We start from the raw sequence: 106,131 nt of genomic DNA on the forward strand, positions 1-106,131 counted from the left end.
GATTAAGTGTTAAACACACACTGTACATTGTATTGGAAGAATTACTGTTAATGTTGGACAAGGAAGGGTAATATTCAAACTGAAGCCAACAGGCCAAATCCAGCCTATGAGTAAAATTTAAGAGCCAGTTATGTAACATCCTATCATTTTAATTAAAAATATAAATCAATTTTATTTCAGCTCTGTCAGGAGTCTTAATAGCCACTGTGGGGAGTAAAGGCCAAAGTTGGCTAAGCGGCAAATTTTCTAAAAGAAATAAGTAGTGTTTTTTTTTAATGCAATAGTTGTTAAATATCATATAGTTTATATAGAAATGATATATCCAGTTAAAATTAGGTACAAAAATAGTTGAAAATAGATTGAGTTATGCCAATGAACCAAGGAGCTCATCGAATTGTTGTTGTTGTTGTTGTTGTTGTTGTTTTAGGGTAGTGATTTAGAGCAGGGGTTCTCAAGCTTTACAGTCAGGGACCTCTGTAACTGTGAAATAACTTCCATGCACCTCTTCAGAACAGATTCAAGAACATTATGTAAAGGTATACAAAAATATTTTGTCTATTTATTGGAGCAATAGAGCTTTTTATTCCTGATCTTTCCTCTGACGGAAGTTGACATTATTTATAGGCTACTTGTTTTTGAGGATTGGATTACACATATCCAATTCTAGGGACTAAACTGGCAAATAACTATACGTACTCAGTGATAAAAATAATAGCTTTGGTAGTGGTAGGTTGTGATTTCCAACACTGTGACCCTATTAAAAAAAAATCACAGATGGAGATGCAAGCATGAATTTACTCTTGCTACACTACTGTTACTACTCTGACTGAAAACATTCAACATCCTTCCTCATTAACTGCCATTTTCCTCAGCGTGAAGTGCTCATTTTTGGAAAATGTACCTCTTGTCTATCTTGGATTAAATTTCCAATATTTCTAGTTCTGTGGTTACTCTTCACCCCTTAACTGTGGATGAGTCCAGTTTTACTCACAAGGTGGTGCTGTTGGTCAAGAGTTTGACAGATCTTCTCTACAAGGTTTTCTGCCTTATTTTCAAATGGATCCTCTATTAAAATTTAAATTATTGAGTATGAAATCTTAGGTCTTAGGCAATATGGATTAAATGGTCAAACAGCATTGTAAAATCGTTTTGCAAGGTCTGGGATGTGCCATTGAGGACCTTGTACTGCTGCTGAATCAGAGATTTCTTTGGGAGAGACTTTGTAAGACAGTTAAAGACCTGAGGGGTATAAATGAGAGATGTGGAATGAGTATAAGAACTAATAAATAATGCATGTGTTACTGAAACATGGCCTTTCCTCTTCTCGGGGATGTAATTGGTCGCCTGAGGCTTCGGAGTCCAGTGTCAGCCCGAAACTCATCTCATCTCACATGCACAAGCCTCTCTCGCTGTACACATCTCAGCACTCCACTCCTATTCAATTCTCTCTGTTTGCACTCTTCGCTCTCTCGAATCTATTCTCTATCCTGCATGCACCCCGCTGTAATTGAGTTCTCTTTGTTTCCCCTTCCTCAGTTCAGTTTTGTGTCATCTCTTTTCTGACACTTGATGAAGACAAAGAGAAGGTGAGTGAGAGATCAGGTAAGAGGCAAGGCCTGAGTACTCATGAGGGCACGGTGAGTGCCACTTGGCCTTTAAACAACAGATGGATGTGCACAGTGTGTTTATTACACATCTCCACGAACAGCCGTCAAGTGTAGACTCAAGGCTTTGTTTCTCATTCTCATGGATATTAATGAGATTGAGAGGAGTGAGATGGAAAAATCAGAGAGAGAATAAGAATGAGAAAGGGAAAAGGATAAACAGATGAAATGTATTGCATATGATACTTTTCATTACATACAGTATCTGTTCAGTGTGTATTGTGCCAGTGTTCTCAGATGTGTATGATCAAGGACATGGCAGTAATATGGCAACTGAGAGGGAGAGGGAGGATGAGGGCAACATGAGTGGAGCACATTAATGCTACAGGTGAAAAACAGCATTTACATGCTAATTTCTGATGACTTTTTTAATCTGTTGGTCACAAATACAAACACAGCACAATAAGTTGTTAAACACTAGAATATCCAGCTGCTATTAGCATGATGAGGACCTCAGTATGTATTTTTGCACTTTTTACCAACATGGAAACATACTGTCTATTTTACCAACAGCAGAGCAACAGCAAGTCATTTAATTCAAATTGTCAAACGGCACCATGGGCTAAGCAATGGTTTCCTACCCATGTCCAGCATTGTTGTTGTTTTGTTGTAACCCCATCTCTAAATGTCAGTTTCAGTTTGGACTGAATATTTTTACAGACTGTACCTTTTATAGGTTCCTATAAAATGACCCATATAAAAAAGCCAAAAAAGCCCAGGTAAAAATATACACTGATCAGCCATAACATGACCACTGACAGGTGAAGTGAATAACATTGATTATCTCGTTACAGTAGCACCTGTCAAGGGTTGAGATATATTAAGCAGCAAATGACCAGTCGGTTCTCGAAGTTGATGTGTTGGAAACAGGAAAAATGGGCAAGCATAAGGATTAGAGAGACTTTGACAACGGCCAAATTGTGATGGCTGGATGACTGGATCAGAGCATCTTTAAAACGGCAGGCCTTATAGGGTGTTATGGGTATGCAGTGGTTAGTACCTACCAACAGTGGTCCAAGGAAGGACAACCGGTGAACTAGCGACAGGGTCATGGGCGCCCAAGGCTCACTGATGCGCTTGGGGAGTGAAGGCTAATCCGTCTGGTCTGATCCCACAGAAGAGCTATTGTAGCACAAATTGCTGAAAAGTTAAAGCTGGCTATGATAGAAAGGTGTCAGAACACACAGTGCATCGCAGCTTGCTGTGTAGCCACAGGCCTGTCAGAGTACCCATACTGACCTCTGTCCACTGCCAAAAGTGCCTACAATGGGCATGTGAGCATCAGAACTGGACCATGGAGCAATGGAAGAAGGTGGCCTGGTCCGATAAATCACACTTTCTTTTACATCACGTGGAAGGCCGGGTGCTTGTGCGTCGTTTACCTGGGGAAGAGATGGTACCAGCATGCACTATGGGAAGAAAGCAAGCTGGCGGAGGCACTGTGATGCTCTGGGCAATGTTCTGCTGGGAAACTTTGGGTCCTGGCATTCATGTGGATGTTATTAGACACGTACCACCTACCTAAACATTGTTGCAGACCAGGTACACCCCTTCATGGCAACGGTATTCCCTAATGGAAGTGACCTCTTTTGGCAGGATAAAGCACCCTGCCGCACTGTAAAAATTGTTCAGGAATGGTTCGAGGAACAAGACAGAGAGTTCAAGGTGTTGACTTGGCCTCCAAATTCCCCAGATCTCAATCCAATCGAACATCTGTAGGATGTGCTGGCCATCAAGTCTGATCCATGAAGGCCCCACCTCGCAACTTACAGGACTTAAAGGATCTGCTGTTAACGTCTTTGTGCCAGACACCACAGCACACCTTCAGGGATCTAGTGGAGTCCATGCCTCAATGGGTCAGGGCTGTTTTGGCAGCAAAAGGGGGACCAACACAATATTAGGCAGGTGGTCATAATGTTATGGCTGATCGGTGTGAGTATGTATATATATATATATATATATATATATATATATATATATATATATATATATATATATTTTAACCTGGGCTTTTTTATATGGGTCATACATGGGAGCCTATAAAAGGTACAGTCTGTAAAAATACTCATTTAGATAGGACAAAGAAATTACACTACCCCAACTCTCCTTGTAAAATCGGAGAATAGGGTTTAACACTCCTGATCCAATTAAATTACCTTCCTGAGTTTACATGGGCTTCTCAGAGCAAGAAAAACACTAAAATATGCAGGACGAGGGTTATAACTACTGGGTTAAATAACTTGATCATGGCACTGGAATTCCTTTCAGTTCCTGAAATACATGTTTCCTTTGATTACCTGATGAGAGTAACTGCTTCCACAGAGAGTGTGTTTAAATCAGTGTTTCCCATACCAGACACCAGACAGACTCCATTTTCGCTCTTGCTCAGCTTTTTCTATCATGGGTCTATTCTCTGGTTGGCAAGCCATGCTTCTGGCTGTTAGTGTACTATCTGCTTAAACTTGTTTACTTTGGTATTGTTGACTTTAGTATTGTTTTATTGTGTCTGCTGGTAAATTGCTTATTAGTTGCTTGTTAGTATGGCAATGGTGGCTCGGTATTTAGGGCTCTGGACTTCTGATCAGAAGGCTGTGAGCTCGAATCCAGGTACTGTCCCTGTTGGCCCTTGAGCAAGGCGCTTAACTCTCATCTGCTTAGCTCAGTTGTAAGTTGCTTTGGATAAAAGCATCTGTGGATTGTGAACAGGGCTTTCTCTGATTGTGGGTGAGGGTGTATCCACTATAGACACGTTATGTCCCTTCTGCCTGACTCAGAATCATCACAACTCTCCTTCTTTTAGCTAAGTATTACACTTCCTCTTTTAACTTCAGTTATTGTTGTTCTTCCTCTAACATGTGCCTTATTTCAATCTCTGTCCTCACATGTCACAGACCACAAATTCATTCTCCACAATGCAGCGGTTGTACTACCAGCATCCTCATCTACCCACCACTGTTGTCTCAGTCCCAAACAGTGGTGGTAGGTGAACTCTGAACTGCATCAGCTTGCCTTCACTCTCTCCACTTCCAGGCACTGACTGAGCCCAGGATCAATCCAGATAATTCAGCGACCCTGTCTTCTCTGTCCTCTGCCTGTGCTTTCTCTCAGAGAGAAAGTGGCACATCACAACCCTCCTCCTCCTCATTCACTCTCCTCCCTGATGACTTTGCCACCTTCTTTGATGAGAAGATTACCAAAATCTGTCAATCTTTCCCTCCTATGCCTATTCCTACACTGCAAACTTTACCTTTCCCTAGCTCCTTAGCTCGTTTTTCTCCTCTATTTACAGTAGAAATCCTGCAGCTTCTCTTGTCCAGATATCTTACCATCAGTGTGTAGGATCCATTTGCACAGTGCTCCAATGATCAGCAACTACCAACATGTATCATTCTTCTGATTCCTCTTCTGAAAAAAGAGGTTTTGCCCCAGCAAATGCACCCTTTTACCCCATACAATATTTATAGCAATAAGACATTTAGTGTGTTAGGTTTCAGACATTCCTTCATTATCACAAATAACAAAAGTGGTCAGATAGTGTATGTTAAGAAATTATTGAAAGAATCAGTTTAAAAGTTTGCATCTCCCCTGATGAGAGACATCAGCCTACATGTCTCCCAAAGTATCAAATACCTATCTGTCGGGCAGTGTCACAGTTAACGTTTATTATAAATTTATGTCATTTTAGACTTCAGTAGACAGATGAAGTAAAATGTAATATGGATATTTAATTGGGGAAACATATACCTTGTTTAAATATATATAAATAGAGGGTAGGGGTTCATAGACATACACAATTACTACACATAGATTTGATGACATCATTCTACAGATCTACTGACACCTACTACAGATCTAATGACAATCGATACACAGCATACATATTCCCAGAAAATGCAAGGCTGTGTCACAAGACATTATATATGTGTAAAAGTTCTTTGTCAGTGCCTTAAAAGTTACAAGAAGAACTGACATTAGGCTGTGCATGCACCAGACAATTGTCTCTGCATTTATTAGCGAGCTGTGTTAGTCTGCTAGTTTAAAGAATTGATTTAAAGTTCATTTAAGCAAGCAAGGTGGCTCGGTTGTATTGCGGAAAACTTTGCTGAAGCCCCACTGGATTTAATAGAGGTGACAGTATATTTTGGGCTCAGACTTTAGAGGTTTTATTTAAGTTCTCAGATGATATTATGATAAAGGACAATGGTCTTTGCAAAAAAAAAAAAACTACACAATTTAAAGAAAAATACAGATGAGGGTCTGTGGAAGTCTACTTGGGAGTAACACCATGTAACACCTTCATTGACATGGTTGACATGGTTTTGAGTGAACTATATGTATATCTACAACTGATTCCACAGTCCATGAGGGCTGTCCTGTAATATCAGGTCTTACGAGTCTAAATGTACTGTAAATGAAAGACATGCAACAAATGCAGCAATGGTCAGACTTAAAATGACTGTAGTATACAATATGAATGAAAGACTAAATTAAATTAAACACAGCCATATTAATCTATTTGACAGTGATGTTCCACATCCACTATATAACAAATCTATAAACACTTTAGTTGAGTGGGTTGGACAACAGTAACACAACTGACTTAATACAGTAACACAACTGACTTAATACAGTAATACAACTGTTATTTTGGGGAGATTTTAGCATTCAGATTTATGCATATTTAATGTATGAATGTAACAACCACATTAACACATTTGGGAACTACATAACCACAAGTTATGATGCAAATATCAGTTTGTTGTTCTGATTTTTGTTGGTTAAATACATTTATTATGACTTTGTATCTGGGCACTGAATATTGAGGGTGGTTGCAGGGTAAAAGCTTGTACAGTATTGTGTCATTTTAGCCATTATGTTTTCCAGAAGAAAAAGACTGCTGTAATGAACTTAGGTATGACCGCATTTATACATCATCATGTAACATCATGAGAAGCGATGTCAGAAAGTTCCATCATGAAGCCGTCCCCACTAAGGAAACAAAAGGCCATTTTAATATTAGAGCTGCACCCAGCACCACACTCTGTAGGCGTTATGAGGGAAGGACCATGAATTTTTTATCTCAGCGTGAAATATGGAGTCATGTTTTATTGAGAGCTTTAAGTTTAGCCCCAGACCATTGTTCACACCCACAGACGAGAGGAGAGCCTACATCTGCTCATCATGCATGGAGCACTGGGTGAGCGTGGCCCAGACACACCAAAATGTCAAAGAAATGTCTGAAAAATAATAGAAAATAAGGTAAACATTTGTCTTTTTTTCCCCCTTTAAACCTCATCAGATGTCATAAATATTTGAAATACATTTTCTTTGGGATATCATCAATGTCAATGGCGGTGGTGTGCTGAGAATGGTCCATCACCAACGGATCAGCGTTAATAGTGGTCCCGGTTTAGTGATAGGCAAACTGTATAGAACAACAGATATGTAATTATATTTAGTATATTTAGTAATTATGTATCTACAGTGTGACCTGCCATGACAAAATGGCCAATAAATGTAGGCATAAGACAAGTGTACCTAATAAATTGTTTGCTGTAGGTTTTTATGCTGTGACAAATGTTGTACTTTATTGTTTAATGTTAGGAGTGTTTTTAAACAATATCAGTTTTTTTTGTGTTCTGCACTGTTGTGTTGTTTCTGTACAAACAGCATCATAAACCTCATATTCTCATATGCAATACAGTGCCAAAAACAACTCTGTTCAGCGCTGCCATATGCCTAATCGCCAGCCTTTCTGGGCATTAAACGGTGTGTATTTGATTGGGGAATTGGCCAGATCTGCAGGCTCAAGGGCCATTATGGAGCTGCTCACTGTCCAAAGAAAAGCTGCATGGCTATACGTCTATTATACGCCCATCATCAACATCCGCAGGTTCTATTACAAGCGGGAGGAAATAGCTCTTGTTCTGCATCATAATTATGTAAAAGCTCCTTCCATTTGGCTGCGTATGAGGAAATCCAACACATTGATTTGTGGGTGTAATGTTAGGATTAGAATGTATAATGGGATTCTGTAGGGTGAGGCTAAAAAGCGACCCTGCACTACTATGTTCCAGATGATAAGCAGCTGCTAGATGGTGCTTTATCATACATTGCGCACTTTTGTGCCACTCTGCATCAAAGGATTGATCACTAATGTCTGGCACAGCCTTCCAGCTTTCTTTACACTTCAGGACCTTGTCGTGATTTATAGGTTGCACCCGTTCCCCCACACCCATTTTTGTATAATGTATCTCACATTCTTATTCCATTCTCACTCTCTTTCTCTTTCTCTCTCTTTCTCTCCTTCTCTCTCTTGTCAAAAAGACCCATTGGTGAAGTACAGGGTGATTGGTGATTGCTTTAGAAGTACAACTCTGACAGGCATACTTATTAGGCCAGTGGTCTTGGGGCTGAACAACAGAATCTCTCCAGACCCAACTAAAGTGCAGATCAAATAGATTGAACATAATGGACAATGTTGCTCTCTTTTTTACTGCAGTAATTCAAAATGGCAGATTGGTGTGTGGTGTGCAAATAATTTCTAAATGCTATGAATTACCTTCATTATATACACATGTGAATTATATAGTCAGACACAGAATTTGTTAATTATATGTACAGAACAAGACGACACAAGTGGTTGTCACTTTTTTTCACAGGGTTCATTTCACAGACAAATATTACAATAAGTCTAATCTTATTTTATTCCCAAATGATGAGCCGATGCTTACGGAAAATTTAAATGAGAACACAATTACACCAGCAGTTAATATATTTGTTGATACCACAGCCCTGTCAAATTCTCTATTTTCAATTCTCTGATTGGTTGAAAGGTGTTGATTAATTCTCTATAACAGCAGCTCTGACAATTACACTTACTTGTCAGTTACTGTGCTTGTTACAGTATCTTTTCTATAGTAACAGCTTATGAAGGACATTTTATGAAGGACATTCTGCATAATCATAGTACAATAATTAACAAATTTTTGATAATGTATTTCTTTTTTTAATAAAGAAAAACCTATAATAGTAATCTGGTGAAGCTTTTTTTAAAGAGATGTTTATTTAACATTTATGGATAGAGTCTCCAGTATCAGTCAGTAAGTTTTCTGCAATGAGAAACTCTTCAGGACAGAGGACATGCAGTTTTTCATTCCAGTTTTTCAGTAACATGACAAGCTGCATTGAGAGAAAAAAAGAGAGGCTGGTGATGGAACGAATGTTTATAACTTTTATAAAAGTGAAAACAGAAACTAATTTGTTTTGCAGACATCCAAAAAAAAAACCACTAGTAAAGTGTATATCGTATTAGTACAATATGATATTCAATAACTAATTTCACACCACCCTGTAATCAATCATTTTCCGACAAAAACATGCCCCATTGCATTGTATGCCTTATATATAGGCCAAGAGTTATTAATATATGGTGTACAAAAAGCCATTGGAAAATCATAGAATGTGCTAGAACATTGTCTCATCTCATGACACTAGATAAAAGTCATTACAAAACAGGATTGTAATTATCATTTGGTCTTTACTGATTGGAATTTTTGATACTGAGGACATATTTATGCTTTTGAAAGTCTCATGGCTCATTTTCCCTGGCCATTTATTTTGAGATAAGTTATTTTCTGAGAAGGTACTCCTGTTGTTATATTAAACTACACTATAAGGCCAAAAGTTTATAGACACCTGACCATCACACCCGTATGTGCTTGTTAAAAATCCCATTCCAGATTTAGTCCCCCTTTGCTTTTATAATAACCTCCACTCTTCTAGGAAGGCATTACACTAGATTTTGGAGCGTGGCTGTGGGGATTTGCCCATTCAGCCACAAGAGCATTAGTTGGTTCAGGCACTGATATCTGTTGAGGAGGCTTGGGGTGCAGACAGCATTCCAATTCATCCCAAAGATGTTCAGTGGGATTGAGGTCAGGGCTCTATCAGGCCACTCAACTTCTTCAACTCCAACCTTGGCAAACCATGTCTTCATGGACATTTTGTGCACAGGGGCATTGTCATCCTGGAACAGGTCTGGTCCCCTTAGTTCTAGTGAAGGGAAATTGTAATGCTACAGCATACAAACACATTCTATACAGTTGTATGCTAACAAGTTTGTGGTAACACTTTGGGGAAGAACCATATAGAGCTCTGAAGGTCAGGTATCTACAAACCTTTGGCCATATACTGTACTTCTAATGTGAAAAAGTCTGATTCTGAAAGCACCCAAAAGGGTCACATGCCATCAATAATATGTTTCTCTTTATGGACTTTTTTTTTTTTTACACACAGACATCCATGTAGAAGAGCATAATTCTGGATTAGGATTCCCACTTTGAACACAGAGTGTGATTGAGCACTGTTGGGGTCTTTGCAAAAACTTCTTGTGGTGCGCATAATACTGGTTGGGTTCTCAGTCACACACAGGTCACACAGGAAACATAAGTAGGGGAGCTAATCAGCGCTGCAATCACACTTCTGTCTGCTCTCCCCAGGGTTTTGGCAGTGTAATAGCTTATTCTAATGACCACCCTCACTTCCTTTGCACAGCTCACCCTCAGAGACAGTGCATAATGTTATTAAAGTTCACAATCAATTTTGAAAGAAGAAAGTTATGGTTGTTGTTAAATCTTTGAGAAATTAGTTGGGCATACATTATCAAAAAGTTTCAAAGGTATGTAAAAATATAGAGAAAAAGAATGTGATCTCATTGACCTCACTTTATGAAAGAAAATACAAGAGCTTGAGGATACTCTCATCTGGTGAAGGATGAAGGGGTGCAGCATGAACACAAATACTCTAAAAAGGGAAATGAGTTAAGCCCTGGAGGGTTTCCTTATTTACATGCTGGCAGGAGAAAGGGAGAATGTGAGGGTGGTGGATGCAGCAGCTGGAGTGCAAGGGAGATGAGATGTATTGAAGGGGCTCGGGCGCATATGCTGATGTACATTGGTGGCTGGAAGATTGGCACCAAGCTGAAGGTGATTTTGCTGATAGGAAATAAAGAGAGCAGTGTTAATATTTGGTAAGAAGGTAATACAACACATCTGACCCATACAACACTTACAACACACACACACACACACACATATATATATATATATATATATATATATATATATATATGTATATACCCTTGTAAGCTTCAAGGCAATTATTATTGCCCTCTATTATTGCGATTGAATCCAACCAATACCCTCGACCGCAACAACGTTGCTTGCTATTAAAGCTCCCGTCTAAAGTACTAATGGAGCCATGTTGGCCATGCCCCTGCAGCATCAGTGCTCCCTGATTTACTAAAGGTGTGTGTGAGTAAAAGCACGTACAATCTTAATAAAACCTGCAAACAGGGTCTACAGAGGACAAATATCACACCTGGTCCATTTAAGTCATGCTGTTCAGGGATTTTCTACCAAAAGGTATGAAAAAAGTGGTGTTAATGCAAATAGTTTAATTGAGCACATGCTGTGTGATTTTTGAAGTCTGAAACTTACTTTGGGAGCACTGAATTTAATACAAGGCAAGTATTAAACTTGTGGAAGAAGTTTAAGACAAAATAAAACTATTTATCTTAATTAACATTTCTTGAAATTGTTTCTTAATGTTACCACAGTAAATCTGGTTTCATTGTAGATACTCATCACACATTTGCACCTTCAGTGCTTCCAACATTTAATGACATCCTCTGATAAGTTTATTTTAGCATACACCTTATGAACAGAACATACATTTCTCATTTCTACAGTTCTACCTTTTTCTGTTCATATCAAATTTCTATAGGCATCTTACTGCCTTTAATTTGCTAATTAATTCACATGCAATAATGCATACATTTAGTAAGTTTTGGTTAACTCTTCTAGGAGGTTTTTTTGAGTTCTCAACAGGGTTGTTGATCATAATCATAATGCAAAAACCCCCCACTCATTTAAATATTGCTCCTTCCACTACTTTGCATGTGATGTTATTTATACAGGTGCTCCTTGAAACATGCTGAACACTCAGTGTAAATTTTTTATACAGGTTGTAAGTAAATCAGGGCTTGGGTGTGGTGTTGTCCATACAAGAGGCCCATGCCATACCGGAGGCATCACGATACACACTATTCACAAAGAATACACAGTCTGAAACAAGTTATTGTTCATTATGTCTCAGCTCTTGTTCTAAAGCAGGACAAGTCTGACTGCACCATTTCAAAACAAAGTCCGGACAGAGTATTTCAAGGCGTGGGAAGAATCATAATGAAAACAGAATGAATGTATTGCTGATTCATTTCGATCACTTTCCAGCCCACTCACTGTCATTTCATTCTACAGTTTTGGAGCCAATATTGATTATGTCGACTCAGAGCAAAATGAATTCTGTCTAGGAAACTCCAGTGAGCTGAGCTATACATATCAGGCACCTTAGGGAAATGTGAGTAATGACCTCTCCTTGCAGTTGTGTTGATTAACCATAGACTTTCCACCCATGATGTAATGACTTTTTCCATCCTAGTATGCTACTAAAAGCAATAAGAAAGACTCACTTGGTGTCCAGACAGCCCATAAAGTCTATGGGCTGAGGTATAATCTTACTGAGTAGTGTTATTTTCAACTAGAGCATTTAGAGAAGTACTATAGCATCATTCTGTTTCACAGAAAAAAAACATGAAAGTGTGGGAGACCAGAGTAGAGGGATATTAGGATCAGAGAAAGTAATGATTGATACATCAAGATTGATCAAGATGAGCTGAAACAGCCTTCAAGGTGAGAGTAGTTTATAAAACATGGAGCTCAAAAATGCTCCCATCTGAGCTTTCATCATCTGTGTGCTGAATCAAAATCCTTGAAATCACACCTTTGGAAAATCCCATCTGTACTGTGCGAGTTATTGAACAGGCATATGGACGGTGCTGTATTGCCGTCATCAGAGCACCTACACCTCTGAGTGAGTTATATGAAATAATGAAAGTCTAGTGAGGAGTGAGCACCTTGATGTAATTCAAGAGTTGATGTCCTATGAAATATTAAGTTAAAAAAGCCTGCAAAGTCTCTCATGTGTTCACTATGTGCAAGCAGAAGTGCTCTTCTAAGTGTTTAGAAAAAAAACACACACACAGAATGGGGATAGATGCAGCACAAAACAATCAATAACACTCTGGAGAGATAGGATTCTCCTTTCTTTAGTTAAAGACAAATGCATAGTCATTAGCCAGTATAGCACTTTAATTGCAGTGAGTCACCTGCATGTAAATGGCTCAGTTATTTGATTGCAGTGTTGTTTCTGCTTTATAAACACATACGATGAATGAAGGGGAAGTAAATGTTGACAATGCTTCTCTGGCATGGAATGATGGTGTATCCGTTTCAATTCCATATGATTTGATGGAATAGTAAATTTGTTTATATATCATTAAGAGACACTTGCTTTCATTCTGTCTCTGGCCCAGACATCTACTGGAAATATAAAAAAAAGAAACAACAACAACTTCAAGGCCGCTCCTCTGTGTGGTCATTAAAAAAAAAAAAAAAAAAAAAAGGCCATGCACTCTGGCTCTCCTCCTCTGTGGCAACAACCTGGCAATTTCCTGGAACTAAATTCCCATGAGTCTGCTGGACATGAACACATCACCCACTTACTGACCCTTATTAAATAATATCCTGCTGGGGCAAAGGCAGGCCTCAAGGCTTTTTTGTGGACCATGCAGGGCAACTTGACATCTTGAAAATAGCATGGTTTGAAATGACACACGCACATAGAACCTCACCCTTTTTCAACACAATGACAAGAATGCCTGATGTAATACTTAGTTTAATCCCTGGTTGTATAATCCCTTACTGCCTGAAATCTGCTACATGTCAACCACACTACATGTTTGTTAGTTTCTGCTTAGACATGTAGTGTTCAGTCTCATCAAGTACCATTACATGCACCCTTTTTATCATGACCTTCTTTTCTGTGCATACTATTTGAGTAGTTCTTATTTTAGAGCTGCCATAGCTGTGCCAGAGCTGTGGTACAGGCATAAAAATAGTGACCCTCCCAAATGCATTCAGTGTAAATTGGTCTTTGTCACCTTTCTGTGGTAATATCTGATCCTTCACTGCTGGAGTGCTGCATGTGGCTTTTACGTCACAGTAGCTATGTTGACATGCATCCTAATTATCCAGTAATAATCTCACTGCTAGCTCTATCAGGATAAAAGAACTGTTTATGTATACACCCCAGTTGGAACAGAGTAAACCAACTGAGGCTTTGAATCCAAATGAAATTTTTATCCAAGCAAACTAGCTGGATAATTTTTTTTAAATAGACAGTTAAATATAGGAATAATAGCCATGCAAACCATTGTATCTAATTAAATTCAGTATCATCTCTTTGTATGTTTTGCACATGTGTGTTGAAGTCATAGAGCATCTGGGTGCAAATAAAATGGTTCTGGGAAGATATACAGATCAGAATATATATAGTGTGCATATATATGGGGATAGTCTGCAGACTATCCAATTTAGGATAAACAGTGAAATGAATTCAAGTGTAGAAAAAAAAATGTTTTTTTATGTATGAAAAAAATATTGCCATAAATACAGGGTCAACATTTGTAAAGCTGAAAATGTCACTAACTGCATATGTTTTTTTTATTTATTAATGTTTGCTGATTTTTATGAAAGGTTGACTATAATATCAGTCTCCACTGAAACTACAAACTACACTTCCCAGGATCCTCAGCTAGCAAACTACAAACCATATTACATTATCAAGCTGCACGTCTGTTCACAATCACACACACATGCACACACACACACACACACACACACACACACTTGTCTTGCACCTGCATTCTGGAGCTGAGGTTAATAAACCATATTGTTCTGTGTCTAGACATTTCGAATATCAAACTTTCGAAAGTTTGACTTTAGATTTGCTTTTGTTCGCTTGATTATAACTACCTTGCCCTTTCGGTTTGTTTGCCTTGCCCATGCTCAAAAAACTCACCTCTGCGTTGATATTCCAAGCTTCCTTTCTAACATGGAATATAATTCCTGACATGTTAGGAAATAGAAATATTCACAGTAAAAAACAAAATATGAATTTGAAAATGTTAGTACAATGTAGTGATAAGCACAGACCAAACTTTCAGCACCTTATTTACAAACATTCAGAGGAGGCTTTAATAATGGCCCAGCTACTGTATGTTCATGACCAGTGCAGACATTTGCACTCCAATCAAGAATCAAAGGCTGTACCTAAAATGTCTTTTGCATTAAAAAAAAAGTCCTAAGTCTATATAAAATGTGCTATAATTTCATCTTACATGTGAGAACATCATTTCATCTCCAGAGTGCACCAGCCTAAAGCCAAAACCCTCACTTTCCCAAGACGCTTTGAAGTAAAACTTCAGTGGATGCAGTGGATGTCTCTGAAATGTAAGGTAGGAAAAGGGCAATCCTGACATTGTGAATTTGCCTGCAGTACACGCTCTGATCTGGCGCTGTTCTTGCAGAGGCAGATGGTTCCCCCCTCACTCATGTCAGTTTCACAGAGCCGTGTCAATCCTGAGAGGCTGTCGACATGAACCAACTCAACAGCTCTCTGGCAGCCTCACTGGTCCTGGAGCAGTGATTTTATCCCCAGTTACACTCTACAGGTTACAATCTGGCATAGAGTGTCCCATGGTGACTGTTTGGAGAACAGACTTGGCTTGCTGTGTCTGTAGTGGTGGGTGTCTGTCTGTGGAACGGTTGGTGTGGCTTTAAGCCAGTACAAATGCTGTGCCGCTCCCTCCTGCTACCCCACTGTGCAGTGACGAGCTAATGAAGGCTATTCCTGAAAGCCATTCAGTGTTAATGCTGTGCTACTATTTCTGCTAAAGAGTGAATTAAGGAATTAAGGATGGGTTCTTTACACTCAACTATTAACCAACCATTACATTGTAATTTAGGGCTTTTTGGAGTTTCACATTCACTTCTTATTAATGTGACCTTGAATAATTTGAATAAACTTTCAAAAATTTCATTTTATAGCAGCATATCTGTAAAGTCAATGCAAAGTATTCGTTATGGGTGAGAAAAGGTGTGAATTTTTGATTGAGGCTCTGACAAAAGGCATGTCACTAGAAAAATTTCAGACCTTTAATCTCTTCCAAAAATATGCATAGTACTTAGAATATAAATTGGCTTACCACAGTGTTGCTGACTTCTCAAATTTGATTTGAAAGGTGTTGATTAATTACTCTCAGCTCTGACAGTACTTCCAGCTCCAAGGCAAATCATTTATATAAATTTATATTAATGCACTCGGTCAAATATGTTAATGCTCTATACAGTATGTTCTATACTAAAAACATACATAAGGACTTGTATGGCAGAGGCTGTACATAAACACATACTTTATGTTGTCAGGAAAGTCATCAGGAAAGAGGGTGTTAAGCTTCATTTTTTGTCTTATTAACTCATTAACTCGAGAAGCTGGTGAGGGAATGACTATATGTAGATACTATAACCTAAGCAATGACAGCAGCTAACTTGTTTCAGGGATGTTCCACAGCATTAAACGTAACTATAAATGGATAAAATGCACAACATATCATTCTTTAATAAACTAAAATTGTTAGCGCTAACAAATCGCTACGGTATACAAGGAATTAACCACTTTGGGACATGCCGCTATCGGAAAGTAATCACACTTTGGCGTGTTAACAAATAATCAACACCCTGTTGTTGATTATTTTCCTGTAACAGCATTTGCCCTCGTGTTTTATTCCTTACACAGAACACTATGTATTCTCTCTATATGAATATGTGGATCCTTGTAAGTTACAAATACCTAAAGGAGAAAAAGGAACAGTTTGTGATTATTAAAGTATTATCTCAGTGGGGATTCTGCATGGTCTCTGGTGATTTTTTCAGCAGTGGGAGGCAGCTAGTGAGAGAAAATGAACGCAGAGCCTCAAACCTGTCATTTAGATTGTATAACTGTAGATGACAAGAAGTTGCTATTGATGAATGAGTGCTCAAAGTCCTTTCAGCATAGAAAGAATCTTTGGATAATTTCTGCTAAATACTGTTTTCAGAATGATTGTCGACCTTATAAACAGTATTTCATGAAGTCTTTGTGGAGAGAACCACAGCACTGAGTCTCTTCCTACAATGTCTTACAAGGATGAAGACATCTTGGCCATTCCTCCATGCACAACATTTCAAAATGATCAAATTACTTGATATTCTTAGGTTTGTGTATGTGGACCTCTCTTCATTTTAGACCAAGCTGTTCCCATCATTCAAATCCAGATATTGACATGGCCATTTATTTTGTGTCCTGCAGTCATATTGATTTGGATGTTTAATTTGGTTGATTCATATTCTACAGTGGGTTTGGGTGCTTCTCCTTGGTGTTTCTCCTCCTTCTCTGCCAAATCCACTTTTTTCCAAACATTTTCCAATCTGACTGCTGAAGCCATGGTCCACAAAGAGCTTACAAAGCCTGTATGGTACCTTATATTTCAGAAAATATAAGAAGAGGGGCATAAAAGAATTTCAAAAACATTAGATGTATCACGGAACACTGTAAAGGCCATCAACAGCAAGAGGAGAAAATGGAGCACCATAGTGACCTCACCAAGAACAGGATTTCCCTCCAAAATTTACAAAAGGACAAGACAAAAACTTACCAGGGAGGCTGCCAAAAGACCTACAGCAACATTAAAGGAGCTGCAGGAATATCTGACAATTACTGATTACTCTCTGTATGTGACATATGTATTCTTCATATGTCTGGGCTGTGGGGTAGGGTGGCTTGACAGAATCCATTTCTCACAAAAAAACATCCAAGCTCAACTAAATCACCCCAAAACATGTCTGATGAAAACAAATCCAAAGGGTATAATAACTCCTAAAGATATATTTGGAGAAAAAAAAAGAAAAGAAAAGAAAAACAAACATTGCTTTTTGGCTGCTTTTCTTCAGCCACAACTGGGGCTTTTATCAAGGTGGAGGGAATCATGAATAGCTACAAATACCAGTCGATTTTAGTGCAAAACCTTCAGGTGTCTGCTAGTAAGCCGAAGATGAAAAGGAATTTCACCTTTCAGCATGACAATGACCCAAACATACATCCAATTCAACAACGGAATAGCTTAACCACAAGAAGATCAATGTTTTTGAATAGCCTAACCAGAGCCCAGACCTGAATCCAACTATAAACCTGTGGGGTGACCTGAAGCGGGCTGTGCACAGGAGATGCACTTACAATTTGACGGCTCTAGATTGTTTTTGGATGAAAGAGTGGGAAAATATTGCCAAGTCAAGATGTGCCACTCTTTGACTTATCCAAAAAGACTGAGTGGTGTAATAAAATCAAAAGGTGCTTCAACAAAGTATTAGTTTAGGGATGTGCAAACGTATGTACCTAGGTTATTGTAAGTTTTTTAGTTTTCTTTTTTTTTTTCTAAAAAAGATTCTGATCGTTTTAAACTCTTTTGGTATACTTTGCAATTTCACATTAAAGGTGGGGAAAGATCTGACATAATTTATCTTAGTTTTGTTTTTTCACTTCACAAAAACCTGCCATTTTAACAGGGGTGTGTAGATTTTTTATATCCATTGTATAGTTAGAATGATGACTGATAAAGTTCAGAAGCTTCATTTTGTGAGTTGCTCACAGGACAAGCTTCTTTCATGCAACTTTGTGTTCTTCTGTGCCTCCCTCACTATTACTATGTGCATGTGCCCTCTTTCTGGCAAAAGTATGACCATTTGAACCTATTATACATATTATGCTCCTGATTGCGCTTTGTTAAACTGCTTATGCACTGTAGAAAATGACATCTTAGCAAGTGAAAAAAATCTTGAATATAGTAAAATTTATCTAGCATTTCCTATTATAAGATTGCCACAAACATAAAAATATATTGCCATAAACATATAAAAATAAGATTATTGATTTAAAAAAAAATAGCCCACAAGAAAGACAGTACATCATGTTGAAGGCAGCATGTACACAAACAGATACAGATAAATGAGGTACATTGTTATGAAGCGAGCATGGAAAGGAGCCTGATAGATGAAACGTTAAACAATCACAATCAAAACTCATTGTGTGTGATTGTACACTGGATCGGGTACTTCATTACATGAAGTGATGCTATTTATTAGTTGATTATTTTGCGGTGATAATGATTAATTTATTTCATTGCATAACAAAGCCACTGAATGTTTTTTTTAAGCCAAAACAGTAACACATTAATACAAAGTCTTTAGGAAAACAAAACTCCCCAAGCCTTACCATTCACATTGAGAGTGCATCCCCTAAAAAAAACTCCTGATTCAGTAACCATGCTCTGGAAGTGTTCCCTACTACATTTGGAAAGGTCCAGGAATAACGTGTGAGAGAATGGGGGAAAGTAAATGACAAATTGTTCTGGAAAACACACGCAAGCACATATTCCCCACAGCAGTGTGAGAACAAGCTTGTCCGAGCCAAGAGAGCAGCAGGGCTGCAGATGGAGAAGAGCAATGGCTCTCCTTCAACCAGTCAGATCCACAGGCTGGGGGGTCTCACACCAATCCGACTCCCAGCTCCCTGCACCCCCGCAATGTCTGCTCTTTCCCTGCTCTTTCCTTATCCGCTGGATCACTCTAGTTTTTTGGGTTTTTCTGATGAGGAATCACAGGTCAGTGAGGTGTGCAAACTATAAATTGGGTGAGAGAAGGTGAGAGAACATATTTTTTTATCCACAATAGATAGATACAACAGATAATAATCCACAGTAAATGGGTGGAAGAGAAAGAGACAAACAGGGATAGAGTGAGGTGTCTAAGTTTCCTGTGCAAACCAAACCAATTACCTTCTCACACCTAACCTCTTACACTCGTTACCAGTCGCACCTGCTGGCAAATTGACTTAGATGTAAAATCAATATCATTGGCAAAGTCATTTGTTGGATTAAAATTAATACATTTCTGGGAAATCAGGACACACCTGGAAAGCGTCCTTATGTTTCCATAGTTACAAGATTTCTCTTACATCTCAGACTCAAACTGAGGAAGATTACCATTGATTGGCAAGGAATGAAAAGTCTTCGTCTCCAGACCATTACTGAAACCTCCAAAGTGTTTATTGATTCACATTTAACCATCCATGTGCCTATTCTGGATGCAGTCCAATTAAATCACTACACCAGTTCAGTCTTTGTCATGCTTTCTTTGTCTGTATCTGCGCACAATTTGTGGTTTGGAGTGGAGCTTTTAAGCCTAGTGTGATGGATCATTTTAGCTGCTGATGACTCTGTCTAGAGCTGGGAATAAATTGTCTTTCATTACCACAGACGTCAACCCATAGCAAATGAATTATCGTGTCTCATTGTCATAGACTGCTTTGCACCGCTTTGTATTGTGACAGCCTATCAAACTTCAGCCAACAGTCACGCAAGCTGTCAGCTTCATCATGTATTATTACCACTGACTGCAAAGAAATTTATGAAAATAAGATCCAGAGGAACAATGCACCCCTGCTGTCATCAGTAGTATATACAAAGTTCCTGATCATTTTGGCTGAAAAAAGAGAGACACATTTAAAAGTCTTTTGTTTGTCACTGAATCCTTTTACAACTGTGTTTCAAACTCTTGTTGCCATGTGAACGAGTGGAGTGACACATTCAGAGGCTCAGAAATAAAACAGAATAGATCATTTTCTGTGACCAAAATAAAGTTTATCTGAATAAGGAAGGAAATGCACAAATATTCATCCACCTGTATTATCCATTATTTAAAATAATAATAACATTTTCAATAAACAAGGACATTCATATTGCTCCCAACATGAACGTTATTTCTGTTCACTAGAAAGTGCTCTGCTATACCCGACTCACCTCTCATGCACTCGCTGCACTAACATACCGTCATATTTATATTGAATTGATTCACAGAGGTGAGACTGGTTGCATTAAAATGCAGCAGCAATCTACAAAGCTGCGAGATACAGGTTCCTCCCTTGTTTTTTTTTTTTTCACCCGTCAGATGTTTCTGCAATCTCATTCTCAAAACACTCCATCACTGACACCTCCACGTAACCCTAGCTTAAATTTAGTCTGGGCTCTGCATGACCACTGTGTGTGAATGGAATTTAAATACAGAGAAACCTTTACATCCTCCACTATAGGAAGTGCTTTCACTCTCAAATATTTGTAAATGAATAATAAATATTTCCCATTATTTTGAAGATACACTTATTGCTGCTAGAGAAGCTAACCCTTTGTACCAACTGGAGCTTTGATCAGTACAGCAGGACTGTTCACTGTAAATGAGGTCAGAAGAAGTTCAGAGTTCTCCCCATAATCTTCACACATAACTGCCATATGTTACATGATGATAAATATATCCAGGAACATATTACAGTTCATGAATACCAATGTGAGGACGTGCAAACACGCTGGGAGGCCTTTACTTATTCTTAGGCTGTGCAGCTATGTAAAGAGCCACCAAACAGTACAGAGCACCTCCGACGGTCAAAGCCATGGTGGTCCTGTACAGGAGTCGGTCAGGAACACCGCGCTTAAGGTGCACCGGGATCCCATCTGAAGACTGAAAGACGGAGATTAACCCCATTATTAACAGAACATACATCACTCCAGTAATATTTGAATATTTTCTTAATGTGCATACCTGAAATATCCTCTGGAGGTCTGGAACCCTGTTGGCACCCATGTACTCTAGAGAAGCCCCAGACTCAGAAATCACTTTGGTTGGAGTAGCAAAGATCAATGTAGAGGCTTCAGAGGGTATACTTGACCTTAAACCCTGGAATCACAGGGTTACATTCATACAACTGAATTACATTCAGTTCAGATCAGTTAAAACAGTTGTGTTATTGTTGTCCAAACCACTCAACTAAACACTGTTTATAGATCTGGGTGGGGATGTGAAATGTCTCTGGAAAATAGATCAATATGTCTGAGTTTAATTTAATTCAGTCTTTTGGGGTAATTTCATGTCTGATCATCAGTGCATTGCATCATTCCTTTACAATAAGTCTAGACTCTTGAAACCTGATATTAGAGGCCAGCCTCCAAAGACTGTGGGATCAGTTGCAGACAAATACACTAAACATAGCCCTAGGACAACTGAATGATGTGGATACAATGATAAAGCTGGAAATATCACTAGTCTACCATTAGTCTAATACATGCCTAGGCCTTTAATTACATTTATCGTATGATTTTTTTTTTTTAAATCCCCTGTTCATTCTGATATCTAATTCATAACAAAAACCCAAACATCATTAAAGCAAAGAATAATTCAGACTAATGTATAGATAGAGTTGTTTAAAACTATCCAGTGACAGGTGGCTGGACCAATGCTTAGCCAAACAAGTAAGTTGCATTTGAGATACTGCGGCACATAATATAATTAATATTTTGCTATTAAATGGAAAAATCTGGTTTCTGCTGAAACTTTTCAGTTCTATCCACTAGGAATGGACCAATCCCATGGAGAGTGTCAGTATTAGGATCAATACTGGCCTAATTGCATCAAATTGGCACATTTGTGGTGTGACTGACACAACACAGATCTTCCTTGAGAAGACAGGACACAATCTGTGTTGTGTCCCTCTGCATTGCATAACTTGATGCAAAACAGAAGTTTGCAAAAAAAAAAAAAAAAAAAAGTCAGCTCGGTTACTGTGAGGATGTCAGTAGCACGTAAGGGACGATACTGAGAGCTCTGATATCAGTATTGTATCACAAATGTAAAAAGTCAGATCAGTACATCCCTACACTCTTAAAATAAATAAATAAATAAAAAAATATTCCACTACTTGTCACTGAGGTGGTACCCTTAAGCATATACTTTCTGTACCTTTATTATTCATCTTCTACCTGGAAAAGTGCATAGTGTATTTTAAAGCTTCCAGGTGAAAGATCACTGCAATTATACAGAGAGATTATAGATAATTATAGAGAGACAGTATAAGGGTACCACCCCAACAACAAGGAAAGGGACAGTTTAGTAGCTTTTGATTCTGATTGTACTCTCCACCCTCCATTTTCCTGCCAAAGCCGCAAATCAGGTACTGTACTAAGTCACGACAGATTCATTGCAAAACTGCATTGACTGAATTCAAAAATCACAACAAAAAATCACAACCAAACATGACAGATTCAATGACAGATCCCAGGTCACGACACTGTTAGCTTTCCCAGCTAGCTCGCGCTGCTCCAGTTAGCCAAAGCAACGATTATTTTAGTCCAGTAAAATCTTTGATGAAGATAAATGTTTGTGTAAATTACCTGAGGACTGTACGCCGTAGATGACACAGACCCCGTCAGCCTCTGAGTGAAACCGCTGAATTTGTAATACATTTTACCGGCTGGGTGAAAGCGACCTCAGCACAGTATGTCGCACGCGACCGACCGGCTTTTTCGTCCTTCCGCTTCCCAGAGTCTGTCCAACAAATATGACGTCACACACACGCACATATGGGTTGAATCTCTGAACGCTTCTATTTTGCGTTCTTTTCTAAATTAATACTACAGTTTTTATTACAAATTTTATTCTTGACAACAACCTGAGTGAAAAGTAGAGTCTTTGAAATATTTACATGAATTTCAGAGTTTCTTACCATTTCAGTGCTTCTGTTTTTACTTTAACGACCGTGTGCACTTGAGCTGACATAGACTCCACAAGTCATATGATCCATTTTAGATCAAATCCATCTGAGTGTCTTCTGAACACAGGCTTCCACAGAACAGATTAGGCATGAGGAGAGTAGTTCAAAATTCCAAAACCTTCAGTTTATTTCCAAATTTAAATTAAAAAAAAAAATAAATCCCAGATTTTCTACAGACTATAAGCTACAGCCTCAGAAGCACTTTGCTGATGAGGAACTTTTGTCTGAAAAGTTCTGTTTCACTGGAAACTCAATGTTTATCTCGTTACAATGACACCTGTCAACAGGTGGGATATATTAAGCAGCAAGTGAACAGTTAGTTCTCAAAGTTGATGTGTTGGAAGCAGGAAAAATGGGTAAGTGTAAGGATCTGAGCAACTTTAACAAAGGCCAAATTGTGATGGCTTGACAACTGGCTCAGAGCATCTCCAAAACGGCGGGTCTTGTGGGGTGTAATGGGTATGCAGTGGTTAGTACCTAACAAAATTGGTCCAAAGAAGGACAACCGGTGAACCAACAACAGGCTCATGGGCACCCAAGGCTCACTGATGCCATAAAACTCTCTCTCACACACACACACACACACACACTACAGAGAGATAGAGAGTATGTTATACAATTCAATGAAATGCACACAGTGTCCAAGGTCGAAGTGGAACGTAGAAAGTAGAAGAACTGACATATATCCAGCCAATATGCAAATGCATCACTTTATTTTCTAAATGTCCAAATATTTCTGCAATAAAGCCTGCCAAAATGTATACTAAATATAAAACATATGTACAAATGTTTCTTTAGTAGAGGGCAAGTACATTATTCACACAACAAACATATGATTTCAGGTTTATCTTTTTCAGAATCTACAACAAATAACTGCATAAAGTATTTTATGACACTTCTGCAATATTTATAGCTTCACAGTTACAAAGCAAATGTTTCAAAAGGTGGAATTTGGTGAGAGTAATTACCCAATGAGCACAAAGATGTTTAAAAAGACATGAAAAAGCAATCTTTGCCAGAGTAAAAGTTTGTATATCATTGATTGCAAAAGTTTGTATTCCCAATGGTTTCCCAAGGAAAGTCTGCCAACATCACTAACAAGAAGATCCTAGAAGGCAGAGAGATAAAAACAGAATATAACCACAAAACCCTAGAGTATTATGGATTATCTCTAGAGTATTAAACTGATATTTAACTGTGATCTGCTGAAATGTTTGGATAAGTAAGCATGATAACGTTATACTGCACATAATAATAAACTATCTAAAACTGTACTTAAAGATATTTACTGTTAATCAACTGACATATTTGTAGATCTGATCATCAGTAGCATATAAAAATAGGTCTTTACACTTTTTTGCTGACATGAAAGGAAAATAACTTGTCTGCTCATATATATATACAATATTCTCTATATATATTCATACTTTACAAATTAGTTGTTGGTGACTGGGGAAACACAGCACATCCTACCCTGCATTTTTATTATTGAATAACCTGTCTGTTGATATTGATAGCAAATGCTCTATTTTAAAAAAAGCATATTCCAGCATTTTGCATTTCAATTTCCACAGAGACTTTAAAAAAAACAAAAAAACAAAGAATATAAAAGAGGTTAGAGACAGCAAAAGAGGTAAAGGGTGGGCTTACAAGGGTGACACTTTTGAACTGATCGAACATCTTTATTTCTTCACTATCGTAACATTTGCCATTTTTGTGTTAATTTTTCGTTAAACTTCTGTGAAAATTCACACACAAAATATCTTATGCTATAATTTAATTGTCCTCTTGTCCATTTTGTCAGAAGGAATGCAAACTTTTGCACTCAACTGTAAAAGACATAAATCTTTAATATAGATTAACACAAAAGGACCAACGTAAACTTAACTTATAACAGTGTCTTCTTATGGCCAGGACGGTCCAGTGTCCAAGAATGTATCTGATCAGATAGTGCTCACTGGGTAATATTAACTACATCATACCTGTGCAGGACCAGCTTTCTTTCCTTTCTTTCTGTTTCAGATTCATAACAGTTTCATAACATCTGTCTCAGATGCAGACATTCATAAGGGTTTCCTGCGTAGGTATGAGCATTAGTGTTGGACAAACCACTGCATGCGTCATTAATTAAGTGGCATTCCTTCTTAGATTTTCCTCCAACATAACATTTGATACTATCAAGTAAACAAATCTACAGGTGAATGAACTGCTTAATTGCTTTCAGTATATCCCTAACCACAGAATAGACAGGAGCCAGTGATAGAGAGAGGCTAGCTTTTGTGCTTGCTATGTGTACGGTGAAGGAGGAGGAGAGTGACAGCTCTCCGACTGCTGAGTGTGTGGGTGAGGTGTTTGCTAATCAATTTGGTTAACACCTCTCGGTCCGCACAGTCATCTTCTTCGATTGAGATATGGGCAGGTGGTGGCTTTATCCTTGTGTAGCTCAACATCTGATGTTTGTTTCTTGAAGTTAAGGATCTGATCTTCATAATGGGGCTGCAACGCTGACTGGAATTTCGTTTCAATTATAACATTATCCACTAGGACTACACCTTGCTGCATGTTTTTTCTCATATTTCCACAACATCCCGTCAGTCGCTATAAATATTTGTTTTCCTTTATGGACTCTCTCTGTTCTTCCTTTCTTCATATCTCAAGTGCTTTCAAATCCAAACTGATCTGACTTGATCTAACGGGCTGGAGAAACTTCTCCATGGGAACAAAGTGTTTCTGTTTGTAAAGCCAGACCAGGGCTTTTGAGGAAAAGCCGACAAAGGTCTGGAGAAGTGTCAAGACCCGAAAAGGCTTGCCAGATGCCCCTCATAGGCGGCCATGCCATCTGGTGCCGGCTGTTCCCACAGTTGTCCTTTTTAAATATCACCAAACACAAGACATTCTGTCTCTTTGGGTCAGTTTCATTAGTTTTCACAGAGATGGGGTTATAATGCAAACACTGGCTTATGTAGCTCCTTTGGGTTGTTATGATTACAGTGTGCTATCCAGATTGGGGCTCTTTGTATTTTTCTCCTGTCACTTACATAAATATGAATCACAGTTGTCTGAGGTACCTGTTATCATTGAAACTTATCAAAAATGTAGAGATGCTGCATTTTAGTAGTCATTTTCTCTGTAGACATGATCATATTTCTATAGTTTAGCTTACAATTCATGAGGCTTTTAAAGGTTTTAAAACAAAGGCACAGAAAGATCAGATGAGGGGTAACAGAGCTGGGCTGTGGACCAGTATGTCCCAGAGAAACCAATGTCAGTTGAGAAACTCAGCAGAGAGACTTCGCACGCAGCGTGCTGAGCGGAATTTGAGCTCGTGGTAGCACTGCACAAAGCTGTGGTAGATAAAGGTAATTGGGAGAGCCAGGAGCACAATGCCACTCACGACACACACACCACCCAGCACGCGGCCCGGCATTGTGATGGGATACATGTCTCCATAGCCTACGGTGGTCATGGAGATAATAACCCACCAGCAGGCTGCCGGGATGCTGGCGTAGTCCTCATTGCTGCTTTCCAGGTCCAGCCCGTGCTCCAGAAGCTGAGCCAGAGCGCTGAAGATGGCCATGGCAACACACACGAACACCAGCAGCATGACCATCTCGCGGTAGCAGCGGCGCAGTGTCAGCCCCAGCGTCTGCAGACCAAGGAAGTGGCGTGCCAGCTTAATTAGCCAGAAGATGCGCATCATCCTCAGCACACGCAGTGTGACACCTGCTCTTTGAAGCTGCGGGTTTTCCCCAGTCAGGGCTGTCATGGCCACTGATACATAGTAAGGTGTTATAGCCAGGAGGTCGATGATGTTCAGAGGCCGCCGTACAAACTCACATTTGTCCCGTGAGACAATGAAACGCACTATGCACTCGGCAGTGAACCAGCCAATGCAAACCGCTTCAATGATCCTGGCAGAGAGAGAGGACAGAGAGAAAGTGAACAGACAGCAGCGGTTGCAATTCATGCTAATAACACTACTGTCTGCTCCTTGACAGGTGATTTAAGCTCATGTCTAATTTACAGCATTTAAAAGGCAAACATGCACTCTGAGGAAGTTTAAATGTCATCATGCAGATAATGAGTGTCTTTTAGACTTAAACAGCTACACAGATGGAAAGCTTGATGCCGCTCCATGATTGTATTACAGTCTTTGAAGCTACAGTCATACGTTCACATATCTGCTGAATAATTATGTCATATTGAAGTATATTTTATTGTTGCTATGAATCACAGAGTTTCAGATTGAATGATTTTACTGGTCCATTGGACTGACATACACATAAAAAAATATAATGTCTATATTAAATTATAATGTCTTATAATTTAATGTTTCTGTTATTTGCCATGCCCCAGCGATGCCACATGTCTACAAAAAAAAAAAAAAAAAAAAAAAAAAAAAAAAAACAGACACTGGCAGCACAGTGGCATTCTGTAGTAAAGAAACATCAGCATCAAGCTTCAGTGTGAAAAAGGGAGAGTGTAGTAATGATGCATTTACCTAAAACATTTTTCTTTCTGCTCACAAATGCCAGAGTATCAAAGAACCATAAACAGTTTTGACAGTTTTGAGTAAACACAGGACATAGTAAAATCTTTCTCTAAATATACGTAAAACTAAGAGATACAGTGATCCCAGAAAAAAGCCTTGTCACTGGGGGGTATCCTTAAAGGTAGTTATTTTACCTCAGAAGATAAAAGTACTGTACCTTTAAAACCTAGGTCATATTTTAAATGATTTTAAAAGTACACTACATTTAATTTGTCAGATTTGTAAAGACACATCCATCCCACCACAGTGACTAGCAATGGTACATTTTAGTATTAATAATAAGAATAATAACATGTTTTATTTATATAGTGCCTTTCCACAGCTCAAGGACAGAAATATATTGAATATATTAGGATCAGCATGATTGCTGTTCATACTGTCTGGAAAACATGATGGCCACCATTCATCACACCATCTCTGGCATTTTTGGCAACATTAATATTCACATGCATTACAAACCTCAACACTTTTAAATGTATCCCCTGTAAGTGCCTCATAAACATACAGTGACACATATCTGACCTCGTGATACTGAAGGACATGGAATCAAGAATACACAGGATATAAGCATGAGGACACACAAATTGTCCAAACACATCGGTAGAAAAGAGACAAATGCCAGTGAACATACAGGCTGGAAACAATGGGGAGAAACATTAGTCAGTGAAAGACAGTAACATGGCTTGTTTCCTTCTTGGACAAATCTGTCAACTCAGTTGATATAAGGACGTTTTTACACTGCTCATTATGCTTGGAGCCATAAGTACAAATACATAAAATGCACCATTTGAGCATTTCATTTTCTTACACTTTTTATTGGATGCAAAGAAAAATAAACCAGCTGAAGTCAGCTACTGTGCATTGGGAGAGAGAGAGCATGTCTAATTATGTATAATTTAAAAGCGGGGAATTGGATTTGGACCAAACTTGCAGTGCAGTGCAGGATGATCAATAAAATACAAAAAATAAATAAATAAAATACAAATCAAACTCTCAAAGTAAACACATTCTAGCCTGGTGCAAACAAAAATGATGAAGAATCTTGTGTACACAAGGATTTATGTTGGATTCAGTCTTTCATTAATCATCCTGTCAGCTTGTTCTTTTCCCAGATCAATTAGTGATATAGAGAGAGATCTGTTGATAATCATGCTGAAATAAGGAAGATATAGAATGGAACCACAACAATGGGAAAAGCTAGGGTTACTGGGAGACTGGCACTGAATATATTTTATTATGAATTATTGGCAAATGGAAGGCATAAACAAATAAAAATCTGCATTTGCTTTTACATTTGAAGAAGAAGTGGGTTTGGTCTTTTTTGGTGATGTGGAAATGCTCAACTGAATCCAAGAAATTAAACAAAGAATGGTTTTATATATATATATATATATATATATATATATATATATATATATATATATATATATATATATATGTATATATATATATATATGTATATATATATATATATGTATATATATATATATTTTTTTTTTTTTTTTTTTTTGCATCCAATGCATATATCATTTATATCACTGTGTTATAATTTAATAATATTAACCATGCCCCACTGATGCCACATGTCTATCAACATTCATCTTTTTTTAACAGTAGATCACTACTCCCTTTATAGTACACTATATTTTGTTTTCTCACCCTTTGTAGTGCACTGTATATGTATATTTAGGGAGCCGTTTCGCCTTAACCACCTGTCTGATTTTGATCCATTATAATCACAGTTCCAGACGTAGGATTTTTAGCGCCGCCTATTGGACAATCAGGACACCTCTCCTCCTTAAGACCCGTCTCAGCCTATTTTGCAGTCTACAGTCTTGAAACTGATGTAAATTGTATGTCTGTGCAACTTTTTATTCTGTGCAAAAGTGCACATTAACCACGCTTTCAAACAACTTATATATATACTAATTAAAAATAATTTATCTTTTATTATATATATATATATATATATATATATATATATATATATATATATATATATATATATAAAAGATAAATTATTTTTAATTAGTTTACCTTAGGATTATTGAGCCAGGATTATACGCAAGGAATATATTTAAGGATTACTGTAATATGCCATAGTCTATGATCGAGCACTATGCAGTAAAGTCATATTGTAGCCTATCCAGAATATAATTTAAAGGTACCATATGTTCAAGTGTTTTTATACTGCTTAAGAAAGACAAACGAAATGAAAATGTGACTGTACAGTAAAACAGAAAATGTCACAATCTGGGCACAAACATGGACACAGAGACAAGACATTAGAAAATATCTCACAAGACCAGAACGTGTGTGTGTAAGGAAGAGAAAGAGCTTTCCTTCAGCATTGCTCTTGTTAAGGATTTGGACTTTTACCACTACTGACGCTTGAATTACTACATGAAGCACACTTCACTTCACTTTCGCTCCGAGTCGGCGCCCTTTGTTTTACCTGTGCTCCTCCACTGTGTTGTTCTTGGCTGTGTCCCAGTCAGGCAGGGTGCTGGCGCACAGGATGACCATGGAAATGATGACAAAAATCACGGAGACCGAGGCGAGGATCTGCGCGGCCACGGAGGACGCGGGCTCCTCGAAGGTCCTCCGCATGCGCTCGAGCCAGCCCGGGTTTGCGCGCTCCGTGCACGATCCCCTCACATCGCTCTCTTCATCGCCCGCTCGCGACTCCTCCTCGGCTCTCCCGTCCTCCTCCGAGAAGTACGTGTACGTGTCGGACATGCGGTCGTCCAGGCGCCGCTGGCAGCAGAACTCCAGGTGCGAGCTCTCCAGCCCCCAGTAGATCATCTCGTTGTAGAAGGAGAGCTCGCACATCCGCGGCACGAAGCGCAGCTTACCCGAGCGCACGTACAGCATGATGAACACGAACGCCTCGGAGTGGCGGTCAAAGAAGAACTCGTTCCGCTCGCGGTCGTAGTCATCGCACACCTCCAGCACCTCCTTCTCCGACGAGCAGCTGTGCAACCGGCTTACTCTCCGGAGTGGGAAATCCTTAATCACCTCTCGGGTGAACGCGTATTTGGTGCCGCCGACGTTTAAGATGCATATATTCTTGCCGAACTTCATCTCGGCGGATCTCACCTTTCTCATTCAGGTAAAAAGCAGCAGCCGCGTAAAAACGGGATCTGTTGCATGATCATTGCACTGCTGCGTGCACTTTTTGCAGGATTGTTGCAGGAAAAAACAGAGTTGCACAGCTTTTGCGTGGAGTGTCCGTTCGTGTGCTTCGCGTTGTCTTTCCCATCCCAACTCCAGTGTTCTCTCTCTCTCTCTCTCTCTCTCTCCCTCTCTCTCTTTCTCTCTCTCACTCGTCACTCCTCCGGCGGCGGCTCTCGGTTCCCGTTACGCATATTTTACGCACCAGGGGGAAGGGACCTTTCCAGCAGTTCAGGCGCAGCAAATTCATCAGGTGCTTTTCTAATAATGGCAGGCAGTGAAGTATTTAATCCCCCAGAACATATTTGGTTTTGTTTGTCGTTTTCTACCAAAAGTTTATACTGTAGTTTATTATTAGAGCGGCAAAAAGCCCAGGGTTGAATTAACATACACTGTGTTTATATAAATCCAGCTGGAAATTAATGAACAGAAGATTTCATTCAGCACTGTGTGCCTTTTGTGCGCCACAAACTAGTAAAATTACTTCCTCACTGAGCTGATACTTGTTGGAAATATACATAATATACATAAAATACATATTATACACAAAATATAAAATATATAACTCTTAAGGGGAAACCTCTTATAGGTTTTGTATCTAGAATCCTTCTAAAGAAGATATGTTGTGAAGCCAAGAACCCTTAACTATTCAAAGAACCCTTGAAGAACTTTTCCCCATGAATATAAGTACACTTCTATTCATTCAAAAGCAAAAAGTAAAAGAGATGGAAATAAACCTTATCCCTATTTCAGTCAAAATCTACAGATATATATACACTTATTAGCCAGTTAATTAGGAACATCTACTAATCTGTGGATGGCTTGTCAGCTCCCCTCTACCTTGCTGCTCAGTGAAAAAGTGCAGTGGTGACTCAGTAGTTGAGGTATTGGTACTATTGATAGGAAGGCTGTGAGTTCAAATCCCAGCATTGTCAAGCTGCCATGGTTGGGCCCTTGAGCAAGACCCTTAAACCCTCAACTGTTCAGTTGTCTCAAGGTTCAGTTGTCTCAAGGAAGTTGCCTTGGATTTAAAAAAATAAATAAATAAACAGCGTTCACCAAATGAGTAAAATGAAAATATAAAAAGCTCCACCACAGGACTAACACTGACCAGAGCTGTAGTTCCAATCACACAAGTATGCAAATGTTTGTTGGAACTATGGTTTTGGGAAACACCAAATCGTTGAACTATGTTGATAACGAGAGAATTTGTGACCATAGTTGTCTAACGATGCTTTTTGGAAACGCACCCCTGATATTATTTGGGTGGTGGATAATTCTCGGCATAGCAGTGAGTCTGACTGTTGAGTGCCTGGCGCTGATATGAATGTACCATGCTCCATATCATAATCATAGGACCCTATCTGCAAGCTAGCCCTTAATTTTCCACCTTAAATAACCCCTGAAGAACTTATTTTTTGCTCCAAACTGTGACATTTTCTGCTGGATGGAGAAACAATCCAAACAGAAATATCCAGGCAGAAGCAGTGCTGTGGTCAGAACCACACTGACAAAGTGACAGATGATGAAGACAAATTGTGCATGTAAAGTCTTACAGAGCATCCGGGCTAAGTGTACACCTACAGAGTTCACCTTTATGGTAGGCTTACCTGAGAAATGTATAGGATTATACAGAAAAATACACACACACACACACATATCAACAAAGTGGAAAGAAACTGGTTCACCTGTATCTCTAGTATTCAGTGTAAAGTTTTGTGCTCTCCTTTTGTTCACTTCCCCTGTACACTTCTTCCTTTCGCCCTTAACTAACTGTAGTGTGTGTGTGTGTGTGTTTCGGTGAGAGAGAGAGAGTGTGTGTTTCGGTGAGAGAGTGTGTGTGTGTGCCGAGAGAGGGGCTCTCCACTAACAAAAAAGAAACCCAAACCAGGGAGAGAAATTTCAAGCTCATTTCGCTGTTTATCCCCTTTCTACAACAGTCTGCAACGTTTTAATAACTTATAATTATTACATATTTTTATTTACTTATTTATTATCTTTTTTAGTTTATGGTTTGTTTTTTTACCACTCCGGGAGGGCAGAAATGGCGGCCAACATGTACCGGGTCGGAGGTAGGCTAGTACAATCCGTATTTCTGATTTCATGATAGCTGAAAGACTTTTGAGTTGTATTTCTAACTTTAACAGGTATGCGAAAAACTTTTCAAAGCACTGGGTGTGCAAACGAAGTCCTTAAAATCGACCAGGGATTGAATTTATTGCAAATTATTTGGGATGCCTGTGAGGCCTTTTAGCCGCACTAGCAAAAGAATGCTAGTTTTAGTCGTGGCTAGCTATCATAAACACATCATCAGCTAATCTAGCTAGCTAACGCTGTTAAAGATGCAGAAATGGGCCAAGTTAAATGCGTTTGTCATAAATTCACTCTTCAGTATGTAGGGGTTTTCTCTGAGGGATGGCCAGTGTGGGTTTTTATGCAGATATATTTCTTCGTAACGTTCACCATTTTGTACATTTTCATTAGTTATGAGTCCTCACGGCGTGCTAGCTAACTAGCATTATACAGCTCAGTTTATCGCTAACATTAACCACCGAATAACCACGTCGGTTTTATTCACTGAGAGCAAAATTCACCTAAACAGCCTCGAGACTAACGTTAATAACTTTGCATTTCTCCAACACAAACTCATTTATCGACTTAAACCTCGTTTTACTGTTTCTCCCCTATTGTTTAATACAATTATCCAGGCACAGTAATGATTAGCTGTGGCGTGCCGGTGAATCCGACATTGTTTCATGGCGGCGTTAAATCGTGGCAAAGATTTAACGCCCAAAGACAATCGTCATATTTGTGGAATACAAATAGCTGAACTTGGACTGTATTCATGTATGCAATATCTTTTTGAATCTGTTTTAAGAAGCACATCAGAAATTCACGCCGTAAAGTAGAAACAATTAGACAAATGCAGTGCTTTCGGTTTGTCCCAGTGTATAGGAATGAGAGAGGCATGTCTGGGCTTTTTAACACCAGGGCCCTTACAGTCCTGCATATAACACCACTCAGCAAACCTCCTTGCAAAAGTACAGTAATGCATTTATTAACAGGATTTTATTCACACGTTGACCTTGTAGTCCTGTATGCAACCGTGTCAAGTGATGCAGGAATCACCTTTCAGTTATGGCTTAACATCTACAGAAGCAACCTGTGCTTTAGAGATGTGGAGGTGTACTGAGCATCATCAGTACATGTTCTGCTCCAATCCAGGCATGTTATGATGAGAATGCATGTGGTGATGTGTGGCACAACATACATGTGAACACAAGACACAACTTATCTTAAAGGCCACCACCATCAGGACTCTGGTGTTTTGCATAACTGCACAATAGAAGATTGCAGATTGGAGGAAATGTGATTGTTAAATTCCTTGTCACAAGAAGCTTTAGGCATCCACACTACTGTTTATAGATAGCCAAAAGTTTGTGGACACCTGCCCATCACACCCATATGAGGTTCTTCCCCAAACTGTTGCCACAAAGTTGGAATCACACAATTGTACAGAATGTCTTTGTATGCTGTAAGATTACAGTTTCCCTTCACTGGAGCTAAAGAGTCCAAAAACCTGTTCCAGCATGACAATGCTCCTGTGCACAAAGCAGAGGTTCATGAAGACATGGTTTGACAAGGTTGATGTGGAAGAACTCGAGCAGCCCTCAACCTCAACCTCACTGAACATCTTTGGGATGAAGTGAAATGCAGACTGCATCCCAGACCTCCTCACCCGACATCAGTGCCCGACTTCACTAATGCTGTAGTGGCCGATTGAGCAACAAATCCCCACGGCCACACTCCAAAATCTAGTGGAAAACCTTCCCAGAAGAGTGGAGGTTATTATAACAGCAAAGAGGGGACTAATTCATGATTTTCAACGAGCATATATGGGTGTGATTGGTCAGGTGTCCACATACTTTTGGCAATATAACATAAAAACTTAATAAACTGTATGTATATATATATGTATATATATGTATATGTTGTGTAAAGTTATTATTTAGATGGTAACATAGTTAACATATAATTAAAATATTAAAATATTTTCAAGTTTGTCTTTTGTGCAACCATTCCAAATGATAAACAAAATAGGGCTTAAAAGTTTAGAAGTAGGCCTACAATTTGAACACATCAGATAAAATCATTCTGATCCTAATGTGCTGTCGTGAGCCCTGGGGCTTCTAGCATTCAGTAATGATTAAAAAAAAAATTGGACTTTTCGATTTATGTTATTATGGATAAACACACCACCTGAGTTTGTGTAATTCAGTGACAGGAAATGTGTTATAGTCTGCATAACAACATTTTCTTGCAGCCTTTGTCCTCTAAGTACTAGCTAATTTGATCATTCTTTGTTTTGAATTAATAAGCAAACCATGCAAGAATGAAATGCCATGTTTCTTGTTGCAGATTATGTCTTTTTTGAGAATTCTTCAAGCAACCCTTATCTGATCCGGAGAATAGAGGAGCTGAACAAGGTACAGTTCTGAGGTGTGAGGGTGCACTGTGGGTTGTTTGTGGGAGAGTACTGGAAATTACAGGGGAAGACTGAAATCTTTACAGTGGTAGTCACGTGTAGAAATGCACACATATTTCACTTATAGACAATATTGAACAGCGTGATGTATTTAAATAGTCTCCAGTAATGATTCAGGTGATTGAGTGATGGAGTCGCACTGGGATCCTGCAGTGACGCTCACAACAGTTTCAGTCCCCTTTGCTAATAGGCACTGTGAACATACCTGCTTTTAGCTATGGGTGTGTTAGAAAAAAACATGCAGAATAGGTTAGAGCAGGCTTATAAAAGAAGCAAATAAAAGTCCATTTTCTTTTCCCTTGCTAAACAGCAAAAATCAAATAGCCTCCATGACTCATATATTCCTACCCTTTATTCTTTTCTGATCCACAATAGTCCTGCCATGTTTAAAAAGGGAATCAAAGACAGGCTGATCCAATTCTGAGTCCCTCAAAAGTATCTCAACAGATTTGTTTGCTGTGGTGAGTTTAAGCGTTTAGGTGCGTGCAAGGACGCAATTTAAAATGGTTTGATTCAAACTGATTGTGTTGGCCAGGTTTCATATTAGAGCCTGATAAGAAATATATATTTCTTCCAATCTCTGTTCATGTTTGTTTCTGATGCGGGCGTAATATAATATTTGGTGACAGGTGTTAAACGTGTTGTTCCCGAGGCAACGAAAAAGGTTAAAGCGCTGCGCACCTGTGCCATCTGTAGCTGGTTTTCTGCAATATAATTATTCTTTTCAAATTGATTTTTTTCTCAGTATATCTCAATAAATCGCACTGCAGCTATAAAAGAGTAGAACAGCAATGCCCAGTTCACATGACATGGAAAAAAAAATATATAGAGCTCTCTTTAACCCTGCTGTTATTTATTATAATTTTAAGAGACGTCTATCAATGCAGTGTGAATTAAAAATACCATATTGAGGATAAATTAATTTGTTTTTTCAGTAGGAAATGTAAAGAATGGGAGCATCTGGCTCAAAATGCCAACTGGATGCGTATGCTGATAAAATATGTTTACATTACTGCCACAGATATTTATAAATGGTTATATCTTAATAAGGATCTATGGTGACTCCAGTCAGTCCACTACATTTTCATGGGACTTTTATCTTTTCAGAAACTAAAATTCGCTTGATCAGCAGATTTAGATGGATGACCATACATGCTGCTATTTTGCTTGACCAATCCTGCATGAATTTAAATATCATCATCCATCTTTTTTTGGTAGATAAGACTGATTATCCAGTGGATAGAAGAGGGTGCCAGGAGGGTCTTTCTCAGAAGTGAACCAGTGCAATGACAAAACAGAACAAGACTTGACTGTTCTTTTTGATCTCCCTGACTGTTGTCTCATGGGAAATCAAAAGTGTGAAGAACCAGATATACACAACACCAGTCTTTTTGTAATGACCTGATTTTCTGCAAACTGCTCAGACTGCAAAAAAGACCAGACGTGCTTTGGTTTAAAAATAGTGTTATCCTAATCAGGAAAAGTGCATCAGTTTTGCTGTGCTTATGTTGATTGTAGAGGGTACCCCAATGGTTTTTTCAGTGAAACTTGCTGAATAAGCTGACAACATGGCTTATTAGCCGACTTTATTAACAAATAGTGACCCAGAGTCTGTCTTGGTAACTTGGGCCATCATCAGCCCTGTACTGTTCAGTTTTATAAGCTTTTTTTTTTTTTTTTCCCGTTTTCAATAAGTAGGTGTTAGGGACGGGAAAGTGTGGTTCAAGTGTGAAACCGTAAGCCGCCATTGATCATGCCTGTCACTGCTTTCAGACGGCGAGCGGCAATGTGGAGGCAAAGGTGGTGTGTTTCTACAGGAGAAGGGACATCTCACAGAGCCTCATCCAGCTGGCAGACAAGCATGCGAGTGAGTGAGGTTGTGTAAGACTGAGTGGTGTTTTGTGTTGGTGGTTGAAAATGTGTTTTAATGAGGCCATGTTTTACTAAAAAAATAATAAAATAAAATAAAAAAAGCCATCCATGCACATCCTGTGTGTGTGTGTGTGTGAGAGAGAGAGTGTGTGTGTATCCCTCTTCATGACAAGCCAGGATGTGTGTCATATCACTGTGTGTCAGCAGGGGTCTTGTGATCTTTACAGAATTGCTAATTCCACACAGCCATAATTGTATGGTGGGCTTTCCTAATCCAGTGTCACTTAGGGATGCTTAACTAATTGATATTGACAAGCCAGTGTGAGGGTTTGCCATCTTCAAGAATGCTAAATTAAGGTGTTTTGTTGGAGAATAGGGCTGCATGACATATCATTTTTTAATCATTAAGGGCTTTGCAATACTACTATTGAAGAATCTTTCCATATGGACATAAGCATTTTAACAAACATTTTATTAATGTTCCATGAGCACTTTGTCTGATCTCTGAGGATCCTGATACAGCTTCTATGGGTGCTATGAAACATCATGGACTTGGTGTGATATAACATGGTCCAAATTACACCACCACATCATAGATTGCCTGGTGTAGTAGAATAATTGCAGTATGTTACCTTCGTCCATGTTTTGCAGCCCTGTTGGAGAAGGTTAACTGGGCTAGGTTTGTCCATCCTGGAAGACCTCACTTCCAGCATTGATAAATAGTGCTGGCAGTGATGCATCTGAAACAACAGTGAAATCATCCAAGGCTGAAATGCTTGTGCTGATACCTTTTGTGGTGCTTTTTCTGCCAGTCAGCTTGATTCATGTCCTAATGCGGTGCTATCATCACTAGTGTCTTGTCTTCCATTTCACCATCCGATGGTTTGTATAATAACAGTAATGAACAATCGTTTGGAACAATTTCTTAGTACTCTAAATAATTTTTCAGATCATTTCACTTCCCAAATAGATAGCTTGAACTGATGAATGAGCGTCTGTTTGACTTTTCTATTAATGTGATAGAAACTTTTAGAAACTTTTGGCCTTCATACCTCATACCTCACTGTCTTAAATGTTCATTTTGCATGTTGGTTATTCAGGCTTTTGTTTTAAATTAAACTTTGGCTGGACTTATGCAGTATCCAGTGCAGTAATTGAGATTGTGTTTTATATGCGTGTGAATGTGTGTGTGTGTGCGCTGCATTTTTGGTCATTTTTTGTGAATGCCTCTTTTTGTAACAGCAGCACTTGGCTTGTTCTAATGCCCTGTGTGTATGCATGCTTGTGTGTGTGTGTGTGTGTGTGTGAGCAGAAGACTTGGAGGAAGAGAAGGAGACGCCTACAGAGCCAGAGCTTAGTGAGAAGCAGAAACACCAGCTCCGACACAGAGAGCTTTTTCTGTCTCGCCAGTATGAATCGCTCCCTGCCACACACATCAGGTAAACACATGCATAGTCAGCATAGAGCATGCATAGAGGGGTTACTGCGACACAGGCCAGGTTTATACAACGTCAAGGCGTTGTGTGTGGATGCTCACATAGATGTCTGCTTTTACATTAGGGGGCAGTGTCACATGAACTAAACCAGAGTTTACAAGGGATGAAAGTGTAGAAGACGGCACGGGCATAACCTTGTTTTGTGCCGTGGTTAAGAATGATGATGGTGTGAAAATCTAAACCTTGTGCGATCAATTACAAACCAAGTTAATTTGCTCTTAAAACATTTCTGAAGCATTTTTATTTATATCTGTATCAAGCTGTATCAAGTGATTCATGTATTGAAACACTTCAGTTTAACTAGTGTTTTAATCCATATTTCTAGCAATCACAGAACGATGGATGTTTTCAGATTCTTTTAGAATCGAGTTGCTGTAGTTTACATCACATACACTGTGTCTTCACTGGAAGGTCAGGAGGTTAGAAGATCACAGTCCTAGAGGAACCATTAAACTGGCCATTACAATGAGAGCTACAACCAGTATGAAACCTCACACTTTGTATTTCCTTATACTACAATATTATGATTGTAGTTATCTGTAATAAAATTAATCCATTAAACAATAATGTGATCATATCACTGTGTGTAGTGCAAACACGCAATCCTGGAAAAGGAGCCTGATAGAAACTGTTAATTTACAACTCTCCATGAGAGTTTTATCATATTAGTCCACCCTTAGAAACTAATAGCATGAATAGGCTATTAGTTAAACTGTTACAAATTTGGAAAATCAGTTCCTGTCATCAGCGATTATGTCAGAGATTTTTTAATGGGCTACGCTTTCAAAAAGGGGTGAGGACACGGCCCCAGCTTCTCCAGCCTGTGGAAAGTGGAAAACGGAAAGTACTGTATGCGATTTTATTGTTCACATGGCACTTGAGATATATTTGTGGCAATGTTATTATAAATACCCCTGATAAAATCTGTAAAAGAAGGGTCACAATGTCTAGCACACATCAGCACTTGATCCTTCTGAGACTCTTGTGGTAAATTCATTAGCAGCATGAAGCTGCGCCTACATTTTAATTAAGCGTGAGCTGTGTAGGGTTAGCCAGCACCTGCTGTGTGCACTAAGCTTGCTATTTATCAAAAAAGAAAATGAAATGTCCCTTTATTCTGGGCTCCATTGATTTATTTAACTGTATTGTTTGGAAAATCAAGGTACCATGGTTCACCAATAGTTGTTAAAACAAAGATGCTGTGCATATATGGCTATACATGCTCAGTCTCACATTCACACAGGAAGTACTCTTGGATTCTAGGGATTTTTATTAGGACTTTACTGATACTACTGCTGTTATTGATATTGTTATCACGTCAGTATGGTGTCAGCTTAATATTAGGAAAATTAATCAATGGTGGAATCAATGTAGTTTTATTATGCCAAGATAATTAATTATTCAGCAGCAATAAAATGTAACTATTGTCGGCTATATATTTCACTGACAGTTTAAAATAAGTTAAATTGACAATACTAACCCCAACCTGACAATCTATACGAAATTTCCAGATCTTTCAGATATAATTAAAAAAACTATTTAAATATATAAAATATAATTAAAAACTACTAAGCTCTTGCCTTTCACATATTAGCCTGTTTGTAATAACTTGAGTAGTTTAGTGGACTAATTCTCAGACAGAGTAAATCAGGCTATGAGAGAAGGTGGATTGAAAGAATAGCATTCAAGTCTGACAACCAAAGGTCTCGTCACCCACTAATGACTAATGTACAACCGCACCCATAATTTCTTTTGTTCTCTTCACCGTGTGTATAAGTGAATGACCTGAGAAATACTGAGAATTCAGTATTAACTCTCATGGCACTTCCAAGTCTAAGCACAGATTGCATAATGTCTGCTGTTACCTGTACTCCTGGTTTTACTTACGGGTTCCTACTTGGAACCGGTTGTTATTTCCTTATTCACCCAGTTTAAGGAGAAGAATGAAAGCCTATGTAATTGCTCCTGTGCTATTTGACAAAGCGTGCTTCTTTTCAACCTCCGTCCTCCTACCAGAGCTAATTTTTCCCCCATGTCACCTTTTCCCACCTCACCTCACATTCCTCCTCTTTTCTCACTTTCTTTTCATTCACACTTTTTTCTGTAATCTTGCACCTCATGTCACTTCCTCCTCCCAACGTGTGTCAGGGTCTGTGTGCAGGGCTTGACGTGCACGTGTGTGTGTGTGTGTGTGCGTGCGTGCGCGCATGTTGGTGCGCGTGTGTGTCTGATTCTGAAAGCTGCTTTGTGTCTGCTTGTTTTTCCAGGGGGAAGTGCAGTGTGGCCCTCCTGAATGAGACTGAATCAGTACTTTCCTATCTGGACAAAGAGGTACCAAAGTGGTGGCTTTCACAAGTGCATTTTTTATGATCTTTTTTTTTTTTTTTAGCACTTCGCCCAAATCATAAACAAATAATCCTGCATTTTTTCAAGCTAGCCTCTGTCTGCAGTTTATATATTATATGTGTGAGTACCACAAATAAGAATTTCAACACAGGATTTATGCATGATTAGAGGTATTCTAAGAGTTTTTATTTTTATTTATTTATTTATTTATTTTTTTTTTTTTTATAAATGAGACAGGTATGACAGAAAGTATTCCCAACCTGATCTTTGTAGTTTTATTAAACTTTTCAACTGAAGCAGCACTGTTAAAAACTGCTCAAATTGCTTACACTTTTTCAAGGATTTTGTGGTATTTATGCATGATCAGAGTTACAAAGGTTAGTCACGAACAAACCATACATTTTTCCATCTTGAAAAGTTGTCCTATCCCTGAAAGGATTAATTTTACAGACTTGATTTATGAATACATTTTTAAAGAAGAATGTGTTAAAACATTCTGCAAAAATATGTTTCACATAAACAACTGCTCTTAAGATTTTACTTTACGTCAGTTTAGAGTAACTGGCATGGCTTGTTCTTTTCTCAGTACAGGGAAACAAGAAAAAAATGTTCTTTGGTAATCACCCATACTCCACATTGGGTAGATGGAGAATGTTGAAGTGTTCCTTCAAATTTAACTGTGGTTTAACAACTTCCTTATGTCGTCTCAAGGAGTTTTTCCTTGCCTCTGTTGCCTCTGGCTTGCTCATTAGGAATCTAAATCTACATCCAGAGTTCTGTCAAGCTGCTTTGTGACAATGTCTGTTGTAAAAAAAAAAAGTGCTATAGAAATAAAACTGAATTGAATTCAGAGATGTCATATTTTACATGAAACTTCCGAGTGTGTGGTCTGTTCCTCATTTCTCACGACTGTCTCTTTCTCTCTTTTTTTAAAGGATGCATTTTTTTACTCCCTGGTGTATGACCCAACACAGAAGACCCTGCTGGCAGACAAAGGGGAGATCCGTGTGGGCCCCCGCTTTCAAGCTGACGTCCCTGATATGCTCCAGGAAGGTGATCAGAACACACTTTAACACAATATGACAAATCCATTTTGTGATTTTATTATCGTATAGTTTTTGCTTGTATTTGAAGAAGAAAGCTTTAGTCATACATATGGTACAGTACAATGAAATTCTTTTCTTCTCATATCCCAACTCGTTATGACATTGAGGTCAGATCACAGGGTCAGCCATGATACAGCACCCCTGGAGCAGAGAGGGTTCAGGGCTTTGCTCAAGGGCCCAACCGTGGCAGCTTGGTGGTGCTGGGCCTTGAACTCCTGAACTTCTGATCAGTAGTCCAGACCACTGAGACACCACTTTGTTCAATACCTGTGCCGCTATCTTTTATTTAATTTCATTTTGAACGAAAACTCTTCTGTCTGGTTTCAAGCCGAGTTATAACCTTCAGCCTCTGTTTGTAAGATTGAGTGAGGTTGTGTAGTAGAACTTTCTCTTGACACTGACTGGAGAGGTTGAGCATGGCGCTTAGTATTTGCAGGGTATCAGGATAAGTTTGATTAGTGACTGCTGGTGCATCACAAAAGGGACAGGATAGATTACGATATCAGCAGTTCCAATCAGTCATGTGTGAAATTGCTCTTCTATCAGTCTCTTCACTTCACTTCACCACTTGTACTGTTTCCCCGGTTATATCCCCAGTTGCAAAGATCTTAACGCTTCTAATCCTGTTCTTTTGGTACATTTGCATACAAGTGTACATTGTCTTGGATGTCTATGTGGAAAACAAAACTTTTGAAGGCCAAATGTGTTATACACATCATCCCTGCTGAGAGAAACCAGAACTGCATAGCAAACATTTATTAAAATATAATTTTTACATTAATTTGTTTTATAGTACTCTTGGGCTATAGTTGTGCATAATAGATTGTGGCAGTGAGAGTGATGGACCCATTTATTTGCTGGTCAGTTTGGGCATTGCTTGTGGATTGCAGAGCTCTAGTGGTGCTCAGTGGCCATTTGTCTCTTGAGGGTGACTGAGTTTGTATACTGTAATGAAAAGTGGCAAAAAGGCTGGTGAGCAAGAGTACCTGAACAAAAACATAAACTTTAAATAGGACCAAGAATCAAAATTTTATTTGTTAAATTTGCAGTGGTGCTGTTTCAGATAATTTAAAATGCCACTGATTCTGTTAATCAGGTTTATTGGACCCAGCTATCTGCTTGAGGTGTCATGTATCCACTGATCTATAGAGAATAGAAAATAATCATGATTCAGGACGAGTCACGATACAGGATGAGTATTGTGACACTGAGATTCATAAAGCACGCTATTATTATATATTTTAAAAAATATAAAAAAGTTAGGAAAAAACAATTAAAAAAAAAAGACATGAAATAAGAAGGGAAATGTTATTCTCTTATAAGTAATTAGTGCAGTTAGGTAATATTGTCGGAGTAGTGACAATACCAAAGATGCTAACAAAAAATACTTGTGGCATAATTATTGCAGCAACAATACTATATTGTCATTTCATCCATTTCTACTCAGCTTCTCCTTAGAGATCTTTAGAGGATCAATTCCCCATTTTTATCAACTTTAATGCCTTTGTTTACTAAGTCTCTTGAGTTAAGCTAAGGCTGATATTCTATCAACCCTCTGAATGTGGGAAGTTTGGTTAATAAATCACTTGAAACAAATGAAACATTTCACTATACTGAATTTATCTGGAAGTGTTTGGAATGAAAATGAGTAAATATTTGGTCATTGAAAGCTATTACCATGCTCTTTTGGGATATTTTACAGAAGTGCAAACCTTCATAACAAATAATATGTGGAATTACTTAAATGAAACTGTCCTCTTTCAACCAGGGGAAGCAGATGACAGGGACCAGTCCAAGCTGGAGGTGAAAATGTGGGACCCAGAATGTCCACTGACCAATAAGCAGATAGACCAGTTCCTAGTGGTGGCTCGGTATGCGTTCTGGCTCAATATGAAAATGAATCCTTTTGCTTAAAGAATTAACACTAACAAAAGCTGGTTGTATTGTATGCCAAACAACTATAGTTAAAATGTGTCAGTTTAAAATAATTGCACCATACAATCATAGTAAATATGTCCATGTCATTATTCTGCCTCTCTTCAAAAAAAGTTTTAAGGTTAATTATACAGCTCTGTGCCCTGAAGTAGAATGGTATGTTTATAAACTGAGATACTACTGATTATAATAATGACTGTAATTATATTGTCTCTGATTGGTGTAATCTTTGGTGGTCCCACACATGATAGTAGTGTATTATTGTTTGCACAGGGCGGTGGGTACCTTTGCTCGAGCTCTGGACTGCAGCAGCTCCGTCAGGCAGCCCAGTTTACACATGAGTGCTGCAGCGGCATCGCGAGACATAACGCTGGTACCGTCCTCAGCAGCATTTAGTTTTACAGCTCTCCTTCTCTCTTTTTTGCCTCATTAATTTTATTTTTGTGTGTGGCTCTTTTTCTTTTCTCCCTGTCCTGACTGTGTGCAGTTCCATGCCATGGACACTCTGCACAGACATGGCTATGACCTTTCAAGTGCACTGAGTGTTCTGGTGCCACAGGGAGGCCCTGTGCTCTGCAGGGACGAGATGGAGGAGTGGAGCTCTTCAGAGGCCAACCTGTTTGAGGAAGCATTGGAGAAATACGGCAAGGATTTCAACGACATCCGGCAAGACTTTGTGAGTCAAAATCCTAAAGATCATAGACAGTCATACAGAGATGTATAGGAAAGCAATACAACTCCGTAAAGAGAAAGCAAAAGCTGTGTGTCAAGGTTTTCGTAGCCAGGGACCCCTTTAACTGTAAAATAAATACTGATGAACCCCGTTATTGTGGATTTATTTCATGAACATTATTTAGATTGCACAAATATAGAGCCACTGAGCTTTCTCTTCCTGAATTTTCTACTGATAATACTCAGGTCTAAGTTGACTGGTGCTTGGACCCATGAATATAACAACTTGGTTCTTGATTTCCACGACTGTAATGAAATCTAAAGACTCATTTTGAGAACCTCTGTGTTAGAGAGTAGGGTAGTGAAGTGGAGAAGAAGTGTGTAACGGAATGATGGTTAACTTTGTCTCTCTGTAGAGTTTGAGTCTCAGTGAAACATGCCTAAACTTTTAGAATCAGGTTAATCCAGATAGAAAATCTGGAGTGTGCTCTCATGTCTGTGCCCAAGTCTCAGGGTCTGGGGTGAGTGGCTTTGTCAGGCCAAGATCAGGATGGACAGTAGTGTTTTAGCTCTCTAGGAAATTACTTTCTTTCCACTAGAGACTTAGCATCTAAAGGGAGAGCTGCCCTTGGCTTGACCTGCACTTGGAGAAGCAAGGCACCAGATGATGACTCAAGTGTAAATGGTTATTCAGACACTCATGGTTCAATAGCTGAAATAGAATCCTGAGCACAGTTCACAAGAATAATCCCACTGAGATGCTATTGTCACAAATCTCTGTTGGCTTTTGGTGGGATATGCACAAGATGTCCTTTGGACACTCAAGGCTTGGCCTCTATCCTGTTGTTTCTTTTTTTTTTCTTGGACATCCCTGGATAAAGATCAGTCGAGAGTGCTATAAGTGAGCATGTGCCAATAATCAGGCATGCAATGTACTGTGATACTCAAGATGCATGGTATTATTTTTGGCATATTTGGAAGCAGCATTACTTATCTTTCTCTATGAGGGAAATTCTGTACAGAAAATGAGAATTGAACAAAATGGCAAGCAAATGGCATTCTGCTCCAATCGAGGAACGACTATCTTTAAAAATGACACCTTATTAAATATGATGAACTGTATACCATATTTTTAAGGTATGAAAATGTAATGTCTGGATGTGCCTAGCCACACTAAGCCTGTGTTCATGGGTACACAGCAGGGTTGTTATTTTGAAACTGTAGGGGTTTTGTTCCTAATCAAGCCTGCGGGTTGATGAGGGCTTTCCTCTCAACATGCACTCTGCCATATCAGGCACTCTCCATCTAGAGTTGGAGAGACAGTCCACAAGATGACTGATGTAAGGGTAGAATTTTCCAGGCTTTCACACTGTTAAAGATACTGCATTAAAGTCCAGCATGCGAGAGGGCAGGTGACACTTTGTCTTGTTGGCTCTGACAAATCTGATCAGTAAAGGCAGGTGCCATTTCCCCCGGAAAAACAGAAGTGGAAAAAAGAACAGAAAAGCCACATGCACGCTTCAGCATCCTGTGTGCAGTCGTACCAACGGACCTCAAAAGAAACTTCTGTGTTGTCATCCTCTTATTGCCTTTTTACTTAAGTGCCATTGGTAAGGATGTACGTTAGGATATATTGAAATGTTTTTAGCATTCATCCTCCAGGCATCTGCCAAAGGCAGGTGCTCATGAATAAATATGTGCATCTGCATGCAAAGCCAGACATTGATGTCTCAGAATAAGCATAGAAATATAAAGGTATTTTGAGGTCGTTCCCGTCTGTCGATTTGCGTTGCTAAAGTGAGAGCGGGCATACAGTTCACCAGGGGTAGACAAAGACTCCAGTGGTGTGTGTGCATCACTACCATGGTAGTTCTCATGTCATTTCTTACTCTTTGCTTTGTACCTTCTTCCTGCTTTGTTTCAGCTCCCATGGAAGTCCCTGACAAGCATTATTGAGTATTACTACATGTGGAAAACTACAGACAGATATGTGCAGCAGGTAAACAAAGCACTGAAAGCGTATGATGTTACTTTTGTTGACAGTATACATTAAACACAGTATGCATTATATACCATACACATGGTGCTTATTTGTCGATTCAGAAGCGACTGAAGGCAGCTGAAGCAGAGAGCAAATTAAAGCAAGTCTACATCCCCACGTAGTGAGTTGAACATCCTCCTTGCCTTCCGATTCCTCTTGCTTTATTCTCCTGAACCAGCCAACATTTATTCACTCATTATAATGTGAATTTTGTGTATTTTTTTTATACTGCAGTAATAAACCAAATCCTAATCAGATCTCTGTCAGCAATGGCAAGATGACCACCATGAATGGCGCAGCAGGGCCGGGCGGGTACCATGCAGCCAGCGGGGGTCGTGCATGTGAAAGCTGTTTTGGTGAATATCTTATGACTTTCTTTCTTCAGTTACAATCAACAGAGTCCTCACAGTTCACTTGAAACATGCCATGCACTCTAAAACTGAAAACTTACCTCCTTAAAATCACAAATCTTGCCAGGTATTGTCAGTGTGAGACTGTGGTGACTGTCTCTTTTGCCTCCCTAGCCATGCAGTCCCCTCAGTGGTACTCGTGGGGTCCTCCGAACATGCAGTGTCGCCTCTGTGTCTCCTGCTGGATGTACTGGAAAAAGTATGGTGGCCTGAAGATGCCAAGCCGAGCTGAGGGAACAGAGGAGAAAACGCCTCCAAGCCCTGCTTCAAATGTAAGAACTTGCTATAGTCAGGGATTAGGGTGTGCAGGTATTAGAAGTCAGTAATAGATGATAGAGGTGGCCTGATAATCTCTCAGAAGACAGATAGAGATGGGGTATTTCGACTACTCACAGGATTTAAAAAGCCTTGGTGCAGTTGGCATCAGGTTTGGAAAACTTGGTTCTCCATCCGAATTAAAAAAAAAACTTGAATAGAAAAGCCATTCGAAAAACAGCTGTGTGCTTTGGGTATTATAGTATTTTCCCCCTAATTGCTTTTTACGTCATCTTCAGGATTTCTGCATGACCGTAGTTGATGGAAATGTAAATGTGCATTTTCTTGTGCCTACTTTTTGGAAATTTGTTTTGTAATTGAAAGATTTTTGAATTAAAACACAGCTAGCATGGCATAGAGTGAAAACGTGGTTCTTCGTAAGTCGTAGTGCAAGACAAATAAAATATGAACTGAAAATATATATAATATGACTGAAAATAGCGTAATTAGCAGGTTGAAGCTTAATCATTCCTCTATGACTAGCATTATTGACATAAGGCATATAAAAAGATCATTTAGATGATGGTGCAAAATGATCACGTCCTGTAATTGTAATAAGTCCTGCTCGTTCCATCTTTCCATCTTTCTCAATCTGTTTCTTTCTCCCTCTCCCCCTTATCTGTCTGCATCTATTTTCCTATTGTTCTCTTTCCTTCATGTTTCTGTCCTGATTACCTTTCCCTTCATTGTCTCTGTCTTTCTCTTGTCTGTCTGTAGGAGATGCGTTCACGTGGCCACAGCCTGCGTCAGACCTCCCACATGGTTCCCATGAGGAACAGCGGAAGTCCCAAATCCTCCATGAAGACTAAGCAGGCCTTTCTGCTACAGGCCACGCGCCTCACCAAGCTGGCGCGTCACATGTGCCGTGACCTCATCAGGCTGCGCCGGGCTGCGCGCCGCCCCTTTGTGCCCATTAACTGTGGCGCCATAAAGGCGGAGTGTAAGAGCTCTTTAAATTCCTAACTTCAATCTTTCTCTATCTCGCCCCTTTACACACACACAACACACACAAACACACACACACTCATCACTGCACCCTTTTTGCCCTCCTCCCCACACCCACCTCTCAACATCTCGCAGTCATTCCTCCCCTTCATTTCTGTCTTTTACTGTTTTTGTTGTTATTATATTATTATATTATTTTGTTTTTTGTATTCCCCCCACCTCGTTTCCAATAAAGAAAGCCTGTCCTCCATCATTTTGGGTTGCAATCATCTTTTCATTTGTTACATTTTTTTATTTAGTTTTTGGTTTGCTGTTGTCATTTCTTAAAATAGAGTAAAAATATATTTGGAATGTCTGTGAAAAAGGGTTTGATCACATGAGAAAATCAAGTAGATCCCATTTATTATTGCCTTTATTCTAGCTTGTAGTTGTATTTGCAAGTGCATATAATGTGAGACTTGTATTTATTAATGTTGCATTTACAGATAGTCCTTTAAGTCTATTTTGCCTACAAGAAACTGTATTTTGCACACCCCTAATGATGTTTACTACTTAATGCTCACTGTGAACCTGTCCTCCCCTGCCACAGTTCATTTTACTGTTGCTTGCTCCATTTCATTCTTAAGGTCATGTGCAGCACTTGTTTTTGTTGGTCATGTTTCTGCATGATATCTGTGCTGTACCTCAAGATGTTCGTAAGGCAGAAGAAAATTTAAATGCCTATATAAAATAGTGCTGAATGTAGTGCCTGTGCCTTGTCCTGCATCTGTAACAGATTCAGGCTGTCACTGGAGGTTTGTAATTAATATCCGTCCAGAAGTGAACTTGTGAATGTATAATCTCTGTGGTCTATTGAACTGAGTTTTATGAAACAGTGAATGGATAGTTAGAGTAATATGCCCTTGTATCCTTTTTACAGGTTAGGGGGCTTAAGCACCTTAAGGAATGCAGTGTAGGAGAAACACCTTGGACAGTTCAGGAAAGAGATAGCTCAGGCAGGATTTTCTTTTTTTTTTTTTTAAAGTCTGTGTGCATGCACTAGACAAAACATCATTTAATGCATTGACTATCAAACTGAGTAATCGTTTGGATTACTTGATAAATTTGAAACTTCCGAAGATAAATTATAAGAAGTCTATTGTTGCAATGTGACAGTTGGCAAGTTACTTTAAAAAGCATTTCTGCAACCAACCAGCAATGTTTTTTTTTTTTTTTTTTTTTTTTTTTTTAATTCAATACTTACGACAAGAAAGATATGAAAGTATATGAAAACTGCATTCTTGGTCATGAAATCTTAACATTATAGGACTATAAAAATCACCTAATTCCAGGAGGAAATTATCTAATGTAGTTAAATGATGGTCAGGGAACAAGAAAATCATTTTCTTCAGGAGCCATTTAATCTAAAGAATAAATTGTTCACTAGAACAACATCTCATTTGTATGGCTGTTCTTTGCCTCGTCTGTGGATGATGGGACAGCTCAAGTGATGGCCCCAAGAAATGAGTTCATAGTGGTAGGGGAACAGAAGATGATACAGACTAAAATCATTTATCCTCGAGAAACCATAGAAAAGCTGGGCTGCTCAAATTGCTTTTATGTAGCAAACGATGTACGTAAAGAAGCCATTGACAGGCTGTTGAGGCCTTATGTGCCTTTGTAATGGGATCATAAAACATGTCATGACTTCAGTGGCTTGGCTGAAAAGTGAAAATTGTGTCACTACAACTCTGTGGTTAGTAAATGAAGTAATCTGAGAAAGCTAAAATGCAAAAATATCTTCAAGATCAAAACCTGTGATTAAATGGAGTCTTTTTCGCGAAGCTAGCTTCAGTATGTGGAAATGGTTTGGAACATCTTGCTATGCCTTAAGAGCATTTGTAGACTTCTGCTGCTTTATTTATAGTTCGTTAGATGAGCAAATAAAGTCAAGGAGCAGGTTTTGGACATTGAAGCTTCCGGCAGTGACTTGTCAGTGTATTTCATTAGATTACAGACAAGAGTAAATGGGCATTTGGGCCTCTGAAGTTTCTCTGAAATTTCTGAAGCCTGAAATAATTCTTTTTTTCCTGTGCTGATGTTGAAAAGAACATCGAGGAGCAATTATTAATAGCAATTTTATAATGCGCTTCCACCAGGGGACTGTCAAATAGTCATGGAAGCAAATTTTCACTGCTATGTAAATGTTGGCCTTTAACTAAATAAACATTTATTTGGTGTATTGGATTGTGCATAGTACAGAGGGGTTTATCTGTTAATTTCATATGCACAATCAGTTGTTGATATTACTGATATCCATCATTTCATATACCCAGCTTTTGAAAATATGTTCCAAGTTAGAAGGATGATGTGCAGACATCCATTTTTTTTTTGTTTCTGTGGGAATACAACTCCTGATAGCCACTTTGTATCCATTCAGTTTTGACAGTGTGTAAATCCTATCATTTAAATCCACAATCCCTCGTCTCTCCTCTGCATCGTGCCTCAGCTTAAGTTGCTCTTCCAAGTTTTGTGTTGCTCCTGCCACATCTTTCATTCTGTGCTTTCATTCCACTCCTTTCTCCACCCGCCCTAGAAGCGTGTTTGTGTCGCACCCATAAGAAGATCCTGTGGCATCTCTGTGCTATAAAGCATGGTGACCCTCGGGGCATGCTCTTTGATTTGTTTCCTTTTCTATCATATCTTTGTTTTCCTGGTGTAAATGTCCTGTGGGCAATCAAAAAAAACAAAAAAAACAAAAATAAAACCATGGCTGAAACCATTCTTTCTGAGTCCTTGTAGTTTCATGTGTCTTGTGTAACTGTCCATCACTGTGCCACACTCACACTTGATATTCTGAGTGGAGCGGCAGTCGTATGAAGTTCACCTCCACTGACAGCATGAGCTCTGATCCATTAGCTCCTGTCATTCTGCTCTGTCCATGCCCTCATCAAGCGTGTTTTGTGTTTCTTTTTATGGCGTGTGAATGCGAATGTACACACACCCATTTTCCTTCACATTTGATTTCCTCTAGCCAAGCACATATGTTGGCTATTTGGATTCTTTTGCATACCAATCAGCATGCTGCCTGTGAAAATACAACAGTCCTGCTAAGATATCAGTTTTTCCAGGGTTCTTTTTGTTTAAGGGTTAAGTGGTGCTTTAGCTCTAAAGTGAATGCATGTAAGCTTTTAACATCAATACCCACTTGAGTATCACATAATATCCACTAAATGTAGCATACAAGAATCACTTAAATCTAAAAGGACAGAAGAACCACAGACAGTTTGGCTATTGAGAAATAAAGCTTTTAAAGCCTGATGAGAAATGACCAGCTTCAAAGATAATGCAGCATTATTCAGTTGGTTAGTGAGCACATCAGCATGTACCTTACAAGCTGTAATACAGGTTCTCTGCAATACTAAAAGATCTCTGATGAGATTGCATTTTCTTTGCTCAGTGCAGTTCTTTACTGCTGCAGTCAGCTCAGTGATGTGTGATCCAATTAGATGCATTGTTAGAGAGGGAATGGTTTGAAAACATTTCAGAGCATCTTAAAGACAGGCCTTTGTTTGCCAAGGCAACAGAATGGCTTGTCTCAGAAAATCTTGCACCAGTATTCCTGAAGGTTTTAATGAATTTTATAATGAGCTGAAGTTGGTTGGACAGGGATTTTAATGAGAGCATTATGGTCAGATCGATGTGCTAGAGTCCAGGGAGAACAAAAATACGGCTTTTGCCTGAAGAAACGACTGCAGCACAACTGATTTGCCTTTGAATTTCCCTTTGCCTGGTTCTTCGTGCAAAGTATCTAGCAAAGAGGGTGGTGATTCACAGCGACATGACGAGTCTCTCTCTTGCTTGCTGCGACATATTGACTTCGCCCTGTTCTCTGTGTGTCCAATGCTGCCGGTTGATGTGTAGACATGATTCGAGTGGCAGAAGGCATGACAGGGCGATCCACCAAGCCCAAACCTTCCCAGAGGAGCACGCTAACCAGCGTCCTGCAGTATCTCGGTGAGTCACACCTGGGCTCCATTGCTGCTGGCCTGATTTTCTTGCAGGGAAGATGGGAACACCAGTGACCAGGTTTGTGCTGTGTTGTTTCAGAGTCACGTCCAGCGCCCCATGTCCAGCGCTCTCATCGTACACCTGGCCTGCAGGTCCAACCACCACGCCGGCTTCTTTCCTCCCTGCCAAGCCATGGTCCACTCGGCATGCTGGGAAAACGCTCTTACCACCATAGCAGCAGGATGGACTCTGAGAGAAGAGCAAACGCACCAGGACAAGGTGCTGATATGAAACACATATGCACAAACATTTCAGTACTGTTTGATATAACGATGTATATTTAATTTAAACACACACATTTATGTTTGCTTTTATTACAGAAAATCAGGGTCACATTGTGGGTCCCATTCTGGTAAGTAAACCTTACTGCACTATTCTCACTAAGCGTTGGTGGATAGCAAAGACAAGAAAGACAGGATAATGTGTAGTTTAAACAAGGAACCATGAAAGTGGAAGGTCTTTACCTCACCATACAAATATATCATTTGTAAAGCCAGTGACCACATCTTTCTCCAGCATTACAGTTTAATAGACTCGATTGATCATTACTGCAGGTTGGCATGTCAGCACATTTTACCAGTCGTTACTTCCTGGTTTACATTCTCAAATGGTTTAACTTCATATGCTTGTTATATTTCTGTCTTCTGTGTTTGTTCCTAATCCTGCAGCTGTAGACACTACTTCTTCATAGCTCAGCCACACCTTGAAATTGGAGATTTACGCTCTCAGTTTACTGGTTACTGCATTGCCATTATAAAAATTTTAGAATTTTGTTTAAATAATTCAAACTACTTTTTAGCACTATAAAATGAGATAATATAAATCATGAACAGATATGAATAAATGTAAATCAGCACCATTAGATTTCATTTTTATTGGCTTACTCTTCAAGTGCACCTAACTTGAATAAAGCAATTTAAGAATGGAGAGCTTGAAAAGACTTTTCTGGGATACCTGTTTGATATTTATCCTTATTTGAACATTTGTACCCTTTTGCCTTGTCTGTGGCACCAATTGTGGTTAAACAGTAATAAAACAAAAGCAGATCCATGTTTTGACTGGCAGTGCAGATTGGTACACAGTGTGTATACAGTTAATTGGGTATATGGACATAGCTGCTGCCTTGAGTCCAACATGGCTGCTACTTCATATTTTGTCATTACTTTCATGTTTGTATACCATCATGCTCACCTTTCACCATTAACACTTCCCTTTATCTCAGCAGCACAATGGACGGAGCAGTGGCAGCCCCAGCTTACGAGCCAGCAACATGATAATGCGCAAGAGACGGCCCAACTGGATCGATGCACCAGATGACAGCTTTTTCCTTGTTTCCCGAGAAACCAGGTATGTCTAACAAATGTGAAGCATGTCTTCTCTTTGTGTGCCTTTTGATGTGGATCCTGAGCTATAAGCTACAGGGCTACATATTAGTTTTTGTTCTAAATAATAAACCACTGTTACCCACTAGTATATTTGAGAGGCTTACCTCAGAACATGACACCCCTTTAGAAAAAAAACTGTAACACACATCCTGTCAAAAAGGGGCAGAATACTCAGTTTGCTCTTTGATTAGCACCTTTGGGGATTACTGATTGACTCGGCATGAAATCTCTCATTTATTTTCCCACATAGTGATGCAGCCATCAGTTAACAGCCAGTGACAAATCCAAATGGCAGGAGCTGCACATGTGTAATTACAGGATTGGTCACACTCAGTACCAAGAAAGGACCAAGAAGTTTTAACTTGAAGTTGATCAAACTGGAAATCAATAACAGTGCAAATATGGTTGTTGTCTTTAGTTAATTAGTGGGATTGTGGTGGTAACTTGAGATGAATAGAATGCTCATTTGTCTCAATGTAATGTCTCAACAGGAAGTGGCAGGACTCCACAGGTAACCTGCAAGTGAGCATAAATTCATACCAAGAAAAATACCCACTCCCCCCAAAAAACATTATACACAAAAGTCTTAAGAGAAAAATGCAGTTATTAACTGTAAGCAGAAAAATTTGCTTTGGTGTCAAATCTATAACATGTACTGTAGATCAGTTTTACTTGTTATTCACTCATTAATTCTTAGTCAGCAGACACCGAGGTATGAATGTCTCTAGAATTAAGTAGCTCATTTCATACCAGATATGTTCTGCAGCAACAAATGTCTCATCTGAATCCTAATAATCATTTCTCAGTGTGCAATAATTTGATCTAGAGTACTCTATCTGCCTAGATGTGTGCTCAGCTTCTGGGTGATTATTAATAAGGTCTGAGATGATACTTTTTATTTGGGAACAAACTTAGAAATGACTAAGGCAGCAAAATTTATCCTGAGATGGAAAGTCTGTTTTGGGGGGAGGGGGTGCACTAGAGGAGCAGGAAGACTATTTTATGCCCAAATACATCGTGGGTCACAGTGTGTTTGTGACTTCCTATGATTGACTGGAGGCTTGTCTCATTTCAGTGCTGTAGCTGTTAGACATCTGCTCATGGTAAGACCTTGGCCCATTACTGCATACACACCAACACATGCACAAACACACACACACACACACAGACTGGGGCTGCATTAGATTATGTGTATGTGCAATACAAACAATTATACTAGACATTTTAAGATGATTATGCTTTGAATGGACTCAACATAGGCAAGACGGAATGGTTACCTTTCCCCCATAGCATCTGCTGTTGATGTGTTTAACTTTGCATTGAGTTGCCTGTTTATTAGTTACTTTGAGCAGCTTGGCTAAAAAGGTTGTGTCATCCTAACGTACTGATAGTTCTGATGTGGTCCCAAGTGCAGTTTATGTCTACTAGGAGTTGGAATAGGGAGGAAGCTGGAGGAAAATGCTTCTCCATTAGGGCCCTGTCTCGATGAGCCATGACCGGCGCGTCTGTGCTCGCCGGAGCGGATGCCAGGCTAAATTTAGAGCCCTTGCTCTGAAAGATTAGCCTGTAACTGGCTTCAGAGAGGCTGAGACAAATGAGGGTCGCTCTGAGGCTGGGCCTGGCACTCATGTTTTACATCATCATACAGTGATCAGCAACTGAAGGTTGTGATATCACTCTTGCATTGTTTCTTTCCTGTAGAACTTGTTCAAAGGAAAGCAAAGTGAAGAAACTGTGTGTAGCCGTGATAGACAGGCGGTATAAATGGGTCAGCGATGTAGGTGTGTATTACTGAAGATGTTTGGGTCTTGTGTTTTTGTGAGTAGGTATTACTCCTGATATTTCCACATGTAGCCACTCCATGGTTGAAGTCAACTGTCTTTAGAAGACAGTAGTGACCATTACATCTAGATTTTTTTTTGTTTCATAGGTTGGCTGTTTAAATTTGCAATACATGTGCAATAATTCAAGTGCTCACTAACCCACTTAGCTATCTTGTGTTTTTCACATAGATTTGATGTTAGGAGTCCAGATCATGATTTCTTCATTAGACATAATCAGAGGCAAAAGTTCCTTTAAGCCTCATAAATTGTGCATGAACACGGGACCTGGGGGTTCGTCCATTAGCCTGATTTTTGCAATTATACTCTCAATGTTATATCAAATTATTTTATATAATCAGTCCTCAGTGACTCATATTCCAAAGCTTAATGCTCGTAATCACGTAGGAAGGCAGTGCATTCAGAGCAGCATTACTCTCACAAATTAACTGGTACACAGTCTTCTGTTTACCTGAGGGGGAAATTCATACTAATCCCAATACTGAACCATGACAATGTCAGAGTATATAATATAACCTGTTTCACAATGATTTAAAAAAAAAAATCAGTGTTTTTGTGTTCAGTCCATGTTTTACTGTATTATTATCCTTCTATTATCATGTTCCTGGAACTGCAGGATAGTGTATATGTGTGAAGTGTGTGCATGTGCATATGTTTCAGTCCCTGTTTGCTCTGGAACAGAGTGGTCTTTCTCTCAAGGGAGAGAATTAGCATCCAGTTGGTAATGATGTTTTCTGTGGTTTAGACAAACACAAATGCCCCACGTCATGATAACACAGTGGCAACATTAGCCTGCAGTAATACAATAACAGCATGCCAGTTCCACTAAGAAAGATTTATGTGTTTTTCTACTGAGCCGCCACTAGTGTTCAGGAATATTTAGTTACTCCATTAGTCAGCAACAAATCATATGTTTTCCTCAAAAAGCAAAACAATAGATTAGCCTTCAAATGCTGCTATACAAACTATTCTTTGCGATTGGAAAATGGAACTATGATAATAATGATTGCGAATTGTTGATCTGTTATGTAACCAGATCCTTCCTGCATGTCTTCTAGGTTCCTATATGAAAGAGGAAATGTTGTGTAATAATGTTTTCTCTATGGAGACGCTGAGGTGACATGGTGGTTATTTTTTATTAAGATGTGGATACGAATTACAATCACAAAGAGATCTATTTCATGGCCACGACTTAATTTGTGGTGACTACTGTATCTTAAAATGAATGAGGCAGGAAAATCAATTGAATTAGACCATTGTGACCACAGGTGCCTAATCATAGAGATGATTGATGATATTACACTTTATGTCAATCTTGGAATGATGTATTGGAGTTATATCGGGGTTTTTTGGAGTTACTGGTCACTTGTGACCCGGATATAGTATTAGCCCATGTCACGTTAAACGAATTCTCAAAGTGGGAAGATTTCTTTTTGCACATTCCCTCCAAATAATTAACTGGAGGACACATATTAAATATGACGTTTTCACAACCGATTAAGTCGTGGGCTCAAGTTACACAATTTGTGGGCACAATTTATTATGTTATGATACTTCAGACTATTAACTTGTGGCTGCAATATATTAATTTGTGGTCACGCCCTATAAAAAAAAAACCAAAAAAAAAAACCACCATGTCACCTCAGAGGCTCCATATTTCTCTGTATTCTCTGAAATACTATTGCTTTTGTTGTAGCATCATTTTGTATACCTCAGTCTTCAACTACAGCCTTGGACACAGTAATGTTGCAGGAGTGAACAGTCATCATGTTCTCTTGTGTTGTGGTCACAGGAAAGCCCGGAGGCTGCTCACTCGTTCCCAGTTAAGAAGAGCCTGTAGGCAGCCATGTGAGCAGATTAATTTGCGCAGGGTCCCCCAGGGGCCAGTGCAGGGACCCATCCTCGCACCCCCTCACCCTAGTCTACGGATGCGAGGTCCCATTGTGATCCACGACTGACCCTCGCCTGTGCCGTTTCACCTTCCCGCCTCTTCTCTTTGATTCTTGCCCCTAATCATACAACACAGTGGCCACACCACATCTCCGTTCTCTCTGGAAATACAGAAACAGTGCATTCATTGAAGCATAGTTAACTAACACCATGTACTATGCCATATAAACAAGCACTTAAAGTAACTCTAGGGCTCCATAAGTCTCAGTTAAGCTTCTCTAAACTCTGAACTGATCGTATTTGTTAATCTAATACTTTGTGGATGTAAGGATTGAGTCATCATGGTCCTATAAGTCAGTGGTCAGATGAAACGACATTATAATGTACAAAGCCTTTCTTTCTCATGCTGAAGACTCTTGACAGACCCTTCTGTAAAGTTTTTGTGTGCTATTTTGTTTGTAATTTTATTTAGCACTGCATTGCAGTCCTTTGATTCTCTTACCTTCTGTGAGTATTATGACTACAGGTTCGTGAGCTGTTTTAAACTATGTTTGAACAGAAGCGAAGGTTTGACGTGTTGGACATTACTGGAAGGCAGAATTTTGTAAATAGCATGGGACCTCTGGATACAAGGTGTAGCTTTTTCCTCCAGTCTTATCCGTTGGGGAAGCCACCAGTTTGATGATCTTGTTTTCTATTTCAGACAGTGTAATGTGTTTCTGATTGCACTTATCAGTGGAGGTTCATGTTACTCTTGATGACTACTATACAGATTCAGGGGCACTGATTGGCAAGGATGATCTGACGTTCTACTAAAATTATGAGGCACACTGAGTATATGACATTATCCACATGCCAGAAAAATGATGGTTCTTTTGATCTAAGTACATAAGATGTTGAGTGCCCTTTCAGAACTAATAAAAGAAACAAGGTGTTGAGAACTTTAAAAACGAACTTGAATTTAGCAGTTTGTCCACAGATGGTTATTTGGTTATTTTTCCTCCATATGTCCATACAAAGTTTCATATGTGACAAAAATAAACTAAATAATGCAGAATGGGAGATACCATGATACAGATTCAGGCTGTTTATACTGCATGTGACAGTCATAATGATGAGCAACTTCCTTTTTTTTAATGCTTCATATATTGTGTTGTGTTTACTTGTATGTCATGTGTTAAGTGAAACATGCAGAATAAAAAAAAGATTGTATATAATTGCATTAATTATTCTTGGTAATGGAGACTGCAAAAGTATTTTGTAACAGTGAAATAAAATGCACACATACATATATATATATATATATATATATATTACACACACACACACTGGCAAACTGAAAGCATCAAGTCCATTATTTGTTTAAGCTTGGAAGCAGTACAAATATGAGAATGTGAATCCTTAACATTTAGAGTACAAATATATGTTACTGTTAACAATACAGGCATCCAGTTGTGGTAATAAATTTATAGATAGAAACTACTGATCATGAGGGAAATTACAGTGTTACAGAAGCAAAAGCAGAAAACAGTGCTCACACAAAACATAAATTCAGCTTATATTCAATTTATAAGACCAAATTTAAAAAAAAATACAAAAGGAGAAAGGCACATGAATAATTTCAGGTGAGCGTCTTGTTAGTGTGTTTACCAAATAATAGCAAAATAAATAAATAAAGAATAAAATAAAACAACAGTAAATTAGACAGTAAAGCATATGTTACACCAGATGTGGTAACTGTGCACCTTTCATGCGCTGGTGACACCAGCTGTAATTTAACCAACATGCAAAGTGAATCACTTCTTGCCCTGAAATATGCAAAGGTGTATCTCACTGGTTGCACTAAAAGGTCAGTGGCAAAAAGCTTAAAAGTAAAATTTGATTGAACCTGGAGTGCAGGGGAGTGTTAAATCCAAGCAGTGCGTAGTGCCCAAGGTAGTGCTGTGTCTTGGTTTTGCTCTCTGCAAAAGATAACAAATGCTATGCCAGAACAGTGATTTTGCCACTAACTGTCTGTAGGTAGTACCCTTTTACAAATACAGCTTTCATGCTGTATCTTGTAGTCTAGCTTTTGTCTATGACACAGATTTTATAACAACTTCTCCAGCAGCCTTTGCTGTATGTTATGGTCATAACTTTGTGAAAGCGCTACTTTACTGGGCTAACAAACTATATTCATACAGAGTGGAAAAGCATGACTTGGGTCAGTCATACCCGATGTAAACTGGAAAACACTGTGGAGCATTTGCAGCTTGCTGCATGTGTCACCTTGGTTACCAGTGTAAGAGACTGGTACTATCCTGTTGGTAAAGTGCTATAAAATCTTATGGCTGTGGGTAGGAATGTTCCGTGTTATCAGTCTATTTCTCAAAATCGTCGAGGAGATCTGGTTTCTTTAACACTTAGTCGAAACTTGGTGAGCCCTGTAGAGTTACATGTTTCTTTAAGAGTGTCTCGGTAGTGCGCGCATGATAAAGTGTACAGAATTGGGTCCAGAGCACTGTTTAAAAACACAAGGCATAAAGAAACGCTAAACACCTGACCCACAACTATATAGGAGGAGCATGAGGAGACATCTCCGAGGAAGAAAGCCACAAAGCCTATGATGTAACTGGGCAGGAAGCAAAAGGTGAACATGATCACAACAGTCAGAAGGAAGCAGATGGTCCGTTTGACTCTTCGATGCTCTCTGAGCTTCTTGTTACCATGTATGTGGTAACAGATGCGCACAAAAGAAATGACTACTATCAGGAAAGCTACAGCAAACTCTATCATATGAAGTGAATTATGAACCCTCATGCCTACTCCAGTGTCTGTCCATATGTCAATATTTTGGCAAAGTAACGCAGATGAGTTTCCAGATGATCTCAGTAGTCGAGTCACGAGCAGAGGAAGGCGAAGGGTCACCACAACTACCCAGACTCCGCAGACCACCATAACTGTGCTCTGAACGCTCAGGTAACAAACAGGATGGTGTGGGTGAACTATCCTGTAGAAGCGATCCACTACCAAAACAGTCATGAAAGCAATGCTTGCTGACTGGTTGACTGACAGCATGAAGAAGTTGATGCGGCAAAAGGGATCCCCAAAAATCCAGCCCCCACGGAGCACGCTGTGAATGTGAAAGGGAAGTGCAATGAGCAGCAGGACATCAGCCAGTGCCAGGTTGAGGAGGTAAATATTGCCTGGCTTCCAGGTAGCCTTAAAGCCAAGGAGCCATAATGCTAGGATGCTTCCTGGCAAGCCCAAAATGAAGTCCAAGATCAACATGGGGGTTAACGCAGAAGCAACAAGGCTCTGAGCTTCCACGCAAGTGCTGTTGTTGGTCATGTTGTACAGCATTCAGACTCGTCACCACCCACGAAGCAACAAAGCTGGGTCTGGTTCCTGACCTGTTTTGTAATTTTAGGAAATATTAACAGATTAGCAATAATATTTGTACTGAATTGGAATCTTGCATTTACAAAAGATATAATAACTAGGGAAAAAAGTTTATATATATTTTTTGTTGACATTATGCACACTCAAAATTTATCCAGTGTAAAAATCCTAGTCTGCTGTGGGAAGTAACCAAACCAATATGGTATAGCTGGATGATCTCCACTAAGTGCAGAAGTGAAAACCTTGCGATATTAATAATTATTTTGATCATATACAGTGGCAACACGTTCATAATAATCAGTGTGAACTGAAAAGCTGCATGGGACTGTTGCAGCTTGAGTGGTACTAACGCAATTGTTTCATTTTCCCTCCTTTTCCCTGATGCCAGACCAGCTGTCTGCGCTTTATTAAATTTAATGGGCTACTTGCACAGTTCAATTCAATTCACTTTTATTTGTATAGTGCTTTTAACAATGGACCTTGTCACAAAGCAGCTTTACAGAAGTATATAAATTCCGGATATATACAGTTCCGTATTATAACCATGACGGTTCCTCTACTTCTGATTCATCCACTATAATGGCAATATGCTAATTTACACCCGGTGTCTGCAGAAGCTCCTGAAAATGAATGTCAACGATGTTAATCATATATGTAAGAACACTACAAAGCTCCTTTTAGTAATCTGGAGAAAGGCTTCAGACTGTACGATTCGTCATACATACATTCAACTATGAAGGTAAGAAAATACCCATTAACAGAAACAAACACCCAAGCTAACTTAGCCCACACAGTTCACTGCATAGAAGATCGGTTGAGTTACGAAGGGTGCATTGCTGTCTCTCTGTACTGCTGAATGTAAACAATGCTACTGGAGACATGAGAACTGTGCTATTTCAAAACAGAAACATGTCATAGCCCTGTGTGCAAGTAGCCCATTCCAATTATTTACTATAAAATGATCTTGGTGGCCATAGACTATTTTTAAACTAGCCCAATCTGGCAACCCCATTAACTGTGTGTCCGCTGCTCCTCCTCCGAGCATGGGGCAGAGCGATTGCTGCCCCAGTGGGCCTCTACTAGCACTTGCTGCAGTTCCCATTTTTGACCACTAGGTGCAATAATAACTTTAATAAAACTTTAATAACTTTATGGAAGCTAAATGGGGCAGTGAGGAAAGGAGAGCAAATCTACGGAACATTGGCTTATGTCTGCCAAGTAGCTTTTTTAATCGTTGGTCACTCAAAAGAGTTAATTAGTATTTCAACAGAATTTATAATGTATGGTTGTGAAGGACAACTTTATGAAGATTAAGATTAGTTGATTGGCTGATATAAATGGTGGGGCACTGCGCCTCTTGCCCCTAAGGGTGAACTGCCACTAGTTTTAGTGTTGATATGAAATTATGTATTAATTAAAAAAAAAAAAAAAGAAATTGATGAGTAGTGTGCAAATATGATGAATAAGGGTCATTCATGTATCGTGATATGATATTTTTGTAATCGTTCAATATTTCAGGTGTTACAACTGAGCCTTTAGCCTACACAGATTTGAACATTACTATAAATCAATAAAGCATTCAGACAATGCTGATCTGTTCTTGACTAAATGTCATCACTGTAGTTCATAAGTTTGTCTTCAAATACAGAAAATACAGTGAGACTCACCGACAGGGAGTTCAGCAGTAGGATAACTGATCTCTTGTAGGAATCCAGACTTCACCAGATCTCTTGTAGGAATCCAGACTTCACCAGATCTCTTGTAGGAATCCAGACTTCACCAGATCTCTTGTAGGAATCCAGACTTCACCAGATCTCTTGTAGGAATCCAGACTTCACCAGATCTCTTGTACGAATCCAGACTTCACAGGATCTCTTGTAGGAATTCAAACTTCACCAGATCTAACTGAGAGGAACATTTCCTCTTCATGACGCCTGCTTTCGAAAGTGTGGGAAAAACACCAAATTGTGTAATCAGCTGTGCGGCAATATGGTAATCTCCATATAAGGAGTTTATTTACAGAGTGAACACTAATCCGTGTTGTAAAATATACGATTTAGATAGGACTTAACGTGTTAAGTTTCAAAAGGGTTTGCTGCTTTTATCTCATGAATACTTTTCAGAAAAAAGGGACACGTATCGACACTGTCACCCAGTACACAACAACCCGAACAAAATACATAACGCTGTGGGGAAAAATCTAAGTAGGCGTATCCAGCTAGCGGACTGACATGTTCAAACTGGAGACAGTTTCTAAATGACCGCTACTAACAAAACAGAAGGTAACACCACAACCGTAAAACAATAAAACTCTCAAACCTGTATTCATCTGTTGAGACAAGTACTAAGGAGGCTGGAAAATAATTTGCCAGTCTGTGTGTTTGGCAGCTGGATTTTTTTTAGCAGGGATATTTTCTGTTTAATTTGTTCTACTAGTTCAAATCTGCCTGCAAGTAAACCTCTTCTTAAAACCACGGTTAATCTAGCGGCAAGTAAAAATCACGGGCGCAGCTTTTAGACACTTAGCGGTAATCGTGTTGAAAGCGGAAAGAGCCCGTCCGCGAGCTTCTAAACAACCAAAGCAACTTAACTTTCCACAAAATGGAGTATTTAAATGAATAAGCAACAAAACGAACACACAACAATTCACAGTATTGATGAGTATACAGACTAGACGTTTTTATAATCTTTGACTGATTAATCAAGCTGGAGTAAAATGGCCAGTTCAAACTGGTAGACGCGTTGGTGAAACCCACTTATAGACCCACAGTGTTATTTCTTCTCAGATATTAGCATATCATTTCACACACACACACACACACACACACACGTACCCTGAAACACAGCTGGACTCCTAGGCTTCAGGTAAACAGTGTGTAAACAGCAGCGAGCAGGGAGAACATGCTGGTCAGTTATTTTACGTTTGCTAGCAGATGACACTAGCAGGCTAACAGCAACCATCATACTCGGGTTTTTTTTATTTAACCCCAAAACTCTGAATCAGTTAATGAAGCCTTATATACTGTACATCGCACTGTAAGTATCGCGCATACGCGGTGTTTCTACGTTTGTAAGCTGTGTTCCTGAGCAGCTGTATCCGAGCTCCAGTGGCGCAATCGGTTAGCGCGCGGTACTTATAAGACAGTACGAAGCAGAGCAATGCCGAGGTTGTGAGTTCGAGCCTCACCTGGAGCAGTGTTTTGCACGTAGTTTATCCGAAACGGAAACCGGCGTTAATGATCTTCATGACATCCTGAGAGGAGAACAGCACTCCCTAAGCCTTCTGTAGTCTCAGCGTGTTAATTCTGTGTTAAATACATTTATTTATTCATTCATGAGTCTGCTTGTACGTATTAAATAATTATCAGGCTGAAATACATGCATCATTAGGTTCTTTTTTTTCTTTTTCTTTTTTCCAGACTGAGGCCCGTAACAGAAACTATAACACGCCCGGTTAAGTGAATGCTGCGTTTTTAAAACGATGCTCTCGAGTTCACATTGGTGTTATGCAGCATGTAGCCGCTTGGGGGCAGCATTGCCTTTACATTCCAACCAGTCTGAGGCAAAGCGGGAAGAGTTTACGTGTGAGTCAGTTGTAAATAATAAATCCAACCAGCACGTTTTCGTTTACACTGCAGTTTATTTCACATGTGTGAAATAATTATTCATAAGCAAGTTATGCCAGATGTGGACTTTGTTTATTTACAAGAATGGCTTTTCCAAAGTTAAGATTTTTCTGTTTTCTATGCAGCCTGCAAGACCAGAAAGTACTTTGGAAAAGAAGTCACTAGAAACACACCCAGTGTCTTTATAAAATGCATATAGCTTTTACCTACACACACTGGCCATTTTATCAGGCACTGACAATACAGTTCACTTTGGTATACAGTTACAGTGGAGTGTAGGCCATCTGCTCTTCTGTACAATCTCTCTGCACCATTAGACCACTGCTGATCAGATACTGCTTGGGTACTGAATCATTCTTATCAGAGGAAAGGCTGTCAATGTATAGCTACTTTAGGGGAAATTTCACATTTATCACCTTAAATAGTTCTTTCATTTGTCCGTCTTCCTTTCAGAGAAAGTAAAACCTAGAAAAAGAAGTAAAGCGGTTAAACAATTAATGATCCAGTGAATGCTTTTTTAAAATTTATTCGTTTATTTATTTATTTTACCAGATGACACTGCAAATAAAAGTAGATACCAGGTACTTATACAGTGGTACCCAGGGCTGTCTGTGGAATGAAGCACAAAAGCACCACCACTGGTCACAGGAAAAATCACAGTATGTATGAAGTGGAGGCGGGGGCTGATTTCTTTCAAGCCCAGACTGTAGATTTGTGCAGCCTATCAGTGACAGTCATATCAGGTGATTACACAGAGTGAGATGCGCCCTAGGTTTAATCACCATTTCGGCTGATATTTTTCATCCCATGTCACTGATGCATCAGTAACACGTCATCAGCAGTGATTTGAGAAGACATGTGAAATACAGTTGTGGATGTAATGAATGCAAACAAGGGGATTATTTCCTCTATCATGCTTTTCTCCCCAAAGAACAAATGATGTAAAAGAGGACAGAACTGTAATTTTAGTGCTTTTTAGTTCAAACAAAAAGGTTACAGCTTTTCTGTTTACACTATTTGGTATTTGGAGTAAACACGGCATGAACCAATAGAGCATTACAGAATCTAAACAAACAAACAAAAAAAATTTGAAATCACAAATGCAGCTGCCTTTTTTTTTATGTGTGTGTGTGTGTGTGTGTGCCTTCTTATTATGCCATCCATGTAACTTAGCTCTCCCATTTAATATCACAGCCGTTACTGGCAGCTCAGTGGATATCAAAATAGTCATTTAGCCTAGAACCCACATAACTTATTTAGATATTTTGACTTAGCCTAAGTTAACGTCATTACCCTAACATCAAGGACATGTGGCACCTATGTCCTTAAAGTTATAATTCTTACACTTGTAAAATTTGGACAGTAAATTCCTCAGCCTTCAATTAATTTGATTTACTGACAGTAATTTGGACTTTAACATGCTGTGATTTCAGTAGCACTTCCGTATCTCACTGTGATTAGGCCTATTAAAATATAATAGATGGTTTTGATGATCAGACCTACTTGGAGGGAATCCAGACACATTCAGGGAACCATATATATACATGTATTGCTTTCTGGAGGGACTCAGAAATCAGTGTGTTTTTGTGAGTCAGAAATCTCCATTTCGTTTCTCAGAGTTACAGCATTTGTGTATAAAAATGATGGCACACTCTGCTAAAACTGTACTAATAAAATTGAAGTCTTCTTTACCAAATTTGAAAGTGATATTTACTAAAATGAAAGAAAATGTGTATAATTTTTATTTTATTTATTTATTTATTTTACATACATCACAGCAGTTGCATTAGTGTAAAACCTGCAAAACCAGAGGTAGCCAAATAAGGTACAGATCCTCTGGAAAAGTAGTTTTCCTCTGCTTTCCTTTAAATTCACCCACACTCCATGATGAGCTCCAGAGTCTCTGGCTTTACTGATAGGGCACAGGTTAATAACTGTTTTAACATTGCAAGCCACTGCAAGTACAAGAGAAATAATCAAGAGCAAGTCTTCTGTTGAAGATCATTGTAGTTCACCCTCAGGGCCTGTAATATAATCCTATTTAGCTGCTTTTCTCTAACCTTGTTTAGCTGCAGCCTGAGACCAAACGTTAAAGGTTTCACCTAAAATGACGTTCAGTTACAGAGACAGAATTAAGACTGAGTCAGTATGCACTGATTTATCTTTATAAACAACAGATTGGAGATGTTGGACTTAAATGTTGCAATAAAAATAACTACTCAAGCGTCTTTATTCCACCACAGCATAGTGTATAAGTAATTAAGGAAACTTTAACAAAGTTTAAACTTGATTCTTGGGACTTTATTTCACAATTATTTAGACCCACTTTGTAGGAAAGCACATGCATACAACTATTAATGTCTTTCCAACCTGCTTCTGCTGTTCTCTTTTGATTTTCCCACTGATAATGTATTAGTCAGAGTGTAACATATTTTCTTCCATGACTTGTCCTGTTTGAATGCTGTTGCCCACATGCTCTGCTCAGTTATAAGCACGCTCATGAGTGGTGAATGTTGGTTTCTCAGTTTGTGAACATTATCTTACATTTATGGTTGTTTTTGTTCCTTTGCTAACATTCCTGAGCTGTTTTGATTCCTAACAGCCTAATAAAACTGCGGCATCAGTCAGCACATAATGCAGGTGAGAAGAGCCAAGAGACGTGAGGCTGGAATAGTTGGATGGGTGACAGTTCTTCTTGGATGGACTTTAAAGAGCTTTCAGACAGATAACGGAGAGATCAACTGAAATGTTAGAACTGAGGTAAAAGCCATGGTGCTTTCTGTTCTACAAATAAAGAACAACAGACTTACTTTGCATCTAATTCAATGGTCTGTGGAATAAGATGAATTCCTTATGTGCAGGTACACTCCATGTACTTTGTGAATTATAAAGGGAAAAAAAGTATTGAGAAATGTAAAAAAGTATGAAAAAAAATTCAGGAGGTTTCCTCTTTAAGGACAGGAAACACATTGCTGAAACTGCTCGTTTCAGCTTATAATTATCATAAGAATCTTTTGCTCATAAACAGTTTTGTTATCGGAGTCTGGGGATCCTCAGGAGTTCATGAAGCATAGCCAGGGAGATCCATGATTTTTTTAAGTTAGAAAAAACACAACTCTCAATTATCAAACTTATTATATTTATTAGTAAATTCTTATAGTTCTTATATTAAGCTGTTTGACTGGTCACTTGAATTCAATGGGCTTAATCCATACCTCATTAACTCAAAAACAAGTAGTCCTGTAATTAATCCTAACTTATATCTAACGACAAGTTTAATAGAAATGTTTTCTGTTCATCAATAAAAAGCCAATAAATAGCCAAAATATTATTGTACACTTTTAAATAATGAGACTAATACTTGAATAGTTGGATTATTTTCATAACATAAATCTATACTTTGGGGGTCCATGGAATTTCTTTATAGTTAAAGGGGTCCCTGCCTGCTCAACTTGCATGAAAAGCAATTTTACCTTTTCTTACAACTCTATATGTATTTATATGAAATCAAATGTAATGCAACCACATCACCTTCCCTCACTAATTTTTTTTAAAATTTGCTTTGGCAACTGATCAGAATATAAACTATAAATAGTCTATCATGGGAGACAGGTAGTGTATTCATTTGGACAGGTTTTCAAACAGAATTCAACTTCTACAAGTTTTCATACTGAGAAAACTAGCAGACTGACATATTTAGGATCACAAGATTCATACCAGAAACAGCAGGAAGACAAAATTAGTTTATATTAAAATATAGCCAGTGTGTTTGAGGTCAAGTAACATTTTTGAGAGATGTTCAGGACAAAATCAAAATGAGAGAAGTTAGGAAAGGGAAGAAAAAGGAGAAATAAGGAGGAAGAGGAAGCAAAATGAGTAAGCAAGGCACACACACACACACACACACACACACACAAACGTAGAGACAAACACATTGAGGAGGAGGTGGAGTGAATTGACAGGATCAGATTTCTGTGGTAATGGTTGGGCGGGTCGGTGGTTAAACTGCTCTCACAAACACATTCCAGAGCTGAGGCACAGCGCATCTGGTGTGCAAGTGCAGACAGGAGCAGAGCCAACCGTTTCCTCTGAGCATCTCTCTTGCTCTCTGTTTAACAGCATGCTGGGACCTGGAGGCTTGCTGTAGGGCTTTGAGGTAGCATCTGTGCTCTGTAGAGACTTGATTGTATTAAATCTTTGCCTGGGATCTGAGGCCATTGGTTTTGCTTTGGTGGTTTACAAATGAATTTCTTGCCCTTGTCTCCTAAACAGTTCGCCAGTGATTTGATTCTGCCTTTCCTCTGTCTGCTTTACTTTACTGACATCATGGTGACTTCTTGTCAGGGTCACTTGTGCTCTTTTGCACCTTTTTCATGCTAAGATTTTATAGGTACTATTGCTGCGTCACAGTTACATGTGCAGAAAGGTCTAGTCATCACCAGCTTCATTCTGTCTTAAAGCAGCCGTCATCACCAGCTCAGATACACAGGCACCCAGCTGTCATCAGTTACTCAGGCACTAATCTCGTTCTTTTAGTGACAGACAAAAGAAACAAAAGAACCTGTTATTTTATTGTCTTAAGCATATCGCTTTAGGTTTAGCATGGTTGAGTTGTTCTTCCAGAGTCACCTTTTATTAAAGAGTATTAAACTGCATTCATTCAATCTGAATACAGTTGTGCGCTTTCTAACTCATAGCAGAACTGTTGGAGCTGCACCACAATCTTTTCCTTTCTTTGTTTCTTTGGCTAAATCTCTTACAGCTGCTGAGCCGATTGGTGCCTGAGACATTCTGTTCCCCCTCTTTCCCATTGATTCCTCATTCAGTACAAGTCCATCTACTCTTCATCATGACCTGAGTGCTCATTGATTTTTTAGTGTGTGTGTTTGTGTATCTGTGATAAAGTGAATTTGTTACTTCCTTACACTTTAATGATCACTTTTTTAAGGCCTGTCCTAGTTGTTGATGTGCCTATTAGGGTATCTACTGCTATACCCAAAGGGGGCATCTGGATTTAGTTTGTGGAATGAGTCATGAATAAATTGGACGATAAACCCTATGGAATGTGTGATTAAAACATTGCACTGTTCTTAATTAACCTAACCTCAGAAGTCTGCAAGGATTTTTTTTTTTGTCCTATAGGTTTTAATCAGTAGAGCATGAGCTTCTACAACATGTGAATTCTTACTGAAACAACACTGAATTGAGTATTAAATTATGTATATTTCCAATGGGCTTAACATTCTAACCCCTAATTCTATCTTATTCTTCAGTTACTCATTTTAAAGCATCCTAATTCCAATGAAATATTCAGTAACTACAGCAAAACTAATAGTAAAGGTTTGTAGTTTCAAGAGATTCGTGTGAGTTTTTTTCCCCCAGGATATAGTCACTTTCAGCCCTTCAGAGAGAGGTAAATTTCTCAAAACAGCCCTGACCTAAATCTGCCTCAGGCAAATGACAAGATGACGTACATAAAGATTTAATTTAGAAGCACTAAATTCATCGTTCACAGCACCATATAAAGAGGAATATCAGTAATCTAATAGTCCACAGAGCAGCAAAGTGAAATGTGAAGCTGAGTGGATTAAACAGCTGTACATTTGACTTCTTCTGTGTGACAGGCCTGACATGGTATTATAATCATTGTAATTGTAATCACTACTCCACCACTCATCTTTTTCCCTCTCTTTCTTTCTCCCTCTCTCTCTCTCCCTCTCTCTCTCTCTCTCTCTCTCCAAATGAAACTGCATAACCCCCAGACTATCCCTAAGGAATGTTTCAGCCTTTCAAAATGGGAAAAAAGGGACATACAGCCTTTTAATCAAAACTGCATATTTTCCTGGAAATGTGCAGTCTTTGCTGATTGGATGCACATGGATTCAAATAGAATTAGTTTATAGGCCAGGCTCTGGAAATGACCTCAAACTGTAGAGAGGATGATAAAATCATATGAGCTCCAAAATGTCAGGAGGGAGTGTAATTGTGTGTACATGACTGGAGACTCTAGGGATCCGCGTCACGCACACAGTCGGAGAGTAGCGTCATCCCTGCTCTGTGCTTCTCTCCCAGTGGGGTAGCAAGGAGAGCCTTCTCACATGCAGTTTTGTGGTGCTTAATGCTGGGTTTAACATTTCACAGTGATTCAGTCCAGCTGACTGTCATCTTTGCAGGCCCTCATCTCAATCAGCTTTGCTATCTCCTGTGACACAGCCTGTTTCGTGCTTATTAAAGTGTAATCACAGACCTGTATTTCCACTCAGGAACCTGTCTGCACACTCATTCAGCTCAGATTTTTTCCTTCCATTAAATGCAGACTGAGATGAGATGAACATTTTTAAGTAACTGAAAGTAAAGGTCCTTGCACATCTCATTTTACCTTTTTTTCAAGGTTCAGGAAGAGAAAACCTACAGGGATTATATTGCAGAGGCCTGAGGATAATATACTGCTGTTGTGTTCCGTGTCAGATGATGGACGAACCTTGCGGCTCTCTGGCTCAAACTGGTTAGGGCCAGACAGGGAGCGTGTGAACGGGGTGATGATTCTAAAGACTGTGGTATCTGTGGTCACAGAGAGTGGATTCACAGTGGCCCTCCCAGAGCCATGGGCCCCGTAACTCCAGCGGAGGACATGCCGTTCTTGGCCCTCCAAATGCTGGGAGGATGAGTAGCTGCGAGGCTGTGGCCATGACTGGATGTCATTTCTGTTTTTTCTCCCTTTTCAGGCTGCAATTAGGGCTAATTTTAGAGGCTCTGAGTAACAGGCAGAAGGGTGAAATGTCCAGAGTGCACATTTTAAGCTCTGACTAAATGTTGGTCATATACGCAACCACAAATTTACAGATCACTTACTTTTTTTTTTTTCAGTGTCTTATTTTTTCCATAATAGATGAGACATAATTCTTTCATAAGCTACACATAAGGTTTGAAATGAGGAAGGAGTGAGGTTCCGCTGTTAATGGCCATGTGCAATTTATAAATACTGAGCTTTATATGGCTCAGCCAGTTTCCCTTTTTAAAGCTGAAAATGTGTACAGTGATGCAATGATATTAGGTTGCATGCTCCAAAAGCAAGAGTGATGCTGCTTCAGTGAAGATAGCTTGGATGAACAGTTCAAGATTCCCATGGTTGTGGTTTATTTTTATAGGGAAGTACAGACAAAGTAGTACTTGGAAATCGAAGTGGAAAGGGGGAGGAGGAAAAATAAATGCTAGAAGCAGACCACTTGGATAGCGTTGTCACTGCATGTTCTAATCCTTTCCTTTGTCACTTCCCTTCACTTAGCTGTTTTTCATTTGAAGGCATTCATTGTGTAAGTTTGACAGAGACAAATCATGCTACGTGCTTGGTCTTGGCCTAAAGGCATGGCTGATAGGTGATTTTGCTTTTTGATTACCTTGCCTCATGCACTCTCTTAATATATGAGGACTATCTGAAAAAGGGTCAGGAGCCATCCAGTTGACCCCACCCCCTACATCTTCTTTTCATCAACCGAGCTCCATAAATATTGTCTTTGGCATGACCTGGGATAATCTTGGCTTAGAATAGGCAGGAAAAGTTTTGCCCTCCTTTTTCTCTCTCTTCTAAACTCCAGGAGAAGATTAAACAAGCATCTCGTATTTGCCTCCTTTTCTGTGACGACAAAGGCCAGAGATTGTAAGAGAAACAGCGGCGAGACGGCGCACAGATGTGTAAACACAGGGCTCATGAGAATGGGTGTGTCGGCGTGTGCCGATATTCCCCCTAAGGAGACTTCCCTCCCTCTGCGCTCTGATCATGTTCAGGTGTGCGCAGGCCTCTGGCTACCTATTAACTTCTCTACAAGAGGACAAGGCACTATATTTTAGCTAAAGCTTCCAATACCAAGGCCCTCAAAAACTGCTCTATGTTAAAATTTAACTCTTAAAGCTTAAAGCACTCTTGATATATATAAAATACATATTTGATGAAGATCAAACAACTGTGTTCAATGTCAGCCTTAAAACATAAAGAAAATATTGTTAGGATTTTGGCTAGATATTGTTATGAAGTTGTAATGTCACATAAGTAGTTAATCCACAGAATCACACCCAAGTTTTAAAATTAACACCTTTTTAAAACAGGACCTTGAGGTGTCAAACATGTTCTGAAGTGTTTATGTCCAGCTGGAGGTTTATACTTTTCCCTGCTCAGCCCTTTTCAGTTTCACCCTCACTTTTACGTCTACTAATTACATCGCAAGACTCATTGTGATAGATGTTAAACATTTTCATCACAACCAGGTGGAAAGCAGTTGCTGGAATGACCTCCATCCCCTGAATGTATCAGGAAGACTGCAGTGAGAAAAAGGGGTTCTGTTGAGCTGAACCAAACTTTAACCAAATGCTTATCTAAATAATTACGTTACTCACAGCATGAGATTTGTATGACACTTTGTGTACTATTGTTCATCCTACATGGTCTCACACTTGCCAATTTGTAACATTTCTCAAGACTCAAGACTCAGCCTGCATGAAACAATATGAAATTTGTGGTAGGAATAAGGATTAGAGTAGGCTTACATTTAGGGTTATGGCAAAGTAAATCAATGGAAGACACCTTTCAGGGAAATTTGCCAAAACTGGCTCTAAAAAACAGCATAAAAATATTTTTCACATCTAACACTTTTTCTGATCTATTTCTCTCCTACAGTAAAGAGCAAGACTTTCATTTTCTTTTTCTGTTCATTCTTGTTTGGGACATGCTGTAACCTAGTGCATGAGTGCTCACATTTTTTGCAGCCAAGGTCCCCTTTATCTGTAAAATAAATTCCACAAACCCCTCGCTATAGATTTATTTTATGAACATCATCTTTTTTAAAACTATTTAAATATTAGGCCTATTTAAATGTGTACAATACTATTTTGTCTTTATTGGGGCCATAGAGCTTTTTAATTCCTGAATTTTCTACTGACAGAACACATTATGTCCATTATCTATAGGCTACATGGTTTTGAATTATATTTTGAGGTATAGATGTAAACCCGCTCAATTCAAGTGACCAATCAAACCAGGTAATAACTTTAAGAACTCAATATAATAACTTTGATAAAGATGGTGATTTCCATGATTATAACAAAATAAAAAAAAATCATGGACCCCTCCGGGGGGGCTGGCTCATACTCTTTAGGTATATGCAAATATGTTAGCACAGATCCACCGATCAAGAAATGCAGAAGTATAAATTAATACTATAGATCTAGGATTAGAATTCTGCCAGGGTTTAGATTTATCTTTAGTTATGGTTGGGCTAGGGTGAGGATTTTATCTACATTTAGGGATGGGTTAGGAGTAGGGTTAGCATTAGTACATAATGGCTTATAATATAATACACACTATATGGCCAAAAGTTTGTGGACACCTGAACATCACACCCATATGTGGTTCTTCCCCAGACTGTTGCCACAAAGTTGGAAGCACACAATTTTGTATGTTTTTGTATGTTGTAGCTTTAGGATTTCCCTTCACTGGAACTAAGAGGTGCAAACCTGTTCCAGCATGACAATGCTCCTGTGCACAAAGCGAGGTCCATAACAACTCGGTTTGCAAAGGTTGGAATGAAAGAACTTGAGTGTCCTGCACAGAGCCCTGACCTCAACCCCACTGAACACCTTTGGGATGAACTGGGACACTGACTTCATACCAGGCCTATACTCCTGACATCAGTACCTGGCTTTACAAATGCTCTTGTGGTGTAAAGCCTTCCCAGAAGAGTGGAGATTATTATAACAGAAGTGGGGGGAATAAATTTGGAATGGCATGTTCAACAAGCACACATGATTGTGATGGTCAGGTGTCCACATACTTTTGGCCATATAGTGTCTATGTAATCATCAAAAATAGAACAAAATCCAACCTAACCCCCCCCCTCCCTCATTTAAAATTTGTATAAATATCTCATGAGCTCAAGTTGCATTCATATTTTTTTTTGTAACCATCGCACATAAGTTTACACATATGCTGCCTAAACCGTGGCATGCCATTCATTACAAACCAAGTCCATGAAGTGTAGTTACACTCTGAGGAAGTAAATGGACCAACTCCTGTACCGGTTTCATGAGCACCATATGTCCATACCCATATTTTAACAACCCTGAGTTTCCACTGTGAAACAGCTATAGGCTTATTTGTTTGGCTGGCAGAAACCTAAAAGAACATGCAGATGAATGTGGAACTGTGTGTTTTACAACTGCCTTAATGACATTTCCAGACAGAAAAGAAAACAACATAATGTCTGTTCTCTGCATCACATTCAGTTGAGATTAATTATTCTCAGTGAAGAGAAAAATCACAGGAAGGCTGCTGGGATGCATGTAACTCAAGCAGAAAAAAATGCCACTATGTTATTTAACACTACAATCAGGAATTGTTGAAATGGGGCCATGTTGTAAATATCTTACTGGGTGTGGCAGTGCTACTTTTTTTGTATGTTTAAATTCCTTGCTACTTAAAGTTAGTGTGGTACCAAAGGCAGAGCTGTCATTTGCAGTGATTTCTGACTGTTCTTTCTAACTGCTGCTTCATCACTACTCAGAAAGTCATTATAAATATGAGGATGGTAAACTCTTGTCTTTTTGACTTTCCATACTACATAAAATGATGAGCCATTGGAAATTCCACGGCTCTTTTGGCCACAAATTACATAGTGTTGTTTATATAGCATCTCCTTAGACACAATGTTTTAACAAACAAATGACGTTCCTCATATGCAATAACAGGAAATAATAGATAATGATCCAGAGCTCTGTCCTGGAGCATGTGATGAAAACTGCTTTTGTCTTTCTCTTCTGGTATGTATCATTGCTCTCATTTCTTGCTCTGAGAGCTCTTCCTGCCCCGTCCTGCCTTTTCCACTTTCAGATGAGCTATAAGAGCCCATATCAGCCTGAGGCTATGGAGCTCATACATGCTCACACACGTAATTTATATCTCCACTTGGATAAATAAAGTGTAAACTTCCCTCGTCCCTCTCAAAGAACCAATCAGCTCCTTCTCAGGGGACACAAGCAGTTCTGGTTTGTGTGAAGGAAAAAGTTTTAATCGTGGCTGGATGATTGGAAGTCACATGGACTGTTGTCGCCAGTTCAGGAAGCGGACTGAATCCTGAGTGAGCACATTTTGTTCCTTTTATGGCACTGAGAACGTTTCACATTGTGCAACTTTTGAAGGTATTCCTGAGTGTGTAACTACAGAACCACGCCCTGAAATGCATATTTGCACATTTACTTTTGACTAATCATGTGTCAGCTCACTATAGAAAATGCTTTACATGAACAGGTCATGGGCTACCACTGTTATTAAGCATAACTGACCAAAATACTGACATTCTCACCACTTAAGTTAAAATCTCTCTTGTTAAGTAAGAGACAAGGAGGTTGAATAGGGCTGTCAGTCAACTCATCTCTTAACAATGACAAGCTGTAGGCTTATATCCTGTAGGCTAATTTGTGTGTGGGCATTTATTTTTATGTGCCATGTCATTTTTCTGTCATGCTTAGAGCTTGGGGGCTGAAATGACATTTGTTTCATTCATCACCATTTACATTCATCAAATCTGGGATGACAGGTGCCAAAGATGAAGATCAATAAAAAAATGTTTAGAATATTTTTCTCATGTTCCGCTTCAGTGAACTCATAATCAGTTGTGCCACAAACCTACAGAAGAAGTAACAACTTCCTCTAACTGTCGAGATGTTGGCAATATGTGATCCCTCAGTTAAAGTTGTGAGTATTCTTAATATCTATTCTCCAAACAAATTGCATCTCCATTTTCAAACAATCCAAAGAATAACCTCTGTTGTATAAACTGTTTGTCTCTGTGGCTCCATTTATGTTTTTCCATTACAGTGTTTTTTTTTGTGCATTGGAATACATTAGAGGACCTTTGAAGATATAAACTAATTGAGTGGCTGTAATTATAAAGCTTGTGTCCCATCATGGTTTGGCAGTCTTCAGTTCTGTAGTTCTGTAGATAGAATTTCAAATCGAGAAAATTGTTAGGCATGTATTGTGAATTATTTACATTTTCCAATCACATGATATAAAACACATTGGGCTCTCATTGATGCATGAGTATTTATTATGCTGGAATCTGAACAAGGAAATTGGAAAATATAGTAATGATGTGTCTTTGATTTAGCTGCTGTTTTTTTTTTAATTTAAAGCAGAAAAAAAGAAAAGAAAAAGCTTTTTGTCCCCAGCTCATAGACATGGTTTAGGCTACAAACAGTAACACACAAAGGAATATCACGGGGTGACTGTCTCCTCTTCTGACTAACATTAGCAGCCTGTTATTTCTCAAGGATATTTTGGTTCAAAGGCATATGGGCACCAAAATGTTGCTGATCAAAAACACAAGGAGCATTTCAGGGGAGAAATAGAAGAGAAAAACAGAAAGGGGTCCAAGAAGAGTGCAGTAATGGGGGACTGGAGTGATGTAATACGGATGTGTGGAGAATGCAGCTGGAGAACATGGGGAGTAACAGGAGCTCAGTGTGTTTACCGCAAACTGCATTTCTGTACGGATGCACATAACAACACAAATTACTGTCTGAAATTAGACACAGATCTATAAACAATATCATATTCAACTATTCAGCTTCACTCACGCAATGCAGCTGTAAAACCGGGGTCCATTTTGAGGTTGCTAGCAGTTTAAGAATTCTCACTGTTATTTTATTGCTATTCTTAAACCTATGTGATGATTCTGAATGCATAGTTACAAATACGTAAAAACAAATTTCATGTACCATTAAAGACTCATCAAATAATCTATTTGTGAAAGATGTTTTATACCATAATGCTGGTGAATGCTGATTGGTCAGAAGATTAATTTTCTAGAACAGCTCCGCTCTGGCAGTAGTATTCTGTGAGGAGATGCCTATTTAGCATTTTTATACGGAGTCTCCAGTGCCAGTGCTTTGTAACAATCAGAGATAAAGCTTGAGCCTCAGGTTTTCTGACATGGAAGATCATCAGGATGGAGGGCTTTGCAATTTCTCAGTAACATGCCAAGCTGCATTTATTTTTTTTACTTATTAAAGTCAAGATAGAGAAAAAGATAGGCTGGTGAAGGAATGACTGTTTCTAGCTGTTATAATGGAAGTAAAAACAGGAACTAGCACGTTTCTATAAAAGGAGTTTGATTTGTCATTCATTAATAGATAAAAAAATTGTTAATGTAGGAAATTGCTGTGGTTTAAGGTGAATAAAACACTTCAGGACATGCTGTTATTGGAAAATAATCAGCAGTAACAGTAAATCTTTCGCATCTTTTCACATCAGATTGCATCACACCACCACATTGTTGACTATTTTCCTATAACAGCATGCAAGCATCCTATAACGAGTTTTATTCTTTATTTTATCCAAATCCCTGCATTGTAAGGGTGTTGAAAACTTGTTCATTTTAATACCCAAGTAAAGACAGGCTACTTTTGTGGCCCACTTTGTTGTCACATGAGAGGTCTGGGATCAGCAAGCATGAATTATAATAACCATTACTTCTCATGATATTCATTTTGCACTGCAGTGATTAAATGCCTTGTAGGGATGTTCACAATTTGGACAAAAAGTAAGCTGTTACCCTGAGAGTATGTTGAAAATCTTGGCATATTGTATTCCATTTCCAAACATTTTAATTAAGTTACCATGTTATGATCTCTGCTCTTTGGACAGCTTTATTTCAGCTCTGTTAGCATTTCTTATGTTATGCAGATGGACTGGTCAAGAGTTGTATTTATTTTGCATGGTTTGGCCCGACACCAAATTTCGACTGAAATGAACCCCTTCTTCACTTGCTTTCTGGGCCTGTACTGATAGAGTGATCTACAGGACGTCTTTATTTACGCTGTGTAGTTTGGCAGCAGCCCAGACAGATCAGCTGTCACTGAGAAAAACACATGATTTTTCACATCTATCAATACTTTTTAAACAAGTTTCATTGCCATTGCTATCTGTTGGATTTGTAGCTTTTCTGACCCTGTAGAATGGTACAGTACGTTTGAAAGAGTACATATAAGTATGTTCAAGCCTTCATAAAAATAGCTAGACTGCACACACATATAGCTTGATTCAATGTCACATGATTTCCTAACAAGTTAAACCTGCTTCTGATTGATGACACACACACACACATATATATACCCTACTCTAGAAAGTAAATAATCCTTTTCTAATGACACTCCTCATGAAAATACACAACTGCTTTTAGAAATAGAAGCAGCCGAATAAGTGCATTTGAACTGTAGGAAGCAGGTCAGTGGGGTGAGGCAGAGAGGGAGCTGCACGGGCCTGAGCAAACACGGGCCCACTAAAGTTTGTTTTTGCAGAATCGTTTGCAAGCTGTGTCCAGGCTGATTTAATCTCCAGCTGAACCCTGGGTGGCAGTGTATACAGACCCTTTCTGAGTGCACTACTCAACTCCAGCACTGACTGTTTCCTCATCATCTGGATCATTCAATCCATAAGATATCTATTTCCCAGTTTCATGACAGCCTTGGAGCTGAGTACAGATTTGAAGTGGTTAGTCAGAGCATGAGTCCTAGTCATGTGATATAGCTACTCCCATCATTAGTCTTAAGAGGGAAAGGCAGAGAGGTGCATACTGAGCTGTTACTTTCACGGGATTGACAGTCAGGCTTTAGGAGTGTGTTGAAATTAATTTGCAGAGCTGATCACACTTGCACGCTGTTGGATGACAGATAAATATTTAAACAAGAAACGAGAGGAGGAAAGCTTAAGCCAAGTCTAGGGCAAAGTAAGTTTTCCAAATATTTAAGGAGTTCTACAGTGAAAGCATTCTTTTCACTTCAAATAAAATGGCATCCCATTTGGGAGGATCATTTATTTTTGGAATGAGAGGTAAGATTAATAAAAAAAATACCACTTAATATATGTAATATATGAATTATTCACCCACAATGAGTAACTTGTGCTTATTTTTTACAGACCATATGAAAAGTCTTGGTTCACGTCCACTAGGGGGTGCTCACTAGTCGTTAAAATAGAGTATTAAAAAACAAAACTTCTGTCATTACCATGTTAAACCTCATGGCAGGCTGTTAATTATGCTTTCATAATGATCATTAAGAGCTCGTTTGAGAAATGTGAACAATGGAGATTTCTTTTCAGAAGCTGGCACAAAATACCAGGCACACATGCCACTGAAGATAGTGTTGATTAAACAGAAAAAAGCCCTAGACAATCTCTACATCTTCGTGAACCATTTCATTTTGCTTGCCCATGGCTGCTTTGTTGCTGCATACCTCTCCATGGTTGTGCTCAGCCATCAGATCAGTGCATGAGAGCAGGGACACTCCGGCTTGGGTAAGGTGAGAGTGAGCAGCCTTAGGGCCTCTACACAGGCTCGATCTCACTGTGGCCTTCTCTCACTGGGGGCTTCTGTGTTTTTGGCCCATCAGCCCCACAATCATTATAACCCCAACAAAGCAGGCGCCCGGCTGTGGAACGTTCCGGAGCCATGTGTTATCTGAGCGCTGGGAGCTGGACGGCCATCCAAGCCTGCCAAATACAGCACGCTGCCTGCCAGCACAGAATCATAGCCTCACCTGAGACAGGAAAAAGGGAGAGAGAGAGATAGCTCACATTTCTCTAATTATTATCACAGACATTACCATCTACCTTCATCAGTAGGCTACACCCTACAGCAATGTGGAATAGTACACTTGAGATAATACAGCAGTACATTCCAAATGACAGAAAATGACGTAAAACACAGCATACTCTTTTGGACTCTTTTTTACCTTATTTGTGTTTAATGTGTTAATCAGCTGAGGGGGGCGCTATTACTCAAGTAGCTTTTGTCAAAATTGTCAAAAACAAGGAAATGGGTTAATGCATCTGCACCAGCATGATCTGATGAATGCATGTATGACTGTACTCACAGATTGTGTGTACATGCAGTAAATAAGACCTGAAAGGAGATCTTTTGTTAAAAAAAATATTAGCTAGGCTATGTGGCATGTAATTTTTTAAACCTAAATCAATGTCGTACACATTATCCTAGTTGCACCAAAGATTTATTGCACTCTCTTAAAGGATAATATATAAGAATAATATTTGCATGCTGAATAATTGTTCAGTGGCCTTGAAACATCTGTACAGTTTTACCCTCTTTAAAAATACAAGCATCTATGAAAATAAAAATTGAAAACACTCCCATGTGCCTTTTCAATCCCAACCCCATTCCTTACTTGCAAAAATGCATTGCAAAAATGCTAGCCTGTAGGTCTGAACGGTAGACTGAGTCTGAAGAAGAACATTTTTTCCACCAAACTGGGGACTCATTCAAGGTTAAGTTCATTAATTAACTTAGCTTTTACTAATATTGCTCTTTGCTACTGTTCAGTTACCCAACATGTACTGTAGATTTACTAAATGTAGCGTTAGTACATTGGAAACTGGCTAGTTAACTGCTTAGAAAATAGCTTACTAGTTTGTTTAGTGTGTCTGATAATCTTAACAATTTATCCTAACAAATGTAACCAAAGCTAGCAAAGTAATGTATACCAGAACCAAGACTTTTTTTATGACTAATTTTAAGTTGAAAGCATAAGTTCTAAAAAATTGCATGTCAGATGTAGTAGGTGCAAAGCTATAGCGTCTATTTATAACACAATGACCCAAATACCATAATCACCCACCTTATTAGCAATAATCCAGCCATTCATACTTTGAGGTCTCAGCTAGGTGTATTTTAACACCTATAGCTAGAATACTTTCACACATTACAGATACAGATCTGTCATCTGTCTACATGAATTATGTTTAACTGCTTCCTTTATGATGTTTATCTTTCATTGCAGTGTTATTTAAAAGTAGAACTTCCACATTTCATCAGGGATATACTTCAATTATCTCATCTTGAAATACTTAGGTCAGCCACTCCCATATTTAGCTCAGACCTGTGTTGTAGATGTTAGCACAGAAAAAAAAGCGCAGTAGGGTTCTCAGTAAATTTGGTGCTATGCATCAAAGACAATGTGCGTACTTAGTCAACATGTTTATGTCCGTATGGTAAATGATGTATCCATAATGTATACTGAAGCGTGTGCGTATATGTAGGTTGGAAATGAAACACAAGATTCACTGTCCTTGTCCTTGCTTACTCTTCCCCACCACTTTCTCCATTCCGCCTGCTCACTCACTCATTTGTTCACGCACAACATGCAGATATTCAAATAATTACTCAACGTTTCAGAGAGCAGGTCTGTATATATTACCCCGGTCAACTCAGCTGTGTCCTCACTTTTTCGCTGGGTGACCCGTATCAGAACACAGAGTTCAGAATTACTCACACTCCTATGAAAAATCCTCACACGCTTCTTCAGTAACTCATTCCTGAATTTTGTTAACACTGTCACAGTTGTATATTAAACTATCAAGTGCACAGGCATACTATAGGTTTCATTGGGAACGGGGAGGGAAGTCGGGACATGACCTCCAATTTCTCAAAATCTGTTTATCTAGAGGCTATGAGGGAAATCATTAATTATGGTAAATCTGTTGTTGCACAAAGCTGTCATAAACCAAATAATGGACATACTGTAGAAATACATCAAAACTGCTATTATACAATATTATACTACAGCGTTATTGAATTCTCAACTCTGATTTGTCAGAAGGTGATGATTTATTTTCTAAAGCATCAGCCCAGAAAGTAATGCAAGATGTAATTCATATGATAAGTTTATATTAATGCACTTTTTGTAATACGTTATTGTTTTTACAGCAACTCATTCACAGAGACTTGTATGGCAGATGATCTACATAATCTAAGGCAAATAAACGCATTAAAAACATTGTTATTTAACAAAGAAAAATGCATATTCATTGATATGGTGAAGTTTTCTGTTAGATGACTTTTTTTAAGGTGACATCATTTATAGAAGGAGTCTCCGGTGTTGGCACTTCGTAAGTAGGTTTTCCATCATAGGAAAGTCTTCAGAACAGAAGACATTCCAGTTTCTGGGTAACATGACAAGATACAGTTGTGGATGTCTTGTGGATAGTAACAGAAAAAAGATATAAAAGCATGATGCATTGTTCATTAATAAATTTGTTTTGCTATAAGAGGAATAAAACAAATTAGGATGTACTGTTATAGGAAAACAGTCAACTTTATTACTTTATTACTTGCTTAAACAAGCATATAAAAAATAGCCTTTATTACTGCCAAACTCAATGATTATTGCTTTTATTATTGTCAATTTCAAAGTTAACGATTACCTGCTGATCACTTAACACTTTTCTCAAAACAATTCTTTGTTTAAACCAAATACGATCTACAAATCTAATCTTCCTTAATATACCTTATGTCATCTTATGCCATTACCTACTGTACCACTGTTACTGCTGTGCCACGGTTCACTGCTGAGCTTCAAGCTAATTGGCTCTGCTTCAGTAGGGCTGCATTTATTCTTCTATTTTCCTAACTAGCTGTTTTTGCAATTTACTTGATTTACTTACTGGTGGAGAACACTGACCAGATATTTTCTTTATGCCTGTGTATAGAAATGTGAGAGGTCAGCACAGATCACAAGCCTGCCTTAAACAACAACAAGCAACATTAGGTTATTTATCAAATGGAAATAATGACAGAAAAAAGTGTTTTCTTTCCTTCAAAGCATCGTCCTTGATCATAAGGTGCATGTCAGAGTTTGGTGCTCCACATGCTGAGGGTGGAAAGCTGAGAGGACTTCACTGAAGCCTTCTACTTTGAAAAGACTCTGGATGCTATAGCACTGCTTGGTAATGGGACTGTAAATGATGTGCACTGAGAGAACATATTGTCTGCACTGACTGAATCGAATCAAAGCAATAGCCTATACCCATTACAAGCCCTGTAAAGCAAACCTAATTTATGAGCAGTGCCAGTTTCACTTAAAATAAAACTTCACCACATCTGGAAACCATTTTGACCCACACATTCCTGATTTTAAAAGTGACTTACTGCAGAACCCCATGAATGTTGGTCCGTTCCATCATTTTGACTGATGCAGATCGATTAGGAATAGGACAACAGGGGATATTTAACCAGGCAGTGGGAAAGCATTGGCTATTATCATGCCTTTCTAGCATTTTAGAAGCATTTTGATTATAGCAACTTAAATTGTACTTTTAACACAGGATAAACTAGCCCAAACTGTGAGGCACTATAAAGTTACAAAACATACATGGCACAGACGTGAGAGCTGGCTGCTCTGTGGTGGAGTATCAAGTAACTAATTGAGAATAAGGTGCATATTCTTAACAGAACAGTTTGGGAAAAAATTAAATTTGCATAGTTTTCCCCTTACGACAAATATGGTTGATCAGCCAAAATGTTTGATGTCTGAAGTTCTTTAGTTTTGCACTGGAGCTGCATGGTAAATGTAACAAGTAAAGAAAGCTTATATCTGCCAGCTTCATGCAGATTTCATGCACATATCATGGAAACAATATCACCATGCACTCACTCCCTTTTACTTTCAAAAGCCATTGCCTGGCTTACCATAATACCAATACCATTTGTACGCAAACAGTGTTATAAATGTGCAGACCAAGTCTGTATTAAAGATAATATGGTTTACAAATCAAATTGAAGCTATATTATAACAAGATTACTCAACAATTTGACACAGCTTCAGGTGTGTTATGACTTAGGCATGCAGTTTGAATGATGCCAAACTGTAACTATAAGTTACACAAACGACTTTTATTTTATGCATCTGTTTTGAAGTAGCTGTACTTGTTTTTTGTTTTTTTGTAAGTTTTTTTTTTACTTTTGACTTTTATTCACTACATTTCAAATGAAAAGTCTCTCCTTTCTACTCACTACATTTCTCTGTAATCTACTTATTTTTGCAAGTCACAAGGTGCCTGATTTTAGCATCAGACAGCTTCAAGCAGTTGATTAACATTCCTAACAAATCTAAACTGTAACAGATGTGACAACAGTCACAGCTTGTTACCTATCACCATAATCTATCTAAATGTTAGCTACATTTTGTATTTATTTAGGCAGTTTCTGTAACGTGACAGTTCTCAATTCGCCTGCAGACTAGCATTTATTGTCAGAGCTATTAGAATGCTAGTTAACATTTTAGAGATCAATCAAATTCCATGTGTAAATTGAGGCACAGAATTCTTTCTCATTTGTGATTATTTCCTGTACTTTTACTGTCATACTATAAAAAAAACATGAGTTTATACTATTGTACATTAATTAAAGATTTTGAAGCTGTACTACATTTTTACCAGAATATTTGTTTAAATGAGTATTTACACTTTTTCTTTGAATAAGGAATTTTGTATACTTCTGCCACCTTTGCCAGCAGGCCTTGGCTGAAGGAGGAAATTGTGTAAATTTGATTTTCTCTCTAAATGCTGCTTTAAGAATACATTCAAGATGGAGTCCATTGGAGCTTGAAGGAGAATCTGCTGTGAAAGGCATGTAGGAAAAGTACATTACAGGAGCTGATGTTCAATGCGATGACAGACTTTCATGTTTTTCACTGGAATGCAGCATGTCAAAAAGGGTCTGAATGGCACTACAGCTAAAGCAAAGCTGATTTTTCTTCTCTGAAGCCTGAATTTTCACTCTTAAGATCCCCAGTCTTCTTTCTAAGAGCGGGCAGAGATCCTAGCAGGGTCAGGGATCAAAGATCAAAAGGCTTCAGAGCAGCGCTTATGAACAAAAACATCTATTATGGACAATGAATCTGATGTTGAAGACCAGAACCAGACCATTGTGTTGGTTTGTTGCAAAGTGAGGATATGTGCCTAGGTTGGGTAAAAGAATTAAAAAAGCCATACAGATGACAAACAAATGAAGCAGAGCACCTTTTTCACTCATCAGTGCTAATCTAATGATTATCAGTAGGATTCCTGCTTCTTTCCTGAGCTCTTATCAACAAAGTCCCTCCAGCACCCCAGTCCTTGTCACCTTCAGAGAGACAGAAAGATTTCTCCTCAGATCCTGACTTTCCATCCTTCACCACCCACCTCATCTTGAACTCTGCTTTCTGCATCACTCAACAGGTTTAGAGACAGAGATAGGCATTGCCTTTTTGGAAGGCACGAGCAAAAGTGGAAGCTTGAAGCAAGAAGTAGAAGCCCATGAGAGAAAGGGATGTTGTTGACTTAACCAGGCTGTTTTGTTGTGGCCAGTTTCCTATATTACCCCTGTGCGCTGAGCGACAAGTCCTGAGAGAGGAAGTGATCCGACTGTTTGGTCTTGGGTCCTCAGCAGGGATCTAGGTTTGTCCACCTGGAGGAGTAAGGGGTGGTGTGGGAAGAGTCCACATCCCCCATCTCTGAGCTGCTTTCTGTGTCTATAAACATCTGCAGCCCAGCAGGGTTACATCACACAGTTTCATCTGTAGCTGTCAAGCCCCAGCAAGGCCACCTTCCCCAAAAAGCCTGGCTCCTTCTCCTGACCCCTTCTTCCAAAGCCTATGTCTCCTGAGTCCATACTCCCCCCAACCCCAGAGATAAACTGCAGCGAGTCAGATTACCCAGAATCCCCGCTCCTCTGAAGCAGCCCATTCATGGGCCCCTGGAAGCCGATAAGAGGATGAATCACAGCTCTGTTTGGAGGGCTTTGTGGGAGCCGCACTGCTCCATCTCTTAGGCCCTCTTTGTGTATTGATGCTTCAGCTGTGTGTGTGTATGTGTGTGCACGTGTGTGTGTGAGGTTGTCTGGGGTCTAGAATCTGTGTGTCTCTTTACAGACGTAGGGACATTTGTTTGAGACTCCACAAAGAAGAGGAGAAAGTCTCAGAGCCACAGCAGGAATGGTCAGGCTTTTTATCTCCTGGAGCCATGCTGGAGAAAGAGCGCAACATTCTACCTCCAATAAGGATGAGAATTAGAGTCAACAGTGTGCTCTCCATGGATCATACAGTCAAAAGGATATCAGAGCATGCAAAAAGTCATGTTTTCTTTCACTACATTGATGTAGTAGAAGGCCATGGCTGTTTAGGGTGTCACAGGGTAGCAAGTTGCCAGCCTTAAAGAAAGCCTTGCCACCCTATTTCCTATCCCATTTCCATTATTTATTCTGATCTCAGATAAATAAATAAACAAATTAATATGGCACTGCAGTGGGTAGCATTGCCATCTCACAGCTCCAGTATCCCTGGTGTGACCCTGAACTCGGGTTACTGTCTGTGTGGAGTTTCTGGGCATGCTGTTCCTGAATCTGCATGTTTCCTCCAGGTTTTCCAGTTTCTTGCTAAAAATATGCCAGTAGGTGAATTGGCTACTCTAAATTGCCTTTAGGTGTGTGTGTGTGTGTGTGTGTGTGTGTGTGTGTGCATGGTGCCCTGCAATGGACTGGTATCCCACCCAGGGTGTACTCCCACCTCACACCCAGTGTTCAGGATGAACAAACAAACAAATACATAAATAAATATATCATAATATATAAATATATCATAAATATATCATAATCACAATTTATCCATATTGCTGTTTTATATAACTTCCCAAAACAGGAGTGACTAAAATTTTACCATCTGAGAATATTTTAGTCCATCTTAGTTTGTTTTTATTTTATATATATATATATATATATATATATATATATATATTTTTTTTTTTTCGACTGGCTCATGGATTTCTAGTGAATTAATGTTGACTGTCATGACTCATGATCTACTGTAGATTGTTCTAGACTGTATCCAGTGCATTAAATTATTTCTGCAACTTATTATTCAATGATTTTTTAAAAAAACTTTATTAGACTAACTTACTTCTCTGAGAGGTCTTTTACACTAGTATGGGATTGTTGTCTAGAAAAGCCTTGGTGAGTGTAAACAACAGTACCCTTGATGCAAGATGGACAATATTAAGGTCTGAATGGACAAGGGGTCGAGAGAGGCATGTCCTCCTCTTCAGCAGGAATGCAGGACAGCAGAACCAGGACTAACCTAACATGACTTTTATGGCTTTCTCTTCTGACTACAGGGTGATTGCAGGCTACGTAAACAAGCTAGATATTAGCCATTCATGAACTTACACTTGCTTCAAATGGACCTGTTATGACCTGTCCAAGAGGAACTTTGTTGAAGTATTCTATAACTGAATATTTTAATTCCAGTTATTCCATGATGACCTAACTGAATATTTTGGGGTATAAAATAGAGAATACAACAGATTATATTTATATTATATAAGGATTGACAAATAACTGCAGGGAAAAATGCAAAAAGCTGCCATGGATGGTGTGCAAAGGAATCAGACTGACTACATTCTACAATATTTGTGCACAAGTCTTTGATTTATGTAAAAGGAAACTGAATAGCTGGGGCATCCAAACTCTTTATAAGTTATAATGCAGTTCCCGGCAGACTATCCTTAGTTGGCTCATTGAAAAGCCACAATGTGTTGAGAGCAATACCAGAATTAAGTGCCAGGAAATGTTGAAGTGTTTGACCCTTTTACTATTTTGAATTACTGCCAAAGTTTTATGCTGGTTCACTTTTTTTTTTTTTAATTAAGATGGTTTCTGCATTAAAGCAGTGAAGTATGAAGGTGTGTTATCATGACCAGGTCAAAAATGTGCGTCAAATCATTCGGACTAATGGCAGACTCCAGCAGCTCTTACATCATTTGTCATACTGGGGGAGGTTTAGCCCTGACAGTCTAATGACTGCTCTCAGTAAAGCCCTCACTTGGCCCCCTTGGTTCAGATTCCTCACTTTGTCACACCTGACCTTGAGCTATCCTTCTGATGAGTCTACCCTGCCTAGTCCTGCTCATGCACAGGGCTGTGTGTCTGGTTGGCAGGCTGCTGGAATCAGTTGTCAACATTCAAAATCAAACACAATGGGAAAAGAGAATCTGTGCCCAAAAGCTTTGGCAGAAAATTTCAAAGGCAAGGCAGGAGAATGAATCTCTCAAAACAGCTCCTCTTTGGTTTGGATATGAGCTGGGAGAGATGCCTGGTGCTTTCCCTGGCTAAAAGATGCTCTTTCATGTTAATCTAGAACATGCACCCAAATCCTGACCATTATCATTATGAGAGAAGTCATGAGACTGATCTCAGATTATTATAAGACTACCAGCAGTCTGAGGCTTTCCAGTGCCTGTGCCACACAGCTGGCAAAACCCAAGCTGGAAAATACTTTCTCTAAGATGGCTCCCATGGGTTCATAAATAAAGCACATACTGAGTGTGTTAGTCATAATCCCTTCCATGAAAAATCACTCCTGACTTGTTTGGAGAGAAGTTGTGTGGGGTAATTGACTATTGTAAACTGTGATAACTTGTACCATCTGTGGCGATCTGTTTCTCTCTCTGCTTTTGTAAATTCTGAGTTATTTTTGGTTTGGACTGATGTGCAGAGAGACATCTGGGAAGTTGCAACAAAGAATGACCACAATTGCTGACGTTTCAGTTTAGACATTTCCTTTCATATGTTACAATTCCTTATTATATAGAACTCTTGCTACAGTACAGTATGACTTCTGTTAACTGAAACTTAATTACATATGATATTTTGTTACTTGTGTGTACGTTATAGTTGGATATACTAATGTGAAATCCTATTAAACTATGGCAGTTCAAAGGCTAGGATGGATATGTATGTCTGGCCTAGATTACATTCGTGGTTTTCCTTTCCAGGTCCTGGAAGTTCAGTCTACACATTCTGTCTAGTGTACATTGTGTGGAGGCCAGCATTGAGAGTTAGAGAATCTTCTCTCCAGATGTGTTCCACCTGAAGAAGCTCTTCTCTCTGACCTGCCCTCCCTCCACCTCCCCACTCTGTCTCTGTTGCCGCAGGCCATATAAACTCCTTTTCTCATAAATATTATTTCAGAATGGGATTTATTAACCTGCTGATGACGCACATATCACTCTGAGACTGTACAGTGGAATTAAGTAGAAAAAAATATCAACAATTTAAAATGTCAAACATTGGGGCTAGGGAAGAACTGTGCTCTTTTGTAACGAAAAATAATTACTAAGACTTTTTAAACTTCAATAAGGTATATAAACACCGAAAGAATAGCCTGTCTCTGCATTATGAATTAAATTCATTATTGCTCAAAGAGCAACTGCCTAGGCAAACTAAAAAAACTACTAAAAAAGAACAAAGTGACGCAAGATGTCAAAGGTTAGCCATCTGGATTTGCCATTACTTTATCCTCTGACTTACAGTAATGCTCTGTGTCTGCATTAAAATGTTAACTGTTTACAGCTTTCCCTTTTAAACGCCAGCCTCTGCTTTCTGCTTTTCTCTCTGAGACATGGCCCTTTGCTCTGTTGTGTATCTAACTAGCAAGGCCAAAAATGGAGGCAGAGTGGAAGAGGTTTACAGGCTTGGAGTTGTGTGCCTGCTGTCAGTGCAGGATACTGGGGGAGTGGAGGATAAAATCCAGACCTCTTAAAAAGACCCACACAGAGAATCCAGTCAGGAGAGGGTTCTGACCCAAAGCTTGCTTAATCTCCTGCTGAATTATCCAGAAGAAATATTTCACAGTTCTCTCTCTTTCTCTCTCTCTCTCTCTCTCTCTCTCTCTCTGTCTATGGGTGTGTGTAGATGGGAGGAAAGGGGGCAAGGGGCCGTCACTTAGTTATGTAACGGGCTCAAGGGAGTGCTGCAGGCTGGATGATGGGCGGAGTAAACAGGGCAGTAAGAGTGGAAAAAAAGAACTGAAACACACCAACATAGCACTTACAGTGACATCATGACACAGTTCCTCCTTCCTGCAAGACTGCACACACACACACACACACACACACACACATCTTTGTCTTACTATTCTTGTGAGGACCTTACATTGATATAATTATAATTATTACTGTAACCAATTAATGCTATGCCTACACCTAAATCTAACCCTATTCTTAACATCAGTAACCAAAAGGAAACCTTTTGCCTAATTTATATTTTTCAATAAGCTGCAGGTTTTGTGAAAAAGCAGTTTTCTTTGTGGGATTAGCTAAATGTCCCCACAAGGTCAAACTCTCAGATTTTCCCATCCTCATGTGGACATTTTGCACACACCAAGATATATAAAAACATGCCTCCCTCCTCACACACATATCTAAATAACTTTAAACAACTCAATTCAATCCGAGGTGTAAGACCTAAAAGAACAAGAGCGTTAAGGTACTTTCCATGGTCAGCACAATGAAAATGTGTACAAAGAACTCTTTGCCAATCAATTTCTTACACGTATTTGTGTGTGCCTAATCCATGTAAGGCTGCCAATCTCTATCCCTAGCAAATGATTGAAGGAGCAATTCAGGGATTGCTGTATTCATCCTGCTAGTGCCAAGCTTCCTATCAGACTCTCTTTCTCTCTTTTCCCCAAAAGAAAGCAAAGGGCTTTCATGAGAGGCATGCAGCTGTTAGTCTGCATTAAACTGGACATCAAAAGAGGCTTTGGAAGCTTCAGTGGAGGAGTGAATAGCATATGCAGGGGTTAGCGCTGCATTCCTGTGGATCATTATTCCCAGAATGCACCTTTATCTTTGTCTTGGGAGACCGAAAGGAAAATGGGTCTTAATCAAGGACTGTATTCACTTATTGATTTCTTCTTCAAGATAATATTTTAAAGGCTCTGTTATTGTGGTGTTTTTGTATCTGTGTTCCCTTTATCTCATGCCTGTAATAATGGCACCATTTTCATTTCAGTGCCTCTAACCAGTCATTGGCTAGAGTTCTAGGGTTTCACAGCACAGGTCTTGACCTTGCACTTGCCACATGCTTGGTTAGACGTCTGGAATGACATGGTGAGAGGCTGTCCTGTCTAACCTAGACCAAGCTGTTGTTTGTGTGTGTGTGTGTGTGTGTGTGTGTGTTCACGTGTGTTTTGTTTTGTCACAGCTGACACTTTACAGCCCACCCTGCCTCACCACTCAATACCAAGTGTTTGTGTGCTGCTCTGGATACAAGTTCATGTGAATTCCACCACACACTAATGTAGATATTTACTAAAGTGCACACACACGCCTTTCTTGTCACCACTGATTATGATTTTGGTTTAGGAGGTCACCCATTACTTATGAGGAAACCAATTACACACGATCCCCTTCACCACTGTCACTCTGTTAACCCTGAAGGGAGTAGCACGTACCACCCAGGTTATTTTGGAGGGAGGCTGGGAGGCATGTCTCAGCTGTTAGGAGTGAATCTGCCTGTTTCAGACACGCATGGGCATGCCTGCTGCTCCATGATCAGCTGTGAAGCTCCATCTGCATACATACAGGGTGGCAGCCCAATTCCTAACGATCTCAGCTGTGCTAGGCTGCTCTGGCTTGTTGTTGTTTTGCCTGACACCAACTCAAACTCTACAATCAAGCCCTGGTTAATTCAGTTAAACAGTTACACACTGTTGAGATTGTAGCTAATCCTAGATAAACGCCTTCCGAAATTAGTCACTCATTGCTAATGCCTTACTAAGTATGGGTAGATTGGGTATTTCTTGTATTTTGGTTTCGTTTTGAATTCTCCTAAACTCTTTTCTGACAAACTCCACTGAAGACTCAGTTTCTGCTAAGAGTTTTTCAGCTTTTCATGAACTTTACTTCACAGCTCTTTATTAATGTTTTGTTAAGCCACAGTCCCACTAGAAATTTGCAGTTTCCTCGAATTTGGTGGAGTTAGCAGATTTTGCCATGATGTAGCATTTTACGTGTGGTTGCTTTTGCAAGATTTGGAAATGCAATTCAACTTCCTTATGTACATTTAAAGGTAGTAAATCAAGCATGTACACACAAGTTTGGTATATTGAAAGTTAGAAATTCCTAGCAGTCTACCTTCTTTGCCAGTTATACACTAATTCAGCCTTCCAGCTGACTGTGTTCCATGCCACCCCTTTTTATTGAATCAGTTACACCCACCGTCTACTTTATAAGGAATACTTGCACATTTGCACAATTATCCAATCAGCCAGTCATGTGGCAGCAGTGTAAAGCATAGATTTATGTAGATACAGGCCAAAGGTTTCAGTTAGTGTTCAAATCAAACATCAGAATTGGGAAAAAAATGTGGTCTCAGTGATTTTGACTGTGGCATTGTTGTTGTCAAAAAACCAAAAAACCAAAAAACATCCAGTGAGCAGCAGTTCTGTGTGCAGAAACATCTTGTTGATGACAGAGGTCAGAGGAGAATGGCTAGACTGGTTTGAGCTGACAGAAAGTAACTAAAAGTAACTCAAATAATCCCACTTTAGAACTGTGGTGAGTAGAAGAGCATCTCACATGTCGAACCTTGAGGTGAATGGGCTACAACAATAAGAGACCACATCGGGTTCTACTTATGTCAACCAAGAACAAGTACAGTTTGCACAGGATCACCAAAATTGGACAACTGAAGATTGGAAAACATCACCGGTCATGCTACTGGCCAATGATGCAAAGTTGTTTAACAAAGTTAACCAAAGTTGAAGTAGATATGAAGTTTTGTTTGCACAATTTATTTGCACTACAAGTCTGTGATGTAATAAAAACATTGATCACAGCAAATTTTATGATGAAAGTAATTTCATTTGCTAAATTTCCCTGACAAACATATTGTGTAACTGGGCGTTCAGTTACACAAGCAAACCACCAGCTGCAATACATTTGCAATACATTTGTTAATTCATATGTATGTTAGCTATGTAAACCAGTATAGATATCATTGTCACTATAAGAATCACCTTGCAGCATCTGATATTTGTTGCAAGATTTCAAATCTATCGTGTCATATTACACAAGAAAAATATCACACAGAGATGGCCCTGTTGTTTAAGCATGCCACTGGAACCCATGCATGCAAACTGGTACGTGTGAAGTGTGAAGTTTCGAAGCATTGACAGGGCAGGCGCTAAAACCACACACACACAGATTATACACTGAAGCATGCTGATTCTGGAGAAACTGGTTTTAGGGTGACATTTTACAAGATACACAACTTACAGGTATCAAACATGAGTAAGGGTGTATAAGTCTTTAAAGGAAGTTGCTGTATAAATATCAGGCTGCTTGTGATGCTTTACAGGACAACAGACCTGTCCAGATGGACCTTATAAAGACCCAAACAAAACAATGCACAAACGTCCTGCCTGGTCAGTCTCCATAAACCTCTGAATGGGATTCACAACACAGACAGGCCCAATGAGGGGAAAATAAACCCAGAATACCAACCACAAAAAAAAAAAAAACCCCACAAAAGTTTAAGCACCCCTCCCCAGTAGCCTTGTGTGTTGTGAGGAGCAGCAGGAGGAGCAACAAGAGGCAAGAGAAAACAGAGCTGTAAATACTCGCATGTCTGTCACCATGACAGCCAGGGAGGGCAATTTTAGGCAATCCCATGAGGTTTCAGTGCCAAGGGCTGGAGCGGCCAACTGGCACATTGCTGCTGCGTCTGACCGCTGGTGTGCCTGGTCCGGTCAGAGGCACAAGAGTGACTGAGTGACTGCTTAAGATAGGGGCTGTGTTCTTATGCTTCTTATGATCTGGACCAGGGGCCTCCTAATCTGTTAGGAATTAACATTTAAATGATCCAAACACTACTGCTATCACTTTGAATATTCACTTAAAAATTGAACTAAAGAAATCAAAATGCCTGTGTTACGGAGCAATATAACATGTCAAATGCCTGCTGTATGTTATGGAATGGAAAAATTCCTCCAGTCTTTTATACAGCATGTGGAGCTCATCTGCAAGAATGGAACGGTTCCTGGATCTTAATTCTGTGGGCCCACATTCACTGGAAATGTAAATGCTGGTTTTTAATCATGCTGTTCATTAGGGCGCCTGTGACTCCTCCAGGGCCTTTCTTAGAGTGCAAGAAAAAGAGAGGGAAAGCCTCTATGCCTTAGGGAGAAAAAGAAAAAAAGAAATCTTTTGGAGACCAAATACAAAAGACACAGGGAGACTGTGAATGTGGTGGCTGCCAAGCACTGGGAATTCATGGTTAGGTTTTTTTATTCCTTCATTGGCAGAGGTTCTGGTTTGAAAAGAAGGTCGATGGGGCAAGTTTGCTAGAGGCGACAGATTGCAGATGTCTCTATTGGACTTTGTGAGAGTGGCACTCCCCTCTATCACTCCCCTGTATCAAAAAAGCTCCATACAGTAGACTGTTCTTGGAGTCTGAGTACAGGAAAGGCACATTTCCTGAGAAGGGAACATTTCACATTTACAACTTCACAAAGGCATCAGACTGAGTTTTATTAAATTATCTTTTATTACATCTCACATATTTGGTGTGGGGATAAATTTTTTTTAAGTGACTAAGTTTCAAGGTTCTGTCAGAGTGTCTGGCCTGTTGTTTTCAGTGTATCTTTCCTCATTGTGTTCTGAGGTCTGTACGTGGCACACTTATTCATTCACGTGTTGACAGTGTGGCCCAGGCTGGAGTGTGACACAGTTCCCAGTCATCCCTTCTCTGACTGTCACACATGTTCCACGTTCCACAGATAAAACACTGCAGGGGGATTTCTAGAATTGAAGGGAGTGAAGTAAGCACTTCATTCTAAATTCGTGCAGAGTTTTGTATCATAGATAATATAAAACAGTCCCCAAATGCTTGAAACTTTAACAAATGGTGTTGCGTCAGTTTAGATTCTGGGAGCTAATGTCAGGGCCAGAACATATCTCAGTAACACTATTCCTGGGAATGCTCACAGGTGTAAATAAACTGACCTACATTGCTGAATATACCAAGGCCCAATCCTTGCACTCTGAAGGAAAGTTAAATATCCCGCTGTGTAAGCTTTTACGTCTTTGCTTCAAGACTCTATGTTGATTAATAGAGTGATGATACTGACTCTGATATTTACTTGTGCTGGAATTTCTCTAAAGTCTCTCTGTGTAGTCAGGGGGTTGGTGAGATGTGCAGGTATGCTGTGCTTGCACTGCAATCCCTTGTGGCTCTGCTAGCTGAAATAGCGCCTGCCCGCTGAGTAATGGCAGCTCAGTGTGAGAGCTCTACAGAGCGTGCCCAGATGAGCAAAACCCTCCTGGGAGAAGGCCGTTACTTTTCCACTCCATCAGCCTGGAGCCAGCCACAGCATCCACCAACCTGCCTCGAGGTTTGAGAAATACAAATATTTTTGTAAAACCACCACACAGATACTCTTGGGGTTTAAATTTCCTTTAATTCAGCAGTGCAGCTACAATGCTGTAGTTGTAGGCCAGGGTTTGTTACTGGATGAGGTATGTAATTCTAGTCATTGTTCTCTACATCACTTTAATGAGACACACATCAATCAGTGGTTATGTTTATCTATAAAATCTTCCGTATTGGTTCTTTTTTGGACTCCTGTCATAAGAACTTGTGTTTTTCTATTGATCATTAAAGCAAGATTCAAAGACAGATCGTTTCCAGGTCACGTATGTGGGCAGTGATAGTTCAGTTGATCAGGCTCTGTACTAGTTCTCAGAAAATTGTCAGTTCAAATCCAAAATTCACCAGAGACCATTAAGCAAACTTTACATCTTCTCTCAGTTTTAAATCAGTTTAGTTAACAAGCCTTTTACTGCTTAATGTTGGAGCAGAGAAAATCCAAAGCAAATTGTAAATTATTTAAAAAGACTCCCCTCCTTTTTTATGCATGACTGTGAAATATTTGAAAGGCACTGTAAATATACCAAATGCTATATACTTTTGTTGAAAGAATTTCCCTGCCACAATCTCTGTAATAATGTATATACTGTTGATAATTGCTGTACATGTACAAAGTGAACCTTTGTATTTTTATATTTATGTATATATGTATTGCTGATAATTGTAACACATTGCGGTACTTTCACTAAAGTTTGGTTTAAAAAGGAAAATCCAAAACAGTTGGGTGGCTGACACACCAGGAGCTGCTTGTGAGAATGACATTTTATGAAGAAACACATTAGTTTTTGTTGTTGGTGGTGTTTTTTGTAATCAATCATTTTGTTACAGAAGTGTGAGTTGTGTTTAATAGCTGGATCCCTTTCCAGTACCATGCCCCATTAATGAACAGGTTACTGGTTACAGGTAATTTACTTTTCTTTCTTTCTTTCTTTCTTTCTTTCTTTCTTTCTTTTTAAAAGAGAACTGTGTCTGATCTCTCACCTCAAACCCTTTTGGATGTGTGTGCTCTTCCATTTAACACAAAACAAAGGGTTGTTAGGTTCGCTCATCTGGGAGAACCAATAAAAGTTCTATGTGGAATACAGCAACAGACTGTTTCACTTTCAGGAAGGATTCCAAGTAGAACCATTTTCAAAAGCTAGAATCCTTGATCATCCAAATAACCCTTGATGAGCCCATCTTTTTGTAAGGATATAGGAGACACAGACCTGGTGGTTGATGAGGCACTAAGGAAAAACATTTCACTACATTAATACATCACATGTATGTAATGTATGTGGCAAATAAGGAATCTTGAACCTTGAACCTTGATCTCCTTTAAGGTCCAGTTCTACTTAATGATGATTATTAATAGGAAAAAACATGCTAAATGGCTCTTCAGTTTGTTCTTCTGGTTTTCTAGTTTGTTCTATGTAAAATCTTATGAGAGGGTTTCTCTTTCAGAAATATTCCAAGTAAAGCCTCCTAACCATCCAAAGAATCTTTGAAGAGCCCATTTTTCTGTAAAGGAGTACAAGCGTCCCTCCAAAATCATTTTCCAAAATCCAATTTTAATACAATATTTTAAGGTTATCTTAGTGAACAACTTTGTGTGCAACTTAGAGCCAAATTAAAATTCATCTGTCAATTCATGTCTGATAGACAATCATTCTACTTTTGTCCAGACACTTGCTGATTGATGGCCTGGAGAACCTAAAAAGATCTCATGTTCAGTGCAGCTATGAGTGAGGAATTGGGTGTGAAGCGCTTTTTTTTTTTAATATTATGTTTTTACATATAATCGGACTAAAAATTGCTGATTCCTTGCAGTAAATAATGAAATATTTACACATCTGCTAGTCACTACACTTGAGTTATTGTGTCAGAGCTGTCTAAGAACATGGCAAGTTTCACACAGCACAGCTGCAATTTAGCTGTTGAACTTCAAAGGTTCACAGTATCATGCAGTCGGTAGCAGTGATCATGACATACAGTAAGAGATCTCATCTTAGAAAGCCATCTTGTCTGAACTTATACTTCACACTTGTGCATGAGAGTATTTCCACAGTTCATGTGAGAGAAGAGTTCAGTAATTTACTATAATCCTTCTCAGGTTTGGCCTGAGCGTGCGTGTGAAAGCTGCAATTTTTCCATTGCAGTTGAACATTTTATGGCCCTGTGATGATGCTCCTGCAGAAGCATGTCAGTCGAGTCCTACGCTGTTATCTGCTGTGGGGGATTGGGCTGGGAGGCTGTCAGAACAAGTAAAAAACAAGTAAGTGGAGCGGGAAGACACACGTCAAAGCAACCAAGTATTTTTATGTACGTGATTATGCACTTGTCCTTAGGATGTCTCTCTTGTGTAATAATGGAATAGGAAAGTATGCACTGTCGATTTACTTTCCATTGTGCGTCAAGCATGTAAAAAACATTTTCTCTCAAGCATGACTATCTAGCAGATGAACGGAATAAGTTCCTGCAGAATAAACATGCATGGACGCCTTGCCTCCTTCGGCATATGCATGTTAGTACTTTTCCAGTCTCAGTTCTGGAGCACCATTGCATGGCAAAATGTAATTTTGCACTCACTCCTCTATGCCTGAGCCAAAGCATCACCTAATCATGAAGCCTGTCATGGAGGGGAACATTGAACTGTGCAGGGTCCTGCTGGCCATGGTTTGGGAAAGAATGATACACGACACGCAGTTATGAGGCCGGTTTTGTTTTACTCATCACACAGGGTACAGTTACACGCACAAAGAGCTCGTATGAAAACAAGAGTACATGGTGCACAATGTGAACATGTAAAAGTGTGAAATCTATTTCTAAATCAGGCATATGGTTTGTGGTTATGTAACCCCAAATACACACCCACACATGCATACTATCCACACATGTCTTACTATACTTGTGAGGACCTTCCACTGACACAATTATTAATGCAGCTAATTAATGCTAATGTGGCACAGTGAATAGCATTGCTGCCTCACAACTCCAGGGTCCTGAGTTTGATCCTGTTACTGACTATGTGGAGTTTTGATGGACTGGTATCCTAAACTATCCTCATATTAGTTTTATGCTGGATGCCCTTCCTGACGCAACCTTCCCGATTTTCAGGGCTTGGGACCAGCTCTGGGAATCAAACCCGGACCGGGGCGGTGAGCTGCTAGCCACCAGTCCACCAGGGAACCAGTTAGTGAATATGAAAATGAATTACACCTCAATGTAACTGTAACTTTAACCTCAGCAACCAATAGGAATTTTTCCTTGTGGAGACCAGCAAAATTCCCCCACAAGTAAAAAAAAAGGTTAGATATTCCTATCCTTCTGTGGACAATTGGTCACCACTAAGATATAAATACATTCCCCCAACCCCTCTCTAGCACCCCCCATCCCCCCACGCACTTATCATGAGATGATGTGAGCACATGCCTTACACGCAGCAACTGTGTGGTTTTCTGATTAACTGATAAAGCCCAGAAGGCTCTTAAGATGTCTGTTCTTTTTCTAGAATCATCATACACTCTTCTGTCTTCAGTCTCTACAAACAGTCTGACTTCTCGTTAATGATTTGTAGATCTTGGAGATCCTGTTATTATTTGTTGTTGAACATTATCCTGAGCTGACTGTCAGCAAGAATGAAGTGAATGGCCACTAACCTTGCAAACTTTCTACTTCACTACAGTTCCCCAGCTCTAATGGCTAATGTGTGTATTTACAAAAGAGTTCACGTTATCTTTGTGAGCTCTTTTCCCATCTCAAGTCCAAATTCCTTGAAGACGCCATCCACATTTAGTACTTTTCTGCATAGTACTGTAACAAATCTATGATCCCACATTTTGTCAGTCTTGCTGTAACTTAGATTGCTTTCACATATGTAGCATTTAGTCCAATTGTATGAAGTCATGGTGCATTTTCTCCCTTGTTGCTATTTATTTTGGCAGGAAAGAACACAGTAATCACACTAACCATATGGAGTTTTGCATGTTCTCCCTGTGTTCATATATGTTTCCTCTGGGTTCTCTGGATTCCTCCCACCTCCTAAAAACTTGCTGGTAGATTAGTTATGCTAAATTGCCCATTAGTGTGAATATGTGTGTATGGTGCTCTGCAATGGACTGGCACCCCATCCAGGGTGTATTCCCACCTTATGCCCAGTGTTCCCAGGTTACGCTTCAGATCCACCATGACTGTGACCAGAATAAAGTGGGTACCAAAGAATGATTTATATAGTTATCTACTCATTTATTTAGCACTGTCTCTGTGTTCTCCATGTTCAGGTGATTTTTTTGGTGTTTATGCACACTTGCCAACAGTTTGTTTACCTTTTTCTGTTGCTGTATTTCTGATAAATGATTGAAAAATTTTCATGAGTAATTTACAACTCTAGATACCTCTCAACATGTGAAATAAACCAAAGTAAAAAGCAAACAGACCAAAAGGATTGATTTTGCTCTGATTCAGACTAAGTAAATGGACTAATAGGTGTGAAAGCACGCTAAGTACATGGTTACCAAAAGATCCAAATAGTGAATAGAACTGTGGAGCTAGAAATTGTGTGAACCATTGACTGGTCAAATGAAATAATCACAATCATCTGATAACCACCACAACCGCCAATATCAGAATGTATTTTTGATAGACTTCAAAGCACTATTGTAAGTCGCTCTGGATAAGGGCGTCTGCCAAATGCCATAAATGTAAATGTAAATGTAAATTTTGATCAACTATGTCCAAATCATACACCATGGTTTGTTAGCTCATATAGTATATAGTGTATTATTTAGAACAATAGTAGTATATCTGGGACATAGTTTAACTAGCTAGAATTGGCATTCTACTTTTTTTTTTTAAAGATCACAGCACTCTTCAGTTGTAGTGTCTGAAACAGTCCCATCCAGCACAATGGGAAAACCAAGCTCCTCCATATAGTCTCTACAATTGTTAGTGTTTACTGTCACATTCAGAACATCCAGAAACATGAAAATATCCAGAGAAATCTTTGTACTTTCACACGCACCATTATGTGATGGGAATGTGGAAAAATTGTTACTTCATCAGGGTACGTTTAGTTGTATATTTGGATTAGTACTGCTGTACTGTACTGTCCTGTTGAAAAAAGCTAACACCATCAATTGTCAGTTGCACTATATGCCCCCCCCCACACACCCCCCACCCCACCCCCCTTCCTGACCACCACAGTGTATGATCCCCCTCATCACAGTGTCATTTAAGGCCAATCTCACACATCTAAATTACCATGAACCTTTAACCTCCCACACACACCTAGAGATGGAAAGCCAGGCCCCGGGGCAGAAAGTCTTGCACACACAACTCTTCCAGTCCAAAAGTACAAGAGAAAGAAATATACATCCTCCTTAACCTGACTGTGTAAGCCAGTGCAAGATCTTCCCTGCAGAATTATTGCATACATAAATGTATCACAATGGTTTATAGCTAATGATTGATTTTTACAAGGCAAAATAACCTAGAGCATGAGTAGGTTTATCACTAATATGTAATTTGTCTTGGATGTGGTGCCGTGGATATGCTTCATCTTGCTATTCATGGAGGACAAAGTCCTATACTGTAAGGCAGGATATTGTTTTATATGCTTTGGTGTGTCTGTGAGCACAGTTCAGCTATCCTTGACTTATGTTTGTTTACTGGTCTTTCAGACACAGAGTGAACATTACTTAGTGTTACTACACTACAACACCTGGTGCAGGACAAAAACAGGGCCACTAAATTAAATCAAACCAAACTGAAGTTGAAGCTCTTGTTACTGCTGAAAATATACTGGAAGAATGATAGTTTTGTAACAGTTGCTTTTTTACTGGTTTTAATGGGTAATTTTTTTTTTAATACAAATGGGTTGATGTCACCATGTTAAGCCTCCGGTTAGGTGTGTTTGGTTGTTTTCTAGACATGATTGATGTTTTTAGGATCCAAAAGCAACCTGTAGAGGTTTGCTGGTCTTTATTGGTCACCTTATTATAATGGACCTAATAGATTTATGTGAATAATACATATTATTGAATAATGAAGCATTTATATATAGCATTCATATATGGGAGTTTAAACTGAATATATCCAGGATTTGTAGCTAAATTAAGAATGATTGGATTTATGGAAACCATTAGATCCTGGGAACCACTAGGCCAACTCTCATTAGGAAATTAAACAATAGTTATGTATTTTTCAGGTGAAACATGTCCTTTAGACATCTGAACACAGACTCTTGTATCTCAGGATTTTGTATCTTTGGGTTAAATATGGCACCATTCAGTGAGTGAATATTAGGCTTGCAACAATGACAAGGGATCAGTCAGTGCAGCTGCCACTGCAGAGAACCAGCTGTTCTCTAGTCTATAGATAACAGCAAACATAAGTGTATAATATATGATTTTTCAGATTATTACCTGACAATTACAATTACTATGCCTTGAAAACAAGTGTCATCAGACTTATTCATGTGAAGCAGTCAGGCAGTTGGTTGGAGGTTTTGTGTTTCATGCTTTTACAACATTAAACCTGACAAGATGGTCATAGATTACACACATCCTCCAGATTCTCTCTCTCTCTCTCTCTCTCACACACACACACACACACACACATGCACACACACACACTCACACACACACCTAGATACACACCATCACTTGAACCGTATATTTAATACTCATTAAATATTCAGCAGTTTCAAGTTTGAACAAAATTCAGAAGTACAATAGAAAATTTTTGTGTGGCATAATACTGATAAATAAAACTATTTACTAGTAACTCGAACATGAAATTGGCAATGATCTCCTATGTTTATCTGCAAACTTTGGTCTCAAGCAGTTCTTTCTGTGACCTATATGAGAGGGAAGTTAATGATTGGTCGTGAACATCTCATTTCCAGTCAGGTGAAACAGAGCAGCCATTCTCTCTCATCAGCCTCAAGCTCAAGGTCAGTTTCGTGCAGGCTTCACAGTGACGTCAATGTAGGGTCCTAGCGGTGTGTGTGCTGTGCTGCATATTATGCCTTTTGACCTATTTAGCATTCAAGGGGCAGACATCACACAGAAAAAAGAAACTCAAAAGAAAGTCTCGGCAGCCAAAGTGCAGCTGCATATTAATTAACCTAATCATCTAACGAGCATGGGAAAGTTTTTTTCCTCATTCAGCCGGCTCACTATATTTCACTCTAACCAAGTAGATTAAGTAATCACATCTGCAGGCCGAAAACATGGACTTCGGAGTAAACAGGTTGTGCTATTGTTCTGTGCTATAGTAGTCAAATCAAATCCCAGATGGGGCCTCTCATTTCCTTTTGTTTAGATCTCAGCTAAGCATGTTGCTCTTGGAGTGGCCCTTGTATTCATTGTTGTGACTCATGAAGTTGCAGATTCACTGCACTTAACTGTTAATGTTTGTGCCTGAATCCACTGTAAGTATATCTATGTAATGCGGTTCCCTTCCGTAAGTTAGAGTTTATAACTCTTTAAACAGTAACATTGACTCCTCATGTTTACAGAGCAAAATCTGGGAGCAAAATGCTATCTAATCTGCTAATCCTGTGGCAGCAGTGCAATGCATAAAAGTCACTACAGTGAGCACAGGCTCACTGAAACAGAAAACATCACCTGGTCTTTTTCCAATCTTCAGCTGTCCAGTTTCAGGGAGTCTGTGCCCACTGTAGCCTCAGATTCCTGGTCTTGGCTGACAGGAGTGGAGCCTGTTGTGATCTTCTTCAACGTCAAGGTTTGATGTGTTGTGCATTCTGAGATGCTTTCCGGTTCACCATGGTTGTAATGAGTGGTTACTGGAGTTACCACAGCCTCTCTGTCAGCTTGACCCAGTCTGGCCATTCTCCTTTGACCTCTCTCATCAACAAGATGCTTCCACTGCAGAACTGCTGCTCACTGGAGGTTTTTTGTTTTTTTTGCACCATTCTGTGTAAACTCTAGGTCTTGAGACTGTTGTGTGTGAAAATCCCAGAAGATCAGCAGTTTCTGAAATACTCAAACCAGCCTGTCTGGCACCAACAACCATGCCAGGATCGGAGTCACAAGATCAAGATCACATTTTTACCCCATTCTGATGTTTGATATGAACATTAACTGAAGCTCTTGATAAATGCTTGAATGAGCAGGTGTACAAGTGTTCCTATCAAAGTAGTTGGTGAGTGTTTATCTACGTAATGAAGTTCCCTTCCATAGGTTATAGTTTATCACTCTTTAAACATTAACTTTAACTCCTTTTTATGGAGCAATTTCTGGGAGCAAAATGTTTTATCATACACCTCTCACACTTTTATCTTTATGATTTCACCTTTTATCCTTATGTCTATATGGACACAGTAGACACTCTTAAACTCTTACATTACTCACTGTGCTTTATTGTTTTCTGTACTGATTACTTTCAGATAAGACAATAAGTAAACAATATGGCTGCCACAGAAGGAGTTGCATTGAATTGTTATTATGACCACAGTGCTTTCTTTAAGGAAGGAAATATTCACTCAGGGCTCAATGACTCCACCACTAGAGGAAGAGGAGGAGGAGGAGGGTGGAACTTCCTTGCCTTGTGCAAGGAGGCACCATGGATCGCACCATACACACACTTCTGTCAACAAAACAGGAAACTCACAGTTAGCTAGTTCGTTTGTCACAGGTGCACCACTACTAAAGATAAGCCCGAGCCAGACTGAAGCATGGTCCTCTAGCCTTTGGTATAGCCATCCTGTTCCTGAAAATGTAGCCTTTTATTAAAAGCACAGCTGCTCACAATTTCTCATAAACTCTCCCATGCACTCCCCCACCTTCCTAAAGCCTTCCAAGTTCATGTTTTGTTATTTGAGGTAAATATCCAGGCCTTTAGAAGGTAGATCAGAAGGCTTGCAATTTTGAAAGAAATGCAATAAACCAGTTTACACAGCACCAATATATATACAATAGAAGAGCAAAAGCTTACATCATCCAGGGCTACTAGATTTATATTTACGGCATTTGGCAGACGCCCTTATCCAGAGCAACTTACAATTATCTCAGTTATACAACTGAGCAGTTGAGGGTTAAGGGCCTTGCTCAAGGACCCAGCAGTGGCAGCTTGGTAGTACTGGGATTTGAACTCTCAGCCTTCTGGTCAGAAGTCCAACAGCTTAACCACTGAGCTACCACTTCCCTAGGCTACTAGAATGGAATATATAGCAATATTTTACAATTTATCTCCTACAACCCAAAACATAAGACAAAATCAACAGAAAAATAGTTTGAGAAAAAAAACAAAAGAAGGACGTCAGTGTTTTGCCATGACCATTTCCTGTGAAGAAAGGCAGTGTATGACAGCTGACAGAGGTATAACATATATATCAAGAGGTTTTGGCAAATATTGGCAAATATTGAGTATTCATGAATAATAACTACATATTATGAGTATAACGGATGCTTCAGGCAGGTTACACTAATGGGTTGGGGCAGTTATTAAGGCACAGGATTTATATCACATTCAGAAAGGGATAAATTTCTCACCATTAATATCATCATAACATACACTATTTAACCATATTATTATCTTTGATACAACACACTAAATATCTTGTTTTTTTTTTAAATAATGTTTTTTTTTTTAACATTTTATTGTTATTATTTTATTGTATAGTATTGTGACCCCCTTAAAAAATCTCAGGCCCCCCTCAGTACATATTTATTTTTACAAACCAAATATTAAATATAGACATGTTATTTAAATGTGTACAATAATAACAATAATAATAATACAGATGTTTTTTAAATTAACTTTCCACTCATAGAAGCAATTTTAGTAAAATTCTCATTAGAGTCGAGTTGGCATTATTCATTGGCATGGCTTTGATAATGGTGGGTTGTGGTTTCCATCACTATAACAAAATTATAAAATCTCAGACCTATGTTTTATGGACCTCTGGACTCCACTTTGAGAACCATGGTACTAAATAATAACTTTTGGTGACGTGTCTCATATTACTGGCTCAAGTCTTATAACATAGTTTGCTGCAGTAAAATAAGATATGTTCGGTGTGACTGTTATAATTAAGTCTGCCTATTTCTCAGATTCTTGAACTGCTGCTCCAATTCTTCACATCTTCTGTGCAAAATTCTTAGGCACCCTATTTTTTTTTAGTACAAACTTTGTTATAGTTT

At 39.0% G+C, this 106,131-nt stretch overlaps 4 protein-coding genes and 1 non-coding gene across 10 annotated transcripts; 2 read left to right on the forward strand and 3 right to left on the reverse strand.

Annotated features, from left to right (window-relative positions):
• Nucleotides 1-20,336: 20,336 nt before the first annotated feature.
• On the reverse strand, nt 20,337-23,089 carry LOC113527150 (cytochrome c oxidase subunit 7A-related protein, mitochondrial). Its single transcript, XM_026914697.3, has 3 exons — nt 22,936-23,089; nt 21,311-21,445; nt 20,337-21,229 (listed from the first exon to the last, which is right to left on the reverse strand). Exons 1-3 carry the CDS (start codon nt 23,005-23,007, stop codon nt 21,089-21,091), a joined length of 348 nt encoding a protein of 115 aa, XP_026770498.1. The 5' UTR covers nt 23,008-23,089; the 3' UTR covers nt 20,337-21,088.
• A 184-nt stretch (nt 23,090-23,273) lies between these two features.
• Nucleotides 23,274-31,299, reverse strand: kcng3 (potassium voltage-gated channel, subfamily G, member 3). The gene is made up of 2 exons (XM_026914730.3): nt 30,323-31,299; nt 23,274-27,226 (listed from the first exon to the last, which is right to left on the reverse strand). The coding sequence occupies exons 1-2, from the start codon at nt 30,973-30,975 to the stop codon at nt 26,581-26,583; spliced, it is 1,299 nt and encodes a 432-aa protein (XP_026770531.1). The 5' UTR covers nt 30,976-31,299; the 3' UTR covers nt 23,274-26,580.
• Nucleotides 31,300-32,836: 1,537 nt separating this feature from the next.
• On the forward strand, nt 32,837-58,476 carry mta3 (metastasis associated 1 family, member 3). Of its 5 annotated transcripts, XM_026915020.3 has the most exons (20): nt 32,838-33,113; nt 35,461-35,528; nt 37,361-37,454; nt 38,772-38,898; nt 41,223-41,286; nt 42,237-42,354; nt 44,176-44,278; nt 44,616-44,715; nt 44,830-45,018; nt 46,939-47,013; nt 47,118-47,176; nt 47,290-47,411; nt 47,580-47,737; nt 48,498-48,720; nt 52,629-52,721; nt 52,815-52,994; nt 53,096-53,127; nt 53,998-54,122; nt 55,236-55,263; nt 57,794-57,932. In XM_026915020.3, the coding sequence occupies exons 1-20, from the start codon at nt 33,086-33,088 to the stop codon at nt 57,839-57,841; spliced, it is 2,034 nt and encodes a 677-aa protein (XP_026770821.2). In that variant the 5' UTR covers nt 32,838-33,085; the 3' UTR covers nt 57,842-57,932. The 5 variants fall into 5 exon arrangements, with proteins under 5 accessions (XP_026770819.2, XP_026770820.2, XP_026770821.2 ...); XM_026915018.3 differs by lacking the exon at nt 55,236-55,263 and having other exon boundaries at nt 32,837-33,113; nt 57,794-58,476; XM_026915019.3 differs by lacking the exon at nt 55,236-55,263 and having other exon boundaries at nt 32,837-33,113; nt 54,001-54,122; nt 57,794-58,476.
• A 720-nt stretch (nt 58,477-59,196) lies between these two features.
• Nucleotides 59,197-64,840, reverse strand: hcar1-4 (hydroxycarboxylic acid receptor 1-4). 2 transcript variants are annotated; one of them, XM_034309109.2, is made up of 3 exons: nt 64,107-64,840; nt 62,940-63,206; nt 59,197-61,283 (listed from the first exon to the last, which is right to left on the reverse strand). In XM_034309109.2, the coding sequence occupies exon 3, from the start codon at nt 61,231-61,233 to the stop codon at nt 60,259-60,261; it is 975 nt and encodes a 324-aa protein (XP_034165000.1). In that variant the 5' UTR covers nt 61,234-61,283; nt 62,940-63,206; nt 64,107-64,840; the 3' UTR covers nt 59,197-60,258. The 2 variants fall into 2 exon arrangements, with proteins under 2 accessions (XP_034165000.1, XP_053094626.1); XM_053238651.1 differs by lacking the exon at nt 64,107-64,840 and having other exon boundaries at nt 62,940-62,965; nt 63,053-63,754.
• Nucleotides 64,374-64,467, forward strand: trnai-uau (transfer RNA isoleucine (anticodon UAU)). The gene is made up of 2 exons: nt 64,374-64,411; nt 64,432-64,467. It is a non-coding gene; the product is annotated as a tRNA-Ile (tRNA).
• Nucleotides 64,841-106,131: the final 41,291 nt, after the last annotated feature.

Source organism: Pangasianodon hypophthalmus, chromosome 12 (genome assembly GCF_027358585.1).
Source record: "Pangasianodon hypophthalmus isolate fPanHyp1 chromosome 12, fPanHyp1.pri, whole genome shotgun sequence".
In the NCBI taxonomy this organism is placed as follows: domain Eukaryota; kingdom Metazoa; phylum Chordata; class Actinopteri; order Siluriformes; family Pangasiidae; genus Pangasianodon; species Pangasianodon hypophthalmus.

What these genes read in the sequence shown, in the direction of transcription:
- LOC113527150 (XM_026914697.3), bottom strand. Translation starts at nt 23,007, where the DNA reads ATGTATTACAAATTCAGCGGTTTCACTCAGAGGCTGACGGGGTCTGTG. An exon ending in CTACGGCGTACAGTCCTCAG is followed by an intron (nt 21,446 to 22,935) that starts GTAATTTACACA and finishes CTGTGATTCCAG; the next exon opens with GGTTTAAGGTCAAGTATACC. An exon ending in ACCTCCAGAGGATATTTCAG is followed by an intron (nt 21,230 to 21,310) that starts GTATGCACATTA and finishes TCCGTCTTTCAG; the next exon opens with TCTTCAGATGGGATCCCGGT.
- kcng3 (XM_026914730.3), bottom strand. Translation starts at nt 30,975, where the DNA reads ATGAGAAAGGTGAGATCCGCCGAGATGAAGTTCGGCAAGAATATATGC. An exon ending in AACACAGTGGAGGAGCACAG is followed by an intron (nt 27,227 to 30,322) that starts GTAAAACAAAGG and finishes TCTCTCTGCCAG; the next exon opens with GATCATTGAAGCGGTTTGCA.
- mta3 (XM_026915018.3), top strand. Translation starts at nt 33,086, where the DNA reads ATGGCGGCCAACATGTACCGGGTCGGAG. An exon ending in CAGACAGATATGTGCAGCAG is followed by an intron (nt 47,014 to 47,117) that starts GTAAACAAAGCA and finishes TTGTCGATTCAG; the next exon opens with AAGCGACTGAAGGCAGCTGA. An exon ending in CAGCGTCCTGCAGTATCTCG is followed by an intron (nt 52,722 to 52,814) that starts GTGAGTCACACC and finishes GTGTTGTTTCAG; the next exon opens with AGTCACGTCCAGCGCCCCAT.
- hcar1-4 (XM_034309109.2), bottom strand. Translation starts at nt 61,233, where the DNA reads ATGCTGTACAACATGACCAACAACAGCACTTGCGTGGAAGCTCAGAGC.